Source organism: Equus przewalskii, chromosome 2 (genome assembly GCF_037783145.1).
Source record: "Equus przewalskii isolate Varuska chromosome 2, EquPr2, whole genome shotgun sequence".
In the NCBI taxonomy this organism is placed as follows: Eukaryota; Metazoa; Chordata; class Mammalia; order Perissodactyla; family Equidae; genus Equus; species Equus przewalskii.
In genome coordinates this window covers 95492103-95636281 of record NC_091832.1, presented here as the reverse complement: position 1 = coordinate 95636281, position 144179 = coordinate 95492103, and positions in this window count along the sequence as shown.

Sequence of the window (144179 nt, the reverse complement as noted above, 5' to 3'; positions counted from 1 at the left end):
GTTTAGTATTGACATCTGTTTTTGACAGTTGTTTATTTGTTTGTCGTTTCTTTGTTAATGACTCATTAAATGGAGATTAGGCTGGAAGATTAGACTGAAAAAGTTAGCTGTGGCCACTCATAAAGTGCTTTTCAAGGAGTTTGAATTTTATTATGTGGACTGGGTTAACCACACAATTTTATAAATGCTGAATATTGGGATAAGACACGGACATCACGAGGATGTTGGAAAATAAAATGTAAATACTTTATGTTCAGGGATTCTGTTGTAATTCTTTAGATCTTTCAGCTTTCATTTCTTCTCAGAATACTCAAAACACACTAAACAGAAATGTAGTGACAGATTGATGTTTGGACATGTTACCGTCATTATGAAGGTGATTATGAAATCAGTTTCCTTCATGTAATGAGCTGTATAGTTTTACAAAGCAGTGATTGGAGAAGTAAAGGTATGAATGACTTTAACAATGACAACATGAGGGCTGGCCCAGTCGTGCAGCGGTTAAGTTCACATGTTCTGCTTCTCGGAGGCCCGGGGTTTGCCGGTTCGGATCCTGGGTGCGGACAGGGCACCGCTTGGCACACCGTGCTGTGGTAGGCGTCCCACACGTAAAGTAGAGGAAGATGGTCACGAATGTTAGCTCAGGGCCAGGCTTGCTCAGCAAAAAGAGGAGGATTGGCAGTAGTTAGCTCAGGGCCAATCTTCCTCAAAAAAAAAAAAAAAGAATGACAATATGAAGAATATAGTTTTATTTTTAAGAAAAAGATGCCACTTCAATTACTTGAATATATTTTGAGAGAACTTAGTGTGTTATTAATCAACACAGCCACTTCATTTTAATCTAAAAACAAGTGGAACTAATCTTAATATACTTAGGATTCCACATGACATTTTCAACTGGACTATTTCTTTGTTTTATTAATTTTTAATTAGGTCATATTTTACTCCCCCAAATTTTAGTTTAAATTGAACTTTTTAGATCATCTTTAAAAATAACCTCTGTAATTAAAAAATACTTTAAACTTTGGAGCAATTGAGAAGCATTCCTTAGGCAGAGAGAAATAAATTCAACTATATCTCCCTTTCATGTAATATTATATTACAGTTTATTATTACATTAATATTTTATCCATGCTAAAAATTAACGGTAATGGAAATTAGCTTACTATTTACTATTTCCTGGTAGTAAAGAGATGCATCAGAACATTTACTGATCTTTACTGGCCATTAGATTACAGTTTCATTATGTTCCCTAAATTATCTAAATAGTCCAGACTTTATTTCAGTTACTGGAAGAAAATGACAGCAAAACTGAAAATATATTTTTAGAAATGTGATTCATGTCTAGTACTCTTGCAAGAGTGCTTAAAAATTAACAGTACAAAAATTAAAATTGGTGGATATGACTAAGATCTTTGCTATGGCTGGAGTCCCATTCCAAGATTTTTATATACTCTAAACCAATTTATGCATATTCATAATTCAGGCTGAGAAAACACCATATCAATATAATGATTCAGGCTATATGTTGTTCTATACAGACCCTTTGATTGGTTCCAGAACAAAACCAGAGTTTCAGTTAGAATTTCAGTAAGGCTATTTCTGATCTCTTCAGAACTATAATAAAACAGTACTTTTCAAAGTTGATAACCATCATTTTGAACACCTCCTGAGATAAACCATTTCACCTTCAGTGTACTTTGTCACAAAATTATTTTTATATTAAAATTTATTTATAGAAATCAATTTATATAAATTGATTGGCAATCTATTTTCTTATTAAATATGGGTTGGCCTGGTGAGGCAGAGGAAGAGTGGGAGTTATAAACCTAACTGAACTATGTATATATGATTTTGCAACATGTTTATGTGGTGTGAATGGAATGAATAATCATTCTATTGCTAGAAGAATTACTATTCTTTCTTTGGTACAGTGTTTGTGCCCCAACAGGTATCAGACTGAGAACTTGAAAATGAGGATAAAATAGTGGGGATTAAGATAAATACTTAAAGTGATATTCTTTCTTCTTTCCTTTCATTTTTTATTTCTTCTTTTTTGAAGTTCTTTCTTTTTCTTTTTTCATTTTTTGTTTTTTTTTGAGAAAGATTAGCCCTGAGCTAACATCTGCTGCCAATCCTCCTCTTTTTGCTGAGGAAGACTGGCCCTGAGCTAACATCCGTGCCCGTCTTCCTCTACTTTATATGTGAGACTCCTGCCACAGCATGGCTTGCCAAGCTGTGTGTAGGTCCACACTCAGGATCTGAACTGGTGAACCCCAGGCTGCCAAAGTGAAACATGCAAACTTTGCGGCGCCACCAGGCTGGCCCTCTTTTTTCTTTTTTGAAGCTCTGAACCAAACTTGACATTTTTTAGAAGCCAATAAAAGTAGTCAAATATTACTACCCTACTAAGAAATGAAAAATAATGAGAAAACAATCTTTATAAGGTGGTTTTTACATACTATATATGGAGTCATTAAAGTTGTTCTAGCAGGGAAATTATATGATCAATATAGTGCTGCAGAAAGTCTGATCAAAATGAGACACTTAGGATATCTGTTAGTTTAGAAATAGAAATGTTATTTAGAATATCACTGCTATTGATCAGGCATGCAATGATGAGGACTTGAACTCTATTGGTGACAATGAGAATGGAGAATTAGATACAATTCCTGATATACAGTTGAATGAAGAATTCAAGAGATGGTGTGTATATATAGAATGTGTTATTAGGTATGCCTGGCGAGCTAAAATATAGCATCATTTATTTTACAGAGGATGTTAATGTTTCAAAACTGGGAGAATGATAAAAATGGATATATATTTTTAAATTGTAGGGAGGTCATGAGAACATGATATTTTGTAAGATATCATTCACTCAATAATTAATATTTAGTGAATGTCTGAAAATAACTGTTGTGGTGACTGGACAGGATAGAATCAGCGTTGGACCTGGGATGACAAAAGACTAAAGTTCAAGATTCATGAATCACTTTGTTTTACTCATCATCAGTAGGTTTATTAACACTGTCCTTTCCTCCAAATTGTACTTGAGACACTCTTAAAAGAGGCAATAATTTAACATTGATACCTAAACTTCCTGTCCTTAATCCTGCTCTGAGAACTTGAGCCAACTGACCGTGTCTTAATTTGGGTCCAGGGCCAAGAGCTCTGTTTTCATGTTAGAACTTACCAGCTCCCAACCCTGGACACACACAAAGCATGGGGCATCTGGTGACTTTTATTTAATTTTCTAAATTACAAAACCATGCAGAGTGATGAAAATCTTAGATTCCTTTGCATTTTGTACTTTACACACTTGGCATCTCATAAATTCAATATGGGTTAAATAACTGACCCTATGTCATCTTTCCATTGAATATTTCTTAAATAATATTTGCTATTTTTATAAGTGAGAAATGGGAACTTCTTTGACGTTTGAAATTGCATCACTTTAGTTCTATCGACTATTTTGAACATGCTTCAGATTCACAGCACCTATAGTTAGCTTTTACACTAGGATAAGCTTTTCTAGCAGCTGTTCTGCAAATAAGAAAAAATTTTAGATCAGATCAAATCATTATTTCTTTTCCCTCTGCCTGTATTATCACGATTATACAATTACACATTTCTTTGGCAACTGAAGATATGACAAAGCTTAAGCAAATATCTTGAGTTTGCTGAATCTCAGTTCCTCTCCTATGACTTAGAGATGATAATTCCTATTTTACAGAATAAGGTTAACATGAGATAATGAATGTAAGCACAATTTACAGAGTGTGAATCACTATTAAAATGTGAGAATAAATTTTCCAAGCCATAATAACAATCTTTCACAATTTGTACTTAATTAAGAATTCTCAAAAAGAAAAGTATACGTAAAATGAACATGAGATGTCCTTATGGTCTGACCACAAAGATTATGCCCAATCAAGTTATGTCTACGTGGCATATTTTATAAAGCAGTCAATTATATACTTTGTTACACAATATGATGTTATTTTCTTTTTATTCTCCATAAAAATCCTTCCCTGAAAGGGTTTAATTACTCGATTGGCTCCAATGCTTTGTTACTATAATAAAGCTCTGATGAGTGCTTGATGTAATACTGCTTTTTCCTTAAGGAATTACTGTTATAATTATTATAGTATATCTAGTGAGAACTAAGACATAGATTTTGTTGTGATTGGGTTTATAGTCCACTTTGGGAGATAAAAATCAAATAATCATTTACACTACAAATCAGATTGATTTAAATGTTTTAATAATGATAAACATTAAGAATGGTGAGATCAAAGAGAGATTAGTGAATTCCAAGAAGGGAAAGAGACCATTTTTCCTGAAAGGAGATGAAAACTGAGTTTTGTTGGTTTTTTTTGTTGTTGTTATTGTCGTTTTGGTGAGGAAGATTGGCTCCAAGATAACATCTGTGCCAATCTTCCTCTAGTTTGTATGTGAGATGCTGCCACAGAATGGCTTGATGAGTGATGTGTAGGTCCACGCCCAGGATCTGAACTGGTGAACCCCAGGCTGCTGAAGCAGAGTGTATGAACTTAACCACTACGCCATGGAGCTGGCTCCAAAACCTGAGTTTTTAAGGATGAGTAGAACTATAATACTAAAGAAAGTAGATATGGAGTGAAAGGGTATTTGATGTGTAGGGTTCAGCATTTACATTTTCAATAAATATATACGGATTTTCTACCTATAACAGGTACTCAGTTATGAACCAGAGATGGAAACATAAATAATAAATGGTCTTTACTCAAAACGAGACAGAAAAGTAGGACAGTAATTACAGTTCAGTGAACTAAGTGCTTTGATGAAGTATGTTACCAGAGCAAAGAAAATATATATCTACGTGACAACAGGGCTGCATGGTGATCAAGCAAAAATTGAGCCATATTTTTGAAATATAAGTCAGTTTCCAGCTAGTTCAAAAAAGAGTGAAAGGGTCAAACTAACAGCATGTATGAAAGTGTGTTCTTGTAAAATAGATTGATGGAGCAAGTGAAAAACAATAATTTCGTATCACTGGAGCAACAGCGTCTATTAAAGGGTGGAGGATGATAAATTTGGAATGGTAAGCCTGCATTTTGTTTGCTAGGCAAAGGTGTTTGAAGAATGTCTGTAAATCTGCGAGAAGCAATGGAATGATTTTGGTATGAAAATCACATTTTCAAATTTGCAGTTTACTCTTTTGTTCAACCAATATTTATGGAATACTTACTAGGTCCTAAACATTGTTGTAGCACTGTGGTGTATAAAAGAGGCAAAGTGGTTACTGTCAGGGACCTTATATTCTAGAATACTGACACAGCTACCGAAGAACAGATTGAAGAAGGATAGGCCTGTAGATAGAGAGGTCAGTTAGAAGGTCTCTACAGTAATATATTTTTAAATTACAGTGGTTTTACCTAAGATGGTTGAAGAGATCATGAGAAAGGGGAGATGGATTTGATAGTCATAAGGGAAATATTAATACATCTCTTAGGGAATTGTTAGGGGTGGGAGGTGGGTAGGTTAGTACAGAAAAGTAATTGAGTAAATATCCCTGTTCTCTGGGCTTGCAAGTGATGAGCATTATTGTGATAGTTAATTTTATGTGCAAAACACAATCCAACTTGGCTAGACCATGAGGTACCCAGATATTTAGCTAAACATTATTTCTCTGTGTGTCCGTGGGGATGTTTCCGGGTAAGATTAGCATTTGAATCAGTAGAACAGATTGCTCTGTTCAATGTGAGTAAGAATCATCCAATCCATTGAGGGACTGAATAGAACAAAATGCAGGCTAAGGGAAAATTCGCTCTGTCTGCCTGATTGCTTGAGCTGGGGCATCAGTCTTCTCCTGCCATTGGACTGGAACTTACATCACAGGTCCTCCTGATTCCCAGGCCTTAGGACTTGGACTGAAACTACACCACTGGCTTGCCTGGGTCTCCAGCTCGTAAATGGCAGATCAAGGGACAAATGGACATCATGTGTCTCTTGTTATGATGTATATTGAAGGATGCGAAACATATCCTGTAGTATTCCTGCCAAATGCTATAATCTGTACTAAATCATTAGGAGACACCAGGCAAACTCAAATGAGGAGCATTTTACAAAGCAATAACCATGTGCTCTTCAAAAATGTCAGGGTCATGAAAGATAAAGTCTGAGGAAATGAACACATGCCTTCAGATTGGATTGTTCTTGCACATTTGCTATAACTCTGAAATTATATCCAACTAAAAAAAATAATTAAAACAAACAAAAAAATTGAGCAAGGGAAAATAAATACAGAAAAAGATAAGAGGAAAGAAAACTTCCGAGAAAGAATGTATAGATATTTGCCTGAAGAACGAGGGGATAAAGAGATGTACGTATAAATCTTCTCTCTGAAGTATGTTAAAATTAAGAATTGAAACCCCAAAACTTTTTTCTTTGATACAGTTAGTGATCTTCCAAATACACAACGTATGAAAAAATAAAAACATGCTACCAAGAGCAGTGACATATGGTACTTTGTGTGCTGGAAAGCTGATCTTGGGAATCAAGCCACTTTCTCCAAAAGTAAATTGGACATTTTTTTCTTGCCTGTAATCTATTTTTAAAGATTTCAAGATTTCAGCATAGTGACATAGTATGTTAGTAAGTATGTACCAGTTAATTTATGCTTCAAGTCTAGGGGCAATCAGTTAGTTTAATCAGAAAAACATACCACCAGGATGGTTAGCTGTCTGTTATTATATCAGAAAGGGCATAATGCAAAGGCAGTACTAAACCGTTTCTATTTTTCATAAATTGATCAATAGCTAAATATGTTCTCATTAGCATGTTTGAAGTAAAACTGTGTTTTTATTAGTAAAAGCATTGATTTGTTAAATAACATGATGAATATTAGAAGTGGGATCTCAATTTTAAATTTACTAGGTTTGGCAAAACTAACATTTTTTGAATGCTTACTATTTCCTTAAAAGTCTAGGTAAGCAAGAGCTTGATCCCTAAACAGACTTGTATCCAGAAATTGCTTTTGAAGGATTTCTGTTTCTCTGATGACAATCTTTTTTTTTTTTGAGGAAGATTAGCCCTGAGCTAACTGCTGCCAATCTTCCTCTTTTTGCTGAGGAAGACTGGCCCTGAGCTAACATCCGTGCCCATGTTCCTCTGCTTTATATGTGGGATGCCTACTACAGCATGGCTTGCCAAGCGGTTCCATGTCTGTACTAGGTGTCTGAACCGGCGAACCTTGGGCCGCTGAAGCAGAATGTGAGCACTTAACCGCTGCACCACCGGTCGGCCCCACTGATGACAATCTTAAGGATAACAGAATCTTGCCTCTAGAATATTATTCTCTGCTTTGTGTTGACTTTTCATGTAAAGTTGTCATTCAAAGAAGCTAAAAGGACAGCAAACTGGGATGTTGTCAAACTCGTAGCACAGATTTTATGACATGTTATCTATTTATTCTTTAAAAAATATTTCTTGGCTGTCTATGTGTGGGACAATGTTCGTTCTGAGATTTGCCTTTATTTTAACATGGCAGTGAATTTGTGAGGTAGTTAACTCTTATTTACACCAAATATCTTTGGAAACTACCAAAAAGTACATAGGAGATGAGCACCATCAAATTGGGTTTGGTCCATTAACAGCATACGTCTTGAGAGGCAAATCCAGACTTCATTGCTGATCTGGATGCAGAATAGAGCTTAGAGAACATTCCAGAATAGTATTTGAATTTATGGCAGGGTGAGTGGAAAGGAAACAAGAGATATATTGAAAGATAACTTCTAAGCTAGTGTGAAAAACAAGCAAATCACAATCCATTTGGTCCATTTTTAAGTTTCAATGATTTGAGCAATTAGTTTCAGACAGTTTAAAAGGCAGTGTAGGATGGGAGAGGAGGCTAAAAAAGAAAACACATAGATTTGCTTCTTTGTAAGGTGTAGCCAACTTTTCAATAGGACAAGTTAGAAAAGCAAAACCATGTGGTAATCATTGCCAAGGATGGTCTTGGTCAGATCAACAGAAGTAAATGTTACATCACTGCAAGGGAGAGAAATATTAAGGTTTTAGGGCTCTCCTGACTTAGTTCCTTCCACACTAGAGCAGAGAATTATCCTCAGGGCAAGTATTCATGAAAAAAACTTTAGAGAAAATCGGCCAAAGTCCACGTGACCTACTGACCCAAGTCTTTAGCTTGGCCCCTCACTCACACCGTCCTTCAACAAATAGCCAGGCCAAAAGAGTAACCCTGCATTTCAAAGGTCAATAAAAAAGAAAAATCTCAAAGGAACCAACATAGGACCCGTGAAAAGATGTTGAAAGAAAAGAAGGGAAAAAAAACACTAAAAGGGAAAAGAGGTAGGGTGATAAAAGATATGAAATCCCCAAATTAAACATCAGAAAAGGTACCTCACAGATTTGTGGGTAAATCCTATAAGAAATCAATTAAATTAAAGAAAATATGGTTTGTCTGAAATAAAAATTCAAAGAAAATATACGAAGATAAATATGAAAGGGGTGGTAGAAGAGTTCAGAAAATAATGGAAGAGAAAATTAAAATATCACAGAAATGATCTTCACATAGATACAGCAAAAAATGAAAACAGGCACAGCTTTAAGTGTCAAGAACATGGAAGGTGGGTCCGAAAAAATGCAGGAATGAAAACATGGAAACCAACAGTTACAAATGGCTAGAGGAAATACATACGGATGACAGACAACTCAAAGCCAACATAACCATAACTGGTATCCTTCAAGAAGAAAGAGAAGAGTTGAAACAGAAACACATTTTAAAACAAAATAATGAAATTCACAACTTCTTGAAATGGAAAAATATGCTTCCTGTTCTCCAGCCACCCAAAGCCAAAAAGGTCAAGGTAAACTGTAAAGGGCAGACTGTTGGGGGGCTCCCAAGGCCATACTCAGATTCAATGACTCACTAGAAGGACTCAGACAACTACAAAAAGCTGTCTTATTCATGGTTATAGTTTATTACAGTGAAAGAATACAGACTAAAATTAGTGAAGGAAAGAAGCTCCTAGGACAGAGTCCAGGAGATAGCAGGCATCAACTTCCAGTTGCCGTCTCCAGTAGAAATTGTGCAGACAGCAGTTACTTTTCCCAGTAATACTTCCTATGTGTCCAGACACATACAGAGTACTGCCAACTAGCAAAGCTGACCTAAGCCTTGGTGTCCAGGCCTTTTATTGGGGGCCACTCACATTAGTATGGCTGTCTGACCTTACCATGGCATGGCTGACCTATAGGCTGTCACTCCTCCAGAGGTCAAATTGAAACCTCCTGGCCAGAGTCCCCCTTCCCCCATCATTGTTATCACATTGTTAGTGGAATTTGCATGGCGTGGTCCACAGCCCTCAGATCCAGACACTCTTATAAGACAGGATATTCCAAGGACTTAGAGGTTACTTCCCACAAGCCAGAAGGGCCACATTTTCTTCAGAATGTATGGGGTGTAGGCAACCCTGACTTTCCAAGTTACTTCTTTAGTACACAGAGGGATTCAGGCTGAACTTGGAAGTCCACAGAGGGTAAGAGATTGTGGAAATATGTCTAAAGAATACTCAACAAAGAAAAAAGGGGATTAGCATATCTGGACAAGCTAATCATCAAATATGAAGGTTTATCTTTAGACACAAGAGAAATCAGTCAACCTAGCACCCTTAAGACCTTTTCTAAGCAGTTATCATAATTACGTTTATAGAATAAAAAAAGTTATAAAAATGATATTACAGAGAAAACAAACCAAAAATTAAGATAGTGAATGTCAAAGTGATAAATTAGGTATGCTGATTTCCTGTTCTTTCATGGCTGGTGATCAATGATTAGAATTAGAAAATCAACATTGTGCAACCATTTAAGTCTGTTAAAACTACTAATAAAATCTTAGGAATATTAGTTAAAGGTGTAGATGCTAACAATGGTCATAACAATTTTAAAAAATAAAAAGTTTAATTTTAAATTTTCAACAGAAGGAAACACAAACAGAAATGCATGCATGTTCATTCACACACTCATGACAATAGTGAAAGCTATACTAAAAGATAAAAAGCAAAGAAACATCTAAAACCAAAAGCATATAACAAGATAAAGCTAAATACAAACATCTCATCAATAAATATAAAAGTGATGGACAGAGGCTGGCCCCATGGCCCAGTGGTTGGGTTCACATGCTCTGCTTTGGTGGTCTAACATTTACCGGTTCGGATCCTGGGCACAGACCTACACAACACTCATCAAGCCATGCTGTGCTGGCATCCCATATAGAAGAACTGGAATGACTTACAACCAGAATATACAATGATGTGCTGGGGCTTTGAGGAGGAAAAAGAAAAGTGATAGACATAGTCTGAGAGGAAAATGACATATCAAAAGAATGTACATACAAGGGCCGGCCGGGTGGCATACTGGTTAAGTACACATGTTCCACTTCGGGAACCCAGGGTTCGCTGGTTCAGATCCCGGGTACGGACATGGCACTGCTTGGTAAGCCATGCTGTGGTAGGCATAAAGCAGAGGAAGATGGGCACGGATGTTAGCTTAGGGCTAATCTTCCTCAAAAAAAAAAAAAGAATGTAAATATAAATAAAGGAGTTGGAAAACAGGCAAAAAATTTATACAAAATGAAAAAGAGAGCTTCACAACAAAGTAGAAACTATTTTTAAAAGAAAAACTTAAAATTTTGTGTAGCAAACAGAATCAAAATTTATCAAACCCTATCTATAGAAATTATACTGAAGTAATTAACTGAAACTCATCATGATGTTAAAATTTTAACTTGGCACTAAATCTATACAAAGCAAATAAAAGACAAGAAATATGGGCACAAACTATGAACCTAATTAAAATGGGGTAAATATATTAGTTACATTAGTTTTTTTATTAGTTTTTAAAACTAAGTTTAAGTTTTTTAAACTTAGTTTTCTAAGTTTAGTTACACACCTGAAAACAGACACTATATATTTTCAAGTACTTATGTAAGATTTAGGAAAATTGATTATATATTAGGACACAAAGTGAATACCAATAGATTTTAAAACTGAAACTGAAGTGATACAGACTAGAATTTGCACCCAAAATGCAAAAAGGTTGCATTTGTAGTCTTGTTGTTTGGAAATTCTGTCTAAGCTAGACATAAACCCAAGAAACCATAAAGGAAAAGACAGATAAATTTCACTACAGAATTTTTTTGGCAGAGAAACCTTACCAAAAATATGGTGAAAATAAAAACAACAAACATAAAATGTATATTAACAACAAATATGACAGATTAAGTTCTAATGATTTTAATAAAAGAGAATGTAGAATCAAGAAATATGAATGGCTGGTAAATATTGGCTCAGTACTTATTCAATAGCTCAAAGTCGTTGAATGTATTTGAAGATTAAATTAGCAACAGTAAGATTTTTTTTTTATCCTAGCAGCTTGAGAAATAGCAAAAGAATGAAACTAAACAACCTAAATATTCTAAGTTATAATATAGTCATATGAGAATATCCTCTGCAGGTGTAAAAATAAAGATGTTTCATCTTTATAATTTTATGTGTAAATATCTCAATTAGATGTTAAGTAAAAGGAATAGATTGGTTCATACATTTTATATTCCACTTGGAATGCATAATGGAGACAAGCAAGTGTGTGTGTGTGTGTGTGTGTGTGTGTGTGTGTGTGTGAGTAGATGGTTTCCAGAAGGACATACAAAAAATTGTAAGTGCTAATTTTCTCTTAGGTTAGAAAATGGTCTTAGGAGTGGTAGTTCTCATTGTACAAACTTGAGGACAGTTTGGATTTTTGCACACATATTTTTTAAATAGTCAAAAATGCAAATAAAATACAGCATGATTTGTGATCAGCAGCACTCAGTGCTGTGGATGTCTAAAGCCAAGGCCTGAACCAGTCACTGGACTCATTACCTCAGGTGTTATACGTGTCCTTCAGTGTGATGGGGGAGTGTGGTGAAAAGAAAAGCCAGATGCCTGTGGTCTGAGAAATGAATGAGAGGTAAGAAAGTGATGGCATCTAGCGTGGATTACTCTTCAAAGATTAAGTTGATTGATTGCTATTTTCAATCCCTTTTCTGTTATCAGTATGTTTTTATCGTACCCTGAGTTTTAGTATTTCCAATATCTAAAGGAGAAATTGTTTGTGTGTGTTTTATAGAAAGTTAATCCCATTGTGCAGTAAATGATTAACTCTGCAAGTCTGGGTTGTGCACACTCTGCACATTAAGGGTTTGTCCCTTGTCTGAGTTTTGGGAGATAACATCTAAGTTCTTTGAATATTGTCTCTGAAGAGTATCTCTGTTTACTTGGGGAATTTGGGCAACAAGAATAGTCTATGCTAACTATGATTTATGGTGGCAGGCTTGGGCCATGTGTGATCAGCTTGATCTCTGGAAGGGCTGGAGAATAAAGGGCAGCCATACAGCCAAATCTGTGTCACAGAACCCCAATAAAAACCCTGGACATCAAGGCTCAGGTGAGCTTCTCTGGTTGGCAATACTTCATGAATGTTGTCACACATCGCGGCTGGGAGAAATAAGTGCTGTCTGTACAACTCTCCTGGGAGAGGACACATGGAAGCTTATTTTGGGTGTCTCCTGGACTCTGCCCTATGTGCCTATTCTTTTTGATGTTTTATTCTATATCCTGTCACTCCAACAAACTGTAACCATAGTACAATGCTTTTTCTGAGTTTTGTGAATTCTTCCAGCAAATCACTGACCTGAGAGTGGTATTGGGTACCCCCAAATCACACCTATATAGACAAAAAAATGTACGGGCCATCCAAAACACTGGTTCTCTTTATTGAATATCTCATTTAATAATGTGGAAAAAACAGCTAAAATTTGATGATTTGCTAAATTTTTATATTACCGGAAACCTAAAAAAACCTGTCTTTTAAGAAAAAGAAGTACTTAGAAGGGATATCTACGTAAAAATATGCATAGAAAAAGGGAGTAAATTTTGAAATATGAACTGATAGTTAAAAAGTATTTAGAGTTTACTTTCTAAGAATTCAATTTTTATTATTTTTTTCTTTTGAGGAAGAATAGCCCTGAACTAACTGCTCCCAATCCTCCTCTTTTTTGCTGAGGAAGAGTGGCCCTGAGCTAACATCTGTTCCCATTTTCCTCCACTTTATACCTGGGACACCTACCACACCCTGTCTTGCCACGCAGTGCCATGTCTGCACCCAGGATCCGGGCCGGTGAACCCTGGGCCTCCAGAAGCAAAACATGTGCACTTAACTGCTGTGCCACTGGGCCAGCCCTTAAGAATTCAATTTTTTTGTGATAAATGTTTCAGTTTCTTAAGACCTACCCTTGTTGAATTGTTTGCTATATGTCTGATTTCCAGGATGTCATCAATAAATATTCTTGAGTGGAGATACTTGCTGAATCAAATTACTGAAACCATTTATAAAAGAAATTTCATTGATGTTTTATGCAGTTTCCTTGATTTCTTCTGATTTCTTTTAACTGAGGGTCTCCTCACCTTGACGCAGAAATAACCTGAAAGCCCAAATCACAGCTTCTTTACCACATTTAAGGCCCCACGACTGAATTTGACCCTAGTTCTGGAAATCTTTCTCACCATTGTTAAAGGTTTTCGCTCAGGGACGTTGCAATTTGACTTCTGTTTGCCTTTTCCTTTAGCCCACGTTTATTCAGTGTGACTGTATGTAACTGAAACCTAACCAGGGCCAGTGTTTTACCTGTGTGTTAATTAGATTGTTAATTAGATAGTTTCCTGCAAATTACTTGAGGCATAGTGTTTCTCCTAACTCTACAATATTCAGCTTCTTAGCTTGTATTTTGCTTCGGGAATAGTACTCATTCAATATAATCCAGAAGTAATATGAAAGGCAGCATAGTACAGTGGGCAGAGAACTGCTCTAGTAGCCAAAAAACAGGATTCATTTCTAATTTTGTTACTAAAGAGCAGAGTTGAACTGAAAGGCCGTTATTTTCTTATCTATAACACAACACACACGCATGCACACGCACATACACTTGTGCATGACAGCTGCTTTGTTTTTCTGGGTTGTTCTGAGGACAACGTGTCCCTACATGAGGAAGCACTTATTTTCTGTGAAAAAGTAAGTTAATAGGTTTTAATTTTATATCAGTTTGTTGTGTGTTCAGCTCCTCCTGTCTTTTCTTATTTCTTGTGCTGCTTCTGTCTGAAATATCTCCCACTTATTCTTGCTTGTTTTCATCATCCCAACTCTTCGAGACCCAGCTCAGATGTGTCTAACTCCCTTGTAATTAAGCTTCCCTTCCTATATTTACTCCCCAAAACAAGAATATGTCTAACTTATCCTTATATATCCCTTAGGAATTTATTGCATAGAGTTTTGCACATTATAAATATTCCATAAATATTTGTTGACTTGAAGTAAATTAAAGTTAGATTAATATGAAGTTTTCCGAACATGCATTTCCATTTGGAAATAAATTATTTAGCATTCATTATGCACTCTTCAAAGAGCAATAAAGGGAATCATTTCTCCATGAGAAAAAAAAAATTTTTTTTCCTAAAAGCTTTGGATGAATTGCTACTCTCTGTCCTCAAGGAAAAGACGTAGGAATTTAATCCTTGTACCTCCAAAGATTTCCTAACTTATAGACCAAGGATTCTTCAGCTTAGTCATTTATTGCTCACTCAAGGGGGCTTTACCAGAAGGATAATAAAAACTTAACTCGTGTTATTTTCCCATGATATTTTGATAACTTAGTGACTTTATGTATTTTTTTCCTCTAGACTACAATTTCTCAGTGTTCAAAATATTAAAGAAATTAACCTTGGTTAGAATCCTATGATTTGAAGCCTGTAGTGATTTGTCAGTCGTATTGTTAGAATTTGGGTGCTATGTTAATAGAAGGATTTATTTTTCTCATTTAATGAAGTCTGTTTTATTTTAAATGATTTCTCAGGGACATAATTTAACTCATGGGATTGCTAGGCAATTCACTTTGCTATGAGTAATTTCTAAATTGCTTTTTAAAATTTATTTTATGCAGGGGGAGATGGTTTGGAAACTTTATAATACATTTAATAGATGCCAAAAGTATACTCTTGTGAGAGCAGATATGTCTGTTTTGTGGCTGTGGTAGCAGTTCATTTCGAATCCTCATAAATTCATAGGCATTATGTCAGCTTCCATTATAATTTAACATAAAAATAAGTATAAAAAACCTAAAAATATTAGGATACTAAATATGAAGACAGAATCTAGAAATAATACACTCAGTGAGTAGAAAGTAGAATATTTTATTTTATAATTTTTGTTATTATTCATGGCCACTATAAGAACATTGGGGTTACAGTGTCCCTGCTAATCTAGCTAACAGATTGGACAACTATAGTAGATTTATTATGACCTCTTCTTTTCTATAGTTATGCAGAAAAAGCGTAACACTTTCATATGGGCACTGTCTTCTATACCAGAAGTATATTAGATTCACAGTGTGTACACAATGACACACAGTGTCAATACGTAGTGAGTGGATCTTTATGGAGGTGAGTATGGTGTGGCTTCCTGTTTCAGCCTGCAAGAGGACAAAGTGGGCCTGGGAACAAGACAGGTCAAGATATTTGGGAGTCAGGGTTTCATCTGTAATCCCATCTTCATCTTGATTCTGTCATTTGGGAAACAAGTGACTTTCATTCATGCCAATAACAGCCCTGTTGAGAAACCATCAGCCACCTATCTGATTGTTACCCAGAGTGGAAGTAAAATATTTCAGTTCACACAGAGCATTTATTGAAACAGACAAGGCTAACAATGTTTGCAAAACAGATTGGTTTCACACATGCCAAACATTTGCTGCTACCTCATTAGGCTGATATCTCACAGCTAAAGGCCAAGCAAATGTCATCTAAAGCCATCTATTTTGAAAATTTAGTTTTTATGTTTGGTTTCAGAATCATTTAAAGTAACTGGAAATAACAGGCCCCCAAAATGGATGTCAAAGTCCTTGCTAGAATTTAAATTTTACAAGAAGTTTCCTTAAAAACTTTGACTACATTTGGGGAACGTTTACATTTTTGTACTTGCTTTTACTTGATAAAACGACAGCTATAGTTGACTTGTGTTGACAAATGAATGATTGTTTTGTACTCGGTTATTATTTTTATGTCCAGTCATGCTTTTTGGTGTATCCTGTTCCTCTCGGTTTGTTTTAGGGTCACGTGTGCAATGCAATGAGTGAATGACCCAACATCCCAACTCCTTCCCCCCCACCCCAAAAAAGAAATAATCCCAGTGTATTTACTTTATCTCCTATATTTTTGCATATTTTCAATGGTTTCTGAAAGCTGTTAATGAAGAAAATGAGAGATTAAGATTAAAATATAAACAGTTACAATATGTTAATATATGCAATTTTGAAAATGTGAGTCAGCGAGAGACTTTATACTAGGAATGTACAGAATGACTCATCCTCTAGTAAAAAAGAGAAGTAGCTTAAAAACATTTTGAGACTATATTGGTGAAGTTCCATAGAATTGAGGATCTAGCCTTTCCCAAAGATGAAGGCAACTCAAATGTTCAAAAAGATAGAACATAAATATAGACAAGTTTGAGTCAAAGTATAGTCATTCTGCACAAAAATAACCAGAGTGCATTAATTTGTGTGTGTGTATAATACGTATATATATGTTCATATATGGAGGAGTTCTTTCCAAGTTGTTGAAAGATAAGCCAATTGAGTTCAAGGAATTAGAATTCACTTACTCACTTCATACATTCTTATTATGGATCTGTATTTTCTCACACTGTATTAGGCAGAGGACATTCAATTGTTAGCAAAATAAAGAAGCCCTCTTCCCTCAATAAGATTAGAAATCAGGGAGAGAAGAAAGAGAATCAAGAAGAATTATCCTTAAGTGTAATAAGTGATAGGAAGGAGGAAGTACAATATTCTAAGAGGAAATGAAACAAAGGCAACTACACTAGTCTGTTTGGAAAACAGATAAGTCTTTGCAGAACATGTAACATTTAAGATTAAACCTAAGGATTGAGAAAGTGAAGTTTTTAAGCACTTTAGCAAACGAAGAAAGAGGAAACTGCTTAAGAATTATCTGACTCTTGTAGGATCTTGAAATATAAGTAAAACATTTCCTTTTCCTGGATGGGTCTGTCGTAGTTTCCAGGGAGCATTATTTAATGCAGAAGTCCAGGTAAGATTCAAAGGAGTTGAGAAAAAAAAGTCAATTGTGATTGTATGATTATTTAGTCAATTTCCAGACTCCTCTCCATCTTTCCCATGCAGACATATACAATGGTTCTAACATGTTTTGTTATTGATGGAACTTCCTCTCTGACCTGACAGTAAAAAGTATGTTTTCCTACACAAATTATTTTTAGAGAAATTCTCTGTCTCCAGCTGTGAAACTGATTGATGTTACAGCATGCAGATAACATCTCTCTTGGCAGTAGTGCTGATTATTTCCCAGCAAGAGAAAAAAGATGCGTTCAAGAAAATTATGAAAACAACTTTTTTGAAAATAATCTCAAAATAAAGAAATGTGCCGTATAGCAAAATATGTGAAAATTCAATATATAATAGGCAAAAAAATACTTTGGTATATCAGCAGCCATGTCAAATAATTTAAAAATATTTGTGTATAAAATAATAGATTATCTTCATTGTTATCAAGAGCTCTAAACTTCAGCATTCTACATGGGTATTTTCTGATTATCAATATTGCATGAATAGTCCGTCCTTCGAATCCTCATAGCACTAATAATATATGTTTTCCTGATAATTTTTTTTATCCCTTTTATCCCAAAAGATGATGATACTCAAAGGCAGATACTGTCTTACATGACTACATCTGCTACTGTGTTTAGTTCCAATGACCTACTATAATATTGAACTAATCTAATTGTAATGAAATTTTCCTCTTAGTTTTAAAAAATTTTATATCTTTATTCAGATTTTGCAATATTTGAAAATTACCGAACAAAATGAACCTGAAACTTTCAAAATATTTTTCATCAAAATGACATGAAGAAGTTAAAACTATCTGACAAAAGATATCTCATATACATATATCCAGTAACTATGTAAATATACTCAAATGGGGAGATACGGAGAAAAGTGCATATATCAGGAAATACATGGCTCCATTCTTTGTAAATATCTCATGCCAGGATGGCTCGTTACCATCTCAAAAAGACGTGTCTGAAGCCCATAAAACCCAAATTGTGAGAAATTCACCTTCACAAAATTTCATATTAATCCTTCTCATTTCTAAAAGTTGCCCAAATCAATTCCCTGATAAAATATGTGTAAATAAGAAGTACATGTGGGCTGTTCAGGTACAGAAATTGAGTAGCAGATGAGCTTAAGCTGTTGCTATAACTCACTTGAGACGATGCTAGAGTGCTCTGCGGACTTCGGATACTTCCCACTGAATTCCCCTTTGAGACATTTTAAAACAAACTACTGCTTACTTGTCTTACACCTAGTTGAACACAACCAGTATCCGAAGATTCTAAGTTCTGGGGTATTGTTGAAAAGGGAGGAAAAATTGAAGCATGATGATTTCAGCAAAAATGCTGAGATAAATAAAATTTCCAGCAATTTAAGAGAGTAAGCCTGAAAGGAAATCCTATTCTGAAAGAGAGTAAAACCATGAATTTAGTGGGAACATAATATTCATATGCAATAGCAATGCTGACTTGATAGTATTTGGCAAGAATTACAAGAACTATAATATTTATCAGACGAAAATAGAATTTTATGGCCTTTAGAAAGTCTTTCATCCTCCTTCTTAAAGAGATAAGAAAACTGAGATTTAGAGAGGTTACATGACTTATCCAATAATACCCAATAATAATACCCAATATTAATGGCTTCTCTTCCTCCTAACATAATTTTCTTTTTATCTCTATAATAATTTTTAAATTATTATTCTTTTTTTTTTGCTGAGGAAGATTTGCCCTGAGCTAACATCTGTTGCCAATCTCATTCTATTTCATGTGTGATCTGCCACCATACCATGGCCACTGGTAGATGAGTGGTGTAGGTCTGTACCCAGGAACTGAACCTGGGCCACCAAAGTGGAGTGTACCAAATTTAACTCTAGGCCACCAGGGCTGGCCCTATCTCTGTCATAATATTTTGAAGATTTATTTCATTTAAAAAATGCTAATTAAATGAAAAATTAGTTCAAAAGCACTTTAGTAAATTAAAATGGTGGACAATGAGAGGAAATCCTTTTATTTTGCCAGCTAATAAATGGACTGTGCAGGGATTAAAAAATATGTACATGTTTCAGATCTTAGGAATGTGACTGTCTCCTAAGGTGGTTCTGAATGCAAAAAGCATTTACAAATTACTCTTTTAAAAAAGTTTTTGTTAAAGGTATTTCAGCCCAAATTGGCATTTTAAATAAATATCTGTTCATTTGAAATCTCAGTTCTTCCACACAACCACCAAGTCTCATGTGTAGGAAAAATTGGGACCATCCCGGAGTTCATAACTCATTTAGAAGATAAGGGGCTATGCAAAAGGCTCACTCCATCAGGACTCCTACTATTGCTGATTGCCGTAGTAATTCTATTCTGCAGTCAGGCAAATAGTTTACATTATAGTGAATACATTGTGGAGACTACGCTGTCTTCAAGAAGCAACAACAAGGATGTGTTACTGGTGTTTGGAGTAATCTAATTAGTGAATTTACATATTGACTGCCTCTTGAACAACTTCCTTCTGAAAAAGTTCTGTACGTACAAAGTGGGTGTACATCTTGAAGACAGAGTAAAGCATGTGGTTCAGCCAGATGCCTTTTTATTTTGTGATTTAAAAGTTCAAAGGCAGTTTCACGGACTCTAAGAATTTTACTTCCAGTTTCTACATTCATCTGCAGTACATTATTTTAGTTAACGAACTAGAATACATTTTATGTAATTATTAAAGCTCGATTACCTTTCACTTTTATTTTAATTGTAAATACCACATTGTATGGCCCCTTAAGTTCTGCCTTTAGATATGAATTTGTATTGCTGGACATATTCAGTTTTAAATTATATGGGGTTGAATTCTTTTCTAGCAACAACGTTCCTTTGTTCAGTACAAACTTGGATTATCTGAAGTTTTGGCTCACCCTTAACTTTCAATTGCCCACTGTTAAAAAGACACACACAGATTCCAATGTATGATGATTAAGTTGTTCTATATGTTCGATACCAGTTTTCCATATTCATGAAATATAAATGCAAAAAATTTCTGAAGATCTTTTTTGATATTCTTTTTCTCGTGCTACAGTTTAGGCACTTCCGTGAAAATGTATGCTCAGTGGCTAAAACAAGGCACAGGCATTGTAGTCAGGCAGAGCTGAGGTCAAATGCTACTCAGCTATTTAACATGTGGTGGTCTTAGGCAAGTTACGTAATGTCTTTGGGTCTCTGCTTCTACTTCTGTAAGAGGAGAATGCCAATCCCATGGCTGAGCATAGGTGAATTAGATGTCCTAATTGTTCGTTGTTAACTTGACATCACTGCCGTCAGTTTAAAGACCTCCTCTGCATTATCCCAGGGATGCCAGAAATTGTATTGATCCTAACACTTTTTCTTTATAGTTCACAGTTTGCCAAATGAGACCCTGACCTGGGGTCTCAATGGGGAAGAGAAGGAGAAGTTAGAATTCTCTGCAGGCAGTTGCTGCCAGATGTGTGAGTGGACATGAAACTCACAGAAGCTTTCTCATGAGCTCTTTGATGCTCCTTATGAAATCTTTCCTGTTTTTTCTGAGCTATAGTGAGTACCTCTCTGACTTTTCCTTGCCCAATCTTTTAACAATTGTGTAAGTCCCTTATTGCTATAATAACACATCCATTCTTGGAGTACACAGAGTGGCTTCTGTTTTCCTAAGTAAAATAAACTAATATACCAGTAACATCATAAAACCAGACAAAAATCTCAATTATTTTAATCAGCTGGGTAAGCTGTGAATGTCATACTTTTATCATCAAGTTAGAAAATAAAATCTAGCACTTATTCAAATAATAATGACAATGATAAATATTTATTGAATACTTAGTCTACAAAACCGCCCTAAGTAGTTTAAATGACTTACCCATTTAATAGTTATGAGTAATCTAAGAAGTATTATTATTATTCCATTTAATAGATGAGGAAACTGAGGCACAGAGAGGTTAAGTAACTTGCCTGAGGACTTATGGGCTATGAACAGAAGAGTAAAAACTTGAAATTAACAGAACTTGCACTTTTCACCACAATAAATAATATACAGTCTTGATGCCTAGCTTTACCCTTGTGTCCCATATTTTACACTCTGTGCTTGTAATAACTATTTCATGAGGTTATGGTATTAAATACTTCCTTAAATACTTAGCAGAGTGTCTCCCCCAGAATAGACATTAAATAAGAAGACATTTATTAACAATGTTACTAACATTATTATTTTTAATATTAAGACTTCCTCTAATACCTTACTGAGTTCTCTGAGGAGAGACTCAGTTTTGCTCATTTTTCTACTTTAGAACATCAAACGGTGCTGGACATAAGCAGAATTGTTCTAGGTTTTCCACTATCAGAGTTAATGAGATATTGCCAGTGAATTGTGTTTAATTGCCTTATTTATCAAAGTGAATTTATATAATTAAATAGTTACGATATTGCATAAAATAGTATTATGTAATAGTAATTGTACTGGATTAAGAGAAGATTTATAAATGAAAAAAAGTCATTGTTTACATTTCAGGAGACTTTAGTTTGCAGAAGTACAGTTGGAATTTCTTTTTTTTAAGGTCTGGTATAAAAAGTATCAGGCATAAAAGAAAAAAATTTCATGTTCTCTTCAGATGGTGATATAAAATGATATTTCAAAGAGGTATTGCTTAAGGAAGATGAATTATATTGTAAAACAAAAAATTATGTTACTCAAATAATATTTTAGACACAAAGATATTAACAATAAAATGTTTAAAAAGGAGTTATATACATAAGTATATTTTAGACATACACACAAACACACACATTGTATGTATATATACTATATTATCACTCATACAATATCGAAGAAAATGATTTATGAATTATACAGTTCAGGTAATATAATTATAGCAATCAACACTTTTCTATACTCTTGTTAAATTTTATAGTTCATTGATGGTACATAAACATAGTTTGGAAGACAATTCTATCTTATTCTAACATGGTTACATGTGTCTTGAAATAATAAACTTCAGTTCTCATCACGAAGATAATATTTGCCTGGAATTATTTTCAATTAGGAACACAAAAAAGAGATGATGTCCTTCAAAAATATTGCCAAAGCTGCTTTTTTTTTCCCCCTTCTTCACATCAAGACTTGGATTCTTTTTTTTTGACGAAGATTAGCCCTGAGCTGGCATCTCCCACAAATGCTCCTCTTTTTGCTGAGGACCATTGGCCCTGAGCTAACATCTGTGCCCATCTTCCTCTATTTTATACGTGGGACACCTACCACAGCGTGGCTTGATAATCGGTGCATAAGTCTGCACCCGGGATTCGAACCAGTGAAACCTGGGCCTCTGAAGCAGAACGTGTGAACTTAACTGCTGCAACCACTGGGCTGGCCCCAAGACTTTGATTCTTTGGTAAATGAACTCAACACCATACCTCTTTGATTATGTCTGACATTGTATAAGACCAGATATGCAAAGGCCCTTGGGTTGAGAACATTTACTTAGCACATCATTTGTCTTTGTATAAAAATAGTTGAAACAGACCTGGCTTCTATTGACACTTCATTTTTGATGAAATTAATCTTTTTTATAAGATCTTTTTGGTAGTAATCGTTCATTTTATTTAATAAGATTTTTTGTTTATTTGTTTGTTTTTTAAGGTTGTAAGGGGCAAATGGAGATGGGCTGAAGGTCAAATATAAAGGCGGTATGATATATAGTTTATTTAGATAATCTTCAGGCAGTTTCCATGGCCGCTTGAAACTAAATATATGATAAAATAAATTATTTAAAGTTTAACTTCTCTTTAAAGTATTAGAGTGTATATCTCTCAAAGACAGGAAAGAATTATTAAAGGATAGGCCACCTATATGTAGCTTATTAATGAGTATATTTCAGATATTAAAAAAACTAGGCATATTTAAATTTAAAAGAAAAAATAGCTATATTATATACTGGAGATTCCAAACTTCAATTATGGGCACTGTCAATAGGGATATATATTTCATTTGTACCCAATGTATTTTAAGCCCTACACCCCCCTGCATCTCTGAGATACCAGATTACCTGTGGTTTTAAATCTCGCAGCCCACACCTGAGCACTTTAGTCACTATGGTAACCACGCAGTCTCTTCCAGTAATACAAGGTTCTATCCATCACCATGTAATCTTGAACAAGATTCATAAATAATCTGTGTGGAAGTGAATCATACTGTCACATTAGTTTCTGGCTAATCTGGTTTTGGCAAGTGTATAATTACGTTTATGAAATTAGTAGTTAGTTTGCTTCGTTTTCAGTAATGATGTAATATGTAGTGACAGAAACAAAGAAGCCTATTGACCAACAGTGCTTCAAACTGGAAAGAAAAAGATAGTGTTTTCCTCCTACAACAGATTTACTCTTGGGGGGGCTAGGGAGTTAGATAGAGAGGCAGCTGATCTAATAAATCTATTGTATGACCTCTAGACCCATATGGCAGACCCAATAATTTTGATATTTATTTTTGATATGTCTCTAATCTTTAAAGATATTTATTTATATGTGTATTTGTTGTCTATATATTTATTTATACACATATATGGAACACATATGTGTGTACATGTATGTGTATATACATGTGTTTTCTCCTTTTGACATGTTACTTATTTATTTATTTTGTTTACCATGAGGATAAATTGTACCCTTGCTGGTAACTTTTTATTGTCTGTTATTATTTAGACACACTGTACTATTAAATTTTTTCTACTTTAGTTAAAATAAGAATATATTATTAATATTATAAATTTCAAAATTGGAGATGTATTTTCCTTGTTTAATTATATTGTCTTGTTTATCATTTTCTGTAATGTCCAATAAATTTTATTTAATTATTATTTTAAGTATCATAATGTCATTTGTAATAATGTTCATGTTAACTGCACCATGCTTCAAACAATACATTTAGCATTTTTCAGGATACAAAGTCAGCATAGTTTGACAAATTGCACACAAATTTTCAAAAATGAGAGACAGAGAAAGAGTGAGAGAGACAGAGAGAGAGAGAGACAGAGAATTTGAAATTAAGTTAAAATTTTTACAATAAAATATTTAAACAAAAAAACCAACCAACAAAAGAAAAAAAATTAACATCATGTACAAAAGAAAACAATCTCAGTTTAGTTCTTTCCTTGGCATAATATAAATTTCAAAAATATTTTAACAGTAGCTTATTTTCCTGTCTCTTTCTGTGAAAAATGTGCAGTTCTTTAAAATTTAACATTATTTTCAAGTGAGATGATTCGATTTAGATACTAGGTAATGTGGTTTGCTTATGCTGGTAATGCTGAATGCATTTTAACAGTTATTGCATGAAAATTAAGTAGGTCTTTCAAGGGATTCAGTAAAAGAGAGGGTGTTAAAGAGCTTTTAAAAAACTAAAAATCCACTAAAGAAAACGCTTGCAACATCTGTTATTTTTAGTATACAATATTTTAAAGTCTTTAAGTCCATATGCCGGAATAGTACTAGGAAAACCAAATCCTAAAATAATCATATTTAATGACAGTGTAGGGATAGAGAAATATATCTGAACACATCTGTAAAATGCAATTATTTATCATTTCAAGTGAATACATCCAACAATAATTAAATCTGCTTTCATGACGCCAGCTCAAATCTTCAATATTTGGTTTATTTTGTTTTGTTAATAAAAGATCACGGAAAAAATGAGCCGTTTTGTTCAAATCTATGACACTATAATATTCTCAGCAATAAAAAAATTACAATTCAAATGGGCAAGGAGTTAATAATTTTGAGAATAAAGAAATCATCATAATAGCTGGATTAATAAAGAGGCAAATCTAATGGCATATTTTGTAGTCAGAAATTTTATTCACAGGGTAAAAATGAAATAGCAGGTATTGAAATATTTTATAATTATTAAAAATATTAATAGTAACTAAAAAAGCATTAGGTATGCTTGAAAATCAGTATTTATATTTTGCTGATAAAAGGTAAAGTTAGGAGAAGAAGAAAATCAGTGAGGCTGTCTTAGCCAGGGAGACAGGGTTCTGGTTGGGGATCCTAAAGTAGTTTATTCCCCAGGGCCTGCAAATAAATCACTAGGCCAACATTTACTGGGTATTTATTATAAATGTACTCCGGATTTTTTTCAGTGAGGAAACCTGGTTGCAGGTTTTTACTCTATAACTGTGTTGGGTGTCCCAAGACCACTTTCCAGCTCTATGATGTGCTGGAAGGTCTCACATGACTCAGAAAACCTGTTATGTTCACGAATATGGTGAAAGAATACAGATTAAAATCAGCAAAGACATGAAGCATCTGCATGAATGACCTCAGCTCCCTAGACTCCAGAGCCACAAGAGCAAAATCAGATGTCCACCCTAAATCACTTCTTTAGCATACATGATCAAACTGGTACTGTGTGGCCCACTGCCTCAGGCATGCAAAAACACTCTGATCAGGTAGAATATCCCAAAGGCTCAGAGTTCATGTCTCAGGGGCTGGACAAGGGCCAGTCCTAAAGATAGGCTTTTCTTGGGAAGGTGCCAGATTTGAGCAACCCAGGTCTGCTGAATTGACTCTTTCCTGCATAGTAACCAACTAGCACACCTCAAAACTTAGTGGCTTGAACCAAGAACGTTTATTACCTCACAGTTGCTGTGGGTCAGGAATCCAGGCGCAGATTATCTGGGTCCTCGGGTTCAGTCTCACACAGGTGCAAAATGTTGGCCAGAGATGTAGTCATCTCAGGGTCTACTTGGGAAGGATTTATTTCCAACCTCACTCATGTGGTTGTGGGGAAGATTCATTTTCTTGTGAGCTCTTGAACTGAGAGCTTCAATTCCTTACTGGCTGTTGGCCAGGGATAACCCTTAGTTGCTTGTCATGTGAGCCTCTCCAGCCTAATAGCTTACTTCCTCAAAGAGAACTAGCCAAGAAATCAGGAGAAAGAGCAAGAGTGCCAGAAAGAGAAAGGGTGCCAGCAAAATGGAAGTCATAGTCTTTAAAACCTCATCTTGGAAGTGACATACCATCGGTTTTGCAGTATTATGTTCATTTGAAGCAGGTTATAGGCCCAGCCTACATCAAGGGAAGGAACTTACCAAGGATGTGAATACTAGGAGGCAAGGAACCTTGCCAACCATTTTAGAAGCCTGCCTACCACAGCATGGAACATAAAGAATTTCTACAAGAAATCCAGAATAATTGGCAGAGCCACTCTGTGGCTATGGTGGAACAAGACAAAAGCAAAACTACTCAGTAATCGTGTCTGAACACAAAGAGAAGGATACCATACTATCAGAATAATAACCAAACATGCCCCTCTCCTGACCAACAGGTATCACTAATGCATCTTTACCCGTGCATAGGGTTACCTGTCTTTATGCATGCATAGGGTTACGTATGCTAACCCTAGGTGTGTTTTGTTCCCCTTGCACCTGAGATAAAAATTGTTGAGATACCCAATCACGAAAGTGATCCCATTCCAGAGAGCAGACAGTCCAGAACAAATCCTCCCTAAACTAAAACTCTCTAATAACCTTCATCTAAATCCTCCTTACTCAGATGCCTCCTGGCTCCCCATGGCGTGCTTTCTCCCCTGCTGCTGTAAGCTAATAAACCTCACTTCCTTTCACCATAGGCGATTCCTTGTGGTCTTTGGCTGATGGGCATTGATATTAAGCCTTGTGCTAAGAACTTTGTATATATTGTATTATTTAAATTCTCCAAACCCCATTAGGCATGTACTATTAATAATTGTAGTTATCAAATAAGTGTTTGAAGCTTAGAGAATTGAAGTAGATTTCCCAACTGTCAAAGCTAAGAATTAAACCCAGACAGTCTGTCTGTTGCATGAGCTTTAAATCCCTCAACGCATTGTATCCCTCTCCTTCTGCCTCTTCGCTATGTACTATCATAACGATGTAATGAAATAATGAAATATTTCTTAAATCTATCTCACCTTTAAACTCGAATACTCTCCCTGAAGGGGTAGACTGCTTTATATGTCTTTCTGTCGAATGCATAAAATATTGCAATTAACCATATATATGTATTTTCTCTAAAATCATATGTGTATAGAACTAATTTATATTTTCATCCCTGACCTCTATCGTGGACTTCATTTCTAAATTTCAGATATTGCTCTGGCTTTTTCTTTTGATTAAAGGGAATATGTACATGTCTTGTTCTTCTGTACTTAATCCCTCCCCACCACTTTCTCTCTCTGCTTCTAGTACATATCTGCTTTCCCCCACCTGAGTTCCTGAGTGGTTACCTTTCTCATATATCTGGTCTTCTGGAATTCTGGTTTGTTTTGCTAATTTCATCCTGAAATACCAAACCATCTTTATGGCTGTGTCCTTATTTCTTACCGGTAAACCTGCATGAAAACAATTTTCAGGGCTTCAGGGGACTCTGTTCATATGTGATGATGTGTGATATCCACATGCTCGGATCTCTATTTAGTGTCTACTTAATGTCCTGTTGGTTGAAGACAATCTTTGCCTATCTTTACAATTTACATAATCTCTTTCTTCCAATATCATCAATGCCTCCTAATATGTGCCTGAGGCTTGCATGTGGCGTGCCTAAGTACTGGGTAACTTGGAAAAATATTTCCACTCTACGGTTTGAAAAATAGGTAAACTGTTCTTTACCTCAGTTTCTGTTCTAACTCACAGTCGTGCCAATGCTGTATGCTGCTACCAGATTTATGTACCCAGACTGCAGCATTATTTAAAATTCGATTTCTTTATAGTACAATCCATCAGTAATATTCTGTTGCATATAGGTTGCTTTATTCCTAGGTCTGTTGTTCATAGCTCTTGCAATGTGCTCTCTTCACTTTTCAACTAGAAACTCTTCCGTGCATTCCTACTGTAGTCACAATTGTCTATTAGCTTCCAAAGTCAGGCGTGTGCAGAGATGCATAGACATCTTCAAAACTTGCTCAAGTCCCAATTCATCTGCGAAGTCTCCTTTTTACCATAACTTGTTTCTAATGATCTTACCTTCTGAGGGTCTAAAACAATGTTATCTAAATCTAGTCCGGAAGTATCATGTAGTATTTTATGTTCATGTGTTTTACCTGAACTGAATTTTAAAGCTTGAAAGTTAACTCCTTAAATTAGGATTCAAAGAGAAATAAAACAGTTTAAGTTACGCACTGATAGAAATAACTCAGTGGGTTATTTGTGAATGGGTGGGTTTCATGTTTCATAATATTAGTTCTTCCAAAAGAAGACGTTAAGACAAACAATTGGTATAAATGGATTATTCAGGAAACGATTCATGAACACTAGTAGAAGCACAGGAAAATGAAATAGGAAAGGGAAGGATTCAATAAAGGTCGCAAGCAAGATACCACTGTGAGCAAATGGGGCTCAAATTTGCTGAAGAATTCTGGGAAGCAATGTAAAACACAGGTTCAAGATTTATCAAAATGAGAGGCAAGCTAAGGATTTTCCACCAGGTCCCAAAGGGCGTTAATTTCCAGCACTTCCTGCTGTAGTTCTCTTCCTGTGTGCACAGGCAGAGAGCTGCTGTGGACATAAAAGGCCCGGGGGTAAAATGTTGTGAGGTTAGCAGTTAGAATTTGTGGCAGCCATCACAGAAATTGTGAGTGCCGAGAGGCTAATGGAAGGATACTAATGGCAGCTACTACTGAGGGTGAAGAAATTTGGGAATGTGTATATTAGGTTACATTAATTTGGTGTAGCAGTGGGAAAATATATCTGGAATGTGACTGTAATGACAAAAAAAAAATTGTGTAATTTCCAAGTTCTCTGATGAAAGATCTTGTTACCAGATAAAAGATGTGAAGTGGAAAGGCTGGAAAAACAGGTATAAAATTGGAAAGTATGATCGTTGTATCTCAATCGCTTCATGTGAGATAGTCCCCTATTCTAGTGTTATCTAAAGTGTGGTCTGCAAGGTGTGTTACTGGGTCATCATAGTCTAAGGAGTTTGTGTTATAATTTAGATCAACTAGACTAATCCTATACTACTTAGGTCAGCTGAGATTTCAATTTATATTCTGGCACAGGTTTCTTATCTCTCATAGCAGGGAACAGAGTTGGTGGGCCAGCTATTTTTTTTTTTTAGGAAGGTTAGCCCTGAGCTAACATCTGCCACCAATCGTCCTCTTTTTGCTGAGGAAGACTGGCCCTGAGCTAACATCCATTCCCATCTTCCTCTACTTTATATGTGGGATGCCTGCCACAGAATGGCTGTATAAGTGGTGCATAAGTCTGCACCTGGGATCAGAACCAGTGAACCCTGGACCATGGAAGTGGAACGTGTGAAATTGACTGCTGTGGCACCAGGCTGGTCCCCAAATCCTCCTCTTTTTGCTGAGGAACATTTGCCCTAAGCTGACATCAGTGCCCATCTTCCTCTATTTTATATGTGGTATGCCTGCCACAGCATGGCTTGATAAGCGGCGCATAGGTCCTCACCTGGGATCTGAACCAGCAAACCCTGGGCTTCCAAAGCAGAGCATGCAAACTTAACCATTAGGCCATCCGGCTGGCCCCTGGACCAGCTATTTTGAGAACTATAAATTCATGAAACTATTTTGGTTCGCTATGTAATTGTGTACCTTTAAAAACATGACGAATTCTACTGCTATGCTTACATTCTCAACAAGCAGCCCTTGGATTATAACTCAGTTTTCCATGTAAACTCTTCAATAGTCAAAAATTGGACGGGCCAATTAAATTAAATGTTATAGTAAATTTATTGGTTATATGTTTGCTCTAGATTAATAAATCATCCCTCTGATTCAGACATCAATACCGGGTAAGTTTTATTAGTGGGTCAGACTCCCAAAAGACCTGTTATCTGCAGGTGTACCGATGAAATTGAACTTCTGGACATCCAGTGCTTATTACCAGATCCTGAAGTACGGTTACCAGCTTATGAAACAACGTCTGGGACGTCAGTGTGCCTCCGTGTGTGACAATTCTTCCTCATTCCTCTGCAGCAGAGATGGACCTTACATGTCAGTGGCAGGATTCGTTCCTCTGTGTTCTTCTAGAATCTAGCTTATTACACGGTTTGTAGAAGTTTACTGATCGTGGCCTTTGAAAAGTTTTTCAAACCTGTTAATTATCAAATAAGGAAATTGATATTCATAGAGTTGACATTAGTGGGCTAAGATAATTTAGTTAGTTATAGAAAGTACCAGGCACAAAGTTTCTTAAACACCATTCTGATACTTTATCCCCTTTATCAAACTAAATCCTCCAGAAAAAAAAAAACCCACAGAATCTCTGCTAATATTATTTCCAATTTTTTGATAGTAAGTAATAATATAGCTGAAGGGACAAATATAAAAATTATATCATTAAATCTTTAGTTTTTTGCTAAAGGAAACTAAATGTATTTCTCTGAGAGCGAATTCACTATCTATAAGTGAGCGAGACACTGGGAGATCTTATCATAACTGGTCTCAGAACTGAAAAACAGAAACCAAACTAACTTAAATGTGCATGGGAATTTGGGTTGTCTCTTATTTCTCTACCCAGAAACAGGCTGAAAGAGTCGCCTAATTTAGTATTCTCCTTCTAATTAATGAACGTTTAGCAAACTTTCATGTCAAATTCTAAAATAGCACTTCTTTTATCAGGCATAAGCTCTATTTAAACTTATAAACATTTTTTTAAAAGATTTTATTTTTCCTTTTTCTCCTCAAGTCCTCTGGTATACAGTTGTGTATTTTTTTAGTTGTGGGTCCCTCCAGCTGTGGCATGCAGGATGCCGCCTCAGCATGACCTCACAAGCGGTGCCATGTCTGAGACCAGGATTCAAACAGACGAAAGCCTGGGCCGCCCAAGCGGAGAGCGTGAGCTTAACCACTCAGCTACAGGGCCGGCCCTTAAACTTAGGAACTTTTATAAGTATTGAATTATTATTTCAACCATCTTCTTTTAAATGTGGAAGAAAGATGTAAGTCTAAAGTGCGTTATGCATTCCTCATTTGTGGCTTTTCTAAATATACTTGTAAACTCAGGTTTTAAGTTCATAGTCCAGATCAGCCAGAAGATAGACCCCTGGAGAGCATGGAAATACACTGAGTTGAGAGTATGGAAAGTTCATTGAGAGCCCTAGATAAATCACTGGGTCCCTGTTTCCCAATTCGGAAAACAAGGAGCTGAGCAAAATAATATTTTATGATCATTCCTGGATCTGAAATCCTGTAATTTAGATTGTGTCTCCATTGACTTGAATGTGACTATCAAGGGAGAGAATGTGAAGTGAAAAAATAACCTCTTAGAGTTCTATGATCTGTGGTAAGATCCAAAGCTAATGGGACACGTGCTAATGGATGAATGCTAAGTAATGCAAAAACTTCAAAATGGTTAAACGAGGTGTGTGTGACACCTGCCCTCAATAATAGGAATCAGCAAGTAAAACCATGCTCAACAAGGTCTATAGCGTGCTAGTGTGTGGTTATTGTATTTGAAAAACATTTCCAAATGAAGGCATTGGCTGGGAGAGAGCAGGACAAAGAAAATGATTTGTTCATCATGAGGAACCATCTAACACTACTGTGTGGGAACAGTTAAACGACAGATCTAATTTTCCCTGTGCTGTGCTGCTCAGCACGTTTGCCACTCTTCCACTCTTTTCTATCACTTACTTGAGGTATGACTCGATTTATGTACCTATTTTCAACTTTTCCTTTTTCACTAGATAAGAAATTATTTGAGAAAAGGGGGCACGTTTTAATCATCTTCTTTACAAGAGAAGACACTGTGGTATTTCTCACAGGAAAGATGCTCAAAAAGTTTATATAAGTTTAGTATTATGAGCTTCCAAAAGCCACTTTGGGTGGCTTAATTAATTAATATCACTAATTATGGGTAAAAAATACTTCGGACAAAAACACACAAAACCATGTGAGGCAGAGACTGCAAGCTTTCTCAAAATATAAGATCTCACCATTACATCGAGTTATGGTCATGTTATAGAAGTGACATTTCACCTTCCGGGAATATGACAACTAACATCCACTTTCCTCCACGTGATTGGATCCAGAGCAGCTCTAGAACAAGTGAGGTGACCTTGCGAATAGAGGCCATGAAAAGTGAACATAAAACAGAATAAATCAAAACAAAAATTGCAGGGAAGGCACCTGGGTCCCTGAGAATTTTGTGAAAAAAAAAATGGATTGTCTACCTCATATTTTTAATGAACAAAAAATTATTTTTTCTTTTTTAAGGTACTAACTAGTTGTATCTCTAACACTCAGAGTACTGTCTATTCCTGATTGAAGCACCAAGCACATAAAGTATTTAACTCAAGGCGAACCTGTCTGGGGTTCACTATGACAATGTTTCAGCACTGCACACTTTCTGATTTCTGAGTAATCTGAATGAATCACTAATGTATCGATGAAAAAACGCAGCTTGTATTGGTTCACTATTCTTGGATTTTGATGCCAGGCAGTTAGATACAAATTGTGGTTTCATCACTAACGCCTGTGTGACATGGATCAAGCTCCTAACATCTTACTATCTCAGTTTACTTCTCTGCAAATGAGAGCACAGCAAGGGATGCAATATACTGCAACTGTGATCATTTATTTTTCTTTGTACATCGGAACATATTGTTTTATACACATACAATGTGAAATCACATTAAAAGCAGAAAGGAATACATTGGTAAACAAAATAGTACATAGCTTTTTTCTTTTTTTGAGGAAGATTAGCCCTGAGCTAACATGGGCTGTCAATCCTCCTCTTTTTGCTGAGGAAGCCTGGCCCTAAGCTAACATCCATGCCCATCTTCCTCTACTTTATATGTGGGATGCCTGCCACAGCATGGCTTGCTGTGTGGTACCATGTCCACACCTGGGATCTGAACCAGTGAAACCTGGGCCGCTGAAGCAGAACATGCAAACTTAACTGCTGCACCACCAGGCCAGCCCCAGTACATAGCTTTAAAGAATGCAAAACCTACTAAGAGAGATAGAGATGTGAAAAAATAATTTAATAAGTGAGACAAAAGTATGATAGAGACGTACGTTTGGTACTCAAAGAACACGTAGGAGAAGCAACTGACCTAGTCTAGAAATGCTTATGGAAGAAGGCCAGAGAATATAACATTTAAGCTTAGACATGAATGATGATTAGGAGGTAGCCAAGTGGCAAGTGATGTCGTCAGAGGAAGGGAAACCATTACCGGGAGAGTGAGAACCCTGTGCTGAAACCCTGAGTTACATGCTGTTCTAGAGCTGAATACGATTCAGTAAAGCCGAGGCAGAGAGTCATGCTGCAGAAATACACAAGGATCAAGTACGTCATACAGGGCTTTGAAACTTTTGCTAAAAATTTGCACTGTATCCTGACCTTGGCAAAAACCATTGTGAAAATAAGTTAGGGTGGAAACCAGTTGAATCTGCAGAGTAAATGGTGTGGTTAAAAGTCAAAAATATAAATGGCACAACTTTGCAAAATTTAATTTTGAATGGGCTTTGAGAAAGAGAAAATGACTTTGAGCTGAATTCCCCAAATAGTTCAACCAATGAGAATGAGTGACTACAACATTGGTCAACAAGAGGAAGAAGGTAAGAAAGGTCAGAGAGTAGACAGACAAGATTAGTTTCAACATGGTCTTGAAGTAGAATCCAGGGGAAGTTGGAACCATAGTCCATCTTTTTTTTTTTTTTCCTGAGGAAGATTAGTCCTGAGCTAACATCCACTGCCAATCCTCCTTTTGCTGAGGAAGATTGGCCCTGAGCTAACTTCTATGCCCATCTTCCTCTACTTTAGTTGTGGGACGCCTGCCACAGCATGGCTTGATAAGTGGTGGGTAGGTCTGCGCCCGAGATCTAAAGCCGCCAACCCCAGGTCACGAAAGCAAAGTGCATGAACTTAACAGCTGTGCCACCAGGCTGGCCCCATAGTCCATCTTTGATACTCAAAGCAGATGAGATTTTGAAGACTGAGTAGCAATCACTTAATAAGTCTATCTTCAGGGAATGTAATTTCTTGGAGCAGAGCCAGGATGACATTATGCCCATACTGAGAAGATGCTGAAAATGCATGGGGAATTTTCAACATGTGTAAGGTATACCAGAGAACAGACTGGTAAGAGTTTGAAAGAAGAGAAATTGGATTGGGGAGAGTGAATAGAAGAGGGAAATAACTATGATAAACCAATTAGTATAAGGTGTTATAATTTTTAGAGTATTCAAGGATTTCAAAGGTTTTAATATGACCTAATTATTAAGGTTTCCAAAAATAGCATTCCCTAGTGGGTTGAGGCTTGATTGATTTTACTTTAGAGGGAAACTATTAGAAATATTCTGGAGTCTCTGGTGGGTGGATTGGGGGCATTGAAGAGTGTAGGTAGCCCCTTCCAAGGAAAGGATTTGGGCTTTCCCTAAGCAATCTATGTGTTTTCATTTCAGGCAAATAATTCAATAAGTTCATGAAGAAATGCTACAGATCATTTTGTCTACCATGAGTCCAGATACTTAAATTACCTAATTTTACAAGAGGTCCTCAAATAAGATTTTTTCAAAATACAATCTCTTTGCTTCTTATTTATTAGCCACAATAATTTATATATATATATATACTGACATTTTAAGTGTTATTCTCTTTGGGTATATAAATGCATATGTAAAAACTGGTATTTCTAATATAAAGACCAATGAGATATGAGGTTCAACTACCTTGTTATTATTCTATTTTTTTATGATGAACTCTAGAGCTGTCTTTTACAGAGTAGTAATGGATATATTGCCGAATTTTTCTTATTTCCAGAAAGGAACTTTTATTCTTTTTTCCCCAGCTTTATAAAGATATAACTGGTATATAACATTGTATAAGCGTAAGATGTACAACATAGTGATTTGATATATGCACATGTTGTGAAATGATTACCACAATAATTTAGTTAACACATCCATCACCTCACATCATTCCTTTTTTTTTTCTCTTGTGGTGAGAACTTCTAAAATCTGCTCTTTTAACAACTTTCAACTATGCAATACAGTATCGTGGACTATAATCACCATGTGGTAGATTACATCCCCAGAATTCTTTTATCCTGTAATTGGAAGTTTGTATCTTTTGACTACCTTCACCCATTTCCCTCACCCCTCAACCCCCCACCCCCAGCATTCCAAACACCTATCTGTTCTCTGTTTCTATGAGTATAGTTTTTTTTTAGATTCCACACATAAGTGAGATCATACAGAATTTGTCTTTCTCTGTCTGACTCATTTCACTTAGCATAAGGCCCTCAAGGTCCATCCATGTTGCTGCAAAAGGCAACATTACCTTCTTTTCATGGCTGAATAATTTCCGGGTGTGCGTATGTGTGTATCACATTTTCTTTATCCATTCATTCTTCAGTGGACACTTAGGTTGTTTCCATGTCTTGGCTATGGTAAACAATGCTGCAATGAATATGGATGGGGTGCAGACATCTCTTTGGGATAGTGATTTCATTTGTTTTGAATAAATACTCAGAAGAGGAAATTCTGGATCATTAGCTCTATTTTTACGTTTTTGAGTAACCTCCATATGGTTTTCCATAGTGATTGTACCAATTTACATTCCCACCAACAGTGCACAGTCTCTTTTCTTTGCATCCTCAACAGCACTTGATCTTCTTGTCTTTTTGATAATAGCCCTTGTAATAGATGTGAGGTGATTTCTCACTGTGGTTTTGATTTGAATTTCCCTGATGAAAATGAACTTTTATTCCTTATATGCTTATTTGAATAATAAAAATCAATGTTTTTATCAGAGGACCCAAGATGATTGTCTAGACTCATGAAACACATTCTCACAATGATAGTGATAATTTGAGTGAAATTGACCTAAATTTCACACACACACCAAACACACATGCATGGATGCATAAATGATTATTTCCTTAATATTAATCATAAAATATTTGTGTACAAACTAGTGTTCATGTTATTTCAATTAATTATGGGAAAATGTAAATGAAGAACAGGACATGCATCATGGATTTTTATTTGTAACCTAAGAAGAGAAAAAGAGAAAGACATGTTATTTTATTTTAGCCTTCTTCCACTTCTATATTCTTCAGAGTTAGTAAAACCACCTCCTGGCATAACAGTGATTTCTCTATAGTAGGAGTTTATGGTAGGAGTAAAGAGTTTATGAAAGAAGAGAAAATATGATTTTGGCTTAGTGGGCACAAAATCCACCAGAAATATAGAATAATAACCAATAATTCAGAGAATTACAAGCATGCAATATGAATGCATAGCTCGCATTCCTTGTAATGAGGATGTATGTACACCAAAGAGAATTAGTTAAGGTGTGAACTTGTTAAATTTAGGCCTGCTGAAGATTTGATTCCTAAGCCATGTATAGCTTAGCCATATTTAGAGTTAGGTTTATCCTCTCCTTATGTAAAAGCATATTTTATAAGGTTATATTTTATTTTTAAATTAAATTGAATTAAACTTAACTGTATTATATTTTGGTAAGAACACAAAGTGAGCTATACCTTCTTAACAAATTTTTAAAGTGTACAATACAGTGTTCTTGACTGTAGGTCAATGTTGTATGCAGATCTCTGGAACTTATTCATCTTGCATATACGAAACTGTACACCCACTGGTTAGTAAAATTTCATTTCCCCCTTCCCCCAGTGCCTGGCCATCACTATCCTACTCTTTGATTCTATGAATTTGACTATTTTAGATATTTCATATAAGTGAAATTGTGTAATATTTGTCTTTCTGTGACTAGGTTATTTCATTTAGCATAACGTCCTCCAGCTTCATCCATGTTGTCACATATTGCACAATTCCCTTCTTTTTTAAGGCTGAATAATATTCCATTGTACATATATACCACATTTTCTTTATCTATTAATGTGTTGATGAACACAGGTTGTTTCCACAGCTTGGCTATTATGCATAGTGCTGCGGTGAACACGGGAGCGCTAATATTTCTTCTGGATCATGATTTCAATTCTTTTGGACAAATACCCAGAAGTAAGATTGTTGAATCATATGGTATTTCTATTTGTAATTTTTTGAGGAGTCTCCCTGTGGTTTTCCATGGGAGCTGCACCATTTTGCATTCCCAGCAACATTGTACAGGGTTTCAATTTCTCTACATCCTCACCAATACGTGTTGTCTTTTGGGTTTTTTTTATAATAGCCATCCTGACAAATGTGAGGGGATATATCTCCATCGCACTTTTTATAGACATAGAAAAAAATTTTTAAATTCATATGGAACTACAAAAGATGACGAATAGTCAAATCAATCATGAAACAGAAGAACAAAGCTAAAAGTAGTAGATTTCCTGACTTCATGAAAGCTACAATAATCAAAACAGTATAGCACTGGCATAAAAACAGACATATGGACTAATGGAAAAGAATAGAAAGACCAGAAATGAATCCATTCATATATAGTCAACTGATCTTTGGCCAGATTGTAAGAATATACAACGGGGAAGGGATAGTCTCTTCAAAAAATGGTGTTAGGGACACTACACATCCACATGCAAAAGAATTAAATTATAGCATATGCAAAAATCAACCCAGATGTATTAAAGACTTAGACATAGGATCTGGAACTGTAAAATGTGGAACAAAGGGTCTCAACAGAATTTCTTTTTATTTATTTGTTTATTTTTTTTTCCTGCTTTATTTCCCAACCCTCCGCCCCCCGCCGGTACATAGTTGTATATCTTAGTTGCAGGTCCTTCTAGTTGTGGGTCAACAGAATTTCTCTAGTCATTGTATATTAAGTTAAAATAATGTGGTATGAAATAGGTTGATTTAGGACTGATGTCATCTATCACAAAATTTTAGGAAGGTTTCCAGCTTCCTAAACTGGTTATTGTCTTCATTAAATTTAAATGTCAAAATCAAGGATGCTGTCAATATAATAGAGAAAAAGCATTCCGAGAATAGAAACAAAGCACTTTCATTCTACACTGTTTATTAGAGCAAACTTTTAACCTTCATTTTAGTAATCTAAATTATGTGATATTGACATATTGAACTTTATTTCTACAATGTTGACGATTTAAAGATTGTGACTGTAAAAAGTAAAAAAGAAGTAATCTAAAACATTTTAAGTGTACAAGAAAGAGTACATAATATAGGAGAAAGCAATATCCTATAAGAAAGTAAGGTATGAGATCTGATGGATTAAAGAATAAAGAAAACAAGCAGTATAGAAAAGTGGACCCTGGAGTCTAAGAAGAAAAAGATAGATAGAGCCTTTCTAATATACAAGAAGGAGAAAAAAGGTATCATTTGGAAACAATCATAATAAAATCAGAAAATTAAAGACAAGGATGAAGACAAGGAGGCCAAGAAGATAAGACCAAAATGTATCAGGGAAGGTGATATTAATGAGAAGCAAAAACAACTCCGAAAATTATTAGCAAAGGAGGCACCTTTTAGAGAAAAATATTTTACAGGCTGCAACTTAATATTTAAACAGACTCTCTGGGGGCCCGCCCAGTGGCACAGCGGTTAAGTGCACACGTTTCGCTTTGGCAACCTGGGGTTCTCTGGTTTGGATCCTGGGTGCGGACATGGTACTGCTCAGCAAGCCATGCTGGGGTGGGCGTCCCACATATAAAATAGAGGAAGATGGGCATGGATGTGAGCTCAGGGCCGGGCTTCCTCAGCAAAAAGAGGAGGATTGGCAGCAGTTAGCTCAGGGCTAATCTTCCTCAAATAAATAAATAAATAAATAAATAAATAGACTCTCTGGATACATATTAAAACATATGTTCAACTTACAAATAACATGTATATTATGATCCAATCTATATAATTAGCTAAGAATTCCTATTTTATTCTTTAAAAAACATAGCTTAAGATAAAACATTTGGCCTTCTCTATCCACGCTTCCACATTTGTGGATTCAACCAACTAGGGATGAAAGGCCTATGGTGGTTGCACCTGTACTGAACATGTGTAGACTTTTTTTCTTGTCATTATTCCCTAAACAATACAGTATAACAACTATTTACATAGCATTTACATTTTCTTAGGTATTACAAGTAATCTAGAGATGATTTAAAACATATGGGAGAGTGTAAACAGGTTACATGTAAATTCAGTGTATGCCATTTTATATAAGGGACTTGAGCATCCACAGATTTTGGTATCCACGTGGGTCCTGGAACCAATCCCCTGGGAATACCGTAAGGGGTGCAGCATATTATTATAATGTCTTAGAAAACAATCTAAAGGGCACCAGATGAAATATGTTTAGTGAAAAGAGTTCATTACAGTCACCCCGTACAAGCAGGATGAACCTGTTACTCTAAATTTGATGTGGATGTTGAGAAAATGATGCCAAGAGGATAAGAAAAGGTTTATTACTCACATAATGATGCTTTCTGGGGAAAGCAGAGCTTGCTCGCAAGCAGGTCCAAAAACAAGAAAGAGCAAAGGAGGGGTTGGCTTTGGGATTTTATTGTGATTTGGGGATGTAGCTGTGGCGCGCATGGTTTGCACAGTTTGACCTTTCCATCCACAGCAAAGGAAGGAGACGCTGACTTTCTCTCTGGCTTGCCCAGGGATGGAGCAAGAGGGAAGAGGGCCAGGTAGGGCTTAAAGCTGGCTGTAGTCAAACATCAAAAACAGAGCCTACCTCTTTATCATAGAATAGCACATTATTAACATACACTATGTGAAAATAAATTTCAAATTAAACTTTGATGGGTATTTTTGCTATAAATTAAAATGCCCTATTACTTCTTGACCATGCAAGTTATCTTTTTAAAATTCATTAGGAATATGGGTGAGGTATATATATTTAATTAACAAATTTTCTCCCTTAGTATAACCAAGGGGATAAAATGTACTCTTATCAGTAACAATAACTTACTCTAGTTGAAATTTGCAAAAGGGATGGTGAGCCACAGTGTCAGGAAAACATCAGAGTCTGTTGGAGATGGTGGCATTTTTGTAACATGCCCTCAAAATGATGATAATTTAGCCCCACGGAGGAATGTTACCTCTCCTCCTCCCCTTAGGGTTTGAGATAACTACTATTTACAAATGTAAAGCAATCATCTGAACAAAACCCCAGATTAGTTCCCTGAATTAAGATCATACCTTCAGCAATCTATTTGCTTTCTCTGCAGAAGCAGAGTGTTATATCATTACCAAAAATGAGTGTCACATAAGATTTCTAGCTTTTTTCTTTGTCTTTGTTCCTGTTTTCCCCCCAGAGAGGAAAGGTAAAGAACATATATATTTTAGACTCACAAGTAGCTGCCTTTTCTTTCTCTATTTGCCACAAATCTGAGGACAATTCTTATTTGTCTGAAACTCTCAAAGGCAATTTGTGTGATCGCAAGGGGGCACTGTGTCGAAAGCTGGAACGACAGGGCACTAGTGGGGGCTTGTTTTCTTTTCCTTTGATTGCACAGGGCTTTTCTATAGCTACACATAACTATCTATGAGGATTGACTGACTTTGAAGGACAACCGATAAAATAAGCTATCATTGGAGGTAAGTTCATTGTCTGAATGCCTTGTTAAACTTATCTGGCTTTGGTTTCCAATGCTTGAAAACTTTCTGTACAATAACTTTTCCTGCTTCCCTCAATCCGCATGTTGCTGCTCATTTCATTTTTCCTAAAACTTTGCTTGCAATACCAAATCCTCAAGGGCTTAAAACCCCCTGCATGGTCCACTGCCCCACCTTTCCCTGGTCTAAGCTGTTCACCCATATTAAACCCTGTTCTGCCTCAAAAAGCTCCCTAGTTACTCTTCCCAAGGGACAGAGAAATTACTTTTTCTTTTCTCTGCTCTTTGCTGCCCTCACCTGACTGTGACTGTCCTGTTGAAAACTGAAAAGGGAATGGTTGAGTCCAGAGGCACGATGGCCTGAGAACTTTAAAATGCATTTCTTTCAAGGGAGTAAAGCAAGAGTGAAACATACACAGACTAAGAAAAGGCAGAAAAAACATAAATCCTACAGTCATAAATTGCTACTAAAAGGTGCCAGTCAAATTGTGTCTAAGAGAATAACTGTCTTTGCCCTATTTCATGTATATCCTATGAGACCTTTATTGCTGACAAAGCGTATTATATACCTCCCTCAGTATTGTAATTTCAAAAATTGTGGTAATAGGATTTACCACTTTTAAGTGTACTTTGATGCATATTATTCTGTATTCTCCTTCCTGGTGTTATAGAACAATTAATTATTTTAAATACTCCATATTATAAAAAGAAAAAAATTACTAATATTCCCATTATCCAGAAAAAATATCCATTTATATTTTTTCACGGCTCTCTATAACTTTAGTCATAAACATACAAATATCACATATAAAATGTTACATACATGCATACAGGTTGTATTACATAGTTTTGAAAATGAGGAAGAGCTGAAATTTTATTTCTATGTATTTTTGTCCAGTTCAGGCCATTTATATTTTGCTTAGATTTGGGTTCAAGTCCTCAATTATTCAAACTTACATATAATTGCATTGTATTGTCTAGATATCTACAATTCCACAATCTTCTTTCATCTGTGCTGAATGTTAAGGACATATTGAATAAAGGACTACCAAAATCTGAATGTCAATTCCTTTCTCACTTCAAAAGCTCGCTGTCTCTCTGAAGGAGAACAATGACAGTATGGGTCCTAGGAGGACGCCATAGGAGAGTGCTATTAGCCCTTTGACAAAGTTATTGAAGCTTCCAACATTAGTGTTCAAAGATGGATCAAGATAATTCTAACACGGCTCAATATTTGAATTTTATAAACATACACTGGTATGCAAAACATTATTTAATAATATAAAAATGGTTAATGTTTTGTAATTTTCTTTTTTTGTACCCCAAAAAAGTGTTACAAGTCATCCCTGGACTTGCACTAAGACCTCATTATATGTGAACTGGAGCACCAAAAATATCCATTTTTGAACTAGCCTAAGAAAAAATAAAGAATACTATAGTTTTCAGTGTTTTTCAGTCTTATAGAGAGACTCTAAATCATAATTTACCCCTCTTATTTCAATAGATCATGGCTTTATACCACTGGTTTCAACAAAATGTGTTTGGAGTTCCCAGTATTGGCAGATGCCCCCACTCAGGTGGTTGTGCTACCCAAGTGTAAAATCCTCAGTCTGTGCAAAATTAGAAAACACATTATGACATATCCTACTGCCCAGGACTGGTCTGAAGGTGCCAGTGCATTATTAGCAGGGAATGACGCGTTCCAACACCTACAAAAGTCCAATTGTCAAGGCAAGCACCTGCATCTGTTCACTTGAAGCAATGATTCCCGCCTCTCCAATTATTCACAGAAACTTGACCAAATTCCATTCTACACACTGAAATTTATTCCTGGCTCCCTCTCTCCTGTCAAGCCAACGCTTCCTGGTACGGCCAAGATATCACAAGCTATCGTACATTTAACCCAAATTAAACCAAATGTGTGCTTTACCTGTCATGTGATTTAAGTAGGGCCAAGGACCAGCAATTGACATTATCTTTCTGCAGAATCCTCCAGGCTTCAATTGATTTACAATTGGTTCTCAGTTATATGTAGGACAAATCTTAAAATGAAAAAATAGAGTATACAAGTGTGACTACAATTAATGGCTTGTTCATCTTGTAACTCATCTGCCTACATCTGCAAGGCCTGTGAACTCCTTTAGGACTCAAAAGCCATATTTGTCACTATAGTAGGTATTATTTACGTGCTTCCCTACTAAGGCATTTGTGTCCATAGCTTTTGCCACCTGCTTTTCACTGCATTTAAGGACAGAAATGCTTATAATATCTCTCTGTTTACATAGACGCTTGCTCTCAATTTATTTTTTAAAGCTTTCTAACAAACTTTCAATTAATCTGATCACCAAGGAACTCTAATTATATGCACCCTTCATTTTAAAATTAGGAAAATGTTACCCAGAGATAAAACAATTTTGTTAATTTAATACAACTTGTTAGTAGTCCAGCCAGCTCTGAAAACCAACTTTCCTGATGGAAGCCCTACTCTCTTTTTAGTACAACATGCAGCTTACAAGTAAGAGAATATCTGCTTCATATATGTAAATAATCTTTAATTATCTATTACTTACATGCATTTTAAATTAAAATTTTTTGTTTTATCTAAGGTAAAGTACATACGTCTTGCTGAAGGTATTTTTAACAGATTTATCAGTCTCATATTTATGATTCACTATTTTATGAATTACAGATTTAAAACTTTACTGTCAAATGTGAATAAACTGTTTATAATAAAAAATGAATTAAAAACATATTTCTAATATATTAAGAAACTATTAAAGTGAAAATAAAATACATAGTATTACATGCTCCTGGAAAAGCTCACTGATGTTTTCCAGTCCGTTTAAAAGAAATGTCACAATACCCCCCAAAATTCATTCTTTCAGTATCTGAATTGATGTTTTAAAGGACGATTCATCCAGCTCTCTGTAATACCTGTCAATTAGCACGAAAATTAAAGAACAAAAAGGAATGCTGTCTAAGGCTGATCATAACAGTCGCCAATTGATTCTCTTTCAAACAGAGGAAAAATATGTTTGCAGTAAAATCGCTTTTACTCAGTTTAAAAACCTTGTTAAGTTTTCTTTTTAAATGTTGATCAAATTGTTTGCTTTAGAAGAGATACAGGCCCTTTGAGAAAATGATTTCTCAAATAGACTCAGAATTTTGAATCTGGAACCTTTTCTTCTGAAAATAGAGAAAATTCTCATTGATAATGAAACAATTAAATTCAAATTTCAGTTCTCAATAGACCTAGTAGGGGGAGATCAAAAGGAAAAGAGAGAAGCTTAAGTTCCTAAAGTTGCTGTGAAAATTTGTTCAGAGTGATGGAAATAAAACAGGAAACACATGGGATTTCACATATGCAACTACTCTGTAATTCCTCTCATCAGTTTTTTTTTCTTTTTAAGGATTGCAATTTGTTAGAAAAAGATGTAATGTAGGAAAACAAAACATTCAAAAGATATTAGCATGAAAATTCTTTTTATGAGAGGGATTTCAAAAAATCTCGCATAGAAAAAAGCTGCAGTAACCAGAAAAGACCTGTCTTGACTATTGGTGCATAAAAACACACACCCAAAACATAATGGCTTATAGCAATAAGAATGTATTATTTCTCACAAATTTGTCTGTTGGCTATGCCATTTTTCCAGCATTGCCTGACATCATCAATGTGGCTGCATTTTGCTGGTATGTTGATTAGGAGCTGGCTCACCTGGGGAACCTGAAATAGCTTTCTCCTTCCTTTTATTTTTTGTATTTTCATTTTTCACTGGATCCCAGAAACTGTGTAGCCAGCCTTAGAGGCAAGGCAAGAAGCAAGGAAGCTAATCTAAGTATGAGGTGGTGGTGGGTCTGAACAGTAAGGTAGCAGAAGAGGTAGTGCAAAGTAATTTGGTTTTAGAATATATTTTGACTATAAAGTCAAGAGGAGCTTCTGATGAAGCATATGTAGGATATGACAGAAAGGAGGAAGACTTCAGTGTCAAGTTTTAACACTTTCCAGATTTACTTCTGTCCTCAAGACAAATGTTCTACATGTAAGAATTCAAAGAAGCAATATATTCAGTGCCAAGAGCCAAAGTTCATTCCAACTGTTGATGACTAATACAAATATATCACTGTTGTGGCTACTAGTAAGTTACTTAGTCTCCCCATACCTCAATTACCTTATCTACAAATTTGTAATATGGCGTTTTGCTGTAAGATTTAAGGAAATTATTTATTTGGCACGGTACCAGAAACATAAAATTTATTCTTCTCTTGACCCTACAGTGTTATAACAAAATATGTTTACCTTACTACAGATGCATGAGCAACATTAAGATTCTTTTCTACTTGCAATAATTACCTCTTTTGTGTGCCATATCTCAATAACAGGAACTGTTTTTTTTCCCCTAAATCACTTCTATTTAACATATGTGTTTATCAATCCATTTAGCCTTGTTTAAGAAGGAAAATTAAGAAGAAAATCAACCACTGTTCCATATATATTATTTATTCAGTACTGACCTGGGTGCTGTGGAGATATGGAATAAGTTTCTGAGTTCCCCAGTGTTGTTAGTACTAATTTCTTGTTTGCCAAATTCAGTTCCCTGAAAAGAATGGGCCATTACATTGAAACTTTTAACCTGTTTCTTTTATTACATACTTTGTTTCACCTACTCTGGATTTTAAACCTATCTTTAAAGCGCTCTCTGACTGACATTCTAAATCCTGATGGCCTATATAACTGGATTAAAACTACTTCCTTCTCTTCAAGCCTCAGGCATAGAAGATGGGGACTTGGAAATTGGCTTTCCCATTCCTATACCTTTAGAAAATAACCGTCTTTCCCCAAAAGGAAAAAAAAAAACAGTTGGTTAAGAGGTATGTTTTATATTGTTAAATGTCATCCTACCATTTCAAAGGAACTTAACACTCAGTTTTTAATCAAAAAGCAGAATTATTAAGTAGTTGATAATTAGTTCCTCTACAATTGGTATTATCTGTGAGGAGATTGATCTAAATTAGGATCAAATGGCATCACTTTGGAAACACTGATTTTGTTTTTCTTTATTTAAAAATTTTAACCCTAATTTGAACTTTCTCTAACTCTTAAAATCAGGCAGAGAAGTGCTGGGGTTGAGGACAAAGGGGAATGTTCAACCATTTTGAGGGACACTTCTGCAATGGTGATATAATCCATTATGGAATGTGACCAAGACTACCTTCAGATTCCCCTCAACCTGATTACGCTTTAAATGGGATTTTTCCCTGACTATAGGCCCTTGATCTTCCTTTTCTTAGAGTACTTACTTTAGAAAACTTGCAATTTTAAATTTTCTCCCTTCTGCTTTGAAATATAAATCTTCCTCCAGCCTCTGGCCAGTTTTATAACCCAGGAATGTCCTCTTGAGGATCTGGGAGCCATCCCTTTGAAATGTAATCATTAAGAAAAATATTGCCTCTATTTCCCAGTCTCTAAGGAAGACTAGGAGCCTGACTTGGTTGAGCACCAATTAGCAAACGCAGATGGCCCACTTTCATTGATCAACCTCCCCATAACATCCTCCTATACTTTTCCAGTCACTCACCTCAGGCTGAAAAACTCTCCTGCCTTTTGTTTCAGTGGAGATGAGTTGTCTTGACCCTTATTGTCATTAATAAAGTCTTCCTTACCTGTTAACTTGACCAGTGCAAATTTTCTTTGAAACACATCAAGGACCTTCTAACCGAGTTTAGAAACGAAAAATAAAAACGTCAGGAACCCAGTTCGGCTTCTCTAGGGGAATGAGCCCACCAACCTAAATAAAAACTGCATGGTAGAGGTCATGTTGGCACTTGGATTGATAGGAAAAGCCATTGCATTGGGACAAGGTTTAGATGGTTTAGGAATAAAAAAAATAATAGAACAATGTTGCAGAGAAATTATGCTTATGACTGCAGAATTCATATTCAAATGTTTGTTATATGAAACTTCTGGAAAGATTTTAATAAGACCTGAAAATAATGTGAAAATGATGATCCTTTTTTAGCCAGTTTCCCAAGAAATAACAAAGAGTTTTAGTTTATTCACAATAAAGAATTTTAAGAATTATTTTCATAAGATTTAGAAATGTCATAAAGATACCAGAATGTAAACTTGGAGAGGGGGCGGGGTTGAGGAGATAAAGCAGAAAAAAAAAAGAAAAAGAAGATTGGCAACAGTTGTTAGCTCAGGTGCCAATCTTTAAAAAATAAAATAAAATAAAATAAAAAAGAGGAGAGAAACCTAAAGATCTAAAGAGCTCAAATTATTTAAAATAGCCAAGAATACATTTTATTTAAAAATATTTGCACAACAGGTCATATGCATAATACAGCTTAAAGATATCAAGAGATAACGCCAATTCTCTTTGATACTGGCATTTACCTACAATTGTCAACATTAAAAAAAAGGTAATTTGTTCCTGGCAGCTAAAGGAACCTCTTCTGCTGCTCTATCAATAAGATCAGCAAGTTGAGCTAGATTTCTATGCTTTTCTGAAACTGTCCTAATAATATATATATGGTATATTTAAAATCCTTGAAATCCCCCTTCTTCTGACCCCCTCATTGAAATAACTGAACAAAAATCTCTAGTTTGTGAGAAGATTGTGTTGATGAAAGCTCATTTTTTCCATCTTATATCTTTTTTCCTGTCTCATTAATACCTCTAAATAAGGCACATATTTAAAATAATTAAAGAAGAATTAGTCCTATAACTCCCACAGGAGCAATAGGAATGATATTTATATACCTACTATTTCCCATGAATCAAATGGAAAATATAACACACATATCTAGAGATGGCAAATGTAATGAGGATGCACCTCATGTAGAGAAACTCCTTAATAAACCTCAGTTTGGGAACTCCCCTTCTTAGGGGAATAGTGAGGTGGAAAGTCCTCTTAGCAACTTGATGAGGCAGGCATTCTGTGCAAGGATTCCCCGTGACCCCTGGGGCTTTTGTGGAAAATGCATGCTGGGGAAGACCAGACGGCATCAGCGTATATCAAAGATGGAAACAACTGAAATTGTTTTCTAGCAGCCGTTCTCAAGGAAAAATGCTTACTTGTTTCCTATGCTTTCTTTAACCACATTTAAGGCCTCTGAGTCATTGCTAATAGCTCATAATAGTCCCCAAATCCAGCAATCATACTGAATGCTCCCTGACTTCAGGTTGATGCATTTGGTAAAGTCAGCTTGAGAGTTTCTGCAAATATTAATGTGACCAGAGGGACCTCTGAAAGCATATGAAATTATTGTTTATATATTATATAAAGCATCACCTGCACACTGTGCATAGTTTAAGGAAACATACTGTATAAGAGGTACAGTGTTATGTCCCATATATTTCATTTCTGCCTGTGTGAGAAGTGTGTCTGGCTGGAAAATCTGTTACAGTGAAATGCATAACTGTGAAGGCTAAGGAGCACCGAGATACATTTATTCCTACACCACTCAAGTGGAACCATCATAAGAGAGCTAGGGGTCCTAACCTCCCATGCAGTATAAATGATAAATGTACCATAATGCTTCCTCCTTGTGTTCTCAGCGTCCCAGGGCTTTAAGATATATATATTGGGTTATAGGACCTGTATCTTAAGATCCCTGACAAGATGTCTGGTATGGTGCTTTCATATTTTATGACTTATTGAACTATGATTTTAAATTTGTTCAGCACATCAACATGTTAAGTGAAGAGGCCAGAATTATTTTTTGTTACATTTCACTGAGCTGTGTATCATTTCAGAATGGCTTCATGTACACAAGCATGAAAAGAGTTCTGGCTTTAAATCTGCACTCATCAGACCTGAAAACAAAACAATTAAAATTAAATTATTCCCCCAGTGCCTTAAAACTAAGGAGATGATTAAAAATAGCCGTTTGTGAGGCAAGCGAATGTGGGGAAATCTGTTTACTGCACTGAGAGAACCTCAAAGGAATTCTTGCATGCTGTGTGCTTGAAGGGATGTCTTTGAGGGATTTATTTTCATTCTCTTTAGTTTAGATTAGCAAACAAAAACTGTCAAAAAAAAGAGGTTAAAGAAATATAAGTACTCAGGTGTATTTAGGGTTAGTACAGAGCCCCAAACTCAGTTGGTTTTTCCCCATTCATCCTGAATGCTTTTGTGACTGACTTAATGTACAATCTCTAAAACTTCTGTGATTGCTAATGATGCTACTAGACAACCCACACTTCTTCTACACTTTGACCTACACTTATATTTATATAGAACTTTGTGTGTATGGGTGTAACTATTAAACTCCTCTTGACTTGCCATCTCAGTATCCAAAACATAATATTTGTATTCTTGGAGATATTCATTAGGAAGAAAATATCGGAACTTCTAATGTTATTAATATTTTAATCTAGAAAATATCCATGTTAGCTCTGGGATCTTTACTCAGCATGTATATAATTAGAATTATATTATTTAATGTTTACTGAATCAACCATTACAATTTTTCCAAAGGTCTTAATAAGGCTCTGGAAAGTAAATACACATCAGATATAACAAAATCCTGCAAACACAAATAAGTGCAGAATGAAAAAAAATAACATAACTGAATCTTCTACTTTTCAGGTCCTGACCTAAATTCTCATGTCACATTAAGAAGTAGAAATGATGATCAGTGGATCATATCTGATAATAACTCAAGCAAAGCATCTACAAATATTTTTATTTGAAATGTGAAATTATATGTTTTCATGAAAGATGAAACTCACTTGTGTATTTTGTACATTTTCCTTCATGCAAAGACACATTTCCAAATTGCTGACCTCTCATGATGACAAGTAGTTGTTGTTTGTATTCTTTCTAGTGGTGTTAAAAAAAAACAGAAAAACATATTTATTCTGTTCCTTCAAGGTAAAGACAACATTTTTAACCATGAGTGAGAAAATAGCTACCTTTAAGAAGAAACTAATTTTCTTCCTAGACTGGCACTATGGAAAGCGTATATGAATATGTTTTCATTGAAATAATATTTTCTTGTTGCAGACAATAAAGTGTATTGCATGTTATCTTGGCTTGAATTGTGTTCCCCAAAAAGATATTGACATCCTAACCCCCAGTACCTGTGAATGTGGTCTTCTTTGGAAATAAGACCTTTGCAGATGACCAAGTTAAGATGAGGTCATTAGGGTGGGTCATACTTCAATATGACTTGTGTCTTTAGAAAGAGGGGAAATTTGGACCCAGAGACACAGACAGAGGGAAGATGATGTGGAGACAGACAGAGAACATCATCTACAAGTCCATTTATGCCTGATGCTAGTAGGAGCTAGGGGAGAGATATGGAACAGGTTTTCCCTCACAACCCTCAGAAGAACCACGTCTGCTGACACCTTGATCTCAGACTTCCAAGCCTCCAGAATTGCGAGACAATACACTTCTGCTGTTTAAGCCTTGCAGTCTGCAGTTGTTTGTGACAGCCCTGGGAAACTAATGCACATGTAAAAGCTCAAATATGCGTATGTTATAAAAAAGTTAAAGGCATAATTTTCTAAGCTATTTGATCCCATTGAAATAAAGAGTTTTGATGGATTTTGAAGCATTTGCTAAATATATAAAAACATGACACTTTTAGACTAATTTGCAAGAATAATTTCAATGTCAGAAAAGACACAATTGAGTAGCTGAATTACGGTGAGTATCTTGCATGGGATTGAAATATAAGAATCTCATTTCTGTGAGTGCAGACAATGATGTACTTTCCTTATTTGGACTTTACCTATTACTGTGAGATAGCTTTTTCTCCAATGGAAACAAATACAACCAACAATTGAAATAATTTAAAATTAGCATCTTTGATTGAATCATTGAGGGTTAAATTAAGATCAAGTAGTTCTGACTAATGTTAACACAATAACTCTTCTAAAGGGCTTTTAAAATTGTTTAAAAAATTATCTCATTCAAACCATTGAAAAATGCTATGAGGTTGGTAATATCATTATGACCATCTTATCAAAGAGGAAACTAAGCCACAGAGAGTTTAGTAATGTAAGAAGCATGTGGCCGAATGGGATTCCTACCCAAGCAATCTGGCCTGGAGCTGTGCTCTCAGTCTCGACACTATTCTATTGGTGGAGTAATATTTTTAGTTAGTGTGTGTGTGTGTGTGTATATATATATATATGTATAACTTTTACGACTGATAAATAAAATAGTTTGTATTATTTTAATTTCATCTGTATCTCACTTTAGTTTTGTGTATTTTTATGATGTACATACTGTGTCTGGGCAGAAATATATGTAAATAACCTACATTTGGGAAACCAGATACTAAACCATCTTCAACCGCGAAAGGCAAAGCTATTATAACATTTTAGTTCATGACAGCTTTTCCCCTTTTTGTTTTTCTTTCCCATTCTTCCACACTTCTATTTTTATTGTCATCTCCTCATTAATTACCTAAGTATGCATTTCAGTATATTTACTATGAAAACGTAAACATAAATATTTGTTTCAATACATAAAATACAAATATACAATATTATATATTAATGAAAACAGTTTAACACACAAATAAAATTTAATTAAGCTATATGTCTATCTTTTAAGAAATCAAATGCTTGACTGGTTAGTAATATGCAATGCTTTCACAGTGACATATAAAGAGGACATTTATTAAGTTCTTTTCTTCACCCTCATGTCTCAAAACCACGCAAAGCAAAGTTATACCTACTGTTCATATTCCCTGAAGCAATTTCTAGCATTATAAGCCATGCAGCTTTATTTTATTCACGGCTTTATTTAAGTGCACGTTTTACTATAAAAAATACTGTCTTTATTCTAAAACATTTGATGTTAAGTAGCACTCACATAGGTAAGAATCTACTGCCAGAAAACGATATCTACTAAATACATTAACAAGAGAGGAATGCTTTTAAAGCCTCAATTTTTATTTCTGTTTTTTTTGGTGTCAAGAAGTAGGATCAAAGAAGGGTCCATGTTATGCAGCATCTACTATTAAAGGAGATGGTAGATTTTTTTAATAAATAAATTTTAAAGATTTCAAACTATTACTCTTTTTGTAAGATCTGGAAAGAATTACTGTCCTTTATATGACTTAGTAACTTCATTAGAAAATAGGTAGCACTACTTTTACAGAGAAATGATAGAAATTCTAAAAGAATTTTATGAATGGTATTTCTGTTTCAGCTTCCTGCCTTCTAGCTCAATCTTTCTTTCTTCTTGCAACTGCATGCTCCCCAGCCTTGCCCTACATAAAAAATGATTTCAAGACACTTGAGAAGGCATATCCTTTCTTGGCTGAGAAGGAAAGGGGGAAAAGACATTTCTTCCTGCGAATTTTTCCTATGATAACAATTTCTACTACTGGAGTTTAATTGCTCGCATAGCAGCTAACAGTGAAATGGGAATATTAATGAGAAAGGAGATAGCAACAAGTCCCACAGCATCTTTGCAACTGTATTCCCTAGGCCTTTAATTTAACTACTAGAAATTTGTTTCATTGTCAGTGGGTGCGCCCTACTGGCAAGCCACAAACATTATGTAACCTCATTATTCACTAGTAGTTAGTGCCTTTTATACTATTTACATTATTTAATATTGTGTTCAAATCCTACATACTTTAGGACTGGATGTTCTAGAGAGCTTTGTCAAAAAAGTTGGATTAATATTATTAGCCAAGTAGAGAACCAGACTCAGAGAGAGGGAGTTAGGCTGAGGGGTTAGACGTAGAGTGCGAATTGATCTGTTCAACAAGTCTTTTAATGCTTTTAGGAAAACTTTTAAGTAATTTGTGACAGTATTTGCATATTTTCTCACAACTAATTTGTATAATACTCACCTGATGTCTACTCTGATTGCTGTAAGCTTTATCATCTCTTTATCCTATCACCTTTTTCTTTTAAATAATAGGTAGCACCTTCAAAAATTCTAGATTAGATTAAGCAATAACTTATCATGTACATAGCTTTGTGTCTGTCTTTCTCAGCTTGAATGCAAGCTCTGAGAGGACATGGATCTTTGTCAGTTCTGTCACTGATTTAAGTCAAGGATCTAAAAGAAGACCCAGCACTCACTGTGAGGGACTCAGTGAATACTCGCAGAATGCATCTGGGCTTGCTTCACTCAGTTTTTAACTTGGATTTTGTAGTTTTTCTAGACAGTAGTGCTTATATAGAGCTTACTGTACGTTGGTCACAGCTCTACACCTTTCGAAATGTTAATTCATGTAACTAAAATTAAAAAACATTGGAGTTAGGTACAATTATGATTCACATTTTGCAAATACAGTAACCAAGGTATAGAGAAAGTTGTGCCACTAAGTGTTTAAGAACAAATATGTTGAAAAACAAGCAAAAAAGGCCCTCATTTTTAATGTTTGCCAATTTCTATGGTACAAACATTCCTACCACAGCTGATTTCAAGCTACAAATGTGACATCCACTGGCTCACAAAATTCCAAATGTGTTACAATCAACTATTAGTTAGTGCCAGTACTCCGCTGTAAAAAGTTACATGTAAATTATCTAGGATGGCCTAGCTGGAAGTGGTACATCTAGGCTATAAAGTCAGGCAAATTGTCGATGCCTGATGGGTCCAGAGTCTGGTAAAGACTTTGAGTAGTATTCTCAGCTTATAGCAATTAACAAAATACATATTAATTATTTTCTTTGTGGATATTTCCCTCCAAAGTACTCACTTCTCCTTTGCAGCCGGTTGCCATCTCCAAATACTGTAATTATTAAAGTACAATTCCTATTTTAATTATCAATCTTTCTTGGATTGTATTTGTGTGTACATTATAACAATATTTGATTAGCAAAGTCATTCAGTTACACATTTTCTTTTTCTTTGAAAAATAACGCTCTACTTAGCACTAATCTTTTGAGGGTTGGGAGAGCTGTCTATCTTGAAGGTTGTATTGGATTCATCCATTTCAAATCCCTCAGTGCATATTGTAGTAGAATAAAATTGGCATTTGAAAATTTGAATCAAAATATAAATAGCAGATAGTCAAACTGAATCTCAGGGGTGAGAAGATGGAGGACATTTGAATCATATTACCAGATGTTCAGCCTCTACTGTGAATTCAAAAACAAAAAATTGTTAATTGGAAATTTTGAAGTCTTCATACATTTTAAAAATACAATTCAGAACTTGATCTTGTAAACCTTAAACACTGTATTAAATCTAAAACCATGCAAGAAAAAAATTTAGCGATAGCTTGATTTTCATGACTTACAAAAGAATGTCACCAGTATGGAATTGACTTTTTATTCTCTTTGATTTTACATGGCAGATTTCCATTATTTAGTATTTCGACTGCAGGCACATTAACCAATCTAGGTATCAAAAATCCAATCATCCCATTTTAGTACACTGTGGTTCCTTCAATCCAATGCATTAATGGTTAGACAGAGACAAGGTTCAATATAAAATCCTTCTTTTTGAATCAGTTTCAGGTAGTTCTATTTCCAAAACTGTTGAAACAAAAGCATTAATTATACATTTCCATTATGACAGAGCCAATATCAGCAGTCACTGAGGCATAATTTCTTTAGGAGGCAATGGAACCTGTTCTCTGATCAGGTTTTGTTTCCCACAGGGAGGCATCGGTCTTAAATTACATAGCAAGCAGGCAGGAGAAAGGAAGCAACAATAAGCACTTCCCATGGGGAGAAAGAATGAGGATGTGACTCTTGGTATCCTATTAAAGAACTACAATTCTATACTCTGTCACTTATTTCCATTCACAAACACTTACGTGCACACATATACACAGAATACATTCAGGATATTTATGAAGTTGATTTTATTCCCATTAAATATTTTACTTTAGACAAGAAAATTTTCTTGTCATTTAAGGATCATTAAGATTTCCTTTTATTTCTTCTGAAAAACAATAAGAGGAGTAAGGTAATTATTACATAATAAGGATTTTTTTCTCATTAAACAAACATTTGTTTAATGAAAGTAAGTAAAACAACAGACTGTTTTGTCTTACTCCAAAATATTCTGTATTCCACTTCATTAATGAATAGATTCTTGTGGTAAAAAGTAGCTCTGTTGATTCATCAGATAATGAAGAAATAAAAGTAAAGCATGAACTCCTAGAAGCAACATAGGAGAAAATCCAGATGACCTTGGGTATGATGATGACCTCTTAGATACAACCCCAAAAGCATGACCCATGAAAGAAATAATTGATAAGCTGGACTTCGTTAAAATAAAAAAACTTCTGCTCTGTGAAAGACACTGTCAAGGGAATGAGAAAACAGGTCACAGATTGAGAGAAGATATTTGTAAAAGACATATCCGCTACATAATTGTCGTACAAAATAAAGAACATTTGAAAACAAATGTATACAACAAAATACTTATACAAGAACTTTCAACAATAAGAAAATGAACAACCCAATCAAAAAATGGACAAAAGACCTGAACAGATACCTCACCAAAAAAGACATGTAGATGGTAAATAAGTGTATGAATAGATGCTCCACATCATGCATTATTAAGGAATTGAAATTAAAACAACGAGATACATCTACACATCTATCAAAACATCCCAAATCCAAAGCGTTGACCATATCAGGTGCTGGTGAGGTGTGAAGCAGCAGAAACTGTTACCACCATATTATCCAGCAAGCACACTCATTGGTATTTACCCAGGTGTCTAGGAAGCTTAGGTCCACCAAAACACCTGCACACAGATATTCACAGCAGCTTTATTCATAATTGCCAAAACTTGAAAGCAACCAAGGTGTCCCACAGTAGGTGAATGGATAAATGACAGTGGTACATCCAGACATTGGAGTATTATTCAGTACTAAAACAAGAAATGAACTATCAAACCATGAAAAATATGGAGGAAACTTAAATGTGTATTTCTAAGTGAAAGAAGCCAATCAGAAAAGGTTATATATTGTATGATTCTAACTATATGACATTCTGGAAAAGGCAAAACTATAAAGATGGTAAAAAGCTCAGTGGTTGCCAGGGCTTGGTGGAGAGGGTGGGAGGAATAGACAGAGCTCCCTATTTAGGGCAGTGAAATTATTCTGTATAATACCAAAGTAGGTGCATGTCACTATACAATTGTCCAAACCTATAGAATATACCACACCAAGAGTGAGCCATAATGTAAACTATGGACATTTTGTGATAATAATGTTTTGCTGTAGGTTCATTAATTGTAAAAAATGTACCAATATGGTGGCCAGCCCAGTGGCATAGTGGTTAATTTCACAATCTCCACTTCAGTAGCCCAGGGTTTGCAGATTCGGATCCCAGGCACAGACCAACACACTGCTCATTAGGACATGCTGTGGCAGTGTCTCACATACAAAATAGAAGAAGATTGCCACAGGTGTTAACTCAGCAACAATCTTCCTCAAACAAAAAGGGAAAGATTGGCAACAGATGTTAGCTCAGAGCCAATCTTCCTTGACAAATAATAGTAATAATAATAATAATAGTAATAATATACCACTCTGGTATGGCACGTTGATAGTCAGAGGGTCTGTGTATGTGCATGCACACTGGGAGCATATAGGAGCTCTGTGTACATTATGCTCAATTTTACTGTGAACCCAAAACTACTCCAAAAAATAAACTCTACTTAAAAGGAGAGAAAAAGTACAGGGTAGAATTTGCTCCAATAATCCACCACAACACCACAGCACTGCCATAACCAGCAAGAACACAGCTACCCGGAAACACTATCTGAAGCAGCTGCAACATGAAAGCAGGAAAGGCATCTTAACACATCATAAAATTTTCACAAATGCAACTTAATTTATGTACTTAATTTACTGTATGTTTACTCTATGTCTACTCTGAATATGTCTTTAATTTACTTTGTAGAAAATATTAAACCTCCTATTGTAGTCCATTTACTATGATATTAAAGAAACCAGTTGAAGACGTGGTTTTCTGGTCTCTAAGCACAAAGTAGATACCACATCATTACAAATTTTCCTAAGACAGGCAAAGAGAATTCAGGATGTGCATCTTCTGTAGGCTATCTCATCGTGCCTCCTTTGCAAACACGGCACTTTCAGCAGTAAATCCTTCCTCAGTAGTGATGGCAGGTCAGGGAAGTTGAATAAATAATTCCCTCAGAGCCTCCTCCTCTCAATCCACTCATCAACACATAGTCAAAGAAGATGTAAAACTTTAAAATATGAACATAAAGATTCAAGTGGCCGGCCACGTTAAGAGAGCCTTTCAAGTCTGATCGGTGTGCTAGACCATGAGGTTCGCTGTAAACTTAGTTCCCCTTGGCACTGTCCAAACTTACAGACCAGGATAAATAGCAAATGTCCACTGCCAAGATGATATTATAAAATATTGAGGAAAGTGAATACTGTCCATCTATGGAACATCGTGCCACTGTACCATATGGACCTCATAGGTTACAGTGCAGAGAAAAACAAACAATAACTTTCAAAATATCAGTGACTTCAAACAAAAAGGATTGTTTTTACCTAGACTTCATATCTATGTGCAAAACTATTGGCAGGAGGAACTTTGATAATCCTGGTCACTCAGGTATCCAGCCTGAAAGACGGTCCATTGTGACACATGCTTCCACATCTGTTCAGCAGGAAAGGGGAAGGTGTGTAGAGATTTGCTGTCTCTTGGCATTTCTTCCCAATGGTGAGCATATCACTTGTGCTCACATTTCATTGCCTAAAGCAAATCACGTGAGCATGCATAACATCAAAGTGGATGAACAACTGCAATCCTGCCAAGCACCCAGAAGACAACGGACTGAAAATATTTGATAAATAGCACTAATGACTACCACAGAGACCATCAGTATGGAGTGACTTTGGAAACTGAAGGTAGTTAAACTCATAGATCTCTGTTCTTTGATCAACACCCACATTCAGGTCACCTCGATGACAATCTGTGTTTTCTCTGCCCTGAACTTGAATTCTCTCTTACCTTATCTTCCAAAAATTCCTCTCTGACACTCTGATTATATGACTAATATACTCCACCACAATCTCAGCATATCAGCACGGCCATTAAAAGTTTCCTTCCCTTCTTTCTTTCTCCCCTTCCCTCTCATCCTTATCTGAAACCTTGCTTTACTGTGCAGACACGACTTCCTTTGATGGCCACATCAAAGGACCTAAGGGAGAGTTAGTAGAATTACAGTAGTGGTTCTTGCAGTGGATTAAAGATGGCCACGAGGGGTTTGCCACTTCCCACATGAAGTGTTCCTTTGAATATGGACTGTCTTTGATATTTACTTTGACCAATTTAATGTGACAGAAATGACATTCTGGAACTTCTAAGGCCAGGTCTTAAGAAAACAGGTAGTTTCTACGTCCTTCCTCTCCCAGGAAGGCAGTCATCATACCATAAAGAAGCTTGGCTGGGGCTCATACGTGATGAGGCACCGCATGGAGATGGAAAGGCTGCAGGGAGAGCCCCAAAGGCCCAGCTATGTGGGTGAAAGCTTCTTTGATCTTTCATCCTAGTATTTTCTGCCTGCTGAAATCAACTGATTGGGGGACCTCAGCCAATGACGTGTGGAGCAGAACCACCCAGAAGAATTTGCTCGACTTCGCAAAGAATTGTTGAGAAGTAATAAACCATCGCTGTTCAAAGTCAATAAATTTGGAGCTTTTTTTCTTTATGAAGAAGTATGTAAGTGAAATAATTCTCCACTCTGGCTGAACATTGGAATCAACTGGATGGTTATTACAGTTTTAGATGGTCTGGGGCCATACCAGGCAAATTAACATTTCTAGGAGTGGCACCCTATCATCACTATTTTTAAAAGCCCCCAAGGAGTTTCTAACACAGAGTCAGTGTTGAGAACTACGGAGTTAGCTTCGCTCGTCCTCTAGTTCTTCTAATTCATTTCTCCTGTAACGTTGAAACCCTCCACATAGTTTAGTCTTGTGCCGTCCAGCTCTACTGCTCTCTGTTCTTTAGTCTAAAAGTCTTATTCTTCAGGAACACTTAGTCCCAAGCATTCTGGAAATGACTTTCTATTTGATGTGGAATGTAGTTAATGGATCATTGATTCAGTGAATTGGTTTTTTGTTTGTTTGCCTGCTTGTTTTTTTTTTAACAATCTTTGTTGTGTGTCTGGATACATCTCGATAAGAAGAGCTTCAAGATATGAATACTTAACTGCTTTCTGACAAATGAGTCACCGATCATATATTTGAATCTTCATGGACCATCTTTCACTACCTTTTCAGGTACATTAGGATCTGATGTTGCTAATGTGAGAAGTTGTCATTAAACGATTCAGTGTTCACACAAGTAGTTACTTTCAGTATCCCACATTTCTTTATATGCCTGGGAGAGACAGAAGTCTTTTCCAGATTTTCAGATAAGACATAAACACGAACTTAGATTCAATTAGCAGATGCATAAAATAGCTTATTTATTTAACAGATCTGCAGTAAATATCTGCTATACACTAAATTTGCTCATATTTCAACTTTACTTTTTGCAGGGAAAGATTCACCCTGAGCTGACTTCTGCTGTGGATCTGCCTCTTTTTGTTTTTTTCTCCCCAAAGTGCGTTGTTCCACATCCTAGTTGTAAGTCCTTCTATGTGAGCTGCTGCCACAGCATGGCAAATGACAGACGGATGGTGTGGTTCTGCAACTGGGAAACGAATCTGGGCCGCTGAAGTGGCGAGGATGCTACACTTTAACCACTGGGCCATCAGGGCTGGCTCTCAAATTTTTAATCAAAATATATCTTCTTCAAAATTTTGAAACATTTTACTGAGGACTAATGTTATTGGTTTCCTACAAATATTGAGAATGAGAACAAACCTTGCCAGGTCTAGTTTAGTATTATTGAACTGCTTGCATTTATTTATGTTGGAAATGGACAAGGAATCATTTGAGTCCAGGTTCTACCAATTACTGCTTTGTGAACTTAATGAATCCACGTAGATGCCCAAAGCTCAGTTCCTCATTTATAGAAATAATAGTATTCACATCTCAGAGCTATTTTGAAGCTTAAAATAAGATAATGTTTCAATCACAATTCTCAGAAGAAAATAGGCACTAAGTAAATATTATCAGTTTTAATTATGTCTCAGTATCATAATAATGAGCATGCTAAAATCAGCTAAGGAACACCTCCTACACATCATCCCTCTCATATTCCTCTGCACAGGCACCTACAAGAGGCAGGAGATATTTGAGAAGAGATTCAAGGATGACAATCTAGACTGAAACGCCCCCCACCTTAAAATGAACAACAAAATATGTAAAGATATGACAAGTGAGTGAATATTTGTTGAATGCCTACTAAATATCATGTACTTTGCTAAGAGTTGACCAAAAAGTTAGGACCATTATCAAATCTTACCAACTATGGATTGGATTGGCTCAGGATGTTCTTGGGGTAACCGAAAACTCCTGTGGAATGCTTTGAGCTAGTAGAATCATTTTAATTGTGATCCCCTCATTTACACTAGCTTAGTATCTGAGAACCTAATTTAGTTTCTAACCATTTAGGCATAGAACCATGTATAGAATCCGAGACTTCTGAGTCCCAGGGAGGTGTACTTCCCATTACATCTTGCAGCTGTAGGAATAAAAGAGAACAGTAAATGCTACTTGAATTTCATGATTTCAAATATCCAGTAAAGATGAATTCACTTGCTGCACCTGCTTGTTGTTTTATCATTCCACTTCTTATCTCCCTTGTGAATTGACCCACAGACACAACACCTATTTAAAATGATTGGATCTTGAAAAAATGTAAATTGATATTTCATACCCCATAGGTTCTTCTGCAATGGTAATATCTGTGGTATATGCACATTGCAAATTAAATCATTTTTTAAGCTAGCAAAGGGTCTGTCTAATAAAAACCCATATGAAATCCCACTGTGTCTGCTCAGTAGCAGCTTTTCACTGTGAAACACTTAAGCTTTTAAAAAGCAACCGAACAAATGTGATTGATTATCAGTTCACTTGCCAGATTCTACATTGAAATTAAAGAAAGTAAAAGCTCTTTTATGAAAGTGATATAACCACCTGCAATATTAAACTAATAAAATATGTGTTCAGCTGTTAGCGAACTGTCTTGACTCAGATGTATAAAGTAGCCTTCTAGAATGTAGGAGCCTTATATAGTAACTGATCAATCTTTCCTAACCATGGCAAAGCAGTAAAAAGCATTCCAAATTGACTAAAAGGTCAAAATACTCTGAAAGAATTCCATCATTGAAGCAGATATGAACTTAGCCACACTTGTGATAAGCAGAACAAATGAAAAAAGTACAGACCATTAGTATGCATTTGGGAGACATTCTAAGAATTATTAACTCATTAAAAACAAGTTCCCAGTGCCTGATGCATAAGAAAACTAGATTTGATTGAGCATTAATTTGTTTTTCTGCCTATCTAAATATTAGCCAATGCCCTGATGAGTTTGAATGAGCTGATACACTTCTCTACAAATAGCTGTTGTCTATGAATATTCCACTTTTACTTAAAGTCTCCATAGAATCCATTTGAAATGTCTACAGATAGTATCTGTGTATACTCCTTTGTTTAAGAAATGCAAACGCAACCAAGTAAACTCAAGATTCCCTAATAATAGTTACCTTGGGGTTCAGGTTACAGAGAAGCAAGTCTGACCTTGGATGGACCTGTTCAATGGATCTCTTCTTTTTGGCAGGGAAGACTTCAGCAACAGCAAACACAAGGGGTCCAGAATAGTATTCTGTCCACAGCAGTCTCCTATCTGTAGGATACCAGGAATTTTCTGGGATGATGGAAAGTATTAAAAACTTCTTGTAGCTACGGGTTACTCAAACTCATATGAATGGTGACAATGAGAGGATATGACTTCATGAAGTGGGAGGATCATGCTTTAAAAAGACAAAGACAACTTTGTCCTAGACAGAGTGACTGGATAGGGGACAAGATGGACAAACTGAACTGTGGGAAGAGGTGAGTAATGGGTTGTTAAAACATGTCTGTATCTCAGAGAGTTGGTTACAAGGAACAAAGGTATTTCTTATTGTTTGGAAATCAGGGAACAAGGTTAAATCAGTGGCAAGAACAGCAGATAAATCCATTGATTTTCTTGATCCCTGGGGCTGAGTTAGGTTTAGATCTTTGATGTGGTTTATGCAGTCTCCTTCATGTAGTGTACAGAGAAGGTGGCAGGCATCAAAGTGAGCCTCTCAAACAGAAGAATTGTATTTATTCCATTTATGGTAGAATTCTTCACCTGTCCGTGTGTTTGTGTGCAAATTTTCTCTTTGAATTGCTTTATGCAACTGGTATTCATTGATTGCTTGAACAGCCTTAATTAGGACAAGACTTTATTTCACGTAAAATAAATTTAATTTTTGAAACAAATTCCATCAACAATGTGAATAATAAAGCCAACTAACTTTCATTATGAGTAAATATAAAACAAAAATATTGGAGAGAGAGACAGAGAAATAGAAGTAAATAAAAATAGGTAATCCTAATATTCTGGGAATATTCATGAATCATTGCTTAGGGAAATTCTAAAACAAAAGTTCAAAAATTTTTAATAAATAATTACATTATCATAATACATAGAGGAATTCACCAAGATGGAAAATTTGCTTTACACAAATTTTGGTAACCATGATAAAATACTTCTATGCTATGTTATCACATCATAAACACCCAAAATTCTACCCAAAACTTGTGGCAAACAAGCTATAATTTTATCCTATACCTCCATACTTGGTATGACAGAAATGTAGACATTCCATTAAATTAAATATTATGAACAAAAATGTGCTTAAAAGCAATTTAATACATTAAAATTAAAGTTGTCTTTCTTCAATAATTATTTATTCATATTTGGAATAAATATCTGAGACTAAATGCAAAATATTGATTCTTCTGATTGGCATATTTTCAGTCACAGTTCCTGAATTTTTCTTCAGATGTATATATATTCGCTGAATTGATCCTCCCAGCGTACCCTTTCCCTAGCCTGGAGTGCCTCAGACAGTAGTAGTGTTGCCCTATACATGAGCACCCCCTGCTGACACATTCTGGAGAACCCATTCCTATTATTGTAAGAATGGTTGATTTGCAATATCCTCTACTATATCTTTGGTATGTGCTTGCATATATGATGTATAGTGAGACAGTACACATATTTACAGTGATATCATCTCAAGAACTTAACTCAGGACACTCTGTTCATATTTGTCCCATCTTTTAAAATAACAAAGAAACTGGGGGCTGGCCCAGTGGCATAGTGGTTAAGTTCGTGCATCCCATTTCACGGAACTGGGGTTTGTGGTTTCAGATCCCAGGCATGGACTTACACACTGCTCATCAAGCCATGCTGTGGCAGTGTCCCGCATGGAAAATAGAGGAAGATTGGCACTGATGTTAGCTCAGAGACAATCTTCCTCAAGCAAGAAGAGGAGGATTGGCAACAGATGTTAGCTCAGGGCCAATCTCCCTCATCAAAATAAATAAATAAGATAGCAAACAAAATGACAAAAACTAAATACTTCTCTGTGTTTAACATTTAAGAAGTCAAGTATAGGTATTTCTTACTGTGTTAGTTCCCTAGTGCTACTGTAACAAATCGCCACAAACTTAGTGACTTGAATGTAATACACACTTATTATCTTACAGTTTTGTAGGTCAGAAGTCTGATATGGGTTATATTGGGCTAAAATCAAGGTGTTGACTGGGCTGCACTCCTTTCTGGTGGCTCTTGGGGACAATCCATTTCTTTGCTATTTCCAGCTTCCAGAGGATGCCCACATTCCTTGGCTCATAACCCTCTTCTTCCATCTTTGAAATCAGCAAAGTTGCACCTCTCTGTACCTTCTCCCATAGCCACATCTCCTTCTGACTCTCCCCTCCACATCCTCTTACCACTTTCAAGGTCCTTTGTGATTACACTATTTCTACTCAGATAACCCAGGATAATCGCCTTCTTTTAAGGCCAGCTAACTAGAAATCTTAGTCTCCCTTTGCCACGTACCCTAACACATTCACAAGTTCTGGGAATTAAAATGTGGACATCTTTGGATGGTGGAGTAGACCATTATTCTACTTGCCACAATGTGCAAATATGAAAATGTGATGGAAGAAAGTTAGTAAATCCTTAAAGGAAAGAAAGGTGGGTTTGGAAACCCTATCTTGTTACAAATGAAATGTTCAGGATTTCTAAGATAAAGGTACAGTTTGGGAATTTTACTTCACATGTAAGACAAACCAAACAATATCTTTGCTGCCTTAACTTTCATTGCTTTTTGAAATGTTGTGGTTGGGGTAATATGGAAGCCTGGCAAAGAATAGACACTTAATAATCAGATCATTTCTTTTGAGCTCCTGCTTTACACTTTACCAGGGGTGCTATCTTAGCAAGTCCTTAACCTCTCATGGTGCTCTATATTACATCGGTAAAATGGAGACGATAATAGTGATGCCTGTTTCAAAGGATTGAGGTGAGAATTAAATAAAATAATCCATTGAATGTAATTACCTCTGGGTGGAACACTTAGTGAGAATTTAGTGATCAAGAAGATTATCATCTTTAACTCCAAACAATCTGTAGATATGTGAGAACAAAAACATTTCTCATGTTTAACAATGTACCAGTTTAAATTTGCAATATGAAAAGCATGAATTCTCCATTCCTATTGAAATTTGTCTCAAAGAAAAAAACAGATAGTTTGAAGTTTTTAACACATCAATTGTGTTGGTAGACGTCTACCAACCAATTTCATTAAGCTTTCATGGCTGTCAGCCTTTCTTCCTTCCTAGACCATTAAAGTGAAAAAATTAAAATATTTTATGGATCAAAGCCAATTAATTGTACCCTGGTATGCACAAAGTTAAAGACAGAGTTGTTTTAGCTGAGTAGTCACACTCAGAAAATTTAACATGAATTCTTTCTATCCCAAAGAAGCATATCTTAAATGCAAATCATTTTAGAAAACCATAGGAACACTCCTACAAAATAGTGATTGATTCATTTTCCTAAATGCTTTTTTTCCTTTTCTCATTTATTTCAGGGAAAGACACATAAAGAAATATAATTTTGATATCTTTAAGAAGACTTAATTGAGTGCCTCTAAAAGGCACTGTAAAAACATATTTTTTAAAAAAGCAAACAACAAGAAATAGACTAACTCGTCCCTAAACCATTATTCTGATGAACTGGGAATACATTTAAATAAAATTTCAATTAAATAAAAACATCTATTCTAAATTTAGTAAGAAAATATGGATAAAAGAGTTTCTTAGGGAATGGGAGTCAGGGGACTTTTCCAGGGAAAGGAACACAGCTGCATGTCTCTAAGAATGAGTGAGTACTATGAAATGAGTACAGGTGCAGAAAGGAAAGCGGCAAGTGCACAGACAGGGGAGAGTGGAAAACCATGTTGTGTTCAAGGGACAAGAGGAAGAACTTGGTATGGACTGAACAGATATGATGAGTGTTGTCCAGTAAGAATGAGGCAGGATTTGGAGCAAATTGTATGTTAAGGACTTCAGTTTCTGCTCCAGTATGTAAGGAACTGAGAGGTAGTCATTCCATCCTAACAACACGTAAAAAGCTGAACAAACTGAAAAGTCAAGTCTTCTTAGATCTGCCGGAGAAGCGGGGTCACAGGGCAAACTGCTATGAAGTCTGGAGACATAGACATTCAAATAGAGAGAATCCAACTTCCAGAGCAGAAACCCACCTCCACTGGAACCAGTACCAAGGGAGGAAAACCTGAACTGTAATTGATGAATTGCTGGAGGCTCAGAGTGGACAAATCTTAGAGATAAAAGCTCCAGAGGGACTCAGTCATGGGGAGACTCTCACACTTTTATGAGTTTTACCTCCAGGAACTCTATGAAGTTCTCATAGTGAAAATCAAAGAAAAATCTCTTTGGTCTTCTGGCAGAGGGTGGGGAAAAATAACCATTTTGAGATTAACCAGAACAGTATGTTCTTTGTAACAATGTCTGCCCTCAAGAGAAACTGTTTTAATGGAACCTAACCTATGGGGGTTTTATCACAGCCTAAGTGACCTGGAGGAAAGGAAAGACCCCATTCCAGCCCACTCTTACCTTCTACATGGGACAAGTAAAATATCCAACTGTAGCTCCTTCTCACCATTCTGTAATATACAAGGGGATGAAAAGAAAAAGAAAAACACTGAGAAGCACTTGTGAAGTTTACAGCCAGGGGCAGAGATTTACTAAAAGACTGAGACCTAATCATAGGACCATCAAATCATTCCCCTCCTCCTACAGCTCATCATCATATTACTAAAGAACTATTTTTATCAGTTCCTTTTACCTGGTACATTATGTTCCTCTTTCAACAGAAAATTATAATGCATAGTGAATGACAAAAAACATAGCCTGAAGAGACAGACTAAGCATCAGAACCAGATCCAGTTATGGCAGGGATGTTGAAATTATTAGACCATGAGTTTAAAACAACTATGATCAATCTGTTAAGAGGTTGTTATTAGGGTTCTCCAGAAAAACAAAACCAATTTTATGTATATGTATAAACAAAGAGAGACAGATAGTGAGAGATTTTCAGTAGGAATTGGATTACACAATTATGGAGGCCAAGAACTCCCAAGTCTACCATCCAAAGGCTGGAAAACCAGGAAACCCAGTAGTATAATTTGGTCCAAGTCCACAGGGCTGAGAACCAGGGGAGTTGATAGTGTAAGTCATAGTCTGAGTCCAAAGGCCCAAGAACCAGGACACTGATGTCTGAGGGCAGGAGAAGATGGATGTCCCAGTGTAAGCAAAATGGATATTCTCTCTTTTTGTTCTATTCAAGCACCCAACTGGTTGGATGATACCCATCTGCATTGGTGAGGGTGATCTTCTTTAGTCAGTCGACCAATTCAAATGCTAATCTCTTCCCAAAACAGTGTCACAGATACACCCAGAAATAAAGTTTCACTAGTTAGCTGGGAAATCTTAACTCAGTCAATTTGAAAATTAAACATCACAGAGCTCTAATGGAAGAAGTAGACAACGCAAAAGAACGTACAAAATAATGTAAGCAGAGTGATAGAAATTTTATGGAGGGATAAAAAAATTACTAGAGGTAAAAAACACTGTAAAAGAAATGAAGAATACCTTTTATGGGCTCATTAGTAGAGTGGATATGACTGTGTAAATAATCTTTGAGTTTGAGACTATGTCAATAGAAATTTTTCAAACTGAAAAGCAAAGAGAAAAAAGTCTGAAAAAAATGGAATAGAATATCCAGGAGCTGTTGAACAACTACAGGTGTAACATATGCATAATGGGAATTACAGAAGAAGAAGTAGGAGAGAAGGGAACAAAAGAAATATTTGAAACAATAATGACTGAGAAAGTCCCCAAATTTATGTCAAACACCAAACCACAGATACAGGAAGCTCAGAGAATGCCAAACAAGATAAATGCCACCCCCCCCCCCCAAAAAAATGCAAGGCATATCATATTCAAACTGCAAAATATAAAAACTAAAATAAAATAAATCTTGAGAGAAGCCAGAGGGAAAAAACACCTTACCTATAGAAGAGCAAAGATAAGAATTACATTTGACTTCTCCTCAGAAACTGTGCAAGGAAGAAGAGAGTGAAGTAAAATATTTAAAGTATTGAGAGAAGAAATAATCAACCTAGAATTCTGTATCCTCCAAAATTATCTTTCAGAAGTTAATGAGAAATAAAGACATTCTTAGACAAACAAAAATTGAGATAATTTGTTGCCAGTAGACCTGTCTTGTAAAAAATGTTAAAAGAAGTTATTGGGAAGTAAAGTGATATGTCAGAAACTCAAATCTAAAGAAGGAAGAGCATACAGAAGGAATGAGTAAAGGTAAAATAAAAACTTCTAATTTTCTTATTCATATGAATCCACTACTATAGTTGGAGACTTCAACATCCCTCTATTGGAAATAGATAGGCCCAGCAGGAAGAAAATCAATAAGGACGTAGTTGAACTCAGCGCCATCATCAATTGTCTATAATTGGCATCTATAGTTTACTCCATCAACAACAGCATAATACACATTCTTCTCAAGCTCACGTGGAAAATTCACCAAGATAGATCACATTCTGGACTATAAAATACACCTTAACGTTAAAACAAAAAATAGAAACCATGCAATGTGTGCTCTCAAACCACAATAGAATTAAATTAGAAATCCATAACAGAAAAATAACTGGAAAATCCCAGAATACGTGGAGATGAAACCACACACTTCTAAATAACACAAGGGTCAGAGAAGAAATCTTGAGGGAAATTTAAAAATATTTTGAACAAAATGAAAATTAAAACACAACTCATTAAAATGTGTGGGATGCAGTGAAAATAGTACTTAGGGGGAAATTCATCACATTAAATGCATATATTAAAAAAGAAGAACTATCTAAAATTAATAACCTAATTTTCCATCATAGGAAACTAGCAAAAGAAATGTAAATTAAATCCAAAGCAAGCAGGAGAAAGCAACTAATAAATGTTAGAGCAGAAATCAATAAATCAAAAACAGGATTTTCTCAATAGAAAAAAATCAAGAAAATCAAAAGCTGCTTGTTTAAAAAGATCGATGAAATTGGTAAGCCTCTAGCCAGGCTAACCAAGAAAAAAAGAAAAGACACAAATTACTAATGTTGGAAATGAAGGAGGAACATCACTGTAGATCCCAAGGGTATCAAAAGGATAATAAAAGAATACTGTGAGCAACTGTATGCCCACAAATTCAATAACCTAGATGAAATGTACCAATTCCTTGAAAGTTACAATCTGCCAAAACTCATGCAAGAAGAAATAGATAGTCTGACTAGGCCTATATGTATCGAAGAAATTGAATCAGTAGTTAATAAACTTCCAAAACAGAAAGCACAAGGCCCAAATAGGTTCACTGGTGAATGCTAATAAGCATTTAAGGAAGAAATTATACCAATTCTCTACAACTTCTTCCAGAAGATAAAAGCGAAAGAAATACTTCCTCAGTCTTTCTATAAGGCCAGCATTATCCTAATGCCAAAATCAGACAAAGACATTACAAGAAGAGGAAACTATAGACCAATATCTCTCACAACCATAAATGTAAAAATCCATATCAAAATATTAGCAAATCAAATCCAAAAACTGTTAAAAGAATTATAAACTAAAATCAAATCAGATTTATCCCAGGTATTCAAGGCTGTCTCAACATTTATCGATTAATGTAATCGTCACATCAACAGGTTGAAGAAGAATATCTATGATCATATCAATACAACTACAGAGTAGGAGAAGATATTTACAAAAGATATATCTGATAAACAATAGTTATAACAAAAGAACTCTTACAACTCAACAATAAGAAAAGAAGGTGATTAAAAAAATGGGCAAAAGACCTGAATGACATGTCATCAAAGAAGATAAAGAAATAACAAATAAGTATATGAAAACATGTTCAACATCCATGTCATTAGGGAATTGCAAATTAAAACAACATTGGGATACCACTATCTCCTATTAGAATGGACAAAATGGTATGGTCACTTTGGAAAATAATTTGGGAGTTTCTTACAAAACTAAACATTTTCCTACTATACAATTCAGCAATCATGTTCCTTGATATTTACCCAAAGGAACTGAAAACTTATGTCCAAGCAAATCCTGCAATTGGATGTTTATAGCACTTTTATTCATAATTGCTTGGAAGCAAGCAACATGTCCTTCAGTAGATGAATGGATAAATAAACTGTGTTACATCCAGACTACAAAATATGATTCAACACTAAAAAGAAATGACCTATCAAGCCACTAAGAGACATAGAGGAAACTTAAATGCCTATTGCTATTTGAAAGAAGCCAATCTGCACAGGTTACATAGGATTCCAACTTTATGACATTCTGGAAAAGTTAAAACAGTGACAGTAAAAAGTTCCATGGTTGCAAGGGATAGGGAAGAAGGAGAGGAGGATGGGATAGGGAAGAGGCAGAGCAATGATTTTTAGGGCAGTGAAATTCTTTTGTATGACACTATAATTGTGGATACATGCCATTATGCATTTGTCAAAGCCAATAGAATGTATAACATCAAGAGTGAACCCTAATGGAGACTATGGACTTTTGGTGATAATGTGACCATATAGTTTTATTGATTGTAACAAATGTACCACTCTGGTGCAGGTTGTTGATAGTGGGAAAGGTTGTGCATGCCTGGGAACGGGAGGTATATGGTAACTTTCTGTCCCTTCACTCAATTTTTCTGTGACTCTAAAATTGCTCTAAAAAGTACAGTCTATTTTGAAAAAATTGTATGTCAAGGTACATGTTTAATGTTCACATTAGGCAATTAGAAGTCATTATAATCTATTTGTATATAAACAGCATGAATTTTTCCAAATCTATTGCAAAGAAAGAACACGTATTTCAAAATTTTAACATGCCAGCTGGTTGGTAGCCACCTACCAACCAATGTCATAAGCCTGCCTGGCTGTTTGCCTTTGTGACATTATAACATTGTAGTATTATGATACAAACATTCTTTCAATAGAAAGAAAAGATCAGTGTATTAGTAGACACGATTTATCCAATATTTTAGACCTATTAATCTTGCTCTATTTCATGACCACAGATTACAATGTAATCTAAAGTCAATATTTAGATTGGTAAATTAGTTGACAAGTGTATTCTCAAAATAAGCGAGTCCATTAATTATTATCTCCAGTAAAAGAGAAAATATCTTTTTCTTCTATTGCTTAGTTTTGTCACTTTTAAAGCTAAAAGTAGCGTTTTCTCCTTGTGACTCTTGCTAGTTTCTTCTCTACTTGTTGGCTAAGAGAGAGATCTGACTAAATAGTAGAAGTTAATTTTCTAGCTGAATTTAATCTTAGCTTTCAATGGAAAAAATAATCCGACATCAATTATATAAACTCTTCTCTTTGCCATATCTCCAAACAGGAATTCTGTTCGTTCATTTAATCTTTAAACATTTTAAGCATCAAATATAAGTACAGCACATTTCAGGTCCAACAGAAATTTCAAGACAAATATGGCATATACCAGAGGTGCTTAGTATGTCATGGGAACTGAGTAATCAGAGCAGATACTCAACCAATCAAAGCAAAATTTGGCTAATATGCTGCATAGTTCCTCCCATAATGAGTTTGCAGTGCAATAGGGAAAGAGAAACATACATGAATGTCTAAAATACAAGGCAAAAATTTGAAATATCCAAATGATATGATGACATATGCAAAACTAAGCTGGCACAAGAGAAGGCAGTTAGGAAATTTTCATAGAAAAAGGAGCACTTGAGCTGAAATTAAAAATAAAAACAAAGAAAAGAAAACAAAACAAAACATTTTAAGAAACATAACACAAATGTTAAAAATTTGCAGTGCTTATATATTAAAGATGGAAATAACCTTCTGTGTATAGACTGAAAATTGCTGGTCATTGTGGTGTATTAAACAAAAAACAAAACAGGGGCTAGCCCTGTGGCCTAGTATTTCGGCATGCTCCACTTCAGTGGCTCATGTTTCATTCCCAGGCACAGACCTATACCATTCATTGGCAGCCATGCTGTGCCGGCAACCCACATACAACATAGAGGGAGATTGGCACAGATGTTAGCTCAGGGCAAATCTTCCCCAGTAAAGAAACAAAAAACAAAACAAAACAAAAACAGTGAGGAAATATGCCAGCCTGTTGGAAATATGCATTAAGAACCAAGGTACTTGTCCTTTGCCAACTCAGGCTCAATATTTTAAAACAATTTTAAAATACATTGTTTCAAGGAAAGAAAATTATTTATTTGTACTCATAGAGTATATTCCTATAATACATATTTTGATCAGGATTGATCAGCTTATGCTGCCACGTTTAACACGATGTTTTGTATTTCACTTACCTCAAAATCTGCTCTGACCCTGATGGATCATCAGGACAGCTCAGTGATCCAGCTGGGTTCTATCATTGGTCATCATCCTTTCAGCAAGTGGGTTACAGCGAAGTAATGACAGGGAAGAGAGCTGGAGAGCCATGTAGGGCTTTTAATTGGCCCCATTCTGAGGAAACACGCTCTACTTACACTCACAGTCTATTGGAACTGTTACTAACTAGTAACATTGACTACAACTCTAAGAGGGCTTGGAAGTGCACCCAGGAAGGAGAGGGGAACCAGATATTGGGGATCATTAATAGTGTCTACCACAGAATCAAATTCATCACATCTACCTTGACAAAGAAACATGAAGAGTAAGTATAACTGTAATCAAATGTGTGGAAGGTTGGAGAGCTTGTGAGTTAAACCATTGACAGAAATGCACATAAACACCTAAAATTATCTCTATCAGATTATAAAAGTGCCCCTTACACAGTAGTGGAATTCCTCAGCTGTTTCCCTGGCCATTCAAGAATATGAGGCCCTTAAGTGCAACTCGAAGCTTAGGGCTCCTTGGCATGAAAATGGAATCATAGGGAAGGATGTATTTATTGTATTGTGAGTGAGGAACGTTGTTTCATTTCTCTGGCTTTACCATTAAGTCTTTTTGTGATGCTTGAAAAAAAAAATCCAGTTAATTTTCTGGATCACAGTTTTTTAGCCTAAAGAACTCTCAATAAAAGGATCACCAAAAGTTTTCCATCTCAAATGTGCAAACTTTGCATGACATGATGTATTTTACATTGCCTTACTGAATTTCTACTTCAGACACCATGCCAAATGAAAGGGGTGATTAAAAGAATAAGTTAAACTTGATGAATACTAAAAATTATTCTGCAAGCTTTCCCTCTGATTTTTTAGCATGACTTGTTATAGGGAGAGCACTTTATAAGGAGATCCTCCTTATACTATCAAGATTAAGTCAAGACAGAGTTGGATCCTAGATGGGACAACTTTGTTCAAAATAGAGTGATCTGGTAAAAAAAAAAAAATGTGTGTATATATACATATACATAACAATGTAGGTATTTTAATGGTTAATCCTGGGTATTTATATACATGGTGAAATCATTGGTAATCTTTAGAAAGTATTTCTCTCAAATAGGCATACTACTTTATTGCAGAGTTTATTGCAAGTTCTTAAAACATTTTAAAATTTTCATAAGAAATTTTTTTACAAGTGTTAAATAATATGTCGTTATTCATGCATCACCAATCAATACATTTCTTTTCAACACAGCATTTTCAGATCAGGTAGCTCATTTAACATACTGCTTTTTTTTTCAGACTAAGGGTAGAAAAGACATGCTAAAGGATACAATCTTTCTTTATGTTAGGAGGAAAAACAAACCTGTGAACCTAAAATGATACCTAAGAGAGGATATTATTTATAGAAGCCAGAGGATGAAAGGAAATGTCAAGAGATGTCAAAATTGATTGAAACATTCAACGATGACAGCTCTGAAATGTGCAGGTTGAATACCTGCCACAATTTGTGAATGATCCTCTATATTCTTAAACTACTTGGTTTAGCTGGCTTTGTGATGGAAATTGATAAGAGAAGCCAAGAAACTATAAGCCATAGGAATAGTTCCATTTTATTCCTAAAACTTGCTCTAATATATGTTATTCTGCCATAAAAATGGCTGCAAAATTATATATTGTTGATCAGAACTTTCACCTTTTGCAACTCTTCTTTGCTACACATAAAGAATTTCAAAATGTAAACACTTCCAAAGAACGTTTTTTCTGCTGAAGTGCTCACTTCTAACTTAAGTGATGTGTACATAAACATATATTCTCTTATTAAATATATTTATTTTTTGCTATTATACGTTTACTTGGGTACTGTGTGCATGTGTTTGTATGTGCGTGCGTGTGTAACAGTTAAATGTTCACTTAATGTATGGTAATCGGAAATTTGTGGCAGTTTTATTAAGTAAGATTGGCTGAATTCCAGAATGCTCTACAGAACCAGGTAAGAAAACAGTAAATGAATATTGCCGAAAGAAAATGCACAGAAGACAGCCTCTCTTGGCTAATAAAGGGTGACACGGGCTAATTACAGCCTGCCAATGGGGATGTTTGCAACTTTCGGAGTAAAACTAGAGCAGAAATGAAATTACTTCATTTTAGTCGAATCAAAACAAGATAAATAGTAAACCATGGATATTCGTCCACTGGTGTAGAGAGATTCTTCTGAGTCTAGCAAAATCCAAATCCTCCTCATCTCACCCAACATTTATATTCTTTAAACACCCACACGCAAATATAGTATCTAAGTTATAGAAAGGTATAACTGTAGTTATTTTTAGTCAAAATACCCTTCTAGAATACACAACTCTACTAACGTTAGAATTGTTTAAATTTAATTGTTTTTTAAATAAATACAGTAGTCTTCCTTTACCCACAGTTCTCAGTTTCAGCTACGTGTGGCCAACTGTGGTCTGAAAATACTAAACGGAAAATTTGAGAAATCACCAATTCATAAGTTTTAAATTGCACACCATTCTGAGCAGCATGATGAAATCTTGCACCATCCCTCTCCATCCTGCCCAGGACATGAATCATCCCTTTGCCCAGGTATCCACGCTGTACACATCACCTGCCCGACAGTTACTTAGTAGCCCTGTTGGTTATCAGATCAACTATCACAGTATCGCATTGCTTGTGTTTAAGTAATCCTTATTTTACTTAATAATGGCCCCGAAGTGCAAGAGTAGTGATGCTGGCAATTTGGATATGCCAAGGAGAAGCCGTAAAGTGCTTCCTTTAAGTGAAAAGGTGAAAGTTCTTAACTTGATGAGGGAAGAAAAAAACCATATGTTAAGGTTGCTAAGATCTACACTAACTTTTATTACAGTATATTGTTATATTTGTTGTATTTGTTGTTAATCTCTTACTGTGTCTAATTTATAAATTACACTTTATCATATGTGTATATGTATGGGGAAAAACATAGCATATCTAGGCTTCGGTACTACCTGCATTTTCAGATAGTCTTGGAACATATCCCCCATGGATAAGGGAAAACTACTGTAATGCCCAAAATTACACATTTCAAGAGACTGAACGTTTAACTGTGTTCTCTCTTCACCATAAATATTAAGACCACAATGATGACTTTGTAAAAATCACACATTATGTTGAAGAAAATCGATAAATTACAAGTCCCCTAACAATCCTTCCAAAAGAAACAGTAGCACTAAAGAAAATGTACAAAAGATTTAGCATTTAACTATAAAAGACAACAAGTAATAATATTCTCTTTCTTTCTTCACAAATATTTTCCAGAATGGGGAGAAATTAGAATGTCGACTTAAAAAAATAACTTCATGAAAATATAGTGACTTTCTTATAACATTGAGAGAGAAAAGAACTTGGTTCAAATACATACATTTAATTTTTAAAAATAAATATTAGTAAATGGGCCAAAGTTACTTAAACATCAAGTTAAATAATTCTTAGAAATAGGTTCTGATTATTCCACCACCACCACTGCCACCAAAAAATGCTCCGATCTAATCACTATCCAAGAATTTAATTCACTTGTTCCACTTCAATAGGAAATAGGAGGAAAAAAACTGATCAGTTGATAATGAGAAATACTTTATTATTTCCTTTAGGGATAAGGTACCCTTTCTATTTCCATGGAATATACATCCTTGCTTTGGTATGCAATCGCATACCCTGTACTTTTGTACTTTGCTTTCATGTAATCAAAGTTCTGCTACCTCAGTCACTCCCAACTCAGGGAGTTGGGTAGCCTTTCTTGATTGTGATTTTACCATTCTATTCTATCCCTTATCACACTTCAGTGTCATCACTCCCCTTGCATAGGCAACACAGGGCCTTTATAACTCGATTGCAACTTTACAGCCAATTACAATACTAGGCAAAGACCAAACTCTCAAGGATCTTTTGAATACATGGAAAAAGTAATGTATCAGTGTGATACCTCCAGATTCTATAGCATTTGTTGGATTACTGTATTGGAATACTAAACTGGAAACAGTTTATGACTAAAATGAACTCTCTATATACAAATTATATTTGAATATTTCAGTGTAGTCTAAAAGATAGCCAAATTGCTGATATAATCTGTTGGACAAGTAAAAAAAATCATGTAAGAGAGAGTTAGCTAAAACTAAATATGCAGAAGATATCTAGGAATATCTTTGTATTAAGAGAAATATTAGTTTTTTTGTTTTATATAATAATTAGGCTTCAGTTTATTTTTTAAAACAAATTGATCTAAATATGAAGGAATAATAGCATGGTAGAAAGAGTATGTTATTTGCAACCAGTTGACCTGATTTTGACTTTACGGTTTACTATTTCATTGCTGTGTGACCGTGGGGATGTTACACATACTATCAGGCTCAATTAGGTTGGTGGACAAACTGGTATCTAATTAGCCATGTTTTAAATGAGAAAATGCCTTAACATATTAATCACATTTGGAAGGCACTTGGTAATAGTCGGTCTCCCTATGAAGTTGTCAAATCCTGCTCTCCCTCAGAAGATAAAGCATTTACTTAACTTTTTGAGTCAAATGTGCGATGAAATCACAGTCTAACAGAAAACTAAACAAAGCCAAGAGATTTGGTAACACCTCTTCCACTTAATGGGTGTGCACTATTGAGAAAACATTTTAAAGTTCAAGCCTGAGTTTCACATAAATTAGGGATAAAACTGTGCAACGTACCTACTTCATGTGGATGCCGTGAAGATAAAGTTAGAGAAGAGATGTGAGTGACTTTGTAAATTATATTAGTATTAAATGCAAATTAGGCTAAAACTGAAAGTATGACTCAATGTCAAACTAAAGGGGAAAGAAAAAGACTTTACTAGGTGATCTTTCTGTTAAAAGTTGTCATACTACTCATTTTATCAAACTAATGTTTATTTGAAATAACAAGCACCTTTTTAAAACTATAAAAAAAATCACCTAGAGTATTTATTCAATCAGACAATAGAAAGTGGAACATGAAGATTATTCTGTAGTTAGAAGAGTGGAGACATAAATGTCATAAGAATCTGAGGCATAGCAGTTGATAAGACTTCTTCATTAGCAAAGGATGAAGCTTTGAGCAGGGCAACATAAAGAAGAAGACTCGAAGGAGACAGGTAGAGGAAAAAGTTTAAGTCAGGTACAGAAACTAGAAACCTTCCCAACGCTGCTAGTTCCAGACCTGCAAAGAATAGTTGACTTGTGAGTTCATGGCAGAAGGATCAAGGTTTGTATCAAACACAGGAATTGTTCTCAAACTCAGTAACACTGGAGGATTGGGTGTGAGGGCAAGAATGCAATAGTTGGAACCTAGGATTGGCGATGGTCAAAAACTCTTGAGACAGGAATTGGTTGGGGAGCAATGTCCTTCCGTGAAGGCCCCTTAGTAATGGAGAGAGACAGGAGAAGCAGAATTTAGCTTTGAGGAAGAAAGGATGGCAGGAAGCATCCTCTTATGGGTGAACTGTGGGGAAACAGAGGAGCTCTATGTATATATAGCTAGAGTTTTGCAGGAAAGGGGTGCTGGATTTTACTTGTATGGAGATTTTCACGTAAAAAAGAAAAGTAGTTATATATGGAACGTATACGTCACTTTTTATTAAAAACTGTTGAAGTATGGAATGATCAGCATACTCTCATTATAAACATTTTCATCACAGATTATGGCAGTTCTAACAAGCTTCTACAGAGGCTGCTCATCTTTTCATCATCTTGTTGGGTTGTACTTCTTCTTCTTTCATGGTGAAATCGTATTAGAGCAAACTATTCGGAAGATTGCAACTTCATTACACGTGTATTAAGGAAATTAGCCATATACCTGAGATGAAGTTTGCCATGGAGATAGAAGCTCTCTAAATCTCTAAACATATAAAATCTCTCATTTACTTCTTTCATCAATTATTGTTATTACTTCTTGATTCATTTTATTAAAGACACTGAAACTTTAAAATTACTCAAGACTTTAAGACCATTAAAATCCCAATTTATTAGTAATGATAGAAGAAATGAAAAAAGGTTTCGTCACTTTCTCCAAAAATATTAATTTCATGATATCATTCTTTTATTTCCCCCTGAATAAACTTCCAGTCTCTTGAAGAATTCCTAGTCATGAAGTTCTCACTCAAATTTTAAATGCAGATATTTTCTTACAATGTTACAAAAAGAATCTACAAATTATTTATATTCACACATGCACAACTAGCATACATACAGAATAATTTTTTGTGAAGGAGATTTTTAAATTATTAATAACACTAAAAATAAAGTATAGATGCTTCCATAAATAGCCACTCACCTGAGAAAATCATTAGCCCCTTTAAACAAAAGGAAAACAAAACCTGATAGCTTGTGGTTTAAGAATGGATTTTTATCATTGTTGTCTTAGTAACGATAAATCGGAATAATAATTGGCAACAAAAATAACTTATCTGTACACAAAGTAAAAATTGATTCTAAATTATTTTCATTGTTCTTTGTAAATGCCAAATTTCTCCACAGACCTGTAAAGCTGTACGGGAAATCACTGGCATGCTGAATACAGTACTTATTTAATTTATATAATCTTTTATAAGATGCATTTTATTGCGTTACTTAAAACTTATTAACCCAAAACACTATAATAATCTACTACATTATTTGTTGGCCTCAGAAGTCAAACTTAAAAAATGAACCTTGTTATTGTGGGATGGTAGAGAACAACTGACTTTCATCTCGAAGACTTCTATATCTGGTGGCAAGTAGAAAATTGAATTTTCTACTGTGTATTACTAAGATTTTATATCATTCATTTTTTTCAAGAGTCTGAGGCCATTTTTTTGATGTCTGACTGCTGATGGCTTTAAGCCTCACACCTCCTCTTCTCCTTGTGTCCCACATCTGATCAAGCTGATAAGAAGGTCTAGGATGCTCCGTCCTCTGGCACAAGTGGGGGATTCAGATCACGCAAGCCCTTTCCCGAATGAACTCTCATCCTGGCCCCACCCTCTAAACTACAGTGAAAATCCAGGCCACTGTCCTTTCCCTTGTGTCCAAACTATTTTGGAACTGCTTGAGAAACTTGCTCAGCTCTGACAGAGACCTCAGTTATATTTATCACAATAATGTTTTTAGGACATCAATTTTTGTGGAAACTGGGGATAAAAAATATAGGAAAGAATGGCCAATTCTCAAGAATTCAACAGTCTGTTGTGGTCAATCATAGGTAAACATATAATTAAAATAGAGATCAAAATTCTATAGTAGAGAGAAGAACAAAGGAAGCTCCTAAGTGAGGGAAAAAAGTAGGAACAATTCAATGAGACTTTGAGGTTAGAGAAGATTTCCTGGATGAATGACTTCAATTTTAAAGGATGAGTAGGAGTCAGCCACATGAAGAATTATTGTAGCATTATTGCAGCAAAATGGCATATTGTGGGGAAAAATTATGGAGGTTTTGTTTAGAAAAGCAAATTCTTGATTCTGTTAATGGCAAGTAGTTTATCATGGCTAGAAAGTCTATTTTAAAGTAAAGACTGGCAATAAATGAGACCATTTAATAAGGGCCAGAATGAATAATCATATAAGATCTTCTTTCAAGTTTATATTTTATGACTATCTCTATTTTCAATATTATTTCATAATCTACATAATAGACAATGTCACACTCAATATGTTGTCTACAGTACCCAAAACATACCTATTAGTTATGTTGTCTATATTCCAGAAAAGAATACGTCTAGCTCATTTTTTACTCAATGTGTTAATTTTTTTTATAAAAGTAATAATTATTGGATAGAAAATTAGACCAATTCAGATATGGTTTATGGTTTCTCACATTAAAATATCTTTTACTGCTGTTTTTAACTATCTTAATCTGTAAAATGGATGCAGCATTATCTTTCCCATTTTTTAGTCAAAAGAAACAAACTTTTGTGGTGTAAACTTCATTTGCCTACCCACATGTAGTCCTTTTCTCCTTCTAGTTATATACCTTTTTGTAGTTAATCACCCCCATAACACTTGCTAGGTTCACTGATATGTGCCTTTTTCTCATAAGCAGACCAACGAGTACATAAATTCCAGATGGGGAAGCTAATGGATGGCGTAGCCTCCCTCAGTCTAACTGCTGAATTGCTGCAAAATGGATGATTGAACAGAAGATCCACAGAAGGCTTACAAAGAGCTAGAAACACACCTCCCTCATGAAGCCACTGAGATTTCAGTGCTAAACCACTGAGATATTGGAGTTTGTCATATTAGCATAACTTGCAAGTATTAATCAATATAATTTATTTGTCAAAATATCTAAATACTTAAATGGATTAAATTAAGTAACTAGCAAGAAGAAAACAAATGATGGAAACAATAATAATACTGATGATAAGGTCTTCTGAAATTTATGCAGATGACCGTGACTTAATTTATTTATACTTTCAAGAAAAATTTAGTTCATTTCTACTGTATGTAAGCACTGTGCTCAGAATATATCACTTGTTGAGGTTCCCGTGGTAAATAATAAAGAAAAACCTTGCCCTTTAGGTTGTTATAGTATATTTATCAAAGGGACCATAAGAGAAATAAAAGAAAAACAGGATTTAAAAGAAGAGGAAGCATTTATACTCAACACTATCAAGCAAAATTTCACAAATGGAATGACATTTGGTCTATGTCAGGTCTTTAATATTGTATATACATACCAAACTTCTGAAAGCTTTGGAAATGGCTGATCATATCAAATAGGTCTGACTATTGTATACCTCTCTTCCTATTTGAAGGTAACCTTTTGTATGAAAATTTTATTAAAACTAGACAGTAATACATGAAAAATTGTTATCAATTTTCTCTAAATATCTGCTTGCATAGATTGCTCACTTCAAGTGTCAGATTAAATGGCAATTCTTCCATAAAGACCTACTTTTAGCACATTTAGTTTTCTTCTTCAAACTAATAACTGACTTGATAGTTCATTAGATTTTTAATTATATGTATATTGTCTATCTCTTCCACTTGAATGTAAATTCTATGAAGGTAGGTAGTTTGCTTTATGTGATATCATATCTCCAGCTCTAGTTCAGTCCTTGGCATGTAATATTTATTGATTGAATTAATAAGTGAAAGAAAGATAAATATCTGTAAGGAATAGTTTCAGAGATTTTCTCTTGGAGGTTAAAATTATATCATTCCCTACTTTCAGTGACTAACACTGTAAATCTACGGGGTACATTTTCCTTCCTTTTCAAACATAAGGATAAGTAAGAAGGGAAATATATGAAGATTTTGATAGCTAACATATCTCAATAAGCATCACAATGTGTCTTTTCAATTTCCTTCTATATTTCTTATGGGTGGCAAGATATAAATGGATAAATCAGGCTTTTTTTTCCCCCATCAAGGACTTTGCAACCCTAAATCAAATAAAAGCAGTATATTTCTGTGTAGTTTAACAACACAGCTGGAACTGTTCACTCTCTAGATGAGTTTTTATTACAAATAGTAGACTTTGCTTCTCTTTTCTAATCTCCTAAATAAGGCAGAGGAGTGACATCTATGAAGTGAGCCAGGGAAGGGAGTGGGAGCAGAGCAGAAATAATAGCACTGATGTTACTCATAACTTGTTATGAATCTAAATATAATATAAATTAATAGTACAAACTTGAAAGAGATAAAAATTGAATATTTAATCATTTCTTCTACTTCTTCAATTTTCGACTAGTTGCGTGTATGAATATGACTTTAGGGGAAGAATAAATTCTCTATCACTTAAACCCTTTGGTTTGAATGCAATAGTGGCATACTTAGGTTACCTAAGATCTACTATGCCCAATTTATATATTCTTTAGGAACTAAGTAAAATATATAACACTCTCAGGAGGTTTCATGGAGAATTAGGAAATCCGTCTACAAGGTGGCTCTTGTAGCTCACTGGCAGTTCTAGTACACCATTTGGAACATTCAATCATTCCTTCATCAGGTATTCATTTTGCCTAGAATTTCCTAACCTAATGAATCATCATCTTTATGTTTCTTGATATTTATTTTTTCCTACTCCATTAATCATTAATCATAATTTATTCCTTCTATCCAAAACTTATACTTACTCGTGGCTTCCACTTTTATGGATCCTTGACTTCCTGCTTTCTCTGCTTTTCTAAATGTTGCAGATTGTAGCTTCCCAGCGTAAAGGTAATAATTAGCTAGGCTGGCCAGCAACTAACCAGATTGTACTTCATGTATTGGTGAGGCATCATCTGTCCCACTCATGTCTACTGACTAACATACATATAATTGTTTTTATCTTTAATGATGTGCTGATCCCCGATACTGTCTATGTGGACAGTGTAAGAAGTTGGTTTAGTAGTACAAAGCGTAGTAACTTACACGTAAGTAATCCTGTTGAAAAGAACTTAGTGGCTTAAAATTATAACTTTGTTTTCATGTCCAGAATGTCAAAATCAATAACTTTAAAGCTAATCAAATCAGAAAACCCATCACAGATTTCAGCATAAGTTATCTCCCCTCACTCCCATCCCTGAAACCGCATATGGTAAAATTGTTGGTGTCTGAGTTTAGTCAGGAAAGTAGGGCCACCACAAATGATTTGGGAATCATAGTCACACAGGAAGTAGAGCCTAAAGAAATATGGAATAGCCTAGGGAAGTCAATGTCTGAAGCCATGTGTTTGGAGAAACACTAAGGACTTTATCCAGAAGTACAGGAGTGAAGAAGCCAGAGGTTATAAAGTCATCAGAAGAGCCACTGCATCTGGCTGCCAGGACCACAGGTCTAGAGATCACTGAGAAATCTGAGAAGCCTCTAGATCTGATTACCACCACAACCTTCTGAGAATAATGACTTTCACTTCATTTCTGCTTTGCAAATTTCATATCCGAAAGCCTCACTGGCAAACTCTAACCTAGAACTTTACAGAAAAAGTCATCCTGGAAATCTTTGGAGGAACTAGTGGTAGTGTTGAGTTAACCATGGACCATCCAGCACCGCTCTGTGGTTCTGTAGATCTCATTTTTTCTCTTGGAGTTAGGAGAAAATGAGGAAGTTTAGTTTTCTGAAATAAACCAGAAGTAGAGAGACAGAGATTCCAATAGTATTAATTTTAGATTAATTTTAGATCCAGAACATGCCTCTTAAAAACAATTTTATGTAATCTATCACACCAACAGACTAAAAAATAAAAATCACATGATCACATTAATAGATGCTTGAAAAGCATTTGAGAAAATCCAATACCCATTCATGATTTTAAAAATCTCTCAGTAAACTAGAATAGAAGGGAATTTTCTTAATTTGATAAAAAGAAATCTACAATAAAACTACAGCTAACAGTGTACTTAATGGTGAGAAACTTGAAGCATACCCACTAAGATCAGGAAGAAGGCAAGCATGTCCATCCTGACTGTTTTTCAACATTTTACTGGAAGTCCTTGCTAATGCAATAAGGCAATACAAGGAAATAAAAGATATACAGATTGGAAAGAAAGAAATGAAACTGTCTTTATTCACAGATGACATGATCATCTATGTAGAAAATCCAAAAAAACTGACAAAAAACTTTTGGAATTACTAAGCCATTATAACAAGTTTGCAGGATACAAGGTTAATATACAAAATGCAATTGATTTCCTATATGCAAACAGTGAACAAGTGAAAGTTGAAATTAAAAACACAATGCCATTTACATTAGCACTTAAAAAAATGAAATACTTGGGTACAAATCTAACAAAATATGTACAAGATCTATATGAGGAAAACTACAAAACTCTGATGAACAAAATCAAAGAACTAAATAAATGGTGACATAGTCCACGTTCATTGAAAGGAAGATTCAATATTTTCAAGATGTCAGTTTTTTTCAAATTGATCTATAGATTAACATAATCCCAATAAAAATCCCAGCAAGTTATTGTGTGGATACTGACAAATTGATTCTAAAGTGTTTATGGAGAGGCAAAAGACTCAGAATGGTCAACACAATATTGAAGGAAAAGAACAAAGTCACAGAACTGACACTACCCAACTTCAAGACTTACTTTAAAGCTATAGTAATTAAGAAAATGCAGTATTTGTGAAGAATAGAAAAATTGATCAATGGAAGAGAATAGACAGCCCAGAAATAGACCCTAACAAATATAGTCAACTGATCTTTGACAAAGGAGTAAAGGCAATACAATGAAACGAAGATAGTCTCTTTAACAAAGAGACTGGTGCTGAAACAATTGGACATCCACATGCAAAAATGATAATAATAATGTCTAGTCACAGACCTTATACCTTTCACAAAAATTAATTCAAAATGGATCATAGATATTGTGTAAAATGTAAAACTATAAAACTCCTTAGATAATATAGAAGAAAAACTAGATGACTGGGTAGAGAAACGATGTTTTAGATATAATACCAAAGGCACCTTCCATGAAAGAAATAATTGATAAGCTGCAATTCATTAAAATTAAAGCCTTTGCTCTGCAAAACACAGTGGAAGAGAATGAGAAGACAAACCACATATTGGGAGAAAATATTTTCAAACGATACATCTGATAAAAGACTTATTCAAATTATACAAAGAATTCTTACAAATCAAAAATAAACAAAAATCACCTTAATTAAAAAATAAGCCAAAGACTTTAGCAGACACCACACCAAAGAAGATATACAAATAAGATCACAAATAAGCATGTGAAAAGATGCTGCACGTCATATGTCGTTAGGAAAATGCAAATTAAAACATCAATCAATTAGTACTACACACCTGTTAGAATGGCCAAACTCTGAAACGCCGACAAGAGGAAATGCTGGAGAGGATGTGGAGCAACAGGAATTCTCACTCATTGCTGGTGGGGATGCAAAATGGTACAGCCACTGGGAAGACAGTAAGAAACTTTCTTATAAAACTAAACATACTCTTACTATGTGACTCAACAATCACGCTCCTTATTTGTCCAAAGGAGCTGAAAACTTACGTCAACATGAAAACCTGTACATGGAACATGGACGTTTATTGCAGCTTTGTTCATAATTGCCAAAATTTGGAAGCCTGCAAAATGTCCTTCAGTAGATGAATGGATAAATACACTGTGGCACATTCAGCTAATAGAATTTATTCAGCACTAAAAAGAAATGAGCTATCAAGCCATGAAAGGACATGGAGGAAACTTCCATGCACATTACCAAGTGAAGGAAAGCAATTCAAAGTCTACATACTGTATATTTCCAACCAAAAAACATTCTGGAAAAGGTGAAACTATGGTTTTATGGATGGTAAAAAGATCAATGGTTCCCAAAGTGAATCCAAAGGCAAACTGTGGACTTTAGATGTTTACGATGTGTCAATATAGGCTCATCAATTGTAAGAAATATATCCTGTGGTGAGGGATGTTGACAATGGGGGAGACTAAGCATGTGTAGGGGCATGGGATATATGGATAAACTCTGTAACTTTCTCTCAATTTTGCTGTGAATCTAAAACTGCTCTAAAAAAACAAAATCTTAAAAATTAAAATAAACTATCTAGAACAATGTAAATAAAATATAATTATCTTATGAATGTCTAAGTAGTCAAAAGGTAAACATGGATCGATACAATATTTATTATGCAAAATTATAATGGAGTCCATCACATTTTTCTCTTGTGGGTAGAATTTTCATGGCTAAAGGGAGTCTCAAGCAGGCATTTCCTTTGAGCTAGCTACAATTTTGGAAGCTACATAGTATTTTACTGGAAATAAATGTGCATATTGTAAGTGGAGTGATGAATTTATTTACAATGGGAAATGATGTATTACGGAAAATTTGAACTTCAAATATGTTGAGTTTTTTAAATTTTAAGAAATTGCTGCAAAATGTTTACATAAATGGCTGACTGACATCGAGTGAAAATCTATATAGAATACAAAGTTGTTTTAGTCTGCATTAGATATCATTTGTCCTGATTCTTCTTGTTTTTTCTTACATATCACATGTTTCTACTTCATCACTTTCTGTCAGTGTGACCATAAGCAAGTTACAAAACTTACCTCTGCTTTTGATTCTTCATCCATAAAACAGGGAGTTAATGACGGCAAAGCTCTTAGAAGAGTGCCTGGTACATATTCGGGTCTTAATCAATGTTATTATTATTAATGGAATTATTATCGTTATTATTATGGTCTTTGTTTCTGGATTATGATAACACTAGTATCTATGTTTAAGGAATGTCTAAATCATACACATAAAATATTCAAAATTCAAATAAATAATGAAGAAAAGTAAGAGAATTTCTAAAAGCCTGTTAGAATTTCTGCATGAAACTTAAGATGCTTAGGCTGGGTTATTTGGGAAGAGTTAATAGAGAGACTGTTGACAAAGGAGCAAGTAGTGTGTAGAGAACCTCTAGTGACAGGTTTCTATACCTAGGACTAAAACGTCAAAGGAAAAGCCAGTTACTGGAACTCAGGGAGAGAAATTGCTGTGGGGAGAGGCTGCTTGACAGGAACTGTAGTTTTACTCACATCTAAGAGTACAAGAAGTTCACAGTGAACCTAAAGAGAGCAAGATGGGGGAATAAATAATCAGACTCATTCACATCCTTCCCTCTGAGTTCCTGCTACTGTTCCTTATTGACCCAATCCAAATTTTACTCCAAAGACAAGGGAACTCAACGTAAAGAATCAGCTGAGTCTCCTGGAACGTACAACAGGAGGAGGAAAGTGTTGAGCTCATCTTAAGGGACTAATAGATATTATCCAGTACATGTCTTTTAAATGAATTCTCTGATTAACACAGTTCTGAAATGGCATCTTTTATCATATCAAAATATCAGCTAAATACTAATGGCTAAAATTGAGTACATTTTAATAAGTTGGACAGAACTAGGTAAATGTATTCTATGTTCTTTTTATATCAGGAAAAATGGTATTCGTTTTAGAATGGGGAAAAATGCTGTTTTAATGGCATCTGTGCGTAAATGTTGACAGATGTTTGTTTATATTGAAGAAAACATTCATTTTTATGGTTTTGGATGTCTGTAGATGATTTATGTTTTTAGTTTGTCTTTTATGAGATGAATCAAATTATTATATTTAGAAAATTGATTCTTTCAATATTCACTAGATAACAATATTTACTATCATTATTGAAATGCGTAGTTTATAACTAGCATTTCAATATTCATCATCATTATTTAGATTTAAAAGGCAATTTTCTTACATTTTAAAACCAATATTTTGCTTTTTGCACATTTCTAATTAATATTTACTGAAATATCAAGTTTTAACATTTATATTCATTCATCAAATAATGACACTCTCTTGAAATAACGTTCCCTATGTGCAAAGAACTGTACCCTTACCATATCAAATGCTGTTAATAAAACTGATCAAACTAAGAATCAAGGCAGGTAAATAAGGTACAGATAGCACAAAGAGTAAATGTTAAATTCAACTATAACGTAATGTTTAGAGTCAATCACTTGAATTATCTTTGCTTTCTCCTCTTTCTTCCACACCCACCATGTACAATCTCAACCAGTGATTGTCTTAAAATTTGTATTCTTCTTTTTTTGAGAGTTGTGATTGAACAGTTTGGGAGAAAAACTAGAGCTGATTCTTCCACAAAACATTAGTTTCCAATTCAAATAGGCTCATGAATACGGTTGGCAATGTGTTTGTTTTTCTGCTTCTAACTCCCAGCTATCTTAGTAGCCATACCAAACTTGCATCCAGATATTCAAGCCCACTTCGTAATCCCCTTCTTCTCCACCTCAGCAGATGACTTTAAATACAATCTGTTCATAGAGAATATAGACACAATCAGTTCTAAAGACATCCAAGTCCATTCCCTCTCCACTCATCATGTAAAAATTAGTACTTTACCCCAAGAAAAACCTCCAAAATTTTTAGAAATAAAACTTCTTCTGTACATTTCAATCAGTATTATAGACTACTCAAAAATCACAGCTACCCTAAATACTTAGAAATCACATATGTAAAACAACAAGACTCTTTTTAAATGCTTTCAAGGAAATAAAGAAAATCCCTGAGCCCCAAACAAAGGAGTTGCTGTTTAAGCTAGCCGGCATACGAACTGCTCCTTCAAGGGTGTTTTCGACCTAAAATGATACAAAGGCTTAGATTTTAATGAGCACATTGCAGACAGGAAACAAAGCCTTTAGCTAAAACAAATTGGGTAATTATAACGGAGAGCCACTTGTAAGGACAGAGTATCAGATGGCCACTCAAACAATGAGATGGCGAGAAGCTATCTTTCCATCAGCAAGGGAAAAGCACCAAAAAATCCCTATCTTTGGGCTTTAGAAAGAAAAATCAAAGCTTCCTTTTAGTTTGAATTTTGATAATTCAAATCTATGTTCTGTCCTCTGCTAGTTTTAGTTTCAAATAGATACTACTATCTAATCCAGATAACCCAAAGTTGAGAAATCAGTTTAATTGATCCCAGGTTGATAGAGAATCAGCTCATCTGAGAGGAATAAAAGATGATGACTTTAGAGGGGCATACCTCAAGCCAGGCCTTCCAGGATGAGCATCACATAGAATTCAGATGGGCATGAGCATACTTTCTAAAACATCATCACACGTGGAGCTAGAGTCAGTCGAAATTATACATAACAGAATTAAAACCTCTAAGGACATTATATAGTATAATTGTATTAGATATAAAAGTGTGATTAAAACTTTTACAAAATTAAAAAAGGAGAATTTAAAACCTGAGCAAAGAACAAGCTACTATAAAAAATCACATGGTGGATTTGAAAATAAATAAATAATATGATGATATAATAGATGAAAACTTTTCAGAATTTATTGGAGATATTAATCTCAGATTCAGTTAAGTATAAGGGAACCCAATAAATGTAGTTTAAAAAACAACAACTCATGTAGACACATCATAGTGGAACTACCGATTATCAGCAAGAGTGAGAGGACTTCATATACATCCAGAGTAAAGAGGTTTCCAGTAGATAAATCTCAATTAGAATGACTGCAAACTTATCAAGAGCAAAAGTGAAACTGAAAAAAAAAAACAGAGAAATAATGACTTTGGCATTCTGACAGACAATGCATATTAACTTAGAATACTATACTATGGTTAAACATTCTTTAAGAACAAGTTCAAAAGACATTCTTAGATAAAATGCTGAGACAGATTTCTACTAAAATACTTTCACTTCTCAATAATTTATTTGCAGAAGCAGAAAAATAAGATGCAATAAAAACTTTTGAAAAGAGAAATCAATAAACTTTTTGGTAAAAATTAGGGAAAGTTAACTATATAAGGTAATAATTATAAAAATGACAACTTTGAGGAATTCAATGAGTTTGACTATAAATAGAGAAAAAGATATCCTATAAGAAAATGGTGGTGATTAGAATTAAAATTGTAAATTTATATAGTTCCACAGGACAAAATATTTATTATCATCTCCTGGGTAGATCAGTTAATGCTATGGAGTGAATTGTGTTCCCCCAAAATTCATGTGTGGAAGCCCTAACCCCTAGCTCCTTAGAATTTGGAGATAGAGCCTTCAAAGATGTAATTAATGTTCACTGAGGTCGTAAGGGTGGACCCCTAATCCAGTATGGCTGGTGTTCATGTAAGAAGAAGAGACACAACACGTGTATGCACAGCGGAAAGGCCACCAGGGGGCGCAGTGAAAAGGTGGCCATCGGCAAGTCAAGGAGCGCTGCCTCAGGACAAACCATCCCTGCCAGCACCTTGATTTCGGACTTCTAGCCTCCAGAACTGTGAGAAAACAAATTTCTGTTGTTTAAGACAGTCAGTCTGTGATGTTTATTTATGGCAGCCCAAGAAGACAAACTTCCAAAATAAATAAATAAAGCAGAAAAATTCCAAAGGAGAAAAAAAGAAAGAAAAGCATATCAATCCAAAGAAAGGAGAAATAAAGAATAATATATACAGAATGCAAAATAACATGATATAAAAAAGTCAAAATAAAATAGTCTTCCCCCGAAGACCTAATTGTTACAATTAAGTGACAGTTTTATGTCATTTCCAAGAGACACACCTGACACACAAAGACACTGAAAACTGATAATGAAATATCAAAAACCAGTGTTATACAGAGAATTTTCTCTAAATATAAAGCTAGAAATTGAGATATCAGTGGCAAAATGATAACTAAAGATTTCACTCATTTAACAGTTTAAATCATGCTTATAAATAACTTACGGATTGTAGAAAACTAAAAGTGGAAATTAAAAAGTACTTATAAGAATGGAAACAAAAGTAACTGCTTATAAAATTTTGCTAAGCTAATTAGTTGATATTAGAGGTGATTTTATAGACTTAAATAATATTAGAAAATAATAAATATGGAAAAATAATGAGATAACTATGTAACTTAAGAAATTAGAAAAGTAACAATAAATAAAACCAAAGTGATAAAGAAAATAAGATAAAGTTATACATTAATAAAAGGAAAAGGATATATACTAGAGATAATCAATAAAGTTTAGAGTTGGTCCCTAAACAGAGAAATACAAATGTGTCTAAACTGACAGAAAAAAAGTCTGAATGTATTTATAACAATTAAAATAAATCAGTATTGTATATATTCGCCAAAGCTATCTGACAATATTGAGGAGATAGTGTCTACTTCCTACTTTCAACACTTATCTAACGTGTAGAAGTCGTTCTGGATTCACCTTGAATAGTCAGGTAAAGTCTTTCAATAGAATACACAGAAAACAGCAGTTAAGATGTGAACTCTATAATTTAAAACTATTAGGTGATCTTTGCTAACAGGTTATTTGTTGAAACTGTGTGTGTCTACGTGTGTGTGTATGCACTCATGTGTGCATGCGCAAATGTCCACATGAGTGTGTAGGTGGGCTTCTTAAACATTTTGATAGCCTAACCAAATGAAAGAAGATTTATGCCATTTCGGGTACCTTGGTGAAATTCAAAAATTTATTTATTGGACAGTTTTACTTTATTTATTTAAAGGGAAACCATGCTCAGAAGTGTTGATCATTTTAAATTTATTGTTCATTTTGAAATATTAATTTTTGAAACCATTTCCAACACACTGTATTGCACAGTTGAGCTAATGACTGCTGATTAATTCCCCTAAATAGGATGATATTTAATTTTGTAAGTGCTACTCAATTTATGTGATTATCATAATTTAGTTTCTTCTATCAGTCTACATATGAAGATACTATGGATTGATGAGTCAGAGGACAGGAATTGCAATCTTTGAACATACATACACATGGAAATATTTTAGCTCTTTTATAAGACATTATGAAGGAATACACTTTTTTTTGCTTATTTCCAAATGGCTAAACTTAGATGTTACCGTGGATTTATTTTAAATGATTACAACTTGCACAGATGAGAAAATACTGACCTAAACCGGGTTAGATTCTGACTGAAGAGTCTCCCCTGAAACTAGTCCAATGGATGTAGACATTCATGTCCCGGGAAGAATAAGGAAAAAATAGTAATAAGTGTTAAAACTGAATAATGTTGAAGAGTATAGTTTTATAGCACATTTTTTAGCTATTAAAATCAATGAACTAATGTATTAGTCATCACGGAGCACGAGCTAATTGCATTTCAATTTTTTCACTGGTTGGATTATAAATAACACTCATAGGATCGCACATAAATTTTAAATAGTAAAACTAATACTTGTAAAGGTAGGTGTAGAATAGTAGAAAGAACACTGAACAAAGAAAATCAAATCATATTTCCACCACATTATTGAGTCTACTTACCTATAAAATTTGTGTAATAAACTCTGTTTTGCATCTCAGAATTGTGTTTAACTTGCAAAGATGGATATATGTAAATTATCTTCCTTTTATTTATTTGATATTGACAAATAAGTAAAATGTAAGTGGTATTTTAATTCCTTATGGAAACACCACAGGTGATTTATTGTGGTGGTTTTCTAACCACATGAATTTGAAAGTATGCTTTCAAACACACAAAAATGGCTGCAAACTAAGCTTAGCTTCAGAGGTAAGGGGAGATTTCATTACTGTCTTATTTATTATGAGGCAGTAAAAGCTAGTTGCAAAAATGGATTACAGAAGGAACAATCATGGAGTCATTCATATTCATTCACTAATTCACGTATTATTTCTTTAAAAACAGTTATTAAGGGCCTATTGTGTACTTAGCATTATTCTACTTGGTAGACATAAAAACCACAAAACAAAATCCTGCCTCCCTAAAACTTATATTCTATTGTAGTAAGATGGGCAATCAATCCATGAACAAGGAAACATATAGCATATGTCAGATGGTGATAGGGCTGTGGAGAAAGTTCAACAAAGAAATGAGGATTAGGTTTGTTTTAGTCTGTTTGTGCTGTTATAACAAAACACCATAGACTGGGCAGCTTATAAACAACAGAAATTTATTTCTCATAGTTCTGGAAGCTAGAAATCTGAGATCAGGTTGCCAGCATGGCCAGGTGAACGCCCTCTTCTGGATTTCTTGCTGTATCCCCATATGGTGGAAGGGGCCAGGGATCTCTCTGGAGCCTCTTTGATAAGGCTCCACCCTCATGACTTAAGCATTTCCCAAAGGCCCCACCCCCTAATATCAACATCTTGGAAGGTTATGATTTCAACAGATGAATTTGGGATGAATGAAGATCTAAAGTTGCAAAACACTTGTTAAGATGACATCTAATTAAGTCTTGAAGGAAGTAAGGAGGTAGTCATTTGACAATCTATGGAATGAATGTTCAAGGCACAGGAAATAGCAAAGCCCTGAGGAGAGAACCTGTTCAAGGAAAATCAAGGTGTCAAGTGTTACTGAAGCTCAATGAGAGAGAGAGAGATGGTCAGAGGCTGATGGAGGATCATATCACGGAAGGCCATAATCCTAGTTTATCAACAGGAGAGTTTTCAGTGTCCATTACTTGTAAGCAACCTTGGTAATCACAGGTTATCACAAGTGTGGATGAAATTCCTCTTCACTCTAGTAGTTCATGATCTGGTAGTAGACACTACCAGTCAAAGAAATATCACTATAAAATGTGATAAAAATATAATTAAGACTTGTTTTATGCACTACAGAGAGTAATCGAAAGAGCCACAAGTCATTCGGAAATGATTGATGGGTGGCTGCAGAAACAAGTTAACATTTGATTTAGATTGTGAATCAGCATAGAATGTTATCAGCCAATAAAATGGGAAAATCTATTTCAACAAAAGAAATACCATGCCCATGCAAACGGACAAGACAAGTACGGCAGGCAGGTTGGGAACAGTGAACCCCTTAGCACAGTTGGAATACAGAATGCCTTACAGAGTAGGGGGGAGAGATAAGAAAAGCAGATTGATTTGAGATTGTGAAGTGCTTTCTATTCCACAATGAAAAGTTTGAGATTTTCCTACTGGCTTTAATAAGCCAATTTGGATTTTCAGAGAGAGAAATGACAAGATCAATATTACTTGGCTGTAGTAATCTATGGATGTAGTTGCATTACAGTTGGAAATGGTAGGCTGGGCGAGAGCGACCCTAAGGCTATGGTAGCAACCTAAGCAAGAGTTGAGGAAAAGTGAACCGAGGAAATCAGTGAGGACAAGAAGGCCACAACAGTTTTGAGAAACACTTTGGAGATGATGAAGTTTGGCTGGGGAACTACCTCCACAGAGGAAACTGAACAATCAGTCATGTTATGCAAAGCTGTTTCTGCTCAGTCAGTTTGGGTTGGTGACAAAAATCACAGCTATGAGTAACTTTGGAAAATGAGTAGAGGACATGAGCAGGTCTCTAGAGAGATCATGCCAACGCTGTTTCATTTCTACTTTGACTAAATTAGATGATGAAGGGTTGAAGAAATTCTAATATATTTTAATTTTAGAATGGCATTGTATTGGGGTCTCACAAAATGATTTTTGAATAATTAATTAAAATTGGTTTGCCTGTGAATACTACTTCAGACGCTATAGTTGTGGTGAATAACTGCAAATCAAACCTAACTGACAAATTATTACATATCTGCTTCCAGGAGATTGTGTCAGTTCTGTTTAAATGACAGTTGAAAAGAAGGAAATGATTTATCTTAATTAATCTTTAGAAAATTCCAAGTTAAATAGCAATATTATTCCTAAAAGATGATAAAAATAATGAAAAGAGGAATGTGCATCTTAGATATCCCACTTATTTTAAGCATCAAAACTTGCAAATGTGTAAAACACAGTATTTCTTTTGCATCAAATATATTTCCTACATAGTGATCCCAGAATCTCATTCCTAAAGAATATTGCATTTTTTATAGATTGTTCAAATAAGGACTACATACAAATTATGAAAAAAACTTTTCATACCTAAATGTATGTATAAATTCAAAAAGTGGGAGGTTTTAAATATAAAAGGGCTTATCTTGGAAGTAATTAGGACCAAATGTGGGATGGTTGGAACAACAGATTTCCAAGTCCTAGAAGGTCCGTGGTGACTGACAGAGAACAAAATGCACTGAAAAACTGCAAAGCACAGTTACAAGATGCTGCCAACGCCTTTATTGAGTTTTTTTCTTTATGTGGTAGTTCAGAATGCATGTAGCCAGATGAATGATTCTAGATATTTTGATATTTCTGTGACCAATCCCAGGGGGTACTAAGGTGAGAAGAACAGAAAAAAAGGAAAAGGGAAAAATATTTTTTGAGTTGATGGTTTCCATCCCTATACCAAATAATATAATACAATTTTGAATCCAATTTAAAACTCCTCGCACTTATCTTCGAGTTCTTGAAAAGGTTAGGCCCTCGCCACCTGAGCAACCATTTAACTGTGTCCACCTCCTATCGTCTGATGCACTGACTCACAATGTTGTCTGTCCCAAGGTTATGCTTAAAGGAACCAAGTAAAGGAAGTTTCTTTATTGCAGTGAAAGGACAAAACCTATAAGATAGACTTTTCTTCTCCATCTCCCAATATTCCTTTGAAATTCACTTAAGTCTGGATCTAGGATTTCTTTTTTTTTTCCCTGAGAGAAAGCAGATTCAGTTCAGAGGCATTCAGCTAAGATTTGTAATGATTCAAATTCCTTTCACTTTAGTATTCTTCTCAACCTCATTCATATTTTCTCAAAGAATACTTCTCTAAGTTATTCTGTGTTCACCAATTCAACCAGTCTTCTTTTTCTTCTTTAATCTTCTATGAGGATCCAAGACATAGAGTGAAGATTGGGGATAGAGAGATCAAAAGGAATCGAGTCTGCGGGGTGGCCCGGTGGTGCAGCGGTTAAGTGTGCACGTTCAGCTTTGGCAGCCCGGGGTTCACTGGTTTAGATCCCAGGTGCGGACATGGCACTGCTTGCAAGCCATGCTATGGTTGGTGTCCCACATATAAAGTGGAGGAAGATGGGCACGGATGTTACCTCAGGGCCAGTCTTCCCCAGCAAAAAGAGGAGGATTAGTGGCAGATGTTAGCTCAGGGCTAATTTTCCTCAAAAGGAAAAAAAAAATATCGAGTCCTGCCTCCAGTGGTAGAAATATATTAGCACTAATAAAATGAGCAGCAACGGGATCAAAGTTTGACAATATGTTATCTTGTGCATAGACATCATCATGTGATATTATAAGTTTTATTCTGTTATGGTAATTTGGAGCAATGATTAGAAGGTTAAAAGTCTGAAAACAAAGCAGCACTTTGTCTGATCTATCTTAGCCGCATCATGTGTTAATTTGGCTCCTCTGAGAAGCAGATACCAAATGCGATCAGCCATGCAAATTATTTTTTGTTTTAAGTGGTGTTAATAATGTATTTTTACTAAATATATCTAGGAAGACAAAAAATAGAAAGAAATTATGAAAACATCAGGGCGATAGAAGGAGAAAGTGCATACAATATGTATTAAAACAAATCCGTAGGATGACTTATCAAAACAGCCTGAAAAAACCTGAATTTGAGACTAATATGTGTGTGTTATATAAAGAGGGCTGGTGCAAAACATAATTGCAGCGTGCTCATGAGATGAAAAGGGTGAAGAAAATGACAACAATAAAAATTTGCAAATTACTCCCACATCGTGCTTATCATGGCTTATTTCTAGTTCTTTCTATTGATACTACCAAGTCGTCCCACTAATTGACATCCCAAGAATTGGTGGAATTACTCAGAATGATCGGAAACGATACAGATATAGTCAGGAAAAATATCAACTACTCTTGGAGACAGAAATATTTTTGTAAGTGTTGAGAGGTATATGATGTATGGTGGCCATTAGAATTTGCCTCTCCAATCTCTGATTGTAGGGAGTATAACTGAGCAAAGGCTTCAGCCATACGGCTATGAAATCCATCAGACTTCCTATGAAATCCACCCTTTTCACTAGCTGTTCCCAGCCAAGGACTGAACATGCAAGGACTCGTCCATTTCCAGAATACACTGGAATTCTCTGATGTTGGGTGACTTGGGCTCAAGATCTCCCCAAAGACCATGCTGAACTCTTAGGACTGAATTGCAATAAAATATTGTCATCTAAAGTCATCATGCTGTACATGAGTATACTTGAAAGTTGCTAGGAGTCTAGATCTTAAATGTTCTCACCACACACACACAAAACGTAACTCCATGAAGGGCTGAGTGTGTTAACTAAGCTTATTGGGGTAATCATTTCGCAACATATATGTATGTCAAATCATCATATTACACACTTTAAATTTATGCAATATCATATATCAATTATATCTCAATAAAGCCAAGTGTAGGGGAGAAGAATTGGATTACAGTCAGATGCTTCTACTCTCCTTCCCTCCCTCTTCTCGCTCTTTCCATTAAGCACAGTCAAAACTGCGTCAAGGGCTGATGGCTCTCTTACCTTTCTAATGCCTTCATTTTCCCTTGTAGTCATTGTCTGTCATAAATCTCTTGCAAGGTTAATTGTGTCTTGGATCCTGCTTTTCAGGAGACCAAGGCAAACTCATGATGTGACTAAAACTAATCAAAATACTGTTCGTTTTTTCAGATTTTCAACCTTCAAATCACTGCTTTGAATTACCCTTTCAGAATAACAGCACGTGGAGAAGGAGCCACTACTTAAGAAATGTGTCAGCTTTGTGACATTGTTACAAAGAAATTTGTTAGCTTGTGTCACCATTGTTACTTTTCTGGTTCCTGGTGGTTCTTTATGTCCTTGTCTTTGGGTGCAGCACAGAAAATGAAAGCTAGGAAAATGAGTTACGACTTGGTCTGTAAGTGCTGAGAGGAAGGAAAAATAAAACAAAACAAGAAAATGGAGTAAAATAAAACAGCTTTGGAAGGAGAGCAAAGCAAGATAAAGCTCTGAAGAACGAGGAAAGGAGAGCAGAGCCAGGACAGCAGGGCCTGAGAGGGAGCCCCAGGCTTAGCATCCGGGGGGCCCATGGAAGATTTTCCCAGCATCACCTGAATAACAGAATAGCACAAGCACATTTTGTTCAAACGCTGCGTCCTGATTATCAAATACATATTTACCCAAAAGTTCTTCCTAAAGCGTTAATGTCAGTGAAAATCAGCAAGATTGACTTTCACCTAAGAAACTTGGATAGTAACATTTTCACACTTTTCTTTTATAAATCAATCCACAGTAACTTAAACTGAATTTAAGACTCTTTGTTATAGAGAAAAAGTTGCTATACATAATCTTCATAGTCCCTTTACAGTGCTTTTAAAAATGTAATTATTATTGTTTGTTTATTTGTCAAGAAGTAGTTTTGTCAATTAAAATTATTTGAAGCAATTTAATTAATATAGAATATATATTGGTTATTGAAGATAAACTAAAGATGAATTACTTATTAACTCATTAAAATGTAATAGATGAAAAGTTAAGCAGAAAATTCAATCGTGTACAATAAAAATCTGAAACAGAAAAAATAAAAGAGAAACAATATAAAAAGTTTATATATTGTCATTTCTTAAAGAAAATACTTAACATTACCTTGTTGATATAAGAGAAACAATGTGAGAAGGAAAACTGAGATAGTTTAGAGCAGATATCCACAATTTTGTTCCACTGAATACACTCTTGTGAATTTTTCTTCAAAAAGTATTGTCCTTAGTCAAGCTACTTTCATTAACACTGTGTTGTTGGTCTGCCATTGGAGATGTACATAACCCATTGACATAGAAAAAGCCTTCTCCACAGGCACACACACAAAACACACACGTGTGCACATTTGAACCTGGTATACTTGTTTTTTCACTCACTGCTCCTAAATTGATTTGTCCAAAGAACTCTCGTTAAATGTGGCACTTAATAATATACTATAAAATAGGGTCCCACTTTTCTATATATCCTTTTATCAATTATAACAATAAAGCATTCTATATTTAATGACAAAGTGTTTAATGTTCGTGAAATTCAAACCCACTCTTTAGTCATATCTTAAAATGTTTTGTGTTAGATTGACAAGCTTAAAAATCTTATACTAAAAATGATGCAGATTAAAATGCCCTATGTCTGATACGTATACACAATGGAAAGAGAAGCAGAGAAAATGTCACAGCTACCTGTGAATACACACGAAGAAAGGGAGAAATTTCTTTAAAAAAGGAAGAAAAGTAAGTAATTCTGAAATTAGAAGATGGAAGGTTTGCATGCGGCAGAACTTGATGAGGAGGAATATATGAAGGCGGTGCTTCCAAATCTATGGTAGCCAGTTGCCTCACAGGAGTTGCTCTGGCCCGCGCCTCAAGCCTATGGATGTAAAGGTCCCCGAGTGAACACTTACTTTTAGATGGGCTTCTCTTGGAACAAGGAGGTGCTTGGGAGCTGTATTTATTCTTATGGTCCTTCTCACTCATCCGTTGCATTGTCTGTTTAGGGGCTTGATAGAAAATCAAATAAAAACAACCTTGAACCCGGTCACAATTATCCTTCACATCAATCTTTTAATTGGAACTGCTCTATGTGGCATGGCCTGGCTGCTGTGGTAGAGTTAGGAGAACTGGTAAGAAGGGCTTGTGGGTAAGAAGGGTCAAGTATAATATCTTACCTGCTATTCTCTTGGGTTGACAGATGGGACCTCATGCTACTTTTGTGCAATTGGGCTCTGTTTCCTGGTTGGGGAGCAGAAGGCATAGTCACTTATGGCCGGGAGGTAGCCCTGCACCAGATTTGGGTTAAGTATATGAGGTCTGCAGAGGATTTATATTGACAACAGTTGAGCTTTTCATCCTACTAGTCTCACAAAAGCCCAAGTCTTGAGAAGTGGTACCAGTTTTATATCTCTGTTGGAGATTTGCAGCAGATATTGGGCCAGACCCTGAAGGCCAGTGCTTATTGAAACTTAGTGAGGGGCTTGTCTTTCAGTGGCCACGTTGGTTTCAAAGACTTAGTGACAATGATAGGGCATTAGCTACAAGGCTTGGTAAGAGGTTGCTCCGTGCAATATAACAACAGAATAAAGTACCTGTGGTATTAGATCACTCTAAGGTGGTAGGCAGAATAATGCCCCCGAAAGATGTCCACATCCTAAGCCATGGAAACTGAAAACGTTAGGTTACACGGCAAAGGGAATTAAATTTGCAGATGGTGTTAAAGTTCTTAATCAGCAGACTTTGAGAGAGTGTCACCTGGGTTATCCAGGTGGGCCCAATTTAATCACAGTTTCACGAAATAGGGCAGAGGGAGGCATTAAGGTCAGAGTCAGCGAGAAAGATGCTGGAAGGATCAAGAGCCAGAGAATGTCACCAACTTCTGGAAGATGGAACTAGCAAGAAAATGGATTTTCTCTGAGAGCCACCAGAAAGAAATGCAACCATGCTAGCACCTTGATCTCAGCCTGGTGAGACTCACTGGAATTTCTTAGCTACAGAATTGTAAGTAAACAATTTTGAGTTTTCTTTAAGCCACTAGGTTTGTAGTAATTTGTTACAGCAGCTATAGAAAATTAACATATTCCTGTAGAGCAAGCTTGGACAACACCAAACGGATTAGCCCTTTTTTTTTTTTTTTTAAAGATTGGCACCTGAGCTAACAACTGTTGCCAACCTTCTTTTTTGTTTTTTTATTCTTCTCCCCAAAGCCCCCCAGTACGTAGTTGTATATTCTAGTTATGGGTGCTTCTGGTTGTGCTGCGTGGGATGCTCCCTCAGCATGGCCTGATGAGTGGTGCCACATCCTTGCCCAGGATCAGAACCTGCGAAACCCTGGGCCACAGAAGCAGAGAGCATGAACTCAACCACTTGGCCATGGGGCCAGCCACTCCATTTTTTTTTTTAAGATTTTTTTTTTTTCCTTTTTCTCCCAAAGCTCCCCAGTACATAGTTGTGTATCTTTTAGTTGTGGGTCCTTCCAGTTGTGGCATGTGGGACGCCGCCTCAGTGTGGCCTTATGAGCAGTGCCATGTCTGCGCCCTGGATTCGAACTGGTGAAACCCTGGGCCGCTGAAGCGCAGGGCGCAAACTTAACCACTCAGCCACGGGGCTGGCCCCTACATTTTTTTATATACATAATGGGAGTCTTTGGTAATTAACAGCACCTCCAACTCCATCAAAATATGAGCCTAGACATCCAACTATACATAGACTCTAAATGCTTTTTTTTTTATCCTAACGGCCAATAGTAGAGGGTCTGCTGGGTTGAGTTTTGCTGCTCTGTCCATAGGAATGACTGACTGCGAGCATACTACAAGCAGCCTTTAAATTCAAATCACCTTATTCTTCTTTGAATGGTTTAAATAAATCTCATTTCCAGTCTTGCCAGAAAAGAAAGATGGCTATGGGGAAAATGACGTAATTGGAATCTGGAGGAAGGATATTCAGGGACTCCTAGGGGGTCTTCTAAGAAAGGTTTGATAAGTTTGAGTATCTAGGCAACATTTATCAAGAGGAAAGCCTCTGGTTGATTCAAGGTCCTTCATAGAATAAAGGGCCTCCCTGCACCCTATCACTCGCCACAGCCCTACATATAGCACATGCTGAAATCCACCAGTAACCACGTTTTCTAAATAAGAGAGAAGACTGAGTGAGCGTTTAATGTCCATTGCCTCCACTCTCCTCCCTGGATTATAACCTCTTCAGGGCTATTGGCCACGTCTTCTATTTCTCTGAATGAGAGTCTACCTAAATCCCTGCACACTGACAATGTTCTGTAATGATTTGCTCATAAATGATAAATGCTCACCATCCAGGAGAATCTTCTTAAAGGATGTGTTCTGCAGTCTAAATATTTAAACTTATAACATAGAAGGGCATAATGTTGCTTCTTGTAGTGTTTTTCACATCCTTGTGCTGAGTTTGTGTATGAGAATTGTTCTTCATATAAGGAGAGACTTCTTGAAGTATGCATGGCAACATGACAGACAGGACAGATCTGCTGGGATTCTAGTCTTGTAGAGACTAATAATAGATGGCACATTAAGAATAATTGACAGTGTCATTGTGAAGTGTTTGTAATAACAGAAGAAGGGGCTTTGACTGATGCCTGGGGGAGAAGGCAAGAGACTATCCAAAGGAAACAAATGATTTCACAGGCATTGGTCTTTGAATCCAGCTTAACAAGCTTCCGATTCTTGTGATAATTGGAAAATATAATCTGTGGTTTTCATACTAGACTTTTCTCCTCCCGTTTTCTCACATTACAAACCACAGAATATGTTTTAATAAAATTCAAGAGAGTGGGTAGTTTCTACTTCGAATATGACTAAAAGAGATCAGTAATCTATTTATGAGTTATGTAGTGTGACATGTATATGTTACAGTTAGGCATAGATTGAGCTGGAGTTGAATACTTTCAAAACCACCTGCCTACACTCTCCTTATTTTAGCCGTTAGTATGAATCTCATTTTTTTTTTTTTTTACAAACGACTTTATTCTAATTAGCATCCTTTATAATGATTTGGGGGAAGTGTTAATTAGTTTAATTCCATTAGCTTTTAAACAGAAAGCATTAATGCAAAAATGCACATTAATGTGTACTTGGAATTTAGGGCTGGAACATAAAAAAATTATAGCTTATGTGAGGGATAGGCATGCCATGAAGAAAAATCATCAAGGTCTTTCACAAGAATTTTAAGTTAAATATCTGTTATAGAAACAAAACACTGTATTGTGGGTCAGAATGACTGAAATTTTGCCCTAGTCCCACTTCTCCCCTAAATTTCTAACTCTCTAAATCTGCCTCAGTCTTATTTTAAGGACCAAATAAAATAATATATGTGAAAATATCTTATACACAATAAAACGCTGTATAGTTGTGCCGAAGATGGTCAGCCATCCAGAAAGATTGTTATTTTGACTTCCATGGAGTAGGAATTTTTGTCCCTGCCCAGACACGCATCTCTTTGTCTCTTTTACATCTAGAGAGTCTAGTTCTCAACACTCGTGTCTGAGTGAAGTGTGTAATATTTCCAAGTCTTCGAACTTAAGAAACAGGAATGCTTTTGCCATGACGTCTGTTCATCTGCTTACTGAGTACAGAGGACTTGGAAAGTCAGAAGGAGTCTAAGTCCTTGAGACATCACGTGGGAAAAATATGCCCAGCATGAATACTATGTTTATGAGATTGTAATGTGAGTAAGAAATAATTGTGTTAAAATAGTTGAAATTTGGGGGTTTGCTTGTTACGGAATCTTGCATTGTTACAGAATCAAACACATTCATGCAAATATTTTGAATTAGCCTTCATGTAGCAATATATTAGTATATTCAGCTACATTAAGCATGTATATTCCTCAAAATGTTTTTATGATAAGGAGATGCTAAGTGGGGCTGGCCTGGTGGCGTAGTGGTTAAGTTTGCACACTCTGCTTCGGCGGCCTGTGGTTCACGGGTTTGTATCCTGGGTGCAGACCTATGCACCACTCATCAAGCCATGCTGTGGTGATGTCCCATGTACAAAATAGGGGGAGATTGGCACAGATGTTAGTTCAGGGAAAATCTTCCTCAAGCAAAAAGAGGAAGATTGGTAATGGATGTTAGCTCAGAGCAAATCTTCCTACGTCACTCCTCTCCCTCAAAGGAAGAGGTGCCAAGATTTCTGTATATCACACAGAGGATCATTTTGTAAGATTTTTCATGTATTTCAATTTTGTAATCTGTGAAATAAATATATTTAGAAGTATAAAATTTTTATTTCAAATGATTGAGGCTTTAGGCAACCATGAATATAAACTTGGTTACATTAAGAAGACTCTCTAATTGTAGCTTTTGTCCCCTACCTATTGACTCTTGATACAGGGCGTTTACCAACTTTCCATTCCCTTCTAGTTGTAGGACTATCCAAGGAATGATTCACTCCTGTCCACACTGCTTTGCTGGATTCCCATTTCCTACTCCTGTTGCCCTTTAGTTTTTACTACCATGCATCAGGCAAGAATCTGCACACACCCCTGGTAGCTCAACTGGCACTGTCTAATGGCAGCATTGAGGGTACCACAGATCTGCCACTGCAAACTGAGTTGCAGTTTCAGGCTACAGACAAGCTGAGCTTCAGTATCCTGATTCCTTGGTTAACAAGAGTCTTACAAAGTGAGGAGAACAAGTTCCTTCCTTCCGTACTGTACTCAATCAAGTGATGAAGGATATTGTATTCTTGTCTATCTAAGGGCCCATACAAGTTTTGCCTAGAAGCTACAATACAAAAATGAAAAATTTTTGCTGCATTTTGCAAACCAATACTTTTCTTTCTTTTTTCTTTTTTTTTTTTTTTTACATTTTTTCCTCTAAAGATCCAAGAAGCAGTCACATAGTAAACCCACGCAGAGCGCTCCCTTTCAGACTCTTGAGCTGTGTTGCTAATACTGGCTTTTCATTCCAGACTTTCTGCTACTGCAGGTCTCATTGTCCATCCCTGCAAAGCCTTCAGTTTCTTTCACCAGATCTTCATATGTCTGAATCTTATATGGAAAATAGAATTCACATGTCTTCTCTCCTCCCACCCATCAAGGAGCCTTTATGCAAGATTATCTTCACAGATAGACAGTAGGAAAAGGATGCTGCATATTTTTACTTGACAGATGAATCCCATCCTTGTCTCTGGCCCAACCAGTATAATGTGTTGCAAAAATGAACACTGCTATCTGAATTCATTTGTCTGTTCCTTCTGAAAATATTAAGATTGTGTTGTTTTTTTTTGGAAGGAAGCTTAGTTTTAAGCTAATTTTCTCGAAAGTAGATCACCCATCCCTAATGGTAGCTCTAATTTCATGCAGGGTGAGGATGAAATATGCACATCTCATGTGGAAATAATCTTTTTCAGGAGTGAGATGAAATTAAAAGGAAAAAAATGTTTAAGTGACTACCCATGAGGGATAATCCTTTAATGCATTAACTAGCTGACAATCACTCATGAAACCCCAAATTCGGCAAGTTTTTTTTAAAGAGTATTACCTTATTTCTATATTCTCCTTTCATTTTCATCCTAAATTTCAATCTGTAGAAGCAGATTTTAAAAGGTGCAACATAGCAGCTGAAGTCTAAAAGTAGAAGTTGCGTGTTAGAAATGTTATTTTCTAGTTACTAATGAACTGTGGTCCTTCTAGATACACAGATGTAGCAAAAAAAAAAAAATGACAGAGAAGCATGAAAAGAAAATGTATTCAATTCTTAGGAGTATAATCATTTCAGACATGTTAACAAGCAAAAAAATTCTCAGAACATTTCGGGAAAAACTTTACAGTAGTGCTTCGTTGAAAGCCGTTTAAGTTATTCAATTTCACATTTCCAAAAACTCTTGACATTTATATATTGCCATAGTGGCAGCACAGTAAATATCTCCAAAGGGAGACAGTGGGTCTTGGGATGCACTAAGTGTTATAAAGGACAGTCATTTTACAATTTCAGATTAAGTCAATAAGTGTATTACCATGTAAGTGGTTTTCATGACAGAAACTCAATAATCATGTGTTTAACCCAGCAGCACATTGTGGAATTGTCCAAACCTTATAACCTGTCTGGTAAGATGAGTAAGTTAGGATACATATCTAGTAACCTTGTTTTACAAGGAATAATTCAAGTAGGATATAATCTATATTACATGTATTTGTATATGGAAAAAATCTAGTAACCTTTTTATGAGAAATAATTCAGAAAAAATTTATTCTGATTACCTACACCAGAAATAGCTACTACATCAATACATAGTTTCCAAGTTAGAAGGAGTAGTAGATATTAAGAAAATAGGTAATTTTGTAAATAACAAGCTGCAAAGAAATACTCAAGGAGAAAGTGAAATTTTGTCCTGTTACCCATAATTTGAATCACCAAGAAATAGCTTTCTATGTAAGGGATTCTTTCATAAATATATATCGGCTAGAGTACATATCCATGTCCATTATCTCATTTGGTTCTCACAGAAACCCTGTGAGAACAGCAAGGCAGCTATTTTTGTGACTACTTTATGGGGAAGAATGCCAGGTCAAATGACTGGAAAGCAGAATACTCTTCCCCAGGACTCTTGTTTTCCTCTGAAAGTAGAGGTTTCTGCTGATAGGTTATTGCACAGAAGTGAATACATACCCTAAATATGGTCTGACTAGTACATTAAAGAAAGGTGAGAGGGTCTATCTTGTACTAGACTAAATTAAAACCTCCTGTGATTGCCAATAAAATATCGAAAGGGAGTTTTTTCAATAAAGATAAATGAAACATTTCAATCCAGACTAATTTCTCTCTAGACGCAACAGAGATGTTATTATTGGAAGCTTATTATTTATTAAAAAGAGAGTATCTTCTCAAAGTAAAAAACAATATGCTGAGAAATATTAAACATTTAATATTCAATACTTTTCCAAACAAGTATGAGGCTATTTTGATAAAAATAAATATTTGAAATTAAATGTAGAAAAATTTTGAACCTGTGTATTAGAATCAGTATCTGGTTTATTTTGGTTGTTTAGAATGAACAAAACAGTTTTAAGCACACAATAACAGAAAATAATAGCAGTTATTTTTAGTAACTCACTTGCAGTATCTGTACAATTTTAATTAAATACTAATTAAAATATCTGAAAGAATACTATAACATGTTTGCTTCTAGATGAATTATTAATATTTAATAGCTACTTCTGTTTCTTATATAATCATTAAAGCAAAACAACAAACCATCCAAATTATAACCAACCATGAAAATATGCATAATGTGATATTGCTGGACATGCTGTTTACTGAACAATGGACAATTCCTCTGTGATATATTCATAGAAAAAGATATATAAACTGCATTTGTTTGATTGAAGTACATTTATGTTTACTGCTTGATTCACTTGTCCAAGCTCAGGTTTAAAATGAAACACAACTACTAAGTTTTAGATCAATGATATTTATATAAGAATTTAACATGTATCATAGAAAGGAGAAGCCATATTCCAACAAATGCAGAAAAAGTGTTAATCTGACAGCACAAATTAATATATTATGGTATCCAATGCAATACATATCCAATGAAATGTAGGTCATGTTAGTGTGTGTATGTTATTGGCAATGGTGGTAACAACTTTAAGTAGTTAAATATATTTAGAGGTTGCAATTTGAATCAAACAACCTACAAGAAAAAAATTAGAAAAAAAGACCTTTTAACACTTGAGGAAAATTTAATAACTACCTGAAAATAAAGGAATAGGCATACAGGAAAATACATTCATTCATCAAGGTCAGAGGTAAAAAAATGTAGCCTGAAAGAATTAAACATATTCCTAATCACGTAATTTTTGACTAAAGAATGACTTAAGCACCAGGTAGAATAATGATCACCATTAATTTTTTATTTCCTTCAAGCAAAGTGTAGATATTTAAATGACATAAGTGCTGGTGATATAATTTTGGTGTGTTCTGTCCTGTAATAAAAATACAAAAATCAATACCTTTAAGATTGGGAGACCCCCATCTTAAAATTTTATTGCCCATTAACCACTAATGTTTGCTTGTCAGCACACTTTAACGTCTTGCCCTTGATCTCCTCTTTCATTTCTACCTATTTCCTTTCCAGTACACTCCGCTGCACACACAGCCACCTCTCTGGTGACCTCATTGCTTTGTCCTGCTTTTGCTCCCAGCATTATTGTCCTCCATGACTTTGCTCACTTGAGAACATTTATTCAACCACCATAATAACTCTCTTTTGGGTTAATATGGTTTACTAGTGATAAACAGATGAGTGAACGACTTTCAGCTATTTTAACACACAGGGAAAACATGTTAAACCGTAAGCCCTGAAAGTAAAATTTGTAAACATTATTATACTTTATCGTTTCACCACAAAAATTAATATTTACAGCTATGAACCACCACTTTGAAAAACCATCTAATTTTATCCGCATGGCAGTTGCTATAGTTATTGAGTTTTGAGTAACTTATTATAAAATTTATTAGAGTACAGAATATGAACTCTTTATAAATAAAACAATTCTGAAAATCACCTACATGTAAAAAAAATGGAAAATAGATTATAGAATTGGCATGAACCCAAAGTTTATTGTAGAAAAATGTTGATAACTTTCCCTAAACCTTTAGATTGTAGATGCCTTTTAAAACCAATTTGATTTAGAGCTATTAATCATGTCATCTTTCTGTTTCACAATTATATACTTTATTTCATAGTGAGACTGATCAACCAATACAAAGGTACCACAATTCCGAGGTTGAACACCACTCACTATGCTATTTAGAACACACACAGAGTAACCCTCATGGGATTTTGGCAGGTTTTCTTTCCTTTTTTAGATATTCTTTGTGCTGGAAATTGGTTTCTATTTCAGTTTTCGTTCTCATTGACATCTCCTTAAAGAATGCCTTCTGCTAAATCTCTTCTTCTCCTCTACGAATCAGTTAGCTACCATTACTCATAAAGTGAAAGGAGATTTAAAAAAGTACATTTTTGAAAAAAAATAGGACTTCTAAAGATTGCAACCATTTATTTTTTATTTACTGTGAAACCTATGTGTAATTAGAAAATATTGCCGTAGAAACGTCAATCTCAATTATTATGCTGTTAAAATTAATGGTGGTAGAAACCTGAAGATCAAAGTCTTTTTTCTATAACCAACATTCATTCGTTCAATTTAGATAATTATTAGATACTTATTCTATATCCTTATTGAAGTAAGTTAATCAGCTTCACTAAGGCTATCTGCTTATTTATAGCCTACAAATTACTTCTCTTATTTGCAGGAGGATAATTTAAAGTCATGGGATTCAGATTCTTATATTTCAAATCATAGTTATATGCACGGATCAATATCCCTTATCACTGGAAATTCCTCATGTTGTCACCAAAGCTCTCACGTTATCTAAGACTTTTATAAAGTAAACCTGTACTGACAAGATAAAGAAGTGCATCGTGTTCTCTAGTTAGAGCTGCTATGCAGAGCTGCAATCTATCTTACACCTGAGAGTCATGAAAGTGCTGAGACGACTCGCCCCTGCCATGCCCAATAATTACATCATAAAAAGCCGTGTTATTTCAGCACATAAAATGGTTTAAAGTGATTAATTTTCTGAAAGCTTAAATTGAAAGTGCACGAGAATCATTAAGGCCCTGCCTGACCTGGGTTTGTGAAAATACATTATCGTACTTCTCTGAAACGTCTTTTAAAATCTAGCACTTTTTATGTATAGCCTTCTTTTAAATTATTCAGAACCATATGGATGTCTGTAATTTCATTACAAATACATTATCCAACTCATCACATGAAATATACTTTTTTTGCACAACATTTTTTAGCAAGTTCTCTCCTTTCTCTCTTAGAACTACTCAGACCTTTCTAAATATTTCCTCCTTAGAAAATAGAAAAAAATGGTTTTTCAATGGTGTAATATTAAATCATCATGAGTTATTCAATATCACTAATACCTGTAGAAACCGTTTCAGATGTTGTTAGACTATAGCATCTGGGTTTTTCATTTCTCATGCTTTCTGTATATTTGGGTGAAAGGATTCATTGACCCTGAGAAGCTGGATGATTCTACTTGTTCCTGAACAGTTAACAGACTCAATCACCACCCTGAGCATTGATGTTAGGCCTCTATTCAAACAGGTGCTGAGCATTAATAGAACCTCCTGGTCCACTTTCTCACTTCCTTCATTGCCCAAAGCATCACTGAAAAGTATTGCTGTATGTGACACATCATTACTGAATTTTGAGAGTGCATTAAAGAAGGTAATTACAACACAGGCAGAAAATAACTCCAAACTGAAAGCTATGTATCATTGTTTCTAAATTACCAGTGGTCATGCCATGATGGAAGATGAAAGGAGATTACATCTTTCACCAATATGGCTGCCTTCACCCTGCCCCAACCACACCCCCTGCCTGTTCTAGTCTCACCTCACCTCAGCCTTCTTCTCGTACTTTCTCCCAAGATACCTACTCCATTTTGAAAGCATCACCTGTTCAGTGCAAAATCCTTCTTACATCATTTTACAGAGAAATTTAATTCTTATTTATCTAAATATCTCCCATGTAGATAATAGCAAAGGTGCCTTGCCTTTCATCACCAAAAAAGCCAATCAAGATATATTTTTTCCAACAAAGATTAATTTTATTTCTATGAATGATTCTGCCACCCTCTCAGAGAAAGTCATTTAAACTACAAGCAACTTTTTAAAATAGCATTTTTCTCTTCCTTTTTACTAAACTGGTTGGCACAGAGCATTCAGTCAAAGCCTGATATACTTATTCATTAACCTTACACTCTCATGACAGTGTGTATCCTTGTCATACGGTGAAAAGAGTGATCTCATATTAAAATGTATGATTATGTTTTTCTCAAAAAGGAAATTTAAATGCTGTTTTTAATGTTTTGGTAGAGGAACACAGTCAACCTGAATGAAATATTTTCAATGTTTAACTCTTTTAATATATTCAGTGATGTCACCATTTATATTTATATTGACATATACTACTTGAAATGTAACTAGATCTCTCAGTGAAATATAACTGACTCTATCTATGGCTATTCAGATAATAATATGAACTTATGTTAATATGAGAGCTTTAAATAACATATTGAACAACACCTTAATAACATATTTATATGCAAAGTTAACTTTTCCAAAAATCAGGCGCTATGTTTGTTTTTGATTATTTCTCATTCAAGTTCCTATGTGAATTTTTATTTATTAATTTAGTGACAAATGACAAGCGCACTCTCCTTGTTTTATTCTTCTCCAGCTGACCTATTAAAGTGTTTGCCAAAATAGGAGGGTACTGTTAATGAAGATTCTGACGGCTGCATCATAACATTAATCTTTCATGTGTAGTTGTTGATTTTTTGACAATTTTTATAGTTCTTTTTTAGCCTAACGCTCTCATAAAGTTATTGATTGGCATCGTCACATGCCAGGCATATCTGAATTAAGATAACAAAGAATTGCCCACAACAAATATCAAGAGATCATTAATTAATCCTATTTTTGATAAACAACAAGGCAGACAAACAAGCAAATTCACAGAAGATTGCATTAGTGGAGAGGTGTTAATTGAAAGATCACTGGAGTGATGGCAAATTTGAAACATCAAAACTCAAAGAACCAAAAAGTGATAGAATTCCTAAAGAAAGTCATTATAGTTGAAAAGAAAGTACTTAATACATCTAGCCAAGTTAAATAAATAGAAAGGAAAATAAGTATAAATGAGTCATGAGAAAACGTGTTTTTGCTCAATCGCTACATAAAATTTTCCACATAGTAAAAATATTCCATATTTTTGGAATATTGGAAGGATTCTGGTAAACCTTACTTTTCACTCAGTGTTCAACATTTATAATGATTTCATAACTCTATATCTACCAGCATAGATATATAGAGTAACAACTAGTAATAGTCAGTATAACTAATATTCAAAATGAATAACCTAGATTAATTATTCCTGATTTCACAGATAATTAATATAAACTTAAGAGTTACGCTAAGACATTAAAACACAGTGCACTTCCTATTGGTCTAAGAAAACTGTCGTTATCCAAGAATGGCAGTTAAACTTTTACCTTTAAAATGCAACAAAAAGGGGAAAGCCCCATGGCCTGGTGGTTAAGTTCAGTGTGCTCCACTTCGGCGGCCCAGGTTCAGTTCCTGGGCACGGACCCACACCATTTGTCAGCAGCCATGCTGTAGTGGTGACCCACGTATAAAATAGAGGGAGATTGTCACAGATGTTAGCTCAAGGGAAATCTTCCTCAAGCAAAAAGAAGAAGATTGGCAACAGATATTAGCTCAGGGTGAATCTTCCTCAGCTAAAATAAAATAAAATACAACAAAAGACAATTTGTAGCAACAGTAAAGTTTCCACCTCTCATCTATTAATATAAAGGATATTAGGCCTTCTAATTATTAAGTAAAATTAAAAAGAAGAGCTGCATGTATGTAGAATGGCAAAGTTCCATGATCATTTTTCAGGCTCTTGGTTTTCTTTTATAAGAAAAAAGGCAAAAAACTTCTAAATCATAGAAAATCACACTTTGGACAATAACCATATCTGAGGCAATAATCGAGCATACATTTTAAATTTAAAAAAACAGCATGTTAATTCAAATTATACTGAGTGCTAACAAATATAAAATATTGACATAGGCAGAGATGCTTTCCATGTGAAAGTTTCACTTTTTCCCCCCAAAATGAGAGCAGTTAATTAACATTCTACCAAGCTGGTTTCAGTGCTCTTCATTAGCTAACTTTCAATTGTCCACATCAAGCCTGTCTTTCTGCTAAAGGTCTCTGTCAGCTGAGGAATCCACTTAAAATTATTAGTATTCAGGGCGCTGGCCCCGTGGCCGAGTGGTTAAGTTCATTCGCTCTGCTGTAGGCAGCCCAGTGTTTAGTAGGTTCGAATCCTGGGCGTGGACATGGCACTGCCCATGCCACGCTGAGGCGGCGTCCCACATGCCACAACTAGAAGGACCCACAACTAAGAATATACAACTATGTACCGGGGGGCTTTGGGGAGAAAAAGAAAAAGTAGGTTTCCTTTTATAAAAGAAAAAAATTATTAGTATTCGGTTGGTGTTAGAACAAAGTGTGTAAAACCGAGTGATAACTAGAGACACATCAGCATTATTGTGACTCCTCAAAAGTGAGTGTACCCAGGATGCTCTGTTCAATATATTCTGTAGTTAAAACAACGTTGCAGGTTAAATATAGTGACAGATTGCAAAATACTATTCTCTATGTTCTCTATAAATGGCTACATTTCCTTCTTGGTCATTCCATACTTTTTCAAAAGTGTAGCTAAATTCTCTTTCAATCTCTCTCTTTTTTAACTTTACAATCCTTAAAAGAAAGCTATCTGCGATTATATTTAAAGGACAATTATGCCAATTTCCTCTACTCAGAAAAGAATAATAAGTTTATTGGGTACCAATTATGGATGAGATGCTGCTTTGTGCCTTCATGCATTATTTCCTTTAACCTTGACAATAAATCTTTGAGGTAGATATTGTTATCTTATTTCAAATTTCAGACTATATATGCAATGTGTCTTTATTTTGTTAGTAAGTGAAGCATTTGTGATTTTGGCTGATGTTGTCTGTTTCATACTTCAGTGACCTAGCAACTAGACTGTAATATATTATCTTTCTTTCTGTTATCTGACAATTTTTAGTGGACACTACACAAAAAGTCCCATTGAAGAAAGGGAAGGCGTGGCCTTCAAGGTCCTTTCTACTTGATTGGTATTACCTTCTAAGACCCCCATAGGTTTGAATCCAAGAGGAGCAATTCAGGATTCATCAATTCAACGCATATTTATGAAATTCCTGTTTTAGGCACTGTTATTGACTCTTGGGACACATTCGTATCCAAAAGAGTGAAAATCCTGGCCCTCATGGCCTTATAATTTAATGGAGAAGCCATCTTTCGTGTATTTACTCAGTCAGTCATCATATACATTCAGATGTACTATATATCAGACATTACTGGGAGGGCTAATGATCAAGTGACAAACGCAGCAGACAAGGTTTCTCTTCTCAAATCATAATCTAGTGCAATGAGAGAGGATATAAACAAAAAATACTCAAATTACTGGTGCAGGAAACTTGTTCCTCTTGTTCATTATTGCATATTCAGTGCTTAGGTTGTGCTGCCATTGTTATTAGAGAACAAAGGAGTAATCTGCTACAAGCCACAGATTAAAAAAATTCAGAGAAATCTTATCAGATATTTCTATTCTGACAAGTTTCTCTTCCATCATCATATGGCTTGTCTTTCACCAAAAGCATCCCTCGCTCTTGCTCTCCAATCACTTTTGTTTCATCCCTAAATTGGCATAACCATGTCTTTAAAAGTGAACTTAAATATTGACCTATTGTTACCCAGCTTTGACCCGTTAAGTGAAGAGGTCACATGTGGATTTCAACCTCCAGAACAAATACCTAACAATTATATTCACAATGAAACTCTCTTCGGGATGAGGGTGGGTATTGGATGGGAAGAGGTGTTGTTGTGGCTGAGAAAAATTTTGTTTATGACTTAGAAAGGAAATGGAAAAAAATAGTTTTATCTGGGGCCAGCCTGGTGGCATAGTGGTTAAGTTCATGTGCTCCGCTTTGGTGACCTGAGGTCCACTGGTTTGGATCCTGGGCACTGACCAACACACCACTTATCAAGCTGTGCTGTGGCAGGCATCCCAAATATAAAATAGAGGAAGATGGGCACAGACATTAGCTCTGGGCCCATCTTCCTCAGCAAAAAGTGGAAGATTGGAAGAAGATATTAGCTCAGGGTTAATCTTCCTCAAAAAAGCAAAAAAAGTTTTATCTGGCACCTAAATCTCTTTTGATTCATATGACTCATAACCCAATCTACTGCAATCTCACATCAAGGTTCACAAAATATTTGTCCTCAGGGCCCCTTTACAATATTAAAAATTGTTAACCCAAAGCTTTTGTTTATTTGGTTATACCTATTACTCTTACTGAAATTAAAATTAAGAAACTCTTAAAACACAGGAATATGCATTGTCATAAAACATTGTCATGCAGAATCTAAACTCACCACTGTACACTTGTAAAATAAAAGGCTGAATTACTAAAATTAATCTTGAAATATGATATTTCTTCCATAATTAAATAAGAAATCTTCCAGCCTTGTACTTCTTTGAGATTTCCTTGGCTATTCTTGGCCTATTTTATTTCCATACATATTATAGAAACATCATGTTAATTTCTGCAGAGAGAAAAAATCCTACTGGATTTAAAATTTAGCATGCTCAATCTATAAATAAATTGACCCCTTAATTACTGAGTCTTCCAAGCCATGAACATACTTTATTTATTTTGGTTTTCTTTGGTTTCTCCTATTTATGCATTTTCAATGTAGAATATTTATACATATTCCATTAGATTTATTCCTAGTTTTCTACTGCTATAGTAAATGGCAATTTATTAATATATTTCTATTTTCTTACCTATAATTATTTTAAAAATAGCTAATTTTTATAAACTGATGTTGTGTCTACGAACCTTGCTAAACTCAGTCATTAATTCTAATAGTCTGTGTACTTTTTTATATCATATTGCTATACAGTCATGTTGTTTTCAGATAATAACATTTTTTTCTTCCCTTTGAATCCCTTTCAATTTTATTTCTTTTTGTTTCTTTATTGCCCTGGCTAGTTTCATTGGGGTTTTTCCTGTTCTTTTTCTAGCATCTTGAAACTTAAATTATCAACTTTTATTTTTAAAAATATGTATATATTTGCTAAGACTATAGATTTCTGTTTAATCATATCTTAGGTACCTGTCAAATGTTTAATATGTTCTATTTTTATTACCGTCTGGTGCTGTTTCAATCTTCTTCCTTTGAAGCTAGTCTGTTCATATATTTAGTAGCATCAATTTTAAGCAGAATTTCTTTTGATTTAATTTTCTTCCAATCTTTGGCAATCTTTAAGTATAAAATAAAGAATATTTATACTTGTTTCAATGCAAATATATTTACATTACTTTTACCATCTTATTGAGTGCTATTTACTATGCTCATATTGTGCTCCTTTTTTGTCCTCATTCCTATTTTAGAATTTGAGTTTTTAGTTTCTTTTCACAAGTAGTGGCCTTAAAATACAAAAAAGAAAATGTGCTGGAAGTGCCTGTTCTCCTCAACAAAAATCTAGTATAAAACAATATATCTATTCTATTCCCCTAGAAATATCACTCCTAAAATTTTAACTTATCACATTCCCCCATCTTACTTCTTTGTTGTCCACTATTTCAGTTTCTTAGTATTTTGAGCCCTATAACATATCATTATTTCTATAATTATTTTTTATATGGCTATTTAGGTAAGCATGTTTACATTTTCTTTGATTATCATTTCTTCTTGCTGCTTCTTTCACATCTTCATGAAACATATTTCTCAAAGGACCCTTCAATGAGAGTCTGTTGGCAGTAGAATCTCTCCGTTGTTACACTTGAAATATGTCTTCATTTCTCCCTTAATCTTAAATCTTAGTCTATTGGACTTAAAATTAACTCTATCACATAGGAGCGATTTTTCCATTGTCTGGCCTAAGTTGCTGCTGTTGATAAGTCAAAATAATTGTTATTTCTTTGAAGACAAACTGTCTGTTCTCATTGTGTTGGTAATTGAAAGATTCACTATGGAATTCCTAGACGTAGATTCATTTTCCTGTAGCCCACGTAGGATTAATTTTGAACCCAAACTTGTACGCTTTTTGTGTTGTCCCTAACTTCTCCAATGTTCTCAGCAAGTATTTTAAGTATTACTTCTCCCATTCTCTCTATTCCCTTATTTTGGAAACTTCATTAGATACATTTAGAATTTCTTATTCTAGTTGCCTTGTATCTTGACAACTCTTTCATAATTCTTTTATTTACTTGTCTTTCTATACTGCATTATAGGTAATCTTTTAGTTCTAGCCCCTAAATCATTAATTGTTCAGCTATGTACAATCGGATGTTTAAAACTTATTGAGTTTTTAATTTAAATGCAAAACGTTTTTATTTCTAGAAGTTTTATTTTTGTATATTGTACTTGTCATTCATATATAAATATGCTCTTGATGTTAAATTCCACAGTAGTCCTTTTATTATTTATATTATCTTAAACCTATTTGTTAATGAAAAGGCTTAAATTCTACTAATCATTTTTAGTTTTCTTTCTGCTGAAGCTAGCTCATAGTAACTTGATGCTTCACATGTTTTGTTCATTTGTATTTTGAACTTATTATAATATAGAACAGTGCTCCCAACTTAAAAATATTTGGCTTTGTCCCTGACAAGTTTAGACCCCAGAGCTTTCATCAATGTGGCACCATTTTAAACGCTATTTTCTTAGAATGAGTTTACCCACACTATGAAGGCAACACATGTTAACAACTTAAGTCTCCACGATGACTAGCCTGTGGTTAAAAATCTTCAAATAAAGTTTCTCCATATAGAGCCTAGGTTGGGATCAATATTAAGAATTGGGCAGATGCTTTCACTAATTGAGTATGTGGCCCTTTTTGGTGTGCTTCTACTTAGATTTAGTTCTAACCCACTGTCTTATGAGCATGCCGGCCTTATTTTCTGAGCTTGGGTGGTCAATAGACCAAGGTTCTCAGCTACAGACATCTGAAGCATCAACACGATGTTACAGCTCTGGTTTTCTGCTTCCTCTCTGCCATCCCAACCTCCTTCAGATTCTCTCTATTCTTTTATGAGCTCATCTCTTTGCTGAAAGGATGTTTATTATATTTTATCCAGAATTTCTAAAGCATTTTGTAGCAGACGAGTTTTCAGAATGTCTAGGTCACCATCTTGCTGGTTCCTGAAGATCAGCATTGTAAATTTTGCTATAGTCTGTGTCTGTGCATTTCTGTATGGCATGCCTGTGTGTGAGAAGATGGGCAATGTTTATAACAAAACATCATCCAGCAAATATATTAGTTAAAATTCCCATTAAATGATTCATAACTCTACTTTTAGGACCTGGATTATTCAAGTTCCTGGTCCTACACCCAGAATAATTTGTAATCCCTGTTGTGTCGAACAGTTTATTTCAGAGAAAAAAATTCCAGCAAGCAAAGAAAAATCTTATTTTGGCATGGCCAATAATGATTATTCCTCAAAAATGTCTCCAGGGATTTACTTCTTATTCTAAGGTGTACTTCAAAATATTCACTCAACACAAAGGTGTGTGGTAAATATACATGTACATATACAAGCACATTCATACATATATACATATATATGTATATATACACAATACACTTATGCAAGCACACACATACACACATATACATATACACACACAAATGTTGGAAAATTCTCCCCAGCATTGTGGAATATTTTCCTTTTACGTTTGTTTGGCTTCACTGGAAATTGACTAATAATTTTGTAAATTAAATTGTGGAAGGCCCTAAGAAAAATTGGAGTATCCAAATTGTCAAAACAATTACAAATGTTTTCTCCATGTCTTATTTTTAATTATGTCGATGTCGCAATCCAATGTACACATCAGGATAGATGCGGAGAGGGCTGATGGCCACTCTGAGTTTATTATAACCAGCGTTTCAATATATACATAGCTTACATCTGTTAAACATATACAGGTGTTCTGGATGAAGTAATTAGTGAATGCCAAGAATTCTTAGTGATTTCTCAAGGAGCTCTCCCTTGGCCTCTGTTTTGATATTATCGTGTTATTGCTGTGCTCGTATATTTTTATCTCAGAGCAGGTAAGGTCTCCTAGGCAATGGCTCCTCCTGCTCCTGATATTGATATCATATTTCCATCTGTGCCCCCAGGCAACCGCACCTGTCTTAGGTTGCCCCGCCCTGGAGGTCTTACCCGTCATTGGCTCACTGGCCTTCTCACCTCTGGGTCACAGTTTGTTGGCAAGGCTTTTCCAGTGATTATTAACCCTTCCTGTGTCAGGGGCAGCTACAAATTACAATTTTTATTTTGAGATAATTATAGCTTCACGTGAAGTTGAAAGAAATATACATAGATCCTGTGTATCCTTTACCCACTTCCCCTTCATAGTAACACTGCACAAAAATATAGTAAAATATCACCACTAGGGTATTGAGATGATAGAATGAACATATGAAACTGTTCTATCATCACAAAAATACCTTGTGTTGCCTCCTCCTTTTCTTGGTCTTATTTCTAAATATAAAGGGGACATATTGCCTTTCACCATTAAGTATGATGTTAGCTGTAGGAGTTTATTTTGTAGATGTTCTTCATCAAATTGAGGACATTTACCTCTTTTCTTACTTTGCTGAAAGTGTTTATCATGTACAAGTGTTGGGTTTTTCCGAATGCTTTTTACTCATCCATTGATATGACCATAGGATTTTTTTCTTTAGCCTGTTGGTGTGATAGATTACTTGACTGATTTTAGAATATTGAACCAGCCTGGCATACCCGGAATAAATCTGACTTGGTCATGGGGTTTAATTGAGGATGGTGTACAATTATACATGGTACATAATTATATATGTGATTGACTAGTATTTTGTTGAAGCTCTTTGCATCCAACAAATATTTATTGCATCTGATAAATACTGGCACTGACTCATGCTACCTCCTTGCAGACGTGTGAGGCGAAAGTTCACCTCCTCCCTCATCCTCACTGAGCCTTCCTGGTGAAAACGGGGAACATCCATGCATCCCTCCTTATCTCCAACTAGGCGATCTAGATGAGCTCCCCACTGGGCCACCTGCAATCAGGAGGAGGGAGGCAGACGGCTAATTCACACTGCTTTATTACTAGTAGAAGTTCAGATCCTGCAGGGCCCCTCTGACACCAGAGGAGGGGAGAAGAGGAACCCCAGTGCCAACTAGCCTTGCCTGCACCATATCTCTCTGCCTCATTGATTCCTTGCAGGGGTGGAGGCTCAGCTGGACACTGGGCCTAAATTCCATGATGGCTGAGGAAAAAGAGAGCAGACTAGCCCTGTCTCATACTACACTATTCAGTCTCATTGCTGTTCATGAGTGAGGACATTCAGTTGCCCACTGGGCCTTATGGATACATGGGGCAGGGGAAAGTGGAATACTTTCTAGGCCCTACTTGTACTTCCTTTTTTCTGCCTTTCTAAAATTCTGGTTGATACAGGATGGGGTGGTGATTCAGCTCACCTCTGGATACTCACTGACATACCCTGAAGGGGCAGGGTTGGTGGAAGAGAATCAGAGCACCGCCTGCTTCCAGTGACACATCCAGCCAGGGAATCAGACCACAACCCGGGCTTCAACAGGGCAGGAGGGTGAGATGGAAGAAGATCAACTTCCAGGTCAACTAACATTCTGCTGAAACTCTGGGTGTTTGTTTGTTTGATCTTTGGCTGCAGCAGGGAAGATATTGCTGCAAAGGTTGTTTGTCTTTAGGCCACCCTTTTTGCAGGCCTTGGACTGAGGAGAACAGAGTTTCCATGGAGGCTTTCTTGACTGTGCCTGGTAGCAGTTCCCGATTGGAGGTTCCTGCAATGTCTTGCCTGGGAATTATGAGGCAGTAGGAAACCCAGGGAGCTAACCGCTGTCCCACTCCTCACATCTTGAGGTTCCTCAGGAGTCCTCCTTCTTTTCACCACTCTGGGGCCTTGATGTGTCCTGTTGTGTCATGTCCAGTTGTCTACAATTAAATGCATCTTAAACTGAAATTTAATATTTTTCAAGGTAATCTATTACTAGTCTTGTGTTATTCATCTCAGTAAATTTTTTTTCTTTATTATATTTTACATTTCATTTTTTTAATTGTATTTTTATTTCAGTAAGAACACTTAACACGGGATCTACCCTGCATTTCTTCCAGAATCTTGGTTGCCATCTTGACTCCTCCCCTTTCTCCTACACAAAATAAAATCAATAATCAAGTCTTCCCTATTTTGTCTCCTCTCTTACTAACCCCTAGTCACTAATATCTGTCACCTCGATATCACAGTTGTTTCCTGGTTGAGGTCTCCATTAACACTCTTTTTAATTTTAAAGATTGGCACCTGAGCTAACATCTATTGCCAACCTTCTTTCTTCCTCTTCTTCTTTTCATTCCCCTCCACCCCTCCCCCTCTGCCTCCCTCTTCTTCTTCTTCTTCTTTCTTCTCTCCAAAACCCCCCAGTACACAGTTGCATATTCTAGTTGTAGGTCTCTCTGGTTGTGCTATGTGGGATGCCACCTCAGTGTGGCTTGATGAGAGCTGCCAAGTCCGCAGCCAGGATCTGAACTGGCGAAACCTCAGGGCAGGGGAAGTGGGATGCAGGAACTTAACCACTTGGCCACAGGCCAGCCTGGCCCCTCCATTAACACTCTTAATTACCCCTCAATCTGTTTTCATCATGGCCAGTAAGATCATGCCTCCCTCCTGCTTACAAATCCCACAGTACCATTCACTTGCTCCCAGAGTACAGTTTAGTTCACTCTATGTGATATGAGACTCAAAGGATAAGGCCTTTACCTACCTATCTCTTGGGTCTTTTGTGAGACTCTGCCTTTCTCTTGGTTCTCAGAATGTGACAATTTACCTTCCTGCTCAACACTTTCACAGATTTTGTTTCTTCTGCCTGAACTGCTCATTTTTTTCATTTCTTTGCCTGGTAAACTTCTGCTTTCACTGTTATTCCTCTAAATGTCACTATGTCTAGGTAATCTGTCTTCTTACACTCTACTAGGTTAGCCATTACTTTCACCCCATAATATACATTTGTTGCATCTTGTAATTTTAGCTTATAACATAATTGTTGTTAAATAATAGGTTTGCATTTATTTGTTTAATATTTGCCTGTCCTGCAAGATAATACAGTACCATGAAGAAAGGAATGGACTTGGTTTTGCTCTGCTGAAATCCCAGGTCTCAGGTCAATGACATTTTTTTCTTTTTTTGAGGAAGATTAGCCCTGAGCTAACATCTGCTGCCAATCCTCCTCTTTTTGCTGAGGAAGACTGGCTCTGAGCTAACTTCCGTGCCTATCTTCCTCTACTTTATATGTGGGACGCCTGACACAGCATGGCTTGACAAGTGGTGTGTAGGTTCATACCCTGGGTCTGAACCGGTGAACCTCGGGCTGCCAAAGCAGAACATGTGAACTTAACCACTATATCATGGGGCCAGCCCCCAATGACATTTTTTTAAGGAACGAAGATATCTGTAATTGGATTTGGACTTGCAAATTGTACACATTGAAAAAATGATTCTCATAGATTCATATATCAAATATTTTAATATAAAGTAGGAGACTAAAAATATGACATTTGTGAGCAAGTTAATCCTTTGAAAGACCAGCGTTCACAGTAATTGTTTGACAAACTGATTTCAGCTCTTCATTGTAAATTTTACTATACTTATAAATTGGCTGTTTCAATACGCTTACATAAAGAAACATTAATATTTAGCAATTTTCATTCTTTAGGACTAAGCTTGAATTGGATCTTTATTTGGCAGTATTAGTATTTGGATTTTGTGGGTTTTTTGGTGGCAGGTAGGGAGTCCTGTTCACTAATGTTTTTCTCATTGATTTTATTCTTTGTCAATGACCAGAAAACTTGCAGCAGACAATTGCAAAACTCAAATGAAAGAAATGAAGTCTAATTCTAAAGTGCTGGTGTATGGTATTGCTTTGATTTTATTACTTATAATAAAAAGATTTGGAATATGTCCAACGTGTAAGAGGTTTAGCTACAAGAAATATACTAGGAGTAAAAAAAATGCTCAAAGCAGTTAGGTTTAACTGGATTTTCTCAAGAACGGCATGAGAATTTCCTCAATAAAATGAGCTTCCTTTATGCTATTTCTCACTAGTGGTTACCAAATTTTAGGTTACAGTGTGTTGGATATATTTATGTCCGTACAATCTTGTATTACTGGAAATAGGTTTATCATATTTATTCGCTATTTTATTTAACTGTGATGACTTAACTTGGGGTACCATTTTTTTAAATAAAATTATCAGAAAAGTTTCAATACAAAACATGAAATATACTTTGATGTTTCCGATAATATATTTATTTCAACATTTTCAAAAACATACCTACTAACAGTATAAACACTCATCACAATGAAAATGAAAAGTAAGCCAAAACAGCAACAGTAACTTTACATCTTAGCCAATGGGTAATGAAATGGAAAATATACACAGAGACACACAAACACACTTGAAAATAAAAGAAACCAGAGAATTTTAACACAAAAAGCAAGTTTGATCTTATGCACATTTTAGAATAATGGGCAATAATGATAACAGAGAAGAAGTTTAGTGGTACAAGCTATATGCTTTAAAAAACAATCACACTTTACTGGAACAAGCAATGCCACCTGAAGAAGGAGCTGGGACTACAGTCTCTAATTTAAGATGATGCAACATTAAAAAACTGTAATTTTTCATAATTTGCATTCTATCTATTAAAATGACTTTGAGGAATAAATTGTTCCTTTCTTGGTTCCTAGGCCCGAGCAGGCCCTCATTTTTGCCACTGTCTATTGTAAAAAGCACAGAATACAAGTCTCCCAGGGAGAAATGATATATGTTCAGAAATTTTGAACTAAATTTATATGAACATTTTATGAGAAAGTTAAACGGAATCTGATTCGATTACCCACACAAAACCAGAAATGATTCAGGCAAAATGGGTTCTTTCTTAACTAGCTGGATACTTTATCTGTAAATATTTCTTTAATTATTGAAATTATATTCCACTTGCTTTTATAAAGTTCACTGTGTTCATATCTATGTAGCAACACAATGTATCTTTTAATCATTTAACCATCTTAAAATTAGTTAAAAATTTAGAAATGTAGAGTTCAGAAAGTATTTTAGGAAAATGTATTCTTCAGACTATCTCTATTAAAATTGAATCATAAAGACTTTTAAGCATTTTGAGTACATATTGAAAATAGTACTTAAACCTTTGTAAACCTGTGAAAGCAAAATGAAATAAATTTGGGCAATGAAGAGTCATACAAATATATCTATTTCTAGATGATAATTATAGTAGTACCAACATTTCCTACAATCTGCTTAAACAGCATTACATATTCATTTATAATTATTAGGATTATTATTATTCCTATGAGTAACTAAAAAGAAATCATAGGAGGAACTCAGAAAAGTATTTAGATGTGGATGTTAGTACTGAGGGTTCTTAAACAGTATCAGAAAACGGTGCTAAGGGGTAAACACATGTGCTGAAATATGTTCCTCAAGCAAATGAAAGGTTATGTCAGCATCTTTCAAGTTCCGCTTTCAACAGGCTTATCCCCCAATTCCTTTGCAAGACCAAGAAGTTCATGCTCCCATTAAACCTTGGGTTATAGCCCCTGGTTTCACTACGGTTGGCCACAACATCCTCTAGGCTTTTGATCCCTTGGCGGAAAAAATAGCATACACCAGTAGTTACAAAGAGAATGACAAAATGAAACTCCCCAAACACTTTGATCTCTTTTTATTGGCAACTGAAAATTTGACATACTCTCATGTATATACCGTGGAATAAAAGCGTATATAAATATACTGAAGAAAAGCACTTAGTAAATTCAAGTGTTTCTAGTTAAAGACTATTTTTGATCTTTGCTTATCTTCAGTCATATTTTACTTTAGTAAACTAATACTAATCATATCTGCTATATATATAGTCTGTAATGTCTTTTATGCTCTTTTAAAGACACTAAAGCAGTTTGGGGGCACCTATTTAGAGAACACTGTGCTGTTCAACCTCATAGAATGTTCTCTTAGAACATAGAAAGTTGCCTTATCCAGAAGTGCTTGCTGTTTTACATACTGAGTAGAATATGGTGAAACTTCATGAACGAAATCTGAGAAATATATATCCAAAATACTAATATAAAGTGGATATTCCAATTTATCGCACATTTCAAATTTTAGCACTAACCCTACATTTTAGATTGACAACAGCACAGGATAAAGAGTTTTTGAATTAAAAAAATTCTAGATAGATGGATAGCAGGAACTAATTATTCCAAACTGTCTTAAAAATTAGGCATATGTAGATACTCTATGTTATATAAGGAACAGACTAAGTTTGGGTGAAATTTTGCAACTTTTAAAATATTTTCATAATATGTTCCATAAATAACATAGAGACTAAAATACTCAATCTGTTGAAATAAAAAAGAAAATAGACAGCACCTTAATAAGTTAAAGTAAATTTTAAATCTCAATTGGAAAATAGTTTGATACATTTAAAATTACAGGGGCCAGCCCCGTTGCCGAGTGGTTAAGTTCAGACACTCGGCTTCGGCGGCCCAGGGTTTCACGGGTTCGGATCCTGGGCGTGGACATGGAACCACTCACTCATCAGGCCATGCTGAGGTGGTGTCCCACACACCACAACTAGAAGGACCCACAACTAAAAAACAGGCAACTATGTATTGGGGGGAGAAAAAGCAGAAAAAAAAAAGAAGTTTGGCAACAGTTCTTAGCTCAGGTGCCAATCTTTAAAAAATAAAATAAAATAAAATTACAATTTTGAAGAAGTAAAACAATTAAAATTGCAAAGTTTCATCCCTGAAACAATTTTCTCTTAAAATCTCTACCTCGCAAGATAACAGATGTTAATAAACTTTTGTTCATTCAATACTTATTTCAACAATTAGTTACGGAGCCACTTTTATGTTGCAGGTAATGCTCTGGAGTCTGGGGATAAAGCAGTGACCAAAATAATCTCCTTAAGCTCTGGAGCCTGTGTTGTAGTGGATTCAGATATATATCAGTGACTCTAGCAAATTCGTCTGTCCATGTAAGCAAAAGCAAGTATGTGAAATTTTCAGATACTGATACAATCTTGATGCCAAATGAAGCAAATGTTATTACGGATTTGTTCTCTCATTTATTTTATCTATAATATTTTGTTTTGTATATATCTACATATTCCACTCTCATATTAAAGACATCATCTCAGACACTGAGTTGAGTAAAAATTTTCATCATGACAATATGAGAGCATTTATCTGATGTGTTGAGATTGTCCCCAGACTCACACAATTGCTGGATGCACCTCTATGCATGCATGTTTCTGAGGATCAGCACTACCAGCATCTGTGGCTGTCGCTGTAGCTCCCAGCTGATCTCCCTGCCCTAGCCATGCGGCTATCCCCTAGTTTATTCTCAACACAAAATCCAGAGATCCTTTAAAAACACAAATTAGATCAAGTCACTCTCATATTCAAACCTCAGCACAGGCAGCCCATGTTATTCAGGGTTAAAGTCAAAATCCTTAGAAGAGCCTATAAAGACCTACTTGATGTGTTAGGTTGCATGGTAACCTGTTACACCCTCCTATTTTATCTCTGATCTCTACTACTTGTTCTTTTTCGCTGCTCTCCAGCCACACTGAGCTTCTTATTGTACCTTGAATGCCAAGCATCCTATCTCCTTAGCCTTTTCACTCTACCCCTGTTTGGGATGTTTTCTCAGGATACAACAGACTGATTGCTTACCTCCAAATCTTTGCTGAAACCCTCTACCTTCTCAAAAGACTTGCACAAGTCATCTTATTGGATACCGCAACTTCCCTGTCCAGCTCACATGCGTAAATTCTCCTTACCCTTCTCCAAATTTTCCTCTTTCCGAAGAACTGTTGAAAATAATTTACTTGTATATTATGTTTATTGTTTATCCTCTGTCTGCTCACAAGAATATAAGCTCCAAGGTGTCTGTTTTATTTACTGATGTATTCAACTCCCTGGGACAGTGGCCAGTTCATATTAAGTATTCAGTAACTATTTGTTGAATGAATGAAAGTCATGCTTTTCAGATCGTTGATTTTTTTCACATTTTTAAGTATGTTTGGTTATCTGGTGCAGATTCCCATTCTCCAAATTTCAATGCCTCTGTTGATCTACCTAGAGTTTCATTTCAGTGTTTTGTTTTTTCATCTCCTATTACTATATGTCCCTTGTCTTCGAAATTTTTCAAAGTCACAATATAAGATTTAGCCATTTTAATTTTTTCATTTTAGTATGTGATTAAGTAAAACTAGACAAAAATACACAAAATAATTAAAGTAATTCATAGAAAAGCATGCTAATGCTTTAAAAATATATACTTATTTTACTAAGAAGAAATTGGATGAAGTTTATTAATTTTATATTGTAGAAAATGAGGCTTATTTTTTAAAACACTAGACAAATACACTTTAAAAATTATTCAACTTATGTCTGCATTGTGGCTTTCAAAAGACATACTGGAAGCTTGCAAGTTCATCAGTTTGGATGTTCAGGCCAAAATGCTTTCTGGCTCAAATTTATGAAAAACATAGAATTTTAGATGAAGAGACAAAATAGAGGTAGATAAATAGATAATTGATAGGTAGGTAGGTATATGGATGACAGATACACAGATAGATGCATATAGAATAAGTATATTGAAATGCCATGCCTCTGTAATCATTGGTAGCTGTTCAGGATATCCAGGCATAATTTATTTCAATCTATCTTACCCTTACTATGCATATTTCAAATCAGTCATGGATCCAGCCTTTGGTATAAATCATTCCAGTAATTATTTCAGTCATGCTCTAATCTTATTGACTTTAAAATGAATCACAATGCTCTTGTTTCTGCAGTATCTAATCTGTTAATCCTATCCAGGCTATTTTTCATCAAAGTCAAAACAATACAGTAGCTGAATTTACTAATATGCTTCTTCAAATTGCCATGTCCAAATCCTTCAGAACATCCCTAATTGTCTTCAGTTAATGATCATCCTTGTGAACGAGCTGCTTCATCTTGGCCACCTAGAATGTCAGTGTATGTGACCTCTACCTTGCTGCTCTTTACTTCTTCTCCCCACTGCAAGTAAACCCTGTCTGAGTCTTGAGCTTTACTATATTCTTGCTTTTAAAAAAAATATTTGTTGCATGTGTTTTAAAGTAAATCTATTCCTAAGAAGCTTTTTTAACTTTATGGAAAGGAAATGTGTGTTTCCTAGATTTTTTTTCTCTGTTTATTATATTGCTAGTATTCATCCGTATTTTGCATTTAGTTATGGTTCATTTGTAATAACATGCCATTGTGTGGTTTATATCCATTCTCCATCGTACAGAAACAAAGTTGGCATTTGTATGGAATTTGATTCAGCTTTAGGGTTTTAGTATTATGAATAGTGCTGCTATAAACTTTCTCAAACATATCTCCTGGTGAACACGTCCAAGAGTTTCTTCTAGATTTATAGATGAGTATCATGAGTCATCTGAAATAGGAATGATCAGCTCCATACAGTACTGCCAAAATGTTTAATCAAATTTTCATGAAAATAAATTACAAAAGGTTGTAAAGCATGAACAAATTATTAACAGAAGAGAATGCAATACAAGAAAAGATAGTTTCAGAAGAGTACCCACGTGTGAAGTGAACACATAGAAAATCCGTTTCAGGCTAATATCTCCCATAACTGTCTAACAAACAATGTTTTATTCCTTAAATCTTTCTCCACCTTTCCCAAAGCTGAAGATTAGATCTCACCCCACCATCCCACTATGATAACAGAGACGTAGAAGAGACGTCATTAGTTTTACTGTGTATTTAAAAATATATATATATCTCTAAATTTAATCCAAGATAAACAATACAAGTCTCATCCTAGTAGAGTAGTCTAAATTACGGTTTCAAAATAATTTAAACCTTGAAGTTGTTATTTCTACTCTTCAAAAAGCAAAAGTAATAAAATAATAGTTTAAAAATAATGAAAAACTGATACGTTCTGATAGAAAAGTCTGAGTATTCTAGAATAATTTTACATATAAATTTTAAAAAGTAATTTACTAAATAGTGTTTCTATTAATAAGTAGAATATCATTTTAACTTGAAACTGAATCAGATTACTTCTCCAACAAAAATGTGTTATGCAATTGGAAGAGAAAATTGTGCTTTGTATTCAGACAAATCATTCACTTAACGTCCATATATAAGGGATCATTTTTTGAAGCTACCACAGGACTTTTTAGTATATTTTGAGGCTCTAACAAGTTATTATGAGGCTTAAATAAGGTAATGTATGGAATCATAGTTGATAGTATGCTATTTAAAGAAATGATTAATAATTTGTAGCTCTTGTTTTATTAACAGCATTATAGCAATAACAAATTTTAATAAATCATTAAATTTCTCATCACAAAATGTTTAGAATACTCTTATTATATCATTTCTGTTGTTCAAATTCTGGTTACAAAAGCCTCTTAATTGATGTGACAAAATCTCAGATATGAACCACATGGCAGGTTGTATCTTAAGAAACATTTTCCAAGAGCCGTTTTCCATTATGAAAATTAAATCAGTCATAAAAGACAGAAAACAAATAATCAGTACATAAAGCACTAATTTCAACTGAAGAATTAAAGAATAAATTGTGACCCGCAAATCCAAACACTAATTACAAGAATTGACACCGACATCATTGTGCAGAAAAAAAAATCAGATTTCTGGTCCAAAGCTATTATAAAAGTAAACTTTGACAATGATTTGCTTCTATATTTTAAATATGCATGCTTTCAAATTTTGAATTTAAGTTACAGTTACTATATCATCCAGGAAACGGAATACATGGTAAATATTTAAACAGAAAGTATTTCATTTGACAGTAGGTTCTGCACACCTGTTATAGAACTGAGACCAGAACAAAAACACGGAGGTAGACCAGAGGTAATTGCAGGGAGTAGCTACTGGGCTAAGTCTAGGGGATCTAAGGGGAAAGAGTTGAATTTACCAGATTTTAGAGGGACGGGGAATAAGCTTTCAGAGCTGAAGCTCGGGCTGTGGCCGGCCCTTTGAGGGAGTGCAGTAAGGCTGGTTCCAAGAATGCCGAAAGAAGCTAGAAGCTGCAATCAACCAACTGCTGATGAGATATGTTGCAGGACTAATGGCAAGCAAATAAGGAGACAGTCTCTTCTGTTCTCCTTCTACCTTTCAATCATTCTCTACATCCTCTGTGTTAGCACAATCTAACAAGAAGTCAGCTGTCAAAGTAGACGTGTAGTTTGCAGAATCTCAGCGTTCACAGAGAAGGGCATAGAAGGATGGAATTGTGATTTAGAAGCAATGGCTTCATAACCTACAATTTCATGTAAGTTTCTATCATATAATATTCTTACATGTATTTCCAACCAAATAAGGACAATTTTATCACTTCTTGGCCCTGGTAGGTATTTGAATTTTTGCCTCTTCCTGTCAAGATTCTCTCTCCATCCTCATCTCTTGCCCATATTTCTCCTCTTTTCTCTACCCAACCAAGTATGTTCACTGTTTTCCGGGCAGATTAAGGTCCAGAATTTGTAATCTGTTTCTCACTTTGGAGCATTTGCACATTCTTCTGGCTCTGCATAGTGCTGTCTTCCCCCCTCTGCAGCTGGTAAACTCCTATATGTCCTTCAGGACTCTAAGGCTAAGACATCACTATCCATGTCTTTGAGTAACAGGTGTCCTTATCACTGACTACAGTGACATTATCTGCTTACCTCTATTGTAAAAGGTAAAACACAGTACTCTAACAGACTCATTTCTCAGTTATCTCTTTCAATAGGCCATAAGCTGCCTGAGTGAAGTGACCATCTTCTGTTCATCCTGATTATGGAAAACAGGATTGGGTTTTGATTCAGACAGCCATATGCACACAACAAGGGCTAATATGGTTGCTGTGTTTGAGCACTACATTTGTTCATAAGCTTTGTAGAAGTGAAGAAAAAAGAGGACAGTGAGATAAATTGAAGCAAGACTTCTACATTTACTATGAAAGGTGACAAGGGTACCAATAAATAAGAAAGATTGGAAAATGTATTAAATATCAATGAACAAACTTATCTGAGTGAAAAAGAATACAGGAGCAAAAACAGGATCAGAGCTAAGACATATCATCGTTTATTTTTTTCTTGTTTCAGTGAACATTGCTATCAATTGAAAGCAATAAGAAGAACAAAATATAAAGGAGGTAATAAGAGGAAATTACCAGCCAATATCAGAATATAATTCTCTTGATATCTAATAAAATGAGAGTTAGTTTTGAACTTGGTTAGAAACGAAATAGTGGAGGAACAAAAGAATAAGAATAGGATAAAAAGCATGAAAAAGGTAAACATAAGAAGGTTAAAAGGAATAATGAACATTAGAAGAAAAAGAATGAATGTCAAAAGAAAGAAAAAAGGAGGATGATCTGGCATGTTTTGAATGGGCTATTACTGGTTAGAATGCCAAATGGTGTGCTATAGTCCTTTTAGATGAGACCCTGAGTGTTCCGGAGCACCTAAACAAATATATCCTATCTGATTTCATGCAAATTCAACTTAGCCAGGTAGCCTTTGTAGGCAATGTGAACTGTTGGAGTAAAAAATATTTCTCAAACTATTTCACTTCTGTTTTACTAATGCCATATAAAATTTAAACTGCTAATATTATTTTATGTTGATTTACAACCTTCATTCCTCATGCAAAATGGAAGGCTTTATAATTGAGGAAATATGTTATGCAATTTTATTGACATAAGCTGGGTCATAAAAAGCTCATTTTTGCTTCTCTAACAAAGAGAAAAAAAAGGAAAATTTTGTATCTGACGAAGACTTGTAAAAACTAGAATGATAGGCAGGTCCTATTACTTGGAGACTAAACCAGGATTTCTAGAGATAAGAACATTCTCAGGAACCTTGACCGTCTTTTTCTCTCTCTCACCTCTAATCCCATACTGGCTATTTCACTTTCAAATATCCTGAGGCTAATTATTTCCTGATTGATCTTCTTAAATGAGCTTTTCACTGCCTCATCTAATGGATGTGTGCCCCTCCCTAAATCTTTTGTCAAACTTGCTTGTATAAAGATATATCCCCCAGAGGTGACTTTAGTTTTCTGTTAAATAGGTCAGGCTGAAACAGAATTGAGACCAAGAACTCAAAATTTCTATGGAATTAAAACCCAATGTTATATCTGTGTTACTATGGTGTGTGTTTCAGAGAATGTGAATGAATATGGATATGGACACTGGTAACAGCAATGCCAAATTACCCTGGGAGTTAGTTTTCACAATAAAAGGTTGCTCAGGAATATCTATTTTGAAAGTGAGTGCATTTGCATTGAGATTGCTATACTAGTCAGTAAATTAATGCAATGACCTTCAGTGACATAATGCACATTTATTTGCTTTCCTGAACTTCAACTATTGAAAGTCTATCATTCATAGTTCAAAGCTGAGTTCAGAAAAAAACTTTATGAAATTCTACTTTATGCTGAATTCTATTATACTTTTGCATAGAGTTTTAATTTTACGCTCAGTTAAATGTGGAAACTTTATTTCTAAGTGTTATGTGACCATGTATAGAACATCAGACCAGAGTACATGGTTTTCCAGGCAAATATTACATGAATGACATTATGGAGATTCATTTCTTTTAAAAGCTAAATAAAGTATTACTCTTACCGCCACACATACAAGAATCACAGCTGGCTCCACTAGTACATGACCAGAGCAGTTGCACAGGGCCCCACACACAAAAGGGTCTCCATGCTTGAGATTAAATGCTCTATGTTCACTATCTTGAAACACTTAATAATTTTACCTTTGAATTTATTCTTTAAGTGAAGTCAGTTGGTTAATGGGCTTGGCCACTTGGCTTACACCTGGTCCCACTCACCTTACAACACCTCATGTTGTCTTCCCAGGATGTGCTCTTGATAGCTTTCTTCCCATTCCTTGGTGTCCCAGGACCTGCCACCTCTCCCTCTCTGTCTTGGTCCTAGGAACTGTGCCACCCTCCACCCCTGACTTGTTCCTATGAGCAGGGGCAAGGGGAGGAGGAAGTTTGTGTTCTGCTATTGTCTTCTACCCCTCACAGGGATCTGAGCACAGGTTTGGGGAGAGTTGGGATTGAACCTGCACACTCCGTAACATCTCAAGGTAGAGATGAAGGTGGTGGCCATCACTACCCTGGTCTGGCAGTGCCATCGTATGTTTGATGGGCCACTTTGAACCTCTTGTCTATCCCTGATCCAGGTGTTAACAGAGCAGGTCCTGGCAGAATGGTTGCAATCTCTTGATCACCCTTCCACTGAGGCTTGAGGTAGTGATTTGTTGGAAGGGAAGATTTATTTCACAGCCCTAAAGTGGGACACTATGCCTCAATCTAGTGGCTGGTAGAAGGGGGAACCTAGCAGCTGGTGGGGCACGTGCAGGCATAGCACATGGTCAGATCCTGTGTGAGTCTACACTTGCCCCATGAGTATCCATGCGACAGAAGGAGCATAGCATTAAATATCAAATAAAAACACTGACAAATGCTGCAAATAGACATTGAATACTCTATTGCTAATAATCAAATGTGCTACAAATCTGAATTCTATGTGAAAGACATGTTACAAAATACAAATATGGCACGAAGATACTATTAATGTCAGATCCATACCACCTCGTGAAAATTTCAAAGTTGATGTCCATAATTGTTAGGGTTTGACAAGGAAAGAGGAACCAGTATGAGTGATATGTAATTTTCATACATTTTATATGTATGAATTAAACATAGTTGAAATATTCTGCATGAATTAGTGTAAAGATTCAAATTTACACAGTTGTAGGAGCTGGTGCAGAAGTCTATGAAGGGCTGTTCCATCTGTGGGTGTTGGTGAGCCTGAAGTCACTGCACATCAGCAGAGTGGCAGTTACAAAGAAAAGTTGGATATGAAGCAATGGAGAGTGAGGACAAATTAGAATCCATAAGCACAATCTGAAACTTGCAAGGACAAACAAAAGTCCAGGACAACCCAGGAGTTAAAGGCTACGAAGTATACAAAAAGGAGCAGAAAGTTAGATAGAATTGGCATGGCCAGCCAAAAAAAGTAGCACTGTTTTTGTCTAGGAAGTTATTGTGGAGAAGCCCAACAAGAAAGTCTCTGAAGAACCCACACACATTTCATGAGATGAAGTATAATCTTTAAATACATTTCTTGCTAAGAAGTGGGTGAGGGCATTACGCAATGGACCCAGTTAAATTATTCTTTTCCTTCCATATGCTTCAACTTCAGAGATATCAGGAAACGTGGTTAGTAAATGAAAAAGAGATGTTAATTTAAATTCAGGTTAGAAGTTTTGATTATCAGTTCTGAAAAACTTTCCTTACTAAATTGAGACTATATTTGCAATTTAAATTGACTGTAGGTCCCTGAATTGCTTATGAGTGACCAGAAAAGACATGAGCATATGGGAGTTTTTATTCACTGTTAAAGTCCCATAAGTCTTCTTTAGTTCAAAATATTGACTACCTAAGTATGTCCCACAAATTAGAAATTGACAACATTCCTGAATATGAAAAGAGAAAACATAAGATGTTAGTGCTTTCCTCAGGCAGAGTCTAGACTGGCACAGAACAAACAGAACAGAAGACGCAGCCACGAGGTGATTAACCAAAGATTCACAGATCCAGCAATGACCTCATTCATGCTGCACCTAGACCTGACCTCAAACAGTATTACTCAGAAGAAAATTGGCACAGAGAACACTAAAATTAGATTTCTGCCAAGAAGCCTAGGTTCTTGATCATACTTTAGGGAAAAATTGATGCATAGACCTAATTTTTTCCTATAAACTCTTTTCTCCTGTTGTCCGATAGGTGTACACAAGGGAGCAATATTGACAAATAGTGTAGAAAATTTCTAGTCAGCTTCTTGTAGCTTTTGCTACTCACCATACACACTATTTTCGTTCCATAACTTCTTTTGTTCTTTTACTTTTTCAAAAGATATAGAGCTTTTAATTTGTTTTTATTTCTGTGAAATACTATTAAAACAATCTATATGCAAAGAACTTTGAAAAAAGGTGCCGCTTATTAATGGTAACTTCAACAGTAAGAAATAATAAATAATACACACATTTTTTCAATGTTTTTGTCTAAATTTTCTCATGTATTTTGCTTCTTAGTTTTAAAATGTTTTCCAATACTGCTTATATTTCTTTCAAAATAGATTTTATGATTTTAAATTAAAACATTGTTACAATATTTTTCAGTTAGTCTCATGGATTTCTAAAATCTTATTTTCCCAAAGTGTGTTCCATAAGAAGCCAAGGCATGGCTAATCATGAGAGGAGCAAAGCTTAATCATAAGCAAAGAGCCAGACTGATCTAAAGCTTCTGAGGGCCGCCTTTGTAATCCTGGACATAAACTACTAATAATGTCACAAGTTGTTACCCAAGAAAACAAATTATTTGAATAAAATGCTTATTTCTTCAAGAGCTGCAGCTCATATTTTTGAGTTCGCCAACTTTAATACAGGAAATTATTCATGAAGATAAAGTTGATTTTTTTTCAGGTTTAAAAGGTGAATATGATTAATATCCCTGACTGTACTTTAGTCATGTACCTAAATTAGAACGTTTCCAGCAATTAATTCATAGTGTCAAAAATATAACTTTTACATCACCAATTTATGCTCTAAAGAGCAAGAAAAACATGCAGACTCTTCTGAAAATTATTAATGATAAAAAGGCAAAAGAATGATAGTAAATGTTTAATTACAGCTGTTGCCACAGAATAAGGCGTTTTTGCATCAATTTCACCTTCTCTATCACCACCCACTTCATATTATAAATTCCCACACAAATGTATGTCTGTATTTGTTTTTGCTATGATAGAGAAATAATGCAAAATGATTCTAGTAAATATCCAATAAAAATTGAATTTAAATAAAAATATATGATAATACATTATTAGAATATCCATAAAGGAGGAGCAGTAAGATCTTATATGCAGACATGTTTTCATATGTGACACTGAAGTAAATATTTTGTTAAATTTTATTTCCCAGAACTGAGTGTCAAAAATTTTTAAAGCCTTTTTCACTTGTCTATGCAACTTCTTGTACTATCTTTGTTATAGCCAAAACAATTAATGTCTAATACTAATTAGTGTATTTGTAAGTTCAGTTAACAAATAATTTTCTCATTTGCTCTTTGCCAGAAAATCTAAAATATAGGGATAATTAATTCATAGCTACAAGATTTCATGATCTTGAATTCATGTGCAGGAGTTAAAAACTGTAATGTAAGGAAAGCATGGAAATTGCTGTGAAAATCACATCAAATTCTATAAGATTTCAGAAGATAATAAATTCTTCCAAAAGGGGGTGTTAGAGAAGGTTTGAATTTAACGATAATGTCCTTTGAGTGAAACATAGAAGAATGGATCAGATTTTACTAAGTGGATACTGGGCATTCTAGATAGAATAAATAGGATGTGCAAAGCCACAGAAGCATAAATATGTTGATTTGGTGTGGAATATCAAGAAGATAAAACAATCCAACTTGTTTGGGGCCAGCCCAGTAACAGAGCGGTTAAGTTTGCACGTTCCCCTTAGGCAGCCCTGGGTTTGCACGTTTGGATCCTGGGTATAGACGTGGCACCGCTTGGCAAGCCATGCTGTGGCAGGCGTCCCACATATAAAGTAGAGGAAGATGGGCACGGATGTTAGCTCAGGGCCAGTTTTCTTCAGCAAACAGAGGAGGATTGGCAGCAGTTAGCTCAGGGCTAATCTTCCTCAAAAAAAAAAAAAAAAATGAGAACCCAACTTAATAATCAATTTCAGAGAGTAGAGATGTAAGACTCAAAAGATAGTTGGACCAGGTTTATAGAAGTTTGAATTCAGCAGGAAGGGAAATTATATCTATTCACATTATAGATATAATGTATATTAATTATATATGTTCATATATATATTAATCTAAGTAGGAGTATACAAAATGGATTTGGAGAGAAACAAGAGACATAGGAAGTATGGAGACCAATTTGCAATTTGCAAACTCCAGCCATATTTTTATGTTAAACCACTTGCAAGGTAAGAGGGGGAGAAATCCTGCTAGAAGAGGAAGCATTCCTTGTGAAAATAAAAAGATAGAAAAAAGTGATGATAATAAGGAGACAATTTATGATGAGAGAGTCGGGTTATACTAGATAGTTTGAAATGCAAAAGAAGATGACCAAAAGCTCTTTTGCTATGGTCGAATTTCCCTTTTAAGAAGTGGTATGGTCTTTATAAGTATGTGTGTGTATGTATAGGCATATGGGTCTCTCATTTGTATGCTGGTGGTTATCTCTGATGCATGCTGAAGATAGGTTGTGGAGAGGGTTCATTTAAAGTCAGTTGGGAATGGATAATTGGTCAAAGGGATAGATAGAATTTAATGAAAGTTTTGTTGAGAATAATGAGTACCCATATGAAGATATATTAAACTTTAGTTCCTAAATATTGCTTTTTTGGCTCACTTTTCACGTGATTTGATGTTTTTATAAATGATTGTTTCTTACGAGTTCATACTAATAAAAACAAATGTTAGTATGCTATATTCTCTCTACTTTTTTTGTGTAAGCCTCTATGAGTTCCACTAATCTACCTCTGCCAACCAGGATGTGACAGGAAATGGGTGGAAAGGAAGAAGTCCTGTATTCTCCTGCCAACCCTCCCTTTCAACCTGAGAAAACCTGACTTTATATATTTATATAATGACGTTCTCTAAGTTTTCCTTTCAACACAAGGACATGTGACTTAAAATAAGTAAGCAAATCAAAACTTTGGAAACTACAAATTAAAACTTTGGAAACTACTGCTAAGAGTTACATTATAGTAAGAATTTATAACCCTCAAAAGTATTAGGCACAACTACCTAACAATATTAGGTAAATGTCATCCACACGAAAGGCAAGCGTTTAGAAAAACACGATAGTTTGAACCAAAAGAGCAGCAAAATAACTGAAAATTAGTGTTATTTTTGAAAATGCCTGGCAGAATTGTGTCAGAACATTCTTTCATCCTAACCCAAAAGTATTCGGGTGAATTTCCATACAAGGTTAGCAGAAGGTGAGGACCTTTCAGAAGCTCCCTGCCCACCAAAATGATTTAGAATAGCCAATGTAGGGGAGGGGGACATTTCTTCTCCCCAAATGGGGGTTCATCTGGCTGGAGAACGAATTAAATTCACATGAGACAGAATAGCAAGAGAAAATTAAACAAAGCTTTATGAGGAACGATGGCCCGGGGCCTTTCTTCCCGAAGGAAGAAAGGGCACCGAAGAAGTGGGGTGCACATAGTGGTTATATACCCCCAAACGGGGTGTTTCACATGTGACTGAAATGTCCCTCCCACAATAGTCACAAGATTGCCCTGTCGGCACAGTGCTTGATGGACACAGCAGGTAATGGTCTGCTATCTCGGTGGGCGTAGCAGGAGGCAAGTCGATTGTCTGGAGCTGGGCTGGAGCTGGGCGGTCACAGGTGAGCGCAGCAGCAGTCAGTTCCTAGCCTAAGGAAAGATGCTTAATCCTTAAGAAATGCCAATGTTGGGAGGGGGAGGGAAGTCAGTTACAGGAGGTTACCAGACTAGCACAATAAAATGCAGATTTTAAGTCGTTGCCTTTGGTATTGATTAAGAGTTTCTAGAGAGAAAGTCATCTCCTTTCTTCTTCCTGGTACAGAGAGGGAGGCAGCTTTTACAGATAGAGATTTACCTTACAAATGTAAATGTGTCCAAAGGAAGGGCAAGTTCCATTCCTCAGAGCCTCCTTCCCTGTCCCAGTTTGTCAAAAGCAATCAGCCTCAAATAATCCTCATGCCAAAGAGACATATCTTGGGGTGGCCAATTCCAGGTCCCCACACCAACATGGGTTGCTATCTTCGTGTGACTCAGGTGGCGTTCTCCCAAAGAAGCTATCATATTGCCCCAGAGCAGAACATACAACCAAGCTGCTTTGAGCGCACATCACTTCAAAAAGACATGCTCATAAGTGCCCTAGGGAACACGGGTTGATGTCACATCACAGAGTTGAATCGAAGTCGTTTTGTAAAGTGATTTCTAAACTTGCTTCTACTGAGGCCTAATTAAACATAAAAGACTGTACAAAGGATACACCATAATAAAAAATGTATATAGTTAGACTAGTGCTATGCATGAAAGTACCAACAAAATGCTCTAGGCATATATGCAAACCACAGGACTAAGGTTTTTCTATTAATCACCCTTGGGTATCTACTTTTCAAAACATATAAGGAATTCTCCTTTCTTTATATAATCTCTTCAATCACACTTTTGTTTGACATTAAAATTTTTCCCACAAATCTACCCAACTGTGATTAGTTTTCTTTTCTTTTACAGCCTATGGGTGATGATTTCTCCATATTTTATCTTTTCTGCATCATTGATTTGGAATATATATATATAAATCAAGAATGTTGGTAATATCTGTGAAAATAATAAACATCAGCAAAACTAAAGAGAAAATATTTACATTGGGAAATCTCAGAGGGACAAAGGATTTGTCCCTTAAGTGGGACAAAAATGGATGACTGAAAATTGGAGATGTGTGATTTAAGATTGTGTTGACTGTGAGACATCGAAACAAATGGGCTTTTTGAACAAAGCAAGGTTTGGATTTACAGTGATAAACACATGAAAACATTAGGGATTGATGTCCTACAGATTGGTGTTTTAATTTTTAAGTTTATTTTACTTAGAAGTGATGTGCGTCTGCACACACACACACACACCCCCAACTTTTAAACTTCAAGTTTTTAAACTGAATATATCAGTTCCTATAATTCTCCCACTCCTCAAAATTCACATAATATTTGACATTGTTATTTTATTATATTATTTTCAAGCTTGGAAATACCTCTCTCCTTTCAAAACATGTACTACTGAATGCTTTCTTATGAACATCTGTACTACCATCTACTGGAAAGGTAAGTACATATCAACAATGATATTCTTATCAGCCATTCAAGACAGAATACAACTAATTTGGAAAACAAAAGCAAAAATATCATTTTTGATCATCAAAATCTGCCAGTTAATAATAATAACAAATGATTGCACATAGAAATCGTAGTGAAAAGTATATACACACATATGTATATATACTGTATATCAATTGCATATATGCACTGATTACAAAGTTTTTAAATTGCATAATTATTTAGCATTTATTCACTAAATTTTTCATTTTTATCTCATGATTTCACCATTAATTTTCAAATATTTTCTGAATGTAAAGGTCAAATGAAGTTTGGATAAAGTGAATTAACTTTTCACCTGTCAACTTTTATGTAGTTTTGTTTCCTTAATGGCATGTTTTTGAAGAAATAATACTCAAATTGCCAATAAGTGTCACATAAAGCATCTAGATGAAATTCAGGAATGTAAAATAGAGCACTATATTTGTAAGCAAGGATAGGTAGATAAAAGGCTCATTTTCATGGACATCTGAGTTGCATGAATTCATATTTGTGTACTACGGTGGCTAATTGTCCATATCAGGAGGATAAGAAATAGCGTGGAAGTGTGGAATATGCACAAATGTTTCATTGTAAGAAGTTTGGGCTCATATCCTGGCTCCTCCACCTGCAAACTGTTAAAATGACCAATTTAAGTGACATTTCTGATACCCAGAATCATACATATCAGGACTTTTGAAAACACCAGCGATAATTGATATCAAGTGCCCATTAGCTGTTCCTATAACACAGGATGATTAGCAAACAATTCTGGATGATAACAGTTTACAAATATTTAACAAATACCTTTGGATTTATTTTGCGTTTGTTATGGTACTTCTCTGGTCAGCCAGCACTCCTCAGTCAGCCAACATATGCTAATAACTGTAAGAAAGGTCCCAGAAGTACTTAAGCCAGCAATGAATTGGTTCATTTGTTTGAAATACAAAAGAAAATCAAAGTTTTCAATATATGCATTCAAAGAGACAATGTATGTGCCTTAGGCATACTTCTTTTGGTTCTGACAACGGATTGTTTGAATAATGCAGGAAAATATGGAAGCCACAAACAAACAAAAAAAACAGATTAGAATTACTTAAATTGGGATTAGTTTCAAAAATTAAAGACTATATTCAATTAAATGGTGGGGCAGCCAAGTCATAAATTTTACTATTGTTATTGTTAATATTGGTTGTTACTATTTATTGTTAAATAAGATTTAGTAAATAACATCAACACATATTTGAATTGAGAATCGATTTGCAAGACACTGTTTCTTCTGGGTGAGTGGAAATGGATATTTACTGGAACTGTAGAAATGGTAAAAAGTAGCTACTTAAACTCAGGCATATTTAAGGAGCCCATTATTTCTACTCAAATACACGCTAAGTAGAGTTGGAAATCAACATTTAATGATTTTGCTCAAACATCAGAGTAAAAAGGTACACTCTCAAATTATAGAATCTGTATCTTCCTTTATTAGGAGCCAAAATAAGAATAAAAGAAAGGAAAAAATATTTTGCTATAAAGTTTAGCTACTGAGGTTGACAAGTAATAAAATAAATATGTTGTTTTAGAGTTATTTACTAGAACAATGACATCCATATATCTACAGTGGCTATAATTTTATGAGCTTTTCTGACGGTGTTGAAGGTTTTAAATGTGTTTTAATAAATTAAACGATCACATTTATGTGTTATTCACAAAGCTCTTTTATTTCACTTTGTAATAAATAAATCTTAAGAAAAAATATTTTAAAAGGCAATTCATTTAATATTCCAAGAATCAATCAAGTTTTCAACTCATATAAGACATTAGAGCAATGTGAAAAACATTACGAAAGATAACATTAAAAAGCAAAATAAATATAAAATCATTAAATTAATGATAATGTTTTAATTCTTAACCATGTTTCAAAAAACTGTTATTCATATAAGTGAAAATAAATTATTTTTTCAAGCAAATTTATATATTACCTCCTGGGGTGCATGTTATTATAACTAGTGACAAAGTGTGTTAAGTATACTTTTGTGAGCTTTTCTCACTCAATTTTGATAATATCACTCATTTAAGAAGTACTTTTTTAAGAACTCATATGCCTTTTAAATATACTTAGGAGAAATTTTTACACTTATACGTTTTGTGGTTCTTACCTATATACTTAAACTCTTTCCACATAATGTTTTTTTCTAATTCCCAATTGTCTTTAATTTTTATAATATATCTAAAGAAAAAATAAAGAGTAAACATGATCAAGTGTGAACAGCATGTCCTTACAACATACAAATGACATTTCAATGATTACTTGAACTTCGGTTTTCAAAGTGACAACATGTGGATTGCATTTACTTCTTTTTTTTCTTTTTTTTTTTGAGGATGATTAACCCTGAGCTAACATCTGCCACCAATCCTCCTCTTTTTGCTGAGGAAGACTGGCCCTGAGCTAACATCCGTGCCCATCTTCCTCTACTGTATATGTGGTGGGACGCCCACCACAGCACAGCTTGACAAGCAGTGCCATGTCTGCACCCAGGATCCAAACCAGCGAACCTCGGGCTGCCGAAGTGGTACGTGCCCACTTAACCGCTTTGCCACTGGGCCGGTCCCTGCATTTACATCTAAGCAGTTTTACAATTAAATAACACATCATATGCGAATAAACTAGCAGAGTTCCTATCTAATAGTAGTTACGTCATACATGTTAGTTCTATCCTTTCATTCCTAGGAGGAAATTATCTGGACATGTTGTTAAATTATTCAGGTAACTGTTCTCATTTATTCCCATCCTTTCTCCTTGAGTATACAAAAAAGAATGATAAATGGCCCAGTATTTGGGCATTTTGCGTCTCAGAATATCAGTGTAGATATATTACCAGCAATAGGTCCATAGTTAGACAGTATATATACTCTCAATGTGAAAATTATTCTTTCAGTTATAAAACCTCTTCATTTCAAGGACCTACGTGGTATTGGTTCAAGTTAAACTAAGCTTACCCTTGGATTTATATATAATCCTTCAAGTCAACACTAAACTCAAGTAGGTTACAGTTTCTTGTTATTGTCCATAAATTCATAGGTTTTTCTTTTAATTTGGGCATCTTAAAAAAGCAGTACTCTGCACGTATAACTTTAATATATCTGATGAATTCTTCTAATACTAAATCAAAGATAAAATACCTCTGAGAATCACTAAATTTGAGGCTTGACTATGTGTTTAGTGTGACCATGTCTTAGTGCGTGTGTTGGTTTGTTTTCTTTTTGTATTTGAATTTTATCTCGTTTTCCCAAGCATAGAAATCACAGTTTTCTGATCATGCACCCTTAATAAAAAGAAGTAAAGACAAAATTGCCACAACCATTCCAATCCTACTGTGAGCAAATTAGTTTCTGGCCTTCACCCATGAGAGGCAAACATCTTCCTCCAGAACACTGGGGTTCGCTTTCTGTTACCTCTTCTCGTACGATAAATGACACTGAGGTGCCTGATAGAGTTCATTCGCCTCTTAGGTATACCATACTCACTGAAGCATCACACAATAATATTAACTTGGATTGTAAAATCAATGAACCAGTGCGCATCATCCCAGTTCTGTGCTATGTATAGCACCTAATTCACTGTAGAAAACTGTATTTTCAGTTTGAATATTGTCCAAGAAAAAAAGTTAATTGTATAAGAACCAACTAGAAAATTATGAGCATTAACATTCAAAATTGAGGTATAAAGTTTTTCTTGTCAATGGCATATCTAGTATTCCTAATCTGTTCACTTTTCTAGAACTTAGTTTTATAAAACTAGTTTATTATCTTTCTTTCCCTGAGCACTATTTGCCCTTTTTTTTTCACAAGGTAGTTTTAGGTTTTTAAAAAATCTTTTATAGTTCTGTTCTCACCCTCTCTATAGCTGATTTTTGCTTCCAACCATGCTTCACTTTTCTTAGTCATGAAACAGGGAAGCAGAAGAAAGCTGAAACAAGAAAATTGCATTTTTAACACCATATAAAAATTAGTTTTTATCCTATAACCTTAACTTGTATACCTTTTTCCTACTTCAACCAGAAAAAAAAAAAAATCATAGTAACAGGATTTATTTATATTTTTGAACCAAACAATCTTTTTCCAGAAAATTTATGTCACATTTTAATCCTTGTTCCTGCATCTGTACAAAATATGATAAAAGAAGAAACGCAAGAGAAGAACAGAAAGATCAGTAAACCAGTACGTCTAGAATTTTTCTTTTTTGAAAAACAATATATCTATAAAGTGGTTTCACTAAAGCTAATACAACATTCATAATGAAATTGTGTGTGGGTGTTGAAGACAGTAGGTAAGGTGATACCTGTAGAGAAGAGTTTTAAAAAATCATTATAGAATTGCTTAAGCTACTCTTGAGGAAACTGCTGTTGAGAGAATATTATATACCTCATGGTCTAGCATAAACTCACAATGCTAGAATCTTTTCCACATCCTTTGAAAATGATTGTCCAGTATCGATAACCCATTTTTTTTAAGATCATTCTGAACATGGAGGAGTTCGGTGGTACACGTCTAGAAGCGTAGCAAGACAACTTGGAAGGGAGTCTGAAAGTAATAAGCAAAAATATAAAAATTGTTTCTTGGAAGTTGAATGGAGAGGGGTAAAAGGAGTTTAAGAATCAACCAGGGAATGAAAATGGGTATTTAGACACAAAGAGAAGAGAAGAAGGAAAGAAAGACAGAAGAAGAGAGGAGGAAGAGGAGAGGTTTTGGAACACGAGCGTTGCTAATTTCCCTTCGGGGTACAATTCTCAGGTTGTCTTAACACATGGCTTCCACATCTTCATCAATAATAGTTCATTTTATGTTAGAAGCTCATCCTCATAGTTACTGAAATTTGCAAACTCTTCTCTTGGAGCCTTGTTTTTCTCTAGCATTTTGCTACTTAACGTGTGGTCTTCAGACCATCAGTGGCAGGATATACCTGACAGCTTGTTGGAAATGCAGACACTGGAGCCCTACCTGGACATACTGAATCAGAATCTGCAATGTGACAACACCCCGAGGAATCCGCAATACACATAGATACTTGAGAAGCACCACATATTACATATTTTAAAAATTTAAAAATAATACCACTTTAAACCATATGAAACTTCGAACCAGAAGAACTGAGTGTGGAAGGCATCCTTGAACATTTGGATGAATTTTACACTAGGAATTTGGGATGATACCAGGGCACACTATAAAGAGCAGCTGGAGCACTTAACGAGTTTGGGGAATATAAGAAAGGCTTTTGGAGGCTGACTACAACTTTCTGGCAAAGATAGGAATAGCAGTGTAACTCATGGTTCCATCTGAAAAGCTCTGAAACAAATGTTAATCAACATTTCACTGGAGATGTAGAGAATCACTCATTACCCTTCATGTCTTGTGTCACATAGAAGTACATTGGGCCATAGAAATCTTTTAGATTACCGCAAAGTTTCTTTGCTGAACCTTAACTGGAGTTTTAGGGGAACAGATGGAACAATTGATATTTCAGGCATCTGTTTATAAGAATTGATATCCATGTCTTTAGTCTGTGAGTTATTAGCTTTGTGGTAGGGTAATGGGTGAAGGATTTGAGCAATGAAGGAATATGGCACTGTCTGAACCTTCACTGCCACCGAGGTGCTATGTGAGCTCCCGAGGACAGAATGAATGAGAAGGTAAATTTTTGTTTCACAAAACCATTGTGAAACTCAGCACCATTAAATACTCGCTCTCAAAATATCACCAAAACAAACTATTAGTGACACAAGGCTAAGTTTGTTGTCTAGATGGTAAAGGAGTAAATATATGTTTATGTTTCATTTGTTTTATTCTGACAGTAAATAGAAGGTTTTTGGATCAGAGGCAGATTGATTATTTACTTACAAACTATCTTAGTGCTGGTTGTCCATACTCCATTTTCCTCCATGGGGCAATGTGGTGAGAGCCAGGTG